Source organism: Tenrec ecaudatus, chromosome 10 (assembly GCF_050624435.1).
Source record: "Tenrec ecaudatus isolate mTenEca1 chromosome 10, mTenEca1.hap1, whole genome shotgun sequence".
NCBI lineage: Eukaryota > Metazoa > Chordata > Mammalia > Afrosoricida > Tenrecidae > Tenrec > Tenrec ecaudatus.
The window spans coordinates 142,218,538-142,362,716 of NC_134539.1; the positions used below are offsets into that span (position 1 = coordinate 142,218,538).

Consider the following 144,179-nt stretch of genomic DNA (forward strand, 5'->3'; position numbering starts at 1 on the left):
CTTCGTCCCCAGGCCCATCTTTTGGGGGTTTCTAAATAGTGCCCGACTGCACCAAGACCGCCAGGGACCCCTCTGTAGAAAAGGGGGTTCCAGGGGGAGCCCCTGAGACCTGAATCAGAATCTCCGCGAGGGGCCCAGGACTCTCTACTTGGGGCTGGTTTCCCCCAGTAATTCTGCTGGGGAAGCCAGCAGGGAGCGTCCGTGTCCACAAGGGCAGGCCACGCAGGGTTTCTCAGAAGAGGCCCCTGGGGACAGCGCCACTGAAGGCTTGTTCTCACACCCAGGGAGGGTCTTCCCGAATGTGTCCTTAAAGGGGCCTCTTTCCCTCCAGGCTGGCTTTCTGGGGGGCGGGGGGAGAGACTTTTCTCCAACCTGTTTGAGGAGAGCTATCCTGCCTGTGTTGAGAGCCCAGAATCCAGCAGACCTTGCTTGGCCCCCACAGTGAGAAACCCATTGGGTGAAGAAACAAGGCCTCTGGGCCCTGGCTGAGCAGGCTAGCATTGCCCACGTCCCCCTGAGAGGCTCATCAAGTACTGGACCCCAACCCTGCCAGGTAGAAAAGGAACCCCCCAGAGCAGACCACCCTCTGCTTCCTGGCAGGCCCCGTCCTTGCTCTCGGGATGAATGAAAATTCGGATCTGCCCTGAAGCCGGGACGTGAACTCTCCTTCCGGACGGCTTTCTCTGCAGCCAGGATTTCCCAGGCTTGGAGGGGTTATTTTTGCCTCTGGGTGGTGGTCACTATTTCCTTCCAATGAGCAAAGCACCCCTACACCGACGAGACTGACCCCCAAACCTACTTTCATTTTCTTCCGGCCTGGATTGTGGACAGTGTCGTGTCAACTGTGAGGAAGAAGACAAGGAGAGATAAGCTGTAATGTTCCCCTTTCCCATGCGATTGTGAACAGGGGTCTAGTTCTCTAGACACCGGAATGTTCTGGGAATCCCCGACATCACCTTAAAGGGGGCAGGCAAGTGGGTGGAGTGCTGGGGGGCAGCGTGACTCCTGGGCATCTTGGGGCCCTGGGTCACCTTGGCCGTCTCGGGGCTTCCAAAATTGGCAGCGTGAGCAGACCGGCTTCCTTGCCATTGATCTCCGTGGATGGCGGCACCCCATGCCCGGTTTGCAGGCAGTGGGGGTGTGGGCCTTGTTAATTGGCCACTTGCCTCGCCACTGGCTTTTAAACAATCAGTTGTATTCTCCGCCTGGCAGGAAGCAGCAGTCCCATCAAGGCTCTGGGCCCGCTCTTTTGTGTCACCGTGAGAGACGCCCATTGTGCCAGGCTGAAAGGGTGTGGGCTCCGGGGCAGAAGGGATGATGCTCTTCCGCAGAGAAGAGGGGCTTTGTGACAGGCTGAGGGCAAAACAAGGGGTGCTGGACACGGTTACTGGGGCAACTGCCTGGCCAGTGCGGGGGCAGCTTTGGTTCCCGGTCCCCTTTCCGTGCCTCAGGACAGGCAGGGCCTCTCATGCCCCGCTGCAGAGGGAAGGCTGGCATTTCTCTTGGACTCAAAGGCAAGGGACCCACAGAAACCCTCCCTGCCACGGAGTGACCCCGACTGGACAGAGGCAAACCACCCCTGTGGCTTGCTGGGGTGGTCAATCTTTCCGGGAGCAGACAGCTGCAGTTTTCTCCTGCTGAGTGGCTGGTGGACTTGAACCACCCACTAGCCTTACTCCCTGGTGAATGAACCCACCAGGACAGCGCCAGTCACCGCCTCTGTTTTCTCTGGGGTGCCAGGGATATCGCACTCTGCCTTTAGGTTCACGTCTGTGGCAGGTATCTACTCTTATCTAACCAGCTCCCGTACTCTATGTTGGTAAGTTAGGAAGTTCTTCCAATCACGGACCCCATTTTGCTGGCTAGATGTGGCCCTTCTGGGTTTTGTAGAAATGATGTCAAAGGGGAGGGAGCCTGGAGAAGGTGCGCCCAGCCTCAAGACCGCACTTGTCTTCTAGGCCCACCCCTCCTATGGAGCACTAGACAAAGAAGGGAGTGGCTTCCAGAGACCATGAGAGGAAGGCCTGACACCCTTTGGTCCTTTGCCGAATGAATGCCCCCCGACCCCCATGACCACCACGTAGACCACTCTGTAGTTGGTGGTCTTTGGATACTTTACAGTCACTGGGTGCTCCTAGCACTTCTAGTATCTGAGACATGGTCGCCGCCACTGAGTGTCTGTTTCTTCAGAGACAGGAGGAGGAGGCTTGGCCTTACTTTCCGAAAGCTCACAGGTCTATTGGGGAGACAAATTGCATATGGAATTGCTAGGTCCTTCAGGATCTCCCAGTGAGAGAAGCTCTTAAGCTCTCATTGCCAAGAGCCTCTAAATTTTGCTGGGCCTGGCTGGTTCTCTTGCCCAAGGGTGATTTTCTCATTACCTCCTGGTTCAACCGTTTGGGGAACCTGGTCTCTCAACTTGCCCATCAGCTCCTCAAGGAACGAGGGATCATGGAGTCTGTCTGATAGCTACCTTCCCTGACTCCCTCCTCTCAGCCTCCGGAACGGGCCGGGTCTGAATGAATGAGCATCACCATTAGCAAGCATTCATACCAGACCCTTAATAGACACAACCAAGCAGCCCGAGGGGGAATTAATTCTCCAGTTCTGGTAGCGCAGAGAGGGGGAAGGAGGGCTTCTCTCTCAACCTCGTGTCCCCTTTTTTGATAGACATCACAAGAAAATGAAAAAGAGAAACCCCACAGCAATCAAGTCAATTCTGACTCATGGTGACCCTATAGGGAGGTGAGAACTGTTCCGGTGGGTTTCCAAGACTGTTCGCTCTTGACAAGAAGAGAGCTTTGACTGTCTCCTGAGGAGCGGCTGGTAGTTTCGAACTGCTGCACTACTGGTTAGTAGCTTACTGTGTAACCACACGGCCCCCAGGGCGCCTGTAAAGAAAACCCTGAGGCTCACATCCGGAAGAGTCTGAATTTGACAAAAGCCACCAGGTGCGCCTCTGAACTGGCACCTGCACTGTCTATGGCTTGGTGGTTTAAGTGGGTGGCAAGTATTTCGGGGTTGTGGCACAAACAGGGTGTTGCCTCGGCATTTCTCCTCCCTCCCACCCAAAATCCCAGCTTGCTCCTGGTGTCTCGGGCGTCTTCGCGCAAGGATGGTTTTATCACGAGCTGCCTGAAGGCCCTGGTTCCGGATCTTAGTTTTAATCCCTTGGGTACGACTGCTTGCGTCTTTTCATGTTTAGTTTCCCATCCTGGGGGCTACTGCTTGTGCTTGGATTAACTCACTGTGACACGGGGGCCATCTGTAACCTGTATCAGCTCTGACTGCTTTGAAGTTCAATGCGCAGTAAAAAGTTCATTAAAAAGATGTGGGATCATGAAGATGAGGTTATAGAAATGTCAACAAAGGATCATTTCCTGCTTCCTGTACTTTCATTTGCTTTTTCCATTAAAAAAAAAAGATCTATTTCTCTAGGGAATGTATGTAACCATTAAAGCCATGGAACAGTCTAGGAAGGACAGGCCTGGGTCAAAAAGAGGGTGAGATTCCTGAGAAGATGTCTTGGCAAACACCCAATCCGTTTTCCTTAATTGAGAGCTCAAGGTCCAAGGGGAGACTTGAAGTCAGAAAAATAGGAACAAATCTCCAATTCTCACGGGTCACGGTTGGAACCCAGCATCCTTAATCAGATGACTCCGCATGGTCTGCAGGAAGGGCTGTCTGCTTGGAATCACTGGGTTCAACCGCCGAGCAGAGACTGAGGTCAGCAGATGCCATCTGTCCTTTTGAAGGAGGAGAGGAGAGAGAAAAAGGGAGACGACACAAAAGAAGGACGAGTGGGATGGCACAGTGCCACTGAAATAGTTTCTTGGTGGCTTGTGTACTGACACCTTAGCTCACTTGACAGCCATGCCCTTCAAACACAAGTCAAGGTCAACTTGTAAGACCCGAAGGCTGTGGGAGATTCCCAAAACTTACACGCATAGCAGGCTTTGGCATGACCTTAAGGGAAGTGTCCTCTCCCGGCAACTCTCCCTCCCAGCTTGGCCACAGAGAGGCATTCCATGAAGAAAGGGTGTTGTGGGTTGAACTGTGTCACCACCCCGAACCCCAATCTATACCAATTCAGCAGAGCTGCGATTCCCAGCCAGCATTATGTAGTTTATCCATTATTTTGTAACGTGGTAAATGATAAACACCCACTGCTATGAAGTCAACAAGGCAGGATGCCGTCTCCAGGATTAGTTTGTATCTTAACGCCATCTCTTTTGAGATGTAGAAGAGAGTAAACCAGTGAGCAGAGACCGGAGAGATCTACTACCACCCACAAGGACGAGCCAGGGATGAAGTGTATCCTTTGCACTCAAGGACCCAGTGCTGAGAACCTCCCACACCCAGGGAGGGGCGGGGGGCGAAGTTGATGTCAAGACCTAGGGATTTAGTCCAAGGAATGCCAGCTCCGCAGATGCTGAAAGGGGACAAAGGCCTTCTTCCTACATGGTGAGTGGCAGAGAGCAGAGGCCCTTCTCTAGCGGCGGCACCCTGACTTTGGACAATGAGAGAGAATACATTTCTGTTGATTAGAGCATCTCGCTGTCGCCGCACTAGAGAACTACAGCAGAAGCCCGCTGGCATTCATGGTGCTGACTTTACCACGACCAAGTGTGCTAGGACACTTTAGAGGTCAGCCAGTCCACGAGGATGATTCCGTCGAGGGTTAAGGACGTTGCTAAGGCTAGCCACCAGTTGGTGGCAGAGTTCAAGTTCTCTCTCCACACACCCAGAGGGCCCAGGTTTTCTTGTTAGGAGGGCAGCTGCCGATGACCATTTTGTTAATTACATCGCCACTTCCCTAATGACAAATGGTGAGACATCAGCACCTTTATTTCTTGGCAGTCTGTCTCCTCCAGCGGGGCACACATGCACACACTCGCACACAAGCGCACTAGCACAATAGACCCGGGGATGGAACACCAAACACACAGAGAGGACCCTCTTGTGCTCCGAATGCGATTTAACCAGCTCTCCCCCCTCCAAAGGTCTGGTTTTCACAGATCCTCCATGCCTGGGCAGTGGGCACTGTCAACCTCAGTCTCCATTTCCGTCACTGCCAGCAAGTCAATTCCCACTCATCCCAGACCCTAGAGGGCGGGTTGGGGGGTGACGGCCCTGTGGGTTTCCGAGATGTAACTATGTCCCGGAGCAGAAAGCCATGTCCTCCTCCATTGGTGGTTTTGAACGGCTGACCTTGGGTTAACAGCCGGAGGCATAACCACTCTGCCACCACAGCGCCTCCTCTGTATCCTTGTTGTTGGCTTCTATTTTGAGAGGTAAATATCCGTGGAGACTCACATGATCACTGGTGACTGTTTAATGACTACTTATGTGTAATAGTAAACAATTATGTGATTATCACTTTTTAGCCAGAGGGCCATCGAGTCTATGCAACAGCTGCCAAGCCTTAGTCTTAACAATTGACAGTCTGCTGGTCTACCAAGTGACTGTGGGCCTCAGCATCGTGTGTATCCAATAACCAACGCTGCAAAGGTCTTTGAGCAGCTGCCCGATGGCCCTGGGTGCGAGCCCGACTTACCCTCTGTCTCCCGGCGGCACCGAAGTTGAGCCTCATGAGTTCAGCAAACCTCTGTTCATAAAGATGAAGCAGCAGCACCAGGTACAAGCCCGAATTCATCAGCTCATTCTGTGCCTACACATGAAAAACATACGAAATATGCACGATCTAAATCAGGCGTAAGACACATCCGGACCGAGGGGCCTAGTAAAGACCCAAGACATTCCCAATGGCAGCCAACGCCCCAGGCCTCACCAAAGAGAAACAGTTCCGACCATCACGTGAGGGGTGAGTTCATTACATGGTGGACCACGCACAGCAGGCTCATTTTTAAGTTGGTAATTGTGTATGGCCCCCGAATGATGCGATCCAAAAAAAAGGTCCCCATCCCTGATTCTAAATCACGGAGTGGAGGGTCACAAGGTCAAGAGGTGCTAAGGAATGGGGCGGGAACCCTGTCCTATGATAAGTCCCACCTTCGGGACCAGAGATCACCCAGAGATGAGTGTTCTGAGAAAACCCCCTTCTCCAGCCCAGCCCAGCCCAGCAATAATGAGGACGCTGTGGCATCTGCCGCACTTGGCGTTGGGAGTTTTGGGGAACCCGGGTCTGCTGGGATCCTGTTGTGGGGCTGAATGCTGGCCTCCAACAGCGATGTGTCCAAGTCCTACCCTCCGAACCTGTGGACGTGGCCTTGTTTGGGGGTAAAACGTCTTGGCAGATGCAATTAAGGATCTTGAGAGAACATCATCTTGGATGTTCCGGGTGGCCCTCAAATCCAATGACACATCCTTATGAGGAAAAAGCTGAGGAAGAGGTTGGAGGCCGGCAGAGAAGGGCACGCAGAGATACCCACAGAGAGGAGGCGGCCAGGAGAAGACAAAGCCAGAGCATGAAACCACCAGCAAGCAGAGTGTAGGGCCACCCGGAGCTGGAAAATGAGAGGAAGGGATCCCCCTAGGAGCCTTTGGGTGGCGGGGGGAGCCCAGCTCAGTAGATGCCTTGCTTTCCGATTTCTGGCCTTCAGTATCCAAGAGAATATACGTTTCTATTTTAAGTCGCCTCTACCAAAACCCCACTACCATCGAGTTGGTTCTGAGTCAGGCTGACCCTCTGTAGGGTACCTGAGGCTATAGCTCTTTACAGGAGCAAACAGCCTCAACTGTCTTTTGTGGAGCAGCTGGTGGGTTTGAGCCACTGACCTTGAGGTTAGTAGTCCAACGCTTACCTGACAGTGCCGCCAGGGCGCCCATGAAGGAGCCTCATCTGTGGTGACTTACTATGACAACCTTAGGAAGCCAACAGGCGTCCCTGAGTGGTGTCGACAGTCCCTGCATTTGGCTGCTAACTGCAAGGTGGAAGGCTTCAGCACACCCAGCAGCTCCTCAGAACAAAGGCTTGGTGGTCTAAACTTCCCCCCTCCAAGCCCAAAACAAAACATAAAAACAAACAAACAAAACCCAGCTGCTGTCCTATAAACTTTTAGCCAATTCTCAATGAAAAGTTGTTTTTTTTTTAATCCAGCCGCTGAAACCCTCTGGAGCATCATTCTACCCTGACCCACCCGGGGTGACCCATGAGCCAGTCAACTGGCTTTACTGGCAGGAAACAGAGACAGACCCCCCCATCACATGATGTGGGAGAGCGTGACTCATTCATGAGCTGCTCTCAGACCAGCGGGATGCGGCCGTGGGGAGGGAAGAGTGGAGCACAGAACACGGATTAGTTGGCTCTAACATGAAGGCAGGCTTCTTGGAGGAGGTGGCCTTTGGCAGCTGTTGCTGGATGGAGGGCGGTGAGGTACATGTGTGTGGGGGTGTCCGACAGACAGAAACACCGGGTGCCAGGAAAGATGAAGGCATGAGAGAGCCCCGTATGTACTGGGCCAAATCCCCGTCTCCCTGGAGAGGCGGGAGGACACAGGGAGCCTGTTTCCAGCCTGTTGCCAGTGCTGAGTGTGACATCTTTGAGCAGAGGCCTCTCAGAAAGGCCGACTTGGATTGAGAGAGAGTCTGAGGGCCCAGGTGCCACTGTGGAGCATGGCTTCCCTGGATGCTTTGTTTGCAGAGAAAGGACCTGCATGCTGGACATTCCCCTCCTGACAGTTGGGCCTAACAATGGTCTCAGCTAAAGTCCCTGCCCCAGCTGGTGTGTGGGCAACGACCCTGAACTCCAGGACCCTCTGCCTGCAGGGGCTCAGCAGCATTGGCCTCAGTGCCTTGGCCTGGGTTCCTCGCAAGTGTCCTTCCTGTGGGCTTGTTGCATACGTCTGCTTTAAATAGCCGTCTCCCTTCTTGCCCCGGACCATATCCCTAATGTCCTTGATGGCCAAAGCCGCTTCCTTCAACTTCAAAGTCACTGCCATCGAGTCAATTCTGACTACTCATAGCGACCCCATGGACTGAGTAGAATGGCCACTGTGGGCTTCTGGGGCTGTCTACCTTTCTGGGAGCAGTGAGGCTCATTAGTCTCCCTCGGAGTGGCTGGTGGGTTTGAACTGCTGACCTTGTGGTTAGCAGCCCAACGTGTAACCCGCTAAGCCATGTCTCATCAGTCTGGTCTTTGCTCCCACGGGAGCATGGTGCATGTTTCCTCTGTTCTCAGCGCTTCTGCCTGCTGGGAAGGCCTCGCCTTCCAGGGGGGCCCTTCACAGGCCGCACACGTGGTGTTAGTAAGGATCCCCTTCCTGGGTGGGGGGTGAAGCAGCTGCGGGAACTGCTTTGAACTCCATCTGCCTTCAAGTCTCTCCCCAGGGGAGGGGCGTGGAGGTGCTCGGGAAGCGGGAAGCAGCCCGGCCCCAGGGACTAACATTCCCGGCAGAGGCCACGGCCCTTGCCATCACCCTCAGGGGAAGGCAGAGCTCCGTTTCCCAGGAGACTCCCAGCTTGGATTCGAGCCAGGGACCACTTCAGGGCATCAGCTGCCCGCCTGCCTTCTGCATCAGCCTGGGCCTAGCTCCCTGTTCCCATTAGATCAAGGAAGTTGGCGCTCAGCGCACCTTTTCCAGAACAAAGAAGCTGCCAGAAGAGACACTGAAGTCTAAGGACCTGAGCACGATCCTCCTAGATCTATGCCCGCTCTGGACCTTGGTGACTATGGGGCCCCCGGGCCACCACATTCTCCACCCACTACTGTCCCCGGGATCCTGCCCTGGAAGGCTCACGTCAGGAAACCTGGGCAGTTCAGCTACCTGTCTTGAGCTTTGACCATGTGTCCTGGGAGCTCTTGGCCTTGGTGTAGGGAGGATGGAGAGGTGGTGGCCTGCTTTTGCCTTTCTGTTTTAACTGCCTCATCTCAGGAGGGAGCCGGTGCCCACCTTCTTCCTGGAGGCTGCCCTGCTGCCACCTCTGAGGTTGTCCCTGGGGCCTTCCAAACGTGTCTTTCAGCCGGCTCCCCCAACAGCCGATGTCGGGTTCGGGTTTGGCCACCTGGGCTACCGCAGCTTCCCCTGCCCATGGCCCTGCCCAGCTCTCTCTCCACTGTGCCCTGGGTCAGGAGCCTTCCCGCAACACACCCTCTGGACACAGCAGGGAAAATCTATCGGCTAGAAAATGGCTTGCAACTGTCAAGCTTTGGGGACGCGTGGGGAGGGGGCACTCAATAAGGCCCAGAGGCATGCAGCTGGGAAAATAGGCACTCATGTCTTCTGCAGATCAATGGGAAAGCCACTTGGAGCAGATTGTGTCTCTTCTCTGGTCTGTGGGAGGGGCCGTCATCGCGGCCCCTTTCCTTGGCATGGGACCTATAAAGGCTGGCAGCGCCACACGGGGGCTTGGCGCGCCCCTCACAGTGGGAGTTTGATCATTTGATCATCCACTGGGAGTCAGCCATGGAGCCCCCCCACTTACAAGTGGGAGGGACTTGGTATCAGAAAGTTCAGCCAAGGCCAAGTGAACTTGACCTTGGAGCCTTGATTACAGCTGGGGCTTCTTGGAGGGTGCAGGGATTCCTCATGAGGCTGCTGACCTCATTTGGCGGTTTGCCACAGCCAGGCCCTCCGGAGGCAGACAGACACCGTTGAGGCTCGCCAGGCAGTTCTACCCTGGCCTCCACAGTTGCTATGAGTCCGTGCCAACCCGATGGCAGTGATTTTTCTGTTTTGTTTTCATTACAGCTACTCCCAACCCAGCGACTCATCTCCTGCTAACGCCCCTCCACTGTGCCCCTCTGTGCCCCAGACTGAAGAGGTGGGGTGGCAGTGGCCAGGAGGTGGCCCATGATTTCCACTCCATTGACATTCACTCTGGCCAAGAGCTTGGTGACCGAGGAGGGGACCCCTCCACGTCATTCACCAGAAGACGCTGACAGCACAGCACACCCTCTCTATCAACGTCTTCACATGTGGTCGGGAGAGGCTCCCGAGTCTGTGATTAGAGGGCTGCATGAGTCCGTGAGTCTGGAGACATCTGTCCTTGGCTGGGGTGGCTCAAGGGCAGGCCTGTGCTTCGGAGGGATTCTGCCACCAGCCTGCTGAGCCCATCCCTCTGCGGCACTGGGAAGCTGGTGGCCACTGCATGGTGGAAGAAGGCCTTCCCACCTCTCCCCAGGCAGGACATGCTGCCAGGTAAGGGGGGCAGCCTGGGGCCCTGGAGGGCTGTGACTTGGGCAACAAGTCTTAACTTCACAGGGTCACGGTGAATCCATTTAGAGGAAGGGAGCCTCCGTCCCGGCGGTTCCCCTGGCTTTGTGATAACATAAGCCCAGAGAAGCAAAAGGGGTATTCACCAAGCAAAACCATCTTATGAGACGCAAGACTTAAAGGCAGGATGCAGGGCGGCCTGCTGCCAGGGCCTGGGCCAGGTCTGCCGAGGTGTAGTACCTGGCACAGGGCCTGGGGTGCACACAGCAAGCTACAGGTGCTGGGCTCGCAGAAGGAAGAGAACAAGGCTTCATTTTGGCCCCAATGACGGCCCCTTGAGACATGACTTCCAACTTTAATGGGCACCAGGCTCCCCAGGAGCATCCGTGGGAGCACAGCTGCTGGGCGCACCTATACCCATCACTTCTGGGCTCAGTGGGGCCAGGATGGGAGCTGAGAAGGTACATTTCTAACAAGTGCCCCAGTGATATCAATGCCACTGGTTTGGGCTCCACTGATTTTTGAGACCCACAGCTCTGAACGAAAGGGCCGGCAGTTGGCAGCCTCGGCCTCGATGTGGAGAAGCCAACCAGAAGAAAGACCCCCGCTGGTCACTCTCTCCAAGCCCGCCAACAGTGCCCAAAGGTCCGGCTCTGAGCTGTGGCCCAACGTCCAGGGAGATACCAGTCTCAGATGCCCAAGACTTGGCCACCACGGGTCTTAAACCTCTCTTTCACTCAGCAGCCCTCTGGGGCCCTGAGAGCAGGCAGAGGCTCTGCAGATGCTCCCTGAGCTGACTGTGCACCCTGACCCCCTTAGGGTCGCTTCCTTTGAAGGCAGCAGGCAGCTGTGTTGGGCTCCAGTGCAGGGTCTGACCTACAGTAAGCACTCGGCAAGTGTTTGCAGCGTCACCGCCACCCGCTACTGCTCTCTGTCTGGCAACCCAGCCCTTTTACAGTGGGTGAAGATGGTTCTGGGGGGAAAGGCATGGGACCACATTCATGGACCACTGCCTGGCAAAACAGTTTCAAGTCCACGAAGAAATGCTGAGATCATTAAGAATGCTATTCCAGGCCTTCCAGGAAGCAAATGATGGGTCATAATTGGATGAGCGACACGGAGGACCATTCCTGGTAAGAAAATGGCCTCAATCGGTCAATCAGCTTGTGTCACGGTCACTTTCCCTAGAGCTGGCTGCGTGTCACTGCAGGGGGTGGTTGTATACCGAGTCAAGGGAGGAAGATGGTCCAGTAATCAACTTTAAAGGCTTTCTAGGAAATTTGGACTAAAAATCCAGAAATACACACACACACACACACACACACAAAGTCAATATTCTGTACTGTATATTTTACCATAGTCTCTCTCAACTGTGATAAAATGTGCATAATGTAAACTTTCATAAGCTTTATATATTTTAGATGGTATATGTTGATACCTGGACTCCCCCCAACCAATCACTTCAGAAGAACTGGGCTTGGAGTTACAGTGTCAGCATTTCAACAGAACTTGACCGAAAAAGGGAGGGTGAGGGGGGAAGGAGGGTACATTACCGTAAAGGTCAAGTGTTATTATCTCTGGTTGGTCAACCGCGGGAAATGGGTGTGTGTTTATGATTTTTGTAATTAGACTTAGGGGAGCCCTCAGTGGTGAAAATACATGGGGAAACCCCAACAAGCCAAGTTGGTTGCAAAGTTAGTTAGCTGTACGTGAGCACTGAGCCGAAACCAGCTGCAGGCCCTTTTTGGCTTGTTCCCTTCCTTGTGCACACCTCCATGTGACACCAGCCAGCTGGATGTGACACCAGCCAACCCGCTCCTCCTCAAAAAGCCCACTGCCAAAGCGTGGAAGGTATTGGGGGCTGGCTAAGATTGCTCTGAGGAGCTCAGGTTTGGGAGGGAGAGGAAGGGATGGGGCCTCAGAGGCACAGAGGCAAACACCAACCCTCAGGGCCAGGCTGAGAGGCCTCCCCAAGTGGACTTCGTCCCTGGGTTGCCCCGAAGTTGTACAATGTCCTAGATAGCTTCATGCGGAGTGACAGTTCCCATCCCTCAGTCTTAACCCACAGGGCCTTACTGGGCGCATCTAAGTCCCACTTCTCTCGGGTCTCCAGTTTAACCCAGACTCTCAGCAAACGTATACCACTACATTCACAACGGGCCATCAGGACGCGAGAGTGTGAGCCCACCACGGCCACCCTTCCGCACATCAACATTGCAGTTGGTCCTGTGGCCGTGGTTCTCCCACCGGGTGGGTCTGTTAATCTTGTTTCCACCTGTGAGGATAATGAAGGACATTTTCCCAAAGACTTTGGTGGCCTGTCAGGTTCGCACTGAAACGAATTTAAAATCGTCCCCACTTCCGAGTAGGATAATTACCGTGCGGGATCGTTTCCATTTCTCCTCCACATCTACTTTCTGCTTGGCTCTGTGCCTTCGAGGCTGACCTCCAAGGATTCATCCAGCAGGCTCCCTTGCCCTCTGCTTCTCTGTTGCGTTTGGCCAATGGGAGGCCCTGGCAGGAGGCCAGAGGGTGTGAGGGGTGGCAGTTCCCACTGGTCCCTCCCTGCAGGGCAGGGGCATGTGACGGTGGCAGCTTCCTTCTGTGGACCGCTGGCTGTCGACGGATCCCCTCCACCAGCGACAGCCCCCCGTCCCAGGACCACTCCCTCACCGCAGGTCTATAGGTGGCCACCTTGCTGGTCCCTGAGGGCCTTGCAGTTCCTCGCTGCCTTCTCTTCCTGCCAACAATTTATTGTCCTTCGACCAGCTGTCGCCCATCACTCCATGTGCACATGCCATCAGCCCTTTCTACTCTAGCAGACGCCACCACTTTCCACGTTCTTTCTAGAATGAGCTTGCGGCTGGTCAGCTCAGCTAGGAGGCTGCAGGCAGATCTTGGCAGGCTCGGGGAACTTGGTTGGTTTAGCGGTGCACTTCCTGCCTGGTCCTTAGTGCACGCTGGCTTGCTCCCGAGGGGCCAAGACTCGGAGTCACTGAGCCCCTTCTTGTGCCTGGCCCGGAATCATGGGCTGTACGTGGGGTTTTGACTCCCTCCAGCCTTCCCCTGCCTGCAGCTCATGGATCGGAGATCCAGAGTTTCGGTTGCTCCGGCAAGGTCACAAGAAGGGACTCATTCTTGGGTTCAGACTTTGTTCAGCTGTCGTGTTTGCAACGGGCCAGGTCGCCTCTGGCTACAGAGCGCAGAGATGTTGGTTCACTGCAAAGAGCTGCTGCTGGCGGCGGCGGCCAGAAGCTATAAATATCGCCGGGAAAGGCACACACTCAGGCAGCAGCAGCTTGGCAGCAGCAGGACAGATAGAAATTTTTGAGACCGAAAGGGACCTTGGCTAGACCAGGCATCCCCTTAGACTTTGGGACTGGCAAAATGTGTCGCGTCCTGTCACCCGGCCTCGTCTGGACACGTCCTTCTCAGCGAGCCTGCCAGGCTCCATTCTCCGGGATGACCTGTGCTTTGGGATGACCACGCGGACTGGATCTGCGCACCGGCTGGCACCCTGACCTCAGGCTCACAGAAGTCCTGGTTCCTGTTAGTATTTTGACTCCTGCGGTCTCGGGGGCTAAGGATGTGAGCCGGTTCTCTCCCTCACCACGGCTCCCGGTCTCTGCGGGGCAAGCCGCAGTGCTGAGGGGCCAAAAAATGAGAGGAAGTCATAGGCTGAATTTAGTTCTCAGGCAAGACTTTCTCTCTCTCTCATCCCCACCCCCCCCACCCCTCTCTGGACAATATCCCGAGGCCTATTTTCTGCGATTCTGCATCGCTAATACGGCATTATGTCCACTATACCAAGTTCCTAGCTGTTCAAATATCCTCTGGGCTTGTCTCAGTTCTAGGGCTCTTATGTCTAGCAGCCTTAGTTTTTTGGTTTTTTTTTTGTTAAGAAACTGCAGAATTTCCCCGAATCATACAGTCCATTTTGACTCAGATTTGCTTCTTACAATAAATAATAGAAGTCTAGATACAGTTAATGAGCTGAGAATTGAAGTGACACTTTGATTGTTAGCCATGATTTGATAGTTTGAAAACGGTGCGCTCTCCATCGGGCTATCGGTCATTTGTTTCTAATCACGTTATGAGGGAGGTCAGTCTTCAATTATGACGGGAATGATGGGCAAGTTTTATTTGAAAACATATTGATTGATGGCTTATTATGTGCCGGGCCTCTCCTTGATGAGGGTCATTCAACAGAAAGACCAGCTACATCTGTAATCAGCAGCTTTCTAGTAGCCGTGTTAAAATAAGCAAAACAAAACACAAGTGAAATTCATTTTAACAATAGACTTTCTTGGACTCAATATATCTCAAATACTATCATTTTAATATGCAATGAATATAAAATTATGGATGTCATCGTTGTTGTTTGTTTTGCACGTAGGCTGTGAGACGGGGTGTGTGAGTGGCCCACAGCACATTTCTGCCAGCTCTGGCTGCATCCTTCAAGGGACCACAAGTCCCACGGGTGACGTGTTGGGTGGGGGGGGTTGTCCAGTCCCACATGGAAGGGTGCTTGCTTGAGAGCTGGGTGATGAAGAGGAGCCCTGGTGGTGGGCATTGTGGTTAGGAGCTGGGCTGTTGACCTCAAGTTTGCCCGTTCAAAACCACCAGCCTCTCTGTGGGAGAAACACGGGGCTTTCTACCTACTCCCGTAAATGGTCACAGTCTTGGAAACGCACAGGGGCAGGTCAACCCCATCCAGTAGGGTTGGCAGGAGTCGGCATGGACTCGCTGAGTTCTCTGGGTGATGAACTGTTATCCCAGGACCATCCAGGACTGACAACGGTGTTAAGAAGCACAGAGCAGGCCAAAGGTTAACTTATTTGGCTGCTAACCCAAAAGGTCTCTCTGAAGGTTCCAATCCACCTCGAGGCACCTCAGAATAAAGGCCTGGAGAATCGCTTCTCAAAAAGCAACCCTCAGGTCCACAGTTCCAAGCTGGCCTGCGAGGGGTTTCCAGCAGTGGGAATCGATTGCACCTGCAGCCACTCAACATGGTTCTCAATCTTGGGAAAAGCGGTTCCTCACGATCCCAGAGCTCCCTGGTTTTGAAAGGGGATTTCTCTCCGGGAACTTGACTTCAGGCTTTGCTCTTGTGGCCACTGCCCCTCCATTGATGTGGTGGCGCCCCATCCAGTGGAAATCCAGACTTAGCGCAGCCCTCCACGAGCGGAACTGCCCCCTGGGGCTTCCTGGGCTCCCGTCTTTATGGGAGCAGATGGCCACGTCTTGGCTCTCACAGAGCTTCTGATGGGTTTGAACCTGCAACGTTTCCAGTACCAGCCAAGCACTTTCATCGCTGTGCCATCAGAACTCCTGAAACTTAAGCGACTCCAGCAAGTTTTGTCTTGGAACGTGCTAGATTCTTTGCAGCTCCCTACTTTGGTTCTGACAGCCGGCTGGCTGACCATCAACCCAGGACCATCCAGACTTTCCAACTCTTCAGAGCTCTAGTGCCGTGGCCCACCACCACCACCACTCACTGCTGCCAAACCGATTCCAGCTTCCTAGGGTTTCCAAGGCTGTCAGTCTTTACAGGAGCAGAGAGCCTCATCTTTCTGCTTCAGAGCCACAGGCAGGTATGAACTGCCAACCTTTCGGTTAGCAGTTGCCAAAGAAGTGGGCTGGATGGGCACTCCATCTCCCCCCACACGAGGCCACCTACGGGCCTGAAGCTGAGTAAAGTGGCATCATTCCCTTGGCATGGCCAGCCAGCTGAGGTGACCAAGGGGGTTGGGGGAGGGGAAGGGTCAAGAGGGGGGTGGGCTGAGGGGCGTTTCTTACCCGAGATTGCTGATGCCTCTGATAGAACTCCGTCAGGTTAAAGTCCTCCCGATCGATCAGCAGGGCTTGCTTACACATTTCACACGTCTGCACGGCGCCTAGATCTGCTCCTTAAATTAGACGGAGAATTACACGTTACATACAACCCCGGGCCGGTTTGTGTTGGCACTTGGGACAGGCGATATTTTGAGAGCCTGTGTGTGTGTGTAATCCTGAGTGGCAGTGACCTTCATTTCCAAGTCAGCCATCTTCTGTAGAGTGTGACCTTGAGCCTGAGATCTGAACAATGCCCCTTGTAATCATTTCATTATTATGCAAGCTTCATAGAAGTGAAATTTCCATGACTTTTAAATAACAGGTCTCACTTCCTATTTAAATATACGCACAATGGCTCATCACAGTAGTGGAGCTGAGTCTTAGGTAGATGTTTGCAGAAAGAGGGAACCTTGGGCCCATGCTATATATTTTTCTCTCCACATAGAAACACAAACACACACACACACACTTTTTTTCCTCTTGCAGACATAACCAAAGTCTATGAAAAAAAAAGCAGTGAGGCTCAAAGGGATGGAAGAAACTCTCTTCAACTGGTGACCTAAAAATCTGCCTGTACTCCTGCTGCCCAGGTGCCATTCACACCTGGGGAGAGGGGCGGGGTGGGGGTGGGTGGAGAGGGGGCCAAGGGACAGGGGTCAGGAGTGGATCTTAGTTCTAACAGAATCCAGGGCCCAGACTAAGCTGAGCACAGCCTCATTGGCAAAAAGAAACCTTGTTGGTGGGGTGGGGTGTGCGTGTTTCAGACAGACAGCCCACATCAGCATTTTCCCTTCCCCTACCCTAGTTCCCAGGGAGATGTCACATGGTGGCCATCTGTGCCTCCACTCCGCCGTGCACTTTCCCTCTGAGATGATGGCTGCCTTTGGCTAATGACATAAAGGGGAGGGGGGATTGTTTTATGCATCAGGCATCACAGACTAATGAGCTACCTGGCTTTGGTAAAGAGGGAGCTTGGGCAGTTTCGGGTCAGGTCTGTCTCCTCTGGGGATATAGAGAACTGCTTTGCCAGACTCTTCAAAGGACAGGACGCCCCAGTGAATCCTTATCTGCATTTTGTTTACTGGCTGGTGGAGGTTGTTTTTAGCATCAATCCGCAATGCTGGAGGCTACGGAAGGTCCCATGTGTCTAGCGATCTCATCCTGCCGAACAGACCCATGTTAGCATTGGCACGCACAAGCATGCAGCCTTGCTTTCAACACGTACTGCATGTGGACATTTCCTGTGGCCCAAATGTCTGGTCCGATCAAACAAGCTTAGGGCAGAGGCAAGGGCAACTGAAGTCCATTGTGTTGGGTTTTTTGCTCTCTGAAGGGCTGAGTACATTGCTTGGCCTGTGACTCTGGGGGTGGGCGGGGGCGGCGGGCGAGCTGTGAGGGTGGGTACAGTCATGGATAGAGAGCTTTGCAGATGTGGCACTGAATCTGGTTTCCCCACAGTGCTCATCCCCGGCTTATGAGGTGTGCTGCTTGGTGCGGGGCACCTACACATGCTGGTCGTGCCTTGGGGACAAGGCCAAGCCTTTCCTCTCCCAGGCAGCCCCAGGAGGGGGTTGGGAGGAGGAGAAAAGCCGGGGCTGCTGGCCCCAGGGTGGGTGTGCTCCAGAGAGCCCGGCTGCACAGAGAGCAGCTCTCTTCGAATGGAGTCGCTTGGTTTTGCATGGTTGTCCCATGTTTGGTTCACGTTGTTCTCATTCCCAGAAGCCTGTTGTGAAGACATCTTTGCGTCTCTGCCAGGTAAACACAGCAGACCGAGTGACGGGGGGGCTATATTTAGTTTAGAACTTCCGCAGGGAGCCAGGAAGGGGCTTCACACCCAGTTACGCGATTTGTCCTAGGGAGAGAGTTGACAACTCCAGTGTGGGGAGGGGTGCGGGTCTCATGATGGAAAGGATTTTTGGAAATGAGCTCGCTTTGGATCACCAGGCGGCTTTGCTTAGGGCGCTTGGGGTGGCTCTCCCGGGCCCTCTGAGGGCCAGACTGATTTTTTTTTTTTTCTGGGAGTCGGCTAGCTGGGCCTAGCAGGCCTGGGAGGCAAGAGCACGTGGTTCCAGTAGACCTGCTGCCTAGATCAGGGCTCCGGGCAGCATGGTGGGGCTCTGCTGGGGGACGGGGGACCGAGGTGGTGTCTGGGGGTCTCTTCCTTCCCCACCTACCTGACGTTATTTTCACCTGCAGCCACTTTTTCAGGCACTCGTGATGAACGAACCGCAGGCTCCCCACACAGCCGCAGGGCTCCAGGAGGGGGTTGGCTGGGGACCCCCCGGCTATCTGGCAGATGCGACACAAGTCTCCCTCCTCCTCAGAGTCCTCCTCCAGGAGACTAAATGGAAAACAAGCCCTCATGAACAGCCATCGACACCCTTGCAGTCCCCACACATATCCATCCCCAGGAGGAATGCTCGTGGGGCAGGGGGTGTGGGGAGATGAGTCCCCAGCTCTCTGCCCACCTGGGCTTCTGGGGCTCACCCGCTGCGCCCTCTGCCTCCCCCCAAGAAACGATCCAACTCTTGAGGACCCTATAGGATGGAGCAGCACTGCCCCAGAGGATCTCCCAGGACTGCAAATCTTTACAGAGGCAGACCCCCACAGAGTGGCGGGTGGCTCCCACCGCTGGCCTTAAGGTTAGCTCCCAGGTCCTTCAGTCACAGCTCCTGTGATGGGTAAGCCAAAAAAGAAAAACAAAACCCCAAACCTTCCGACTCACAGCAACACTACAGGACAGGGCGGCACTGCCTCGGGGAGTTTCCGAGGCTGGACCTGTTTACGGGAGTAGAAAGCCCCATCTTTCTCCCACGGAGCAGGCGATTTCGAACTGTGGACCTTGTGGTGAGCAGCCCAACCTGTCAGCACAGTGTCACCAGAGTTCTGGCCAGTTATGAGAGTAGAGGCAATCACCTTTATATCAGACTCCTCTGTCGTTATTGATGCTGGTTGGTGGCCTGGTGACATGACCAGCCAAGAGTGGGGGCTGGAAAGGGCTCCAGAGGGGAAGGGGGCAGGTCTGAGCCGTCCTTCCTGCCCAGCTGCCACCAGCACGTTGTTGGCGGGTGTAGTGATGCCAGACGGATGGGTGGCCTGGGCCTGGGTTTGACACCTGCCCCTGAAATGTGTGGGTGCTCTGAGCTTGGGCGAATAACTGTACCTTCTTCACCTGAAAAACAAAGGCTAGGATACTACACATCCTGTTCCTACCGACTGCACAGGGGCATGGGGCAGACGGGAGGCAATGGTGATAGAGAACCTGCTCTGCAAACTGTTCCATGCAGCCAAGGTCTGGGAAAATAGCTACACGTTCAAACAAACAAACATCAAGCAAAGCAAAACTGGTTGCTATGGACTCAGTGCTGGCTCAAGACAACCCCAGGTGGATTGGAGTAGAACGGTGCTCCACAGGGGTTTCCATAGCTGAGTGTTGGCAAGCAGATAGCCAGCCCTTTCTTCCGAGGCGCCTCTGGGAGGACATGGACACCGAACTCTCGGTGAGCACCACGTAAGTGCCGCTGGTTTGGAGGAACGAAAAGCCAACAAACTGGGCCATGAGCTCCTCAATGGCGTCACTTGCCAGCAAATTATGTCCCCGTGGCGGCATGCCAGCTGCTGGGTCTGACGAAGACCCTCCGGGTAAGCATGGAAGCAGATATTAGGGTCTGAGAAGCAGTACAGGAGGACCCTGGTCCTCGACCCCCTCAGTGCTCCACATCATCGGATTTCCACGTGGAATGTCGAGAACATTTCGCATCGGAGCTCGAACAAAACATCTGAATCCAACCCGCACACGTGATTTTTATAAACAGAAGCAGTTCATGTTTCGGTCACTCGGCATTAGTAGGCGTGGTTAGTACGCCCTGTTTAAACCTTTTGCAGCTGTGTTCCAAGTGTTTTGCTATAATTTTCTTAGTTTTTGTGGCTTTTTGTACTGTGTTTAGATTTACAAACATGCATCCGAAGAAAGAATTTCTTGAAAAGAATCATCATGGTCAGGAACTGGTTAACTGTGTCATCGATATTGTTGATAATTTAGTAAACCCTTTCAGACAACAGTTAAGGAAATGCCAACAGCAGACCGCATTAGACAGGTGTTTTTTGTTTTAGAGAAATAGGTCCTAGTGAAAAAAAAGGCAAAGAAAAGGGGAAAAAAGCAACTGCTGACAAGCAGCTACCAGTTGATTTGATGGAAGGGGATTCCCCTTCCGAACAGTGACTCTCTCTCCACAGACCCAGAACCTCATCCGTCTCAAGGTATGGGCCACACTGTAGTTGTTAAAAACCTTTTTAATGTTGTGTTTCTTATTTAAATTAATTATTAACCTCTGAACTTATTGACTTTGACATTTCAGTGTCACGTTTTGTAAAAAAAAGGCAAGGTTAGGGTAAAAACTTGGTGGGTGAGAACGGATTAATCCATTTTCAGTTAGTTCTTATGAGAAGATGGATTTGGAACTCGACTGCATCGCATCTTGGAGCTCCTTCTAGAACGGCTTTGCGCCACGGTCTGGGGTTCCGTTGTAAGTGAAGCATGGAGGCCCTTTGGCACAGTTAGACACAAAAGCTAATTTGGTTGTTGGGGCTCCCTCAGAGGCTCCTCAGACTGAGGACTGCCTGGTTAAGGACAGGAAACTGGCTAGAGTATAAAATCTAAGAAGAAGGCCGACTCCCTTTGGATGCTGGGTCCCCGCTGCAGCGGGCCGCGGAGGGAGGAAGCCCTAGCTCAAGCTAGCAAATAAACTCCATTTGCCGCTTTTGCATCTCAAAAAACAAGCAAACAAAAAAAAAATAGAAGAAGCTGCAGCAGCATTGGCCATTGCTCTGGCCTTAAAGCACGTCCTGCCTCTTCAGTGACTTTCAATGAAAATCAACAGAATTACAGAATTTTTCATAATGGATATTCTGAATACTGAAGATTTTCAATGATGAGAATGGTGGTGATACCACAAATACCTAAACCTTTCCTGAAACGCAGTTTGGCAGTATGCATTGAAAGCTTTAAAAAATGCTGAGTCCCTCTCATCAGCAATTGTACACTTAAATAGCTATATTCCTAATTAATTAATTATGGATAAGCTCAACTAACCAAATGACAAGTTACATGCAACATGAAACACGTTCTTTGAAAAATGTGTACAACGTTGTAAGACAAGAAAAGTGGCTTTAGTTTCAAAGGAAGAAAGTTCTAGTCACAGATGAAATGATTTCCTACACAGCAAAGCTCAGATAATTTACTGACAAATATACTGGAGTGAAAAAGAGAGTTTAACAACAATACAGAGAAAATATACAGTCAATTGCATTGCCATACACCAGCAACACACGGTGATCATTATACTTTAAAAAGAGTGTTTCCAATAACAAAAAAGAAAAATGTACCAAAGGTGTAAAAAAGCCCCCAAACCAAGTTGTCATGGAGTTCATTCTGCCTCATGGCAGCCCAGCGTGTGTCAGGATCGATGGTGCCCCATCGGAATCTACCAAACAGAATATACGTAACACTGTCATAAGAAAGCCTCAGTGTGACCCTGACGGGCTGTGAGGAAGACATAAACAAGAAGAAAGGCCCAATAGGGCAAAGCTGTTAATATGCCCCCCATGCATCTACAGATTCAATGCAGTTCCCATAAAAATCTCCTGTGATGCAGTGAATGACTTCATATGGCTTTCCAGCCATCGTCTTTGTGACTTCCACCAGAGAATTTTCCCGGGCGGGTCTGAGTAAGAGAAGGGCGGGGAAGAGGGTGCTAGGATTATCTGATTCAGTTGTGAGCGAGAGTGAACAGAGCTGATCCTATTATAAAGACTTGGAACTTGAACATGAGGACTGGTCAATTCTGCCATCCCGCTGGGTAGGAAAGGAGCCCCCTCAGAAGCGGAAGTGGGGAATCTCCACACTGTCAAAAAGAAGAGCCGAGAGTGGAGCACCTCCTTTGGACTCCGAGATTCCTGCACCTTGAGCCTTTTGCATCCAGGGACAGAAAGCTGTCGACACTAGGGAAGCAGCGTAAGAGCAGCAGCAGCAGAACCGAGAGCCGGAGCATAAGACGGGTGATGGGTTTCCCAGCCCACAGAGCAAGGAAAGCTGAGTGCCGCCAGACACTCAATTGGGGGAATTAGGTTTGCCGACCCCTAAGTCTGAGGCTTATGGGAGAGTAGCATGCTCTTTGGGCATTTACTGGCAGTCCTAAGAGAGCTTTGCCCAAGCAGGCCAGAGGCCAGGCCCATGGGCTGAGGGCCAGAGAAAGGCCTGCGTGAGGGTGCAGAAGAGACGTGATCCGGACTCAACAAGTGAGAGCCTGCTGCATTCCCCGGCATAGTCTGTGAGTTCTGCGGGATCACTGCAATGGACCATTGGATCCAGATGGGGCGTCAAGAGTGCTGTGGAAGAATGGCTGGGGGCAGACTTGGCAAGGAAGTTTGGAGGGTGGGAGGAAGCCTGTCTGACCTTGGGTTGCTAGGACGTTTGATTCTTCCTTCCCCTTCCTCACCTTTTAGAACTCCAGAGGCTGATTCTTAAATGTATATAGTCACAGTCTCTTAAAGAAGAACAAAGTGGAGAGGGAGGCCTTAGATCATCAGTTATATGGACTTCTAAAACTGCAGACACTAAAATGGCCTAGTATTGGATTAGAGAAAGGCAAACAGATCAATGGAATAAAACAGAGGCCGCCCCCTTGATAGGCAGAGGTAGTCCCGCAGTCCAGCGGGGCAGGAGTCGGATAATTTCCCCTTATGGTGCTCATAAGGGGAGAGAATAAATCTTACTTCATATTACATTTAAAACATCACTTAGCCTTTAAGTCTGAACTCTTCTTCACCCGAAGTGCAAACATGTGCTATGAAAAACTGGAGTTTTTAGAGAAAACTCTGAAGGAAGCACAGAGCCTTCAGATTTCTTAATCTGAAGGGATTCTCTCTCTCTCTCTCTTTTTTTTTTAAGTTGAAGGGATTTCTTAATCCAGGCCATCACAATCCATCAAGAACATGCTGGATACACTTGATTATCTGACACTTAAGGATTTCTTTTCCTCAAAAGACATCTTAAAGAACGAAATGAGAAGCCGTGAACCGGGGCGATACTTTCAGCATGTAGTTACTCAATGGCTACCCAGGTGATACACGGGACTTCCAAAATCAGAACAATATTCTGAAAGAACCATCAATGGCAAATACTTCACAGAAGAAACACCACAAACGGTCATTTGACATTTCAAAGATGCTGAACCTCACCAATAGTTATGAAAATGTACCCTAAAGCTACAATGAAATATTTCACTCTCACCAGTCTGACAAAAAGAGACCTTGAGGAGTCTATCAATACCCTCACTCTTCACTGATCGACTACCTGAGTTCTCAACATTTTGCTATTTTGTACATTAAGCATGTGTACCCGGCACTAATGAACAGCGAAGAGCCAGGTGTGATCAGCACCGGCTGTGGTTAAGGCTGTGTGTCAGCTCGGCGGCTCCGTGATCCTCAGTGGTCTGGTAATTATGTAACGAGGTTGGTGGGCAGCTATGTAATGATGTGGTCATCTGCAGCTTCGGTGTCTGCTGTGTGAAAATGGCGCATTGCCACTGTATTTTTGGCATTGTAAAGACCTGGTCTTCGGAAGCTAACTGTGTTGGCGAGGATGGACAGGGCCCCCCCCTTACTCGTGGGTCAATAAGTTGGCATTGAGTGCAATGTGGCACCCACCAGCCGAAATTCTACTTCTACCTCTTCCACAGAACCGTTGATCACGTGCACTAGGGGACATTTACACAAAAGTTCATGTAGCACGCTGCTTGCAGAGAGCCAGGAGAGCGAGCTCCAGGGTCCAGGCACACATGTAGCTGCTGTAGGTCTGGTTCCAGACAAAGCGGGTAGCAGAAGAAAGGGAGTCACACTACTGCATATAAAAGCTCTAGTGACCCCAGACTGTAGTCTGTTTAAGGGAACCCTGGTGGTGTAGTGGGTTATATATTGAGTTGCCAAACCCAAGGTCAGCAGTTCAAAACCACCAGCCACTCTGCAGGAGGAAGGTGAATCTCTGCTCCCATATAGATATATAGTCTCAGCAATGCACAGGGGTTGTTCTACTCTGTCCCGTGAATCAGCTTCGACTCGAAGGCAGTGATTTTGGTGAGCGTTTGATTGGCTAATTAGAGAACCCCAGCCCTCGTCCTGTAGTGGTTATGTGATGGGCTGCGATCTGCATGGTCGGCAGTTTGAAACCACCGGCAGCTCCGAGGGAGAAAGACTGGGCTTTCTACTCCTGTGAACACAAACTCACAAGAGGGCCACTATGAGTCAGCGGTGACCTGATGGCAGTGAGTGTTTTGGGGTTTTTTTTGTGGCCTAGCGGTTAAGTGTCAGGCTGCTAACCACAAGGCCACCAGTTTGAAACCACCAGGCGCTTCACGGGAGACAAACGAGGCTTCCTACCCACGTCAAGGCTGACAGTCTGGGAGACCCACGGGGCAGCTTGACCCTGCCCTTGAGGGACACCAGGACTCAGAATGGGCCTGAAGGTGGTGAGTTTTGTTGTTTGGTAGTCTCTTACGCGAAAAGTTTGGACTACTGTGAGAATGACCATCCTGTGGCTGAAAGACACAGAGTGACCGCCTGGTGCTGGGGACATGGTGCCGACCAGACTTGTTTGCCGCAGGGTTGCCACACACCCACACTCTGTGAAAGTGCAGTGCCTGCGGAGCACACTCCCACAAGGTGCGAGCGTGTCCTCCAGCAGAAGGCTCTGCAAGGAAGCGTGCAAGCAGACCCGCGAAAGCCAGACACGGCAGCCGGGGTGCGTCTCACTGGCCGTGAAAGAGGAACGCCAAGCTTTATTTATACAAAGAACATAAAGCTACACACGTTGCATTTTCTTTTTGCCAACCACACGGCCCACCCTTGTGCTCTTTTTGTAAGCATGCTCTGACTTCATGTTCTATGTGTGACTGAGTTATTTACGTGGATGTGTTATTTGTGGGAAAAATACGGTACCTGTGCTAAGACTATAAGGCAAAGCACCCCCCTCCACCCCCTGCAAAAAAAACCCAAACCCTTCCAAAACAAAACCCAGAGAAATGGTAAATGAAACACACGGATGGTCTGCTGTGAGGGCTGTCGATGGGGGTGAGGGGTTCGTGAGGGCTCCAGGGCCCAGACCAGTTTTACTCAACTAGAGGGTGGGCCCAGAGGTCACTGATGTATTTTACAGCGTTCTCTAAAGCAGAGGTTCTCAACCTTCCTAATGCCACGACCCTTTCACAGTTCATGTTGTGGGGACCCTCAACCATAACATTAATTTCATTGCTACTTCATCACTGTCATTTTACTATGGTTAGGAATCGGGCGACCCCTGTGAAAGGGTCGTTCGACCCCCAAAGGGGTCGCGACACAGGTTGAGAACCGCTGGTTTTGAGAGATGGAAACACTAGTTTCAGAAGTGCGTAGATCTTCATGAAGGTTGAGAATCGCTGCTCCAAAGCATATACAGAGTCCTCGGGTGGCGTCCATTGTTACGCCCTTGGCTGCAAGTTGAAAGACTGGCAGTTCAAAGTCACCCAGTGGTACTTTGGAAGACAGGCCTGCTGATCTGACTATACAAGGCCCTGCCTTAAACTTTCTATGCAGCAGTTCTACGCTGAACACATGGAGTTGCCAGGAATCAGAATCAACTACCAATAGGTGAACACGTGTCACATACTATCTGCATGTCTGGTAAATTTCAGACACTCGTGAAAAATCTTAGGAGCATGTAAGGGACATTGAGAAATGGACTGGAAATACCGTAACATGAGCCAGTCCTTGTTAAAAATCGCACCTATACGCAAGGAAAAAAGACCGGAACCCGTTGTCACAGGCCTTATCTCTGGATGGGGCTAAAGTGATTTTTTTTAAAAGAACTTTAAATTCTAAACTGGGTGGGTGATTTTTCTTTTAAGTCAGCATTTTGTTTTGTTTTGAAGTCTTATTTATTTTATCCTTCCCCCCCCTCCAAGACCATTTCATTAGGGGCTAATCCAGGCATCCCAGCTTTCCATACTTCCATCATATCAAGCAGCGTTGTACAGTCGCCCCCCGTAATCAGTTTCACAACATTTTCTTCCTCCTTAAAGCACTCCCCCTCCCCTGCTGTGCCCCCAGGAACCTTATTCTAGTAATTGTCTCTATAGCTTCACCGGTCCTGGGTTCATATCCCACAAAACATAAACAACCCTAACAGAGAGGCAGGCAGGCAGAGACAACCCCCAATGTGAAAAAAAAAGACCAACAGAAGATATTAAACACCAGAGCACGCCCAAAGTATATAAAACAGAGAGCGAGTGGTAAGGTTTTTCCCGTTCAAGTCATATGTATCTTTTAATGTACTGAAGTCTCTCCAAGACTCTCTTTCTGATAACGAGGTTACTCCGTCCCTCACTTAGGGTGAGCGGGCCATCGCCGGAGGCTTCGTCCCTGTGTAGCTACTACAAATGTATCTTAGGCTTCCACTGTCAGCCATAGCTGTCTACACACCAGCATCTCACAATGTAAGCTCTGATACCATTCCCTCCTTCTGATTTGGCTTATATAATTTACAATCCTAGGATCACAGATGTTGGTGTGCTTTTTCCATGAGGGCTTAGCTGACATCTCAGATGGCTCAGCATTTTTAATATCTCCTTAAACTGACATTCTTTTGAAAGAAGAAGAAAAACATGAAGCTGATTATGTGTGAAACAAGGAAAGTGTCCGGTTCACTAGGAAGCCCACAAATAATACCTGTCTAATAACAAGTGTTGTTATATCGCCACACCTAGAAGTGAGTACCTTTGAAAAGAAACCCAGACCCCTAACAAATGGATCTCCCATCAAGCTGTATTGTGGGGCAGCTGAGGATGGGGTGTGTGTATTAGACTCTTGGCCTTCTGCTGATTTACTAAATAGTGGGGCAAAGTTTGAAAAAATGTTGCTAACTAGAGCATGCTGCAGACTCAAGTTGAATAAAAGACACACACGGGGGTATGCATGCTTATGCACCTACCCCCCCCCCCCGCCCCTGATCCCTTCTTACACTTCTGATTCACTGTTATGGAGCTTCCTCCCATGCAAACTCATGTCAGTGTGATCATCAATGGTTCAAGGCCGTCGTGCAAACATTCAGAAAGAGGGCCTGCCTGCAACGAGCCAACTAACTTCTAGACGCGGAAGCTGAGACCCGGCCATGGGAAACATCTACCGAAAATGAAATGGCAGCACCTGACGTGCTGTTTCACGATGACTGTAAAAGGATCCAATTTAACAGCTGTGAAATATCCCAAAATCATCTCAGAAGGTCAAAGGACTATTTAAAAAAATCTCATTTCCTTATCTCTCATGCACGAAATGGAAGCAGCGGTTACCCCTCCCCCTCCCCCCTACCCAGGGGCCATCAGAGAACCCAGGTAACTATGGCAACTGTTTGGGATCTGCCTTTTAGTTTGGAAGGTTCAAATTCAGGAACTGTTGGTTGGATTTGTGCGAAGTCCCAGTGGGGAAAGCTGTGAACTTCAAGTGCTGAATGGTACCTTCTCGGGGGACTTAGCAACCTTTTCTCTAAAAACAAAACAAAACAAAACAACTTGGTTCTTAATTGTGGGTGAGAAGAACTAGCTGGACGGAGTAAAATAAAAACCTTTACCTGGCAAAGCTGCCTTCAAGATAGGGCATTGAAGGACAAACAAACAAACAAGCAAACAAACGTTCGTATGTTTGGGGCATCATTAAGACACTGAGCAGGAACATTAAACTTGCAGGGAGCAAGAGGGGGCTGTCTGTCTACTCTTGTCGACAGTTACAGTTTCAGAAACTCAGAGGCAGTTCTCCCCTGTCCTGTGGGGGAGCTAGGGGTCAGCACTGACCCGATGGATATATAGATATAGAAATAGATATACACACACATCAGTATGTATGGAGCAATATTCTTATGAGCAACGAAGTGAAGATTGTTCTCTCGAGACAAGCCATCATCAGGTGGTCAGATCGGGCCTATTTCTGACTTGAAAAGCACGTGGCCCTCCTAATGACAGCACTGTTTCCGCACTGGCGAAAACGGAATCTAAATATAAGACCCAAATACGTCTCATATAGTTACTCTTAATTATAGAGACACACATAGATTTCATATCACCTTGAAAATGCCTCACCTCTCTTGCAATTTCTTGAGTTTTTCGGGGTCCGCCTTTACCGCCTCGGCCTTCTTCTCAGCTGGCAAGTTCGACAGGGCAATGAGGGTGAATGGGCTGTTGTCCTGCAGGGGCCCAGGCATAGGAATCTGGCCTGCTAAGTTCATTCGAGATGGAGAGGCGCTGGAAGAATCCATGGTGGACAAGCCACCTTGGCAGCTTCCGAAGAGAGCTTCTGAAGATAACGGGGTCCCCTGAGGTTGGCCTGTTAAGGTATTAGCTTCTGCTCCCCTGCCATCAAGTTCTCGGGCACTGCTGACTGGAAAACCACTGTGGATTTCAGCGCTGGGCACTGGCGTTCTGTGTCTGATGGGGGAGAGCGGTCGAAGCGCATTGAAAGGCGAGCTCCCCTCTGCGTCTGAACTGTGAACAGAAGACGCCGACATTGACACTGACAAGTCTATCGCAAGACCATCTCTCAGAGCAGGACGCATGAATGCGCCCGGGGTGCTGAGAGATGAATTCGCAGAGGATCTGGGGGCTGGGGGTCTGTTGGAAAGAAAACAGTCGAGCGAGTTTGGGGGACTGTCTAAGTAGTCTAGCCACTCTCTTTCACAGTCGTGGTTCCGAGGCCCATTTAAGGCACTGGGGCCATCGCCTTGCCGGGGTTCGGCTCTGGAGGCCCGGGAATGAAAACTCTTGGGCTTGCTCTCGCTGTCACTGCTGTCCCGCTCACCATCAGACTCCCCGTTCCAGCACTCCGGCTCTGGGCACCGCCTTTGCCCCAAAGAACGCTGCTCCGCCGCCGGGAGGGCGTTGCTGCCCCTTCGGGAGCTATGGCCGTGTGCGCTTCTGAAAGAACTGGCTCTGCACCTTTCAGGATCCCCTTCAAAGGTCTTATTTGGGGGCTGAGTGTCCAGTTTCCCAAGGAATCGACTTCTCTTGCGATTGGGAGGAGAGTGGGGCGGGCGCATACTGGACAACAGGAGTTCTTCCTCGAATTGGGTCTCCTCTTCGGTGTCACCGCCGTCCCCTCCAGTGTTTAGCGACAACACGGAATAAAAATCTTCATCTCTGAACCGGAAAGGGGTCCGTCTGGGCCCTCCGGTGCTCGTGGATGTGACTGGTGGGCCCAGGGACTCACTCAATCGCTGAGGACTATTTGTCCCTTGGATGACCTGCGACAGAGCTGCAGGGGGCGCTCTCTGGCCCCGGCTGTTGGCTCTCTCCGAGGGGTTCTCCACGGCACCAGTCAGCCGAGAGGATGGGGCGACGTGTCTTCTCTCCCGAGTTGGCCTCTTCAGCTTTGTGGCGCTTGCCCACGCTGGGCCTTCTTGTGTAGCTCCTGGATCTGCACCGAGAAAACACAAACAGAGCATTCTATCACAGGGGCCCATGGATGAAGAAAGGTCTCCAACCCCACGGGGAAGGCTTCCTGAAGGCAGCAAACCAACCTTGGGAAAGGTACCATGCAGTCCCCAAATAGGGGCTGGAGAGACACGAGGCGGCTCAGGGCGGTTTGCTGCATTTTCACTGCCCTCGAAAAGGCTCCTTTTGTAGACCTGGGGAGCCTGGGGTGACCTTGAGGATACAGATTCTTTCTGCGGAAGCATCAGTAAGATTTGTCCATCCCAAGCCAGTCTGGTGTTGGGTGAACCACCCAGTCAATACTCATTTTATTTTTTTTAAAAATAATTTAACTGGGGGCTCATAGCATTCTTATCACCATACAGATATCAATTGTGCAAAGCACATTTGTACATTCATTGCTCTCATCATTCTCAAAATACTTGCTCTCCACTTAAGCCCCTGCCATCAGCTCCTCATTTCCCCCCCTCCCTCTCCGCCAACCCCTCCCTCATGAACCCTTGATAATTTATTATTATTTTGTCATATCTTACACTGACGTCTCCCTTCACCCACATTTCTGTTGTCCATCCCCCAGGGAGTGGGTTATATGTAGATCCTTGTAATTGGCTCCCTTTTATACCCCACCCTCCCCCCATCAATACTCATCTTCATGCCAGTATTGGAAAGGAATGCCCCGGAAATGACTTCTACCAAAACCCGACGCTTTTTCCTCCCCATCATTCCACACGCATCGATGGCACCACTGGCCGCACCCACAGCTTTATGAAAAGCTTACGAAAGCACAGCTATCTCGGGAAATTGGGAAGAAGGTTCTTGAAGCTGGTGCCCAAGGACACGGATGGCAGTCACGGATGCCATTCAGTGCAAACAGAAATGACAAACCTGAAGCCACCATCTCCTCTGTGTCACCAACCCATTGCCATCAAGTCAATTCTTAGAGCGGCGCATGGGACAGAGGGAACTGCCCCCTTGGGTTTCAGCTGTGCCATCTTCCCGGAAGCAGAATGCCACAACTTTCCCCTGCGGAGCACAGGGTGGGGTTGAACCACCGACCTTTCAGTTCGCAGCCAAGCTCTTAAACCACTGCGCCCCCAGGGCTCTTTCTTTGTCACTAGCTCTGCACTATCCGCAGGACTGTTGTTCTGGTTGAGCCCACCATTGGGTCCGCTGGGTCATTCCATCCAGCAAAGGTCTTCTTCCTCTCTGTTGCCCTTCCACTCCACCAGGACCAGCCTCTCCTGCTCACAAGTCTAAATACACGAACAAAGTCTCGCCATCCTTGATTCTAAAGGAGCATCGATGTCTACAGAGCACATCCTAATGGCACATACTGAAATGTGCTGTTCTCATATCCCATTTTAATGAGGGACCCAAGACTTAGGGAGATCAAGGCACCTGCCCAAGAGCCTATTTCGGATAAGTGGTAGCGTGAACAATGTGAACCCAGGCCTGCCTCACACTAGTTTATGCTCTTAACCACTATCTTTTGTTATCTCTCTTGATTAAAAAATTTTTTTACGAGCACCTGGTTTTCAGGCGGCTATGGATGAACAGTAGAAGCCCCAACATGTCTCACAGACAGATTTAGCCTCTAGTGAGTTCACGAATAGCCCTGATATCAGACGAGAGGCATTGTACAGTCGATTATGATCGACACAGGTCAAAATGTCGTATCATCACTTGATCTCCCTTTTGGTCCATTTTAAATCGGTTTCAATTAAAAAAAAAAAAGGGGAGATACATATGGATTAAAAGCCCCGGTGAATCCCCTCTGCCCCTGGGCCAGGGAGGTGAGGGAATGGTCTTGCCGAATGCAGTATGAAGTAGATCATTGCAGATGCTCTTAGGTTACACTTTCTTTTTTTTTTTTTTTTTGAGGTTACACTTTCATTTGGTTTCCCTTAGGATGTATTTACATTTGTTTTAGCTTTTAGTATTTTCTTCTTTCTTTTCGACGGATTTTTAAAGGGTTTTACTTTGTTATAGTTGTTAGTATTTTGTTCTTAAATGTTTTTCTGCATGTGAAATCCCAGATAGGTAAATCTAAAAGATAGGAACTAGGTTAATGGTTCCTTAGGGGTATGCCAGGACAGGCTAGGGGAAATGGGGAGCCAGTAATAAGTACAAGAATGAAGAAAATGTGCTAAAATTGATTCTGGTGTGATTAAACTGTTGAATTCTATGCCAATAAAACTGTTGGTGGTGGGGGGGATAAAGAAAATTAGGTAGGAGTTTACATTTCAGAGCATCGACTTTGATTTCAACAGCTTAAACCATCAAGAACCCCTGCCCCAGTATTTTACCCCTCCCCTGCTGTTTGATTTTTCTTCTTCCCATGTCAACCACCACTCTCCATTCACCCAAGTTAAGAACCGTCTGCTATCTAGTCTTTTGCTTTATTTCTGCCCACCACCCCCGTGTTAGTCTGGGTAGACTAGCAACACAAATTTATACACACTCATGTGTGTATAAGAAAGCTTTATATACAAGAGCAATTGAGAAAACATTCCAGCCCAGTACAGATCAAGTCCATAAGTCCGACATTGGCCCATATGTCCGATACCTATCTATAAATTCCTCTTCAGACTCACGAAACACATGCAATGACATCAAATGCAGGAAGATCACAGCTCAGGGGGTGTAAAGTCTTGTAGACCCAGTGGCGATAGAGGCATCTCAGGGCAGGCAGAGGTCTCCACGTGGCTCAGCTCTAGGGCTTTGGCTCCATCAGTGTAGCTCCATGTGGCTTGTTAACAGGAATGGTGGAGAGAGTGTGTCCTACTTCCAGGGAGGAAGAGAGGAGTTCCCAGAATCCTCAGGAGGAGGCCACGCCCACATACAGGCCTCATTGGCTATGACATGACTGACAGGCCACACTCCACCCCCTCACTCAAGTTGACAGGAGATGATTTAACTGCCACTCTCCCTTTGTTATGAAAGTCTTTATCTTGCTTTTTTGGGGGGTTTAATTTTTTATAAAAGGGACTGAACTTCCCATTTCCTTGTGAAAACAGAAATGCACTTAGGTTAAACTTTAGCACCTTCTCATTTGATTTCCCTTATGATGTATTTAAATTTGTCTTTCAATTCGCCGTGATATGTGTTGTGGGGTCTTTACCCTCTCAATGTAGACAAAAAACTAAAAGTACGTTTCAGAATCCACTTACACTGCCTTCTTCCTGACATCTGCCTTCCCCTCTTCCTCTTCTCTCTGTCATTCTGCCCTGGTGGCCCTGTGGGTTGGGCTTTGGGCAGGTCATCCTAAGGTCAGTAGTTCAAATCCACAGCCTGCTTCCACAAAGAGTGATACAGTCTTCAGTAGCAACAACACAGGGTCACTGTGCGTCATCATGGATCGAATGGCAGTGGTTGTGGAGCGGGTTTCTGCGCTTCTGAAGTGGGGCCTGGTGACGGGATCCTTTATTCTTTTACTTCAGTAGCAGTTTGTCCGTCAGAGCGACAGGACTGCACCGGGTCTGGAAAGGTCCGTGTGAGAACAGCCCCCGCTGTTTGCTGGGAGAACAGAAAGCCCTCCGAGCGTTCGGCTCAGCCAAGGGCCAAGTCAATACTGGCTCACTCTAATTGAGGCGCCTCACAGGGGAACGCCGAACAAGTCTCTAATGTCCTAATACTCTGTAAGCCTCTTTTATTGTTAACTGCATGGGACACTCGGCGACACAGTGCGAATCTTTACTCATCAGCTCTTCTAGAAATCAGTGAAGCTCTCACATCAGGCCCCGTGTGGGTTTTCTGAACCACAGTAAGAGATGCATCAGCCATTCAAGGAGGCACGGAATACTTGGTGGGGTTAGTAGAGACGGGAAGCTGGCTTGCCCACCCTGGACTGGGTTGACCCTCTGCATTTTGGGGAATGGAGACTTCTGTGTGATTCATGGATTCTCCTAACTTTTGAGGAGAAAGCTGGAACGGAGGAGTCAGAAGTGGAGGCTCCGGTTGAGGGCTTGTCTGGAGTTTGATGACAGGCCTTTGAGATTAGCCATCAGTGCAGGAGCCTGGACCTTCTGATGGTGCGCTCTGCAGTGGCAGGCTGCCCCTCTCCCGCTGAGTCAGTTCAGTCTGAGCTCCTGCGCAGGCAAGGTGGAGACACCCACGGGACGAACACCATCAGCTTTGTAAACTCAACAGGGACAGGTGACACGGGTCTCGGGAGCAGGGGGGTGCCACTCCTGTGGACCCCACAGCCCCCCAGATCACGCATCTCTACCTCTCCTTGACACCGTGGCAATTTTTTTCCTTAAAAATCCCATCAGCTTGCGTAGTATGTGTGTGTGTCCCCTAAAGGTGGCAGACGATGCCATTCTCCTCTACTTATGCCCTGTTCCTTGTGTCTATCAAGTAGAGAGATCACAGTAGCTCTGGGGACACCAGGCTGGACAGAGGCGGCCGAGTGACTTGACCGACGCCCTGCGCAGGACTGCAGAGCCGGCCCCTGGCCAGGACCTACACACAGAGGTGACGTGGAGCCAGTAGCCATCTGCCCAAGTCTACTTTGGTCTCAGCTTCTTCGTGTGCTCAATCAATAACTTCCTACATTCCCAAATCCAGAGCCTTCCCTTGCCCCACTCTGCCCACCACTGGCCTCTCAGGGGCTTGTTGCAGAAAGCTTGGGGGACAGAGATGAGGATAAAGGGGAGCATGAAAGTCATGCGTCATCCCAAACTCTGGTCACCAATGCCACTGTTCTGGAATCCAGGGGTGGGCCCCAAACTCAAGACCTAGGGTAATTTCATCCTGCAATTGCACTTTGGCTCCACATGGAAAAGTAAATTTAAAAATAAACGCAGCGACCTTAGGTGGAACATGATGTTGGGGTGAACCACAGCTTCCCACCCCCTCTGTTGTGCACTTCACCTGCCCGACTTGCCTGTGCCCCACAGACTTTTTAATTGGGCCTCTTACCTAGAGACGCGGGTTAAAATATCCCTTCTCTAGAGTTATAAAACTCTAGAGTTTGACTTATACGGACCCTCTAGGACCAAGTAAAACTGTCCCATAGAGTTTCCAAGGTTGTGAATCTTTACAAAAGCTGGCTGTCTCGCCTGTGTCCTAAAGAGTGGCTGGTAGGTTTGAACCACTGACCTTTAGGTTGGCAGCCGAATGCTTTAACCATGTGCCCCCAGGGCTCCTTAATAGAGAGAGAGTTCTTTAAAAATACAATTGGGATAGTTGTATAAATACTACTTTATCCCTTACCATATTTCCTTAAACATTTTGTTGGGAGCCTTACCTTTTTCCATTAATTATTCTTTCAGAACACGATGTCAGGGTCCATTACAGGAAGGTAGCATAACTTCTTTAACTTTTCCCAGACTGTTGGGTATTCAGGTTGTTTGGGGCCCACTTGCTGTCATAAATGACCCTGTGGTCAATCTCCTTGCTCATCCAGTCTTGGACCACGTGTCTTATTTTCTTAGAATAGATTTGGGGAAGTGAAATTGCTGGGTCAGAAGACATGAATTTTCTGGAGGCGTTTTGACTCAGATTGCCAAAGTCCTTTCCAGACAAGCTTGGACCCAGTAACCAGCGAGATGGGAAAGCGTCTTTCTCATGACTGTGCCCCAGACCACCCATGGCAAGTAGGTGGCACAGGACATGACACATCGGTGCCCAAGAAGTGTTAGCTATTGTTTTCCAGCACCACACTGGCCTTCCTGCATGGATTGTGATTTTTAAAACCTTAGCTTGGTAGCACATGTAAGTCTACGCCTATTACTTAATGACGTTGGCATGCCCCTCCCCACCAGTATTTATTACCCAAACTTCTCTTTTTCTGTAAAGTTCTCTGTTATTCTCCTTCCTATTTTTCTTATTGATTGCCAAGAGTTTCCTATATCACACCCCTCCGCCATACTTGCTGTGGGTGGAAGACGAGGCTGTCTCAGACCAGACCCTCAAGAGCAGCGCAGCCCTGGCCCACGGGGTCCGTCACGAGTCAGCATCGACGCCATGGCAGTGGGTCTGGTCTGGGCTGGTCATACGTATGGCAAATCTTTTCCCAACTCTCTGGCTTCGCTTCTGCTTTATGGAAGCCACTTTCAAATGTGTGAAATGGAACTAAACCGAGATTGGTGAGGAAATAATTGGGGGAATTATAAGGCGCCCGGGGACAATCGATAATTTGGACAACTCCTCAAGGCATCCCAGGGTAGTGGGGGACGGCTCCTGGGGGAAAATGGAGGCTTAGATGAGCCCTGCGGGTCCAGGAACCTCTCACCCATGGGAACCCCATCTTCCAAATGACACAGGAGGGTTCCTCTAGGGATGTTGGGGAGGTGGCAGGGGAGAAACTAACAATAGTTGACTGCCTCCCATGGGGAGCTCTGTACCAGGTGCCGGACAGCACATTATCTCACTGCTTTATTAAACAGTGCAATGCGGTGGATCTCCTCATCCATATTGTAAGTTAAGAGTAACTTCTTGACCACCCAAGTTTCTACCACCAGGAGGGGGAAGGGCTGGAATAGAATGGAATTCAGGGCTCATACCCTTCATGGCAGAAGGGCTTGGATGGACTGGGGCCGTTGTGGCTGTCTCGTTGCTACAGATTCACACATATGATAATTGACCTTGATTTCAAGCCCATCAAATGCTAACAGGTTCTATTATAATTTAAAAATAAAAGTGACTCGGGTTACATGTTGGGCGACGATCCACAAGGTCGGCAGTTTGAAACCACCAGTCTCTCTGTAGGACAAAGACGGCGCTTTGTACGCCCAGAAACAGCGGTAGTCTCCAAAACACACAGGGAGCAGTTCTACTCTGTCCTATAGGGGTCACTATGAGTTGGCATTAACCCAAAGGCAGTGAGTTTTTTTGTATGTTCATTTGGAAGGGGTTCTGGTGGTGCAGTTGCTTAAACATTGGCTTGCTAACCCCAAGGTGGGCAGTTCAAGCCCGCCAGCCACTCCAGGTGATGGAACTGTCTGGTTCCATCAAGATTCACAGTCTTGGAAATCCAAGAGAGGAATCCGACTCTGCTCTCTAGGGCCATGTGAGTTGGCGTCAACTTGACGGCAATGTGTGTGTGTTCATTAGGTAGCAAGGAAGGGTGATGCCCAGTGGTCTCCCTGAGGGGGAAGGAAGCACCAGACTGTGGTCAGGTTGACTGTGAAGTGTCACTTCCCTTGAATGCCACAGGGGACTCCTCAGGGTCTATTCTCTTCCTTCCTGACAACCCAGGACAGAGTAAAGCGGTCGGCTCAGCAGCATGGTCTGGGGCCAACATTCAGAGCTGAAATTTTGTAAAAGGAGGTATCTACCAAGCCAGTGTTGGGATGTTCTTTCTTCCTCATTAAGATCTCGACTTCTCGGGTATCCTAGATCAGGTGGGAGATGCTCTCTGCCACCCAGAGGCACCCACTGCTGCCTCCTGGGCGGTGGATGAGACCTGCCCCAGGGCTACAAATGGCTCCTCCACCTCCTCCCTGTCCTCAGCCACTGATCACCCCAATGCCCTCTCTGGGGGCCACGCCACTGCACCGTGATGGTCAAGAAGTGACAGAGAGAAACAGAAACTCCTGCCGTGTTCCTCTCATGGGCCTTTCTTCTTCGCTGTATGAGAAGATCCTATTTATGGGATTAGACATTTTCGTGCCAATGATTTATGATCTGACCAGGTCAAACACCAAGTCCATGTTCCAGATCTCACAAAGTATTCCTCCTCTCTATCCTAATCTGCTTTTTATGAGTCCAGTTGCCTTCAGCTGTGTAGTATGTATGTTAACATTTATTCCCACATCCACCTTTCTTTTTCCCGTCTCCTGGGACAGCACTGTGGAAACGGCACAGCGTTAAAGATCCACGGGACCATGAGGAGGACTTTTAAAGCCAAAGTAGGAACTGAAGCTCAGCCCAAACAACAGCTATGAGGTCTGGGGTGGGGGTGGGGTGGGGGGAGGGGCAGTGGAGGGAAGGCAGAAGAACCCAGAAGACAAAGTCAAATGAGGTTATACAAAAGCAGCCCAGGTTACAACCTGCAATCCCACGGGAATGTAGAGCCCAGCTCTGAACATCGTTTGGGATCACAGGCTAGCAACATCCTCCGGGTCCCCAAATAGTGGCTGGATTTATAACCTTATTGTTTTGAGATAAAACCCTCTCAAGTACTGAGCCTCGGTCATGGAAAACCAGGACAAATGGCTCACCAGCCTCTCTTGGAGAAGAAAAGTAGATCAGATGGTTTGCTTTTTAAATTGTATTATGTGTTTCATGTTAAGGTACACGATCCTTCACATAAGCAAACCACACACACACACACACACACACACACACACATAAAAACCATAAAGAATTCAGGCACGGGTCTGGTCTCCTCTCTGAGGACCAAGCCTAGTGAACCGCAAATCCTTACCTGCTCCCTGGAGAGCCAACGTCTTCGCCAGCAGCTGCGGTTTCTGTCTGCTTCCATCCCCCGACACCCTCGGGCTCTGCCTTTCGGGGCTGACAGTCATTCTCCCCAGGCTTGGCCTCCTCTTCTTGGATAAAAGCTGTGGTGCCCGCGCTGCTGGAAGGTGCAAACTCTTTTCAATAATTAATGTTTACAGGCAACAGTCTTCCGTATAGAGAGCGCTCACGGGGCCCAGCCGTGGAGGAGGCAGGTAAGGGAATGGGCCTTGGCGTCTAAGAAAGGCTAGATCCAAAGCTGGGTGGGCTGGGGCAGATGACTTCATCTCTCAGGGCCTCAGTTTCCCCACCTGTTACACACCTCCTTGTCATGTTGTCATGCCTACTACACCATGCTGCTGGGAGGACGCTGCCTGTTACCCACTGGCCCCAGTCATCACTGTTGACGAGCATGACGTCACAGGGTCCACAGCAGTCTTGCCTTTTGCTAAGAACTTTCTAGCTTTCGGCGTATAGGCGTTGGGATGGACCTGCTTGTAACTCTGCCTGGAGCCCTCTACAGCTCTACCCACGCATTGGAGTCACGTGATATTTCGACCCCGCCTGTTTATGTAGCATTGTTTTTTGGTAGCATTCTTTATTAGCAGTAACCACGGCACACAGAGGGTTCTAAGCGCCACGGGGGAGGAGGCGGGGCACACACCACCTCTCTCGTCCCTGAGCAAGGATGACACGCTCCCAGCGGACAGGAGTGGGAGTGCTACGGTGGATCGTGTTTCCCAATGAATATTTAAAAAAAATTTTTTTGACCAGTTGGATTGAGTTGATAATTGGTATGATATCCTCTCAAAATTTTCTCTTCACGTGTAGTAAGTGTGAGGACAAAAAGAAAAAGTGAGTGCACGTGAGCACGGGAAACGATTTCAGTGATATCCGTGCATCGCTACCAAGCATTGGGTCCACCCCAAACCGAGCCCATAGCCATAGAATCAACTCCTAGGAACCGTGGCCTCGCCTGTCAGTGTGTCCAGGGCTACAAATCATTGTGGAAGCAGACTGCCACGCCCTCTTCCCACGGAGCAGTTGGTGGGTTTGGACCACCCACCTTCTGAGGAGCGCTTTACCCATGGTGCCACCAGGGCTCCTCGTTGGCTTCACAAAGCAGTCAAACTGGAACTGTGGACTGAATACCCCGAGCGCGCGTGGGTGACTTCTCCCCTCCTGGAGCATCCTCTTCGTGTGGCCAGAAGGCAACACAGGGTCAATCTGGACAGGCTTCCTGAGCGAGGGGTGGGAGAGTCACCATTCTTGACACTTGGGGACAACTGGATTTATGTCCCTGAGAGAAAGTGGCGGTTGCCCAAATGAGTCTCACCCAAATCCCAGGAAGGGGTCACAGTGCTGGTTGGCAGCCCAGGATACTGCCAAAGAGGTGAGGCAGCGGGCTCTGTGGGCCAGAGAGGCTCCTGATCCCCAGAAAGCTTACTAAAATGAGGGGAGCTAACAGCGGCGATGGCTCTGGTTGAGGGCAAGTTGGCGGTGCCCAGCGAGGTCGTGAGAGTGACTAGAAAGGAGAGAGAGAGTGACGCTGTCTGCCAGAGGCGAATAGCTTCTTTGAAGGCTGTGCCGGTGGTGATGAGACATGAGTTCCCGGACCGAGACAGAGGAGAGTGAGAGAGAGCAGGATCAAGTGCTTTCCAGGAAGGGACACACTACCTTCTTAGCACCCAGCATTTCATTCCCCAAATCCCTCGGCTGCTCCCTCGTCATCTGACAAGTGGAAAGTCTTCCTGATAGCTCGTTTCCCCGCTAGCGCTCAGAAAAGTCCCTAAGGAGGAAGCAGTGGGATTCTGATTGACTGAGGAACAAACAGGGACAGGTTTGAGATTCTGGCCAAGTCAGCATCTGCAATCCTGGTTTTACAAGGACTGCATTCTAATTTTCAGGAGGATGTCCAGCAAGATTAGTGATTATACTTTACGTTGTCCACCCTTGGGGGTGAGGGGTGGGGGAAATCTTCTCTCCTAGAAACTGTTCTTCAGTCAGCACCAGACAGAGGCCCTTCAGGGTCTGTTCCTAATCTTAAGTCCACCAAGTCCGTTCTGACTCTACTCTGGTTGGAGCACTTACTTACTGTGAGGATTCAAATGTTCTATAATTGCTTAATGCCCCATCTGTTTTCTCTCCAACAAAACTGCCAACCCCTTAAGGATGGGCACCAGCTCATACCCAGTGTGTGTTCCTTACCAAAATCAATTGCCCAGTGATAACATGGATAGCTTTGAGGAAATGCATTCAGTTGAAATTATGAGTGTATCCAAAACACGAACAATTCCTTTATTGTGTAAGAGATCCAAGAGGGCTTGAAAGAAGAGATTATTTAGTTTCCCTTTTCTTGTTCAAAAAACTCCTTTCTTCAAAGCATTCGATCTCTTTAATGATCTCCAAGACCATTTCTGTGTCTTCTCTGACCCAAATGCCATCGCACTAAAAATAATGAAGGTGAACAGCGAGAGATTGTTTCACTCAGGCCGGGCAGGAAAGGCCGGGCAGGAAGGAAACCACCATTGCTGGTGCATTGCTGGTGCAGGCCGAATCTTCTTACCTTTGGCAATTTGAACCTCAGTCTCTGCAACTGTAAAATGCACATTTTACATTTAAGCCCTACCTTTCTGGGTATAACAATAATGTGCATAAATGGCCCAACTCAGTGTCTGGTGCGTATTAGCGGCGAGAAACCGGCCACTGCTGCTTTTACCACCAGTGGGCTAACTGTCACAGTAATAATGATGGGGAGTCTGAAGGCACCCCTCTGAAAGAACTAAATTTGACCATAAGCACATTGCACATAGTTCTCACAGGTTGAGAATAGGTTACTTAGCAGCCTTCATTCCTGTGTAGGTCTTACTGAGTCTATTTTGGGGCCCTTATTTTTTTTAAACCCAAAAGGCAAACAGCAACCCTCTTTTATTATCTTTTTTTCTCTTTCTTTTCAACAAACACCAGTGTGCCTTTGCTATGCAGTAGTTTGAGGTTCGACAAGAATGAGGGAAGCGTCTTGGTCCTGACCTTAAAGATGGTAGTGTCTAATTTGGCCACGTGCTTGGCTTCTTCCCTGGGTTCCCCTCTGGATTCTCTGGAAGGTAAACGCTTGTGAAATAGTCTTTGTTCTCCACGTTCAATCTTGGTTGAAAATGGGGTGACCTAGAGCACACAGTTTGTATGTCTCTAGATTGGAGCACCTCAAACACTCGACTTCTGAGCCGAGTTCATCTCTCACCCCCCTCCCCCAATAAACCCAACTTCAGACCTTTGAGGCCTTTCTCAAGGAGGCCCTCAGCATGGCATGTTACATAGCTGCAGGAAAACCAGGCCATATTTACCCGGGAAGAGAACACATAGCTCCTTTTTAGGTAGGGAAGCACTTTGCTTCAACAGAAAAGGAAGGGTGTGTGTTCAGTCTCATCCCCGGACAGCTCAACGTCCTGACGGGTTGCCCGTGCCTTCTGAGAAGATGGTGATTTCCTGAGTCCCCATGTGGTGCCGTCAGTCACTCCACTAATGGCCAGACTGGCAGTTTGGACCCACCCAGAGACACCTGGGAGAAAGGTCATGGCCAAGCAAAACACAGGGAGCAGTTTTCCTTTTCTACACACGGGGTTGCCGTGAGTCGAAATACATCCCAGAGCAACTGTTTTCGTGTTTTGTGTTTGGTAGTTGCCTTTGGACAGTATTACAACTCATACCTTCTCCAGTATCTGAGCTACTAGCAGAGAAGAAAACAAACAAACAAACAAACAAACGGAAGTTTAGATACAACATGTGGGCTTCGGTTCTCTTGGCAACACCGGGGAGCATTGACCGAGACTGTGGACTGAGTAGTTAGTTATCCATTTGATCAGGGACAGTAATAACAATAAAGTAGAAATCGCCTATCTATACCAGACCCTGACAACCGGATGGCGAGGGAGTTAAGGTCATTTAATTGTCTGTTAACTCCATTCACCTGATGGTTGTTCTCTTACATCATTAGCCTGTCTCTCTCTCACACACACACACACATGCACACGCACACGCGCACGCGCACACACTTCCTTCTTGATAATATGTGGAAAAGAATGAGAAGGAAGAGAAAATGCCTGAACACCTTGCCGTCACCCATACCAATATTCTGCCTAAGAGTTGATTCCTGAGAAAACGTGTTGCTTCTTTCAGACTGCGGGAAGAGTTACAGCCGAACCCTGAGACGCGGTATCGCCTTGGTGTAATCGGCAGTTTTCCGTACAATCACAAATAACAGGCCACATCGATTTGCCTCCTTGAGTGTGCTGGAAACATTTGTTGCCTCACATACTCAGAGGAGATCTTAATGAAAGCTTCATTAGGTACCATAAATATGTTTTACTTTGGAACCCAGCAGGTGGGATTTTTGATTTTTGGAAACGTAGTGCCTAATAAGTAGGCAAGAAGGGACTGTAAACAGCCGCTGAGCCCTTTCATTCGTCCCTCCTCCGGATGGGGCTTCCCCTCCAGCGTGGGCCTTCAGAATGACCGTGCACACATGCATGTGACCACGGGTCTGAGAAGACACAGAAGAGCCTGTTCGGATTCTGGTGGTCACGTTCCAAAGTGTGCCAGACACAGGAGTTAAGAAATCAAATGAGTCTCGAGAGATGTTGGGATTTTATTAGTCGCTCGCTCCTGTTGTGCTCGAAGGCGGGACCCGAGTGACACGGTGGCTGCTGGCTCGTCTTCCTGCTTCCCTGCACACACCTCCTGGTACTGTTTGTGGCACTGCCCTCTACCCATCTGTCCCCCTCCTCCTTGCCTCCTGGAAGCCTGAAGTCCCCCTCCCCTGCCTGTGCTGTGTGTCCCCCCATGGGGGACTTACCACATGAGGTAAATCTTACTGGGCCTTCTGGGGCCAGGCATGCACAGTACAGGGATCTCTCTGGGCGTGGGATTAGAGATGGGGAAGTAGCACATGGCTGCTGGGGACTGGGGCACGGGGGCTGGGGAGAAGAAAGGGGTGCTTGTGTAGGAGGGAAAGGAGACTGGGGGGAGCGAGGTGGAGGGGTGCCGAGCCTTGGGAGGGACGGGTGGCACCAGGGGCAGCAGGAGGCAGGAGTAATTGGTATTAGGCTGCAGGACAGGGGAGAGCGCAAAGACGGTGCAGTAAGGGGAATATTCAACACAGAACAGGGGGTGCTCGCTGCTGTCACCTGCACAAAAGAAAAAGAGCAGTCAGGAAGCAGCACTCAAGGTGGGGAGAATGTCAAAAAGCCCGTGAATGCATCAAAACTCAAAAAACGCTGGAGGGGTGTGGAGGGCTGGAGCGGGACCAGGCTCCAGGGTCACAGGACCAGAAGGCCAGGCTCCCGGCCAGTAGACGCCTAGCCTGGATCACAGTCACTGAAGAGCTCATCAGGGATGGCGATGGCTTAGCCATTACACCCTCTTTGGCCAAAGCTGTGGCTCCCCTGAGGGCCGGAGGGAAGGCCTGCCCCTGAAGCCCCCAGACACTGTGTTAGGCTCTTTCTCATCTCCTACAGTCAGTTGAAAGGGCTCTCCTGCCAGGGCTTGGACCTGGCTCAGTTCCGGCTGAGGCAGCGAAATCAGAATAGACCTGTATTTGTAAGATGTGGGTGGATCAGGAGAACTGCAATGGGAAGCATTTGGGGCCAAAGTGCTGGACCAGGAGACTTGGAAGAGGCGCAGTGAGCCCCTTTCGGAGCCCGGTGAGTGGCATTAGATTCTTGCCGGGACTGTGGAGATTGACGCCCATTCAAAGCAACGTGGTTGGCTGCCATTCTTGGGCCAGGCATCATTGCTTCCGACTCTGTCAGCCAAGAGATCTGGTTGCTACGCAACGTGCACACCGCTCTTGTTTTTAGGCAAGAGATGGAGTTTCTCGTCAGGCCTCAACCTCTCATTTTCCCCATCCCAGCTGTTGTTCTAGTGCAGAGACAGTTTTACAAATTTGGATCTGTTCTGATTTTCCTTCATGGCCTTGGCCACACCGGGGAGAGCCCCCTCCTTGATGGCCTGCAAGGGTGTCACTTAGTTCGGGGTTGCTCTCAGTCCTCCTGCTGGGGGAGCTTGTGGTCCCGCCTTCTTTCTTGTCTTCCTGCTGCAGAGCGGAAGCTCAGGGTAAGAAGCAGGGGAGCAGAGAGATCCCGTGGGATTGTAGGAAGAGAAAGGAGCCAGGGGGAAAGGCAGGGAGACCGGAGTGGTGTCGGCATGTCGGCCATGATTTGCGCATTGACTTCGCTCTCAGCCTGGGAGGGAGACGAGGGGTGCCTGGTGGAGTCAAGTCCAGAGAGAGCCCGTTGTGCATCTCGGAAGCTGTTTTCTCATCTGCAAAAGGCCTTGGGGATTTTCCCTGGCCTTGGGCCTCCCTGGGAGACCCTGGCACCAACTGAGCAGACATACCCAGAGGCTTCGGAACCTTGGCTCTCCCAAACCTCCTGATTCAGAACCTGCAGTTTAACCAGCACCCCAGGGCCTCACATGACACGAAGGGTTGAGAAGCGAGGCTCTGAGGCAGGTTGCCAGACCTCTGCGATCAAGATCGCCCATAGGGCGTAGGCCTAAGAAACCAGTTTGGCGGTCCCCTTTGTGGCGGTTCTGGGCTGGGAACCAGGGATCTGTATTTTCATTAGGCCCTGCCTCTGTGATGCTTATCAGCAGAGAAGTTTGGGAAGTGCTTGCTACAATCAGTTCCCATTCTACAATGTTATCTGTGTAGCTTTCCAAGGGAGTGAGGTCACAGGCCTTCTTGACTTGACTACTCTGTATCATCTCCCACTATCATAAACCCCCTTCCCTTCCAGAATCATCTCTCTCAGAGCCTGGAACAGTACTTTGTAGATCGGTTATCTGTCGCTGCCCTTCTGGATTCTTCCTTAACTTCTTCTCTTTCCTCCTTACATGCTTTCCCTTCTCCTAAGGGGGCTCACACTTGGGGTTCCACCCCTCCCTTGCTCACGGATGACCTACAGATTCCTTTGGGGCAAGCAGAAGTGAGTGGGCTACCGAGCAGCTGATCTGGGGACCCCTGCTCCCTGGTATTTCCCCCTGGCCATCCTGCCTGTCTTCAAAGACACCCAGCCCCTCAGACTGGGATCCATTCTCTTCTTTTCTCAGCCTCAATATGGGAAACCCCCATTTGTCAAAGTTTTCTACCCAAATTCTATGTTCTCTTTGATTCTCCTTTTTTGCTTCATTCCCGGGGCCCCAACTCATCAAGTTTGGTCAGGTTTACATTCTCAAATAGCTCTCTTGCTACACCCTCTTCCCTCCCAGTCCGCTCTGCTTCGGTCTCGGTCCAGCCCTCCTTACTTTCCCCTGCAACTACTATGTGTCTGCTCATCCAGCCTGCAACTGGCTGCCCTTACCCTTTCTGCCCGCCCCTTCTCAAGAAGGGCCCACCCCTAACGTAGCCATTCTGTGTAAATCCCGTTGACACTGCTCCATCACTTTCAGTGTGACCTTCAAGACGTTTGGGGACCTGGTCTTTGCCTACCTGTAGGGCCGCATTACTGGACTTCCTAATTCGCACGCTAACCCCAAACCACAGCTTCTCAAACTTGAACGTGCCTACAGGCATCTGAGGGAGCGTGGAGATTCCAGCTCAGTAGGTCTGGGCTAGGACCAGCGAGTCTGCATTGCTACCAAGTTTTCAAGTGAATCACTCTAAGCTACTAGCTTGGGGGCACTTGGAGCAGCAAGGCCCTGGACTACTGGGAGTTCCCAATGTCTGTCTCCTGTCTGTCTGTCTTTGTCTCCCTTGTCTTGATCTCCCCCACTTCCGTGTCTGTGCACACTCAGCACCTCCTGCTGGGCACATCTTGCCTTCTTCCCTTGGTTCAATCCCTTAGGCCTTCAGGATTCTCACCCCCCACCTGTTCTGAGAGGTACTTAGAACTTACCTTGGCCAGGCAGACATCACTGTGCTCGGTAATGACTACACTGAATTCAGAAATAGGTGAGAATAATTTCTGAATGCTTGGCTCTGCTTTAAAGGGCAAGATTTTGGAAGCAGGTTCTAAGGACACCATCCAGATCCACTTTCCTGGCACATAAGCTGGGGGCATCTGCCCAAGCGCCAGGTGAGAGGAGCAGGCAGGAGAGAGCGAGCATACCAGTCCCTCCCCCCTCCCCATGAGCCTGACGCTGGGACAGAGAGCTCCAGTAGGCTCCAGGTGGCAGATTTCCCGTAGCACAATGGCCTTTGGATGCCTCTACTGACCTAGCGCAAAACAAAAAACCCCCCAAACCAAACAAATCTGTCTCTTAAGAAGTACAACCAGAGAGCTCTTTAGAGGCAAAGGATGGCAAGGCTTTGTCTCAGGTACTTTGGACATGTTGTCAGGAGAGGCCAACCCCTGGGGAAGGACATCATCCTTGGTAAAGTGGAGGGGCAGCGAAAAAGAGGAAGGTCCCTCAAGGAGATGGATCGGCACAGTGGCTGCAGCAATGGGCTCAGACATAAGAACTGTGTGCGGCTGGTGCGGGACCGGGCATTTCGTCTGCTGCACGCAGAACGGACTCACAGGCACCTAACAATAGCGATGGCCTGGAGAGAGAGGTGCCTCCTCTATTACTAACTGGCTGGGGGAGAGGCTAGGGAGTGGGAGATACCACTTCCCTTACCCCTGAACTTGCTGGGCCTGCTGACTCTTCAGTTCCACCTCCCTCCCCTATAAGATTCTGGAATAAGGACAGGAACTCTGCTAGGCTGGCTTCTCATGCTACGACAGAGTTCACCTTGGTCATGAACTTGGAGATTCTCCATCAGTTGCACTTGAGACCCAGTGGGATCTTGACTCACTGCCTGAATTTTCCGTGTACGTTTGGAGTTAACACCTGTCTGTCTCTGGCTCGCTGGATGCTTTCTGACTAGTCGCCTTTCCCCGCCTGGTATTTGGCTTTGGAGGGTATAGTCAAAGTCTGGGACTGCATGCATGTTAGACATTTTTCAAATACAACTGTGCTTTTAATTGAAAGAAAAGATTTTAAAGACCGGGGGATGGAGGCGAGGGTGGCGGAGGTGGGGAGAGGCAGGCAGCCTGAAGACAGAGAAAACAGTCTTCTAGGCCATCTTCCTAACTCCCTGCAGCTTCCTTCCAGGGGTTAGACATCATAATGTTGCCACTTTTTGAGTGGGTGGGCCCAGGACTCACAGGTGAGCTGTATTCTACCATTAGAGCATCACAGCAGGGTCCCCCTCCGTTTTACTGCTGAGGAAACTGAGGCCCAGGGAAGTTACTTACCCCAAGGTAGCGGTACCCAGTCAATAAAATGGGGCCCAGAGAATAAGCCAAGCATTAAAAAGATTATAGTGGCAATATTTTTGTTATAGACATAAGTATGTAGAAAACATCCATGCATATGTGTGTTTATATTACATATGAGCTTATATTACATGCGAATGGGCTTCACAAAGTTCATGGCGATATGGAATTAGAAGATAATAGAATTTTTCCACAAACTTCTGAAAACCCCTTTTATGCATAAGTATATATGTTGTACATGTTTTATACATAATAAATTGTTGCCATTTTAACTACCTTTAAGTGTCAAATTCAGTGATGTTAATTATACTCATATTGTGCAACTATCAACACTAGCTCCAAAATTTTAACCTGCCCCCTTACACAGTACTACCCGCTCCCCTTTTCCTTCAGCCACTGGTAGCTACTTGTGACCTTTGGTCTCTGCATAGCTGCCTATTCTGGTTTCTCCTGTAAGTGGGATCATACAAGATTTCCCCTTTTACCAAAAAAAAAAAAAGATTTTCCCTTTTGCACCGGACTTGCATCACTTAGCATAATGTTGTCAAGCTTCAGTCCCTGCTGGAGTCCAAGCATTTTAACTCCAAAGCACTCATCCTTAAAACCCGTACTCCAAAGCCCAAACCAAACGACCGCTGTTGCTGTCCCATCGATTCTGACGCGTAGTGATCCCGTAGGACAGAGTAAGACTGGCCCACAGAGTTTCCGAGGCTGTACCCCTGTATGGAAGCAGAACACGACATAGTTCCTCCATGATGTGGCTGATGGGTTTGAACCACCAATCTTTTGGTTAGGAGGTAAACAATTCAGCCAGTCAGCCACCAGAATTCCTAGTCTACTGGTTGCTGCTAGTGACCATTGAGCTTGCTTCAACTCATACCAGCTCATAGTTGGGAGCCCAGTTTTACAGCCACGGTGTCAATGGAGCTCACTGAGACTCTTCCTCCTTTGGGGTTACTCTACCAAGCATGGTGGCCTCCTCCTCCAGGGACTGGTCGGTGCCTCCTGCAAACAGGTCCGGAGTGCATGAGATGAAGTCTTGCCATCCTCACGAGTCTACTGGCCGGGCTTCTTCCAAGACAGATTTGTTTGTCCTTCTGGCAGTCTATGGTATAGTCAATATTCTTTGCCAATACATTCAAATACATCAATTCGTCTCTGGTCTTCCTGTCTAGCTTTCAGGTGCAGAGGAGGCAGCTGCAAATATCACAGCTGCAGGCAGAGCTACTGTGCTTGCTTTGTTAAGTGGTGTCGTCTCGTAGGGTCGACCCTGTGTACAGCCAGGTGAGACCTCACCCAATCCTGCACCGCCCTCAGGATGGGTCAGAGGGTTAAGCCCATGGCTGCAGCCACCGTGCCTTCTTCTTTGTGGCCGCCCTGCTACGTTACTTGGAAGGTGTTATCGGGCCGATGTAACGAAGGGATTTCACAAGGTCCGAGGCTGCAGTTTCACACAGAATCTCAGGTCTGACATGGAAGTTTTAGTGACTCTAGGTCAAGTCTGGGCCACCTCCAAAGCACATTAGGACACAATTTCTCTAATAGAGGCCGAATCTACTTAGTAAGTTGATGTGTCCAGCTAGCTCAGACTGCAAAATGATTTTGTTCCTGTAAAATCAGATGCTTTATCTGAGTTTTCAGAATCGCCACAACCACCCACCTGACTCTTTCTTTAAAAAGATGCTGGACTGTCTTTGAGGTGCGAGTTTACATAGTAAGTGAGCTTCGCATCCAACAAGTCCCGCACGAATGGCTCGGGGTCCCGGGCTACCCTCTCTGCGTGGTCCTGCACTCTCGCTTCACCGGGCGGGCCCCGCCTGCTCCGTTAGTCCACTGCCCTGCCCCTGCTTCCCTTCTCCTCTTTGCTTTGGGGTAAGTGGTGACTGCTTGGTCTCACCTAGTTCACTGTCTAAAGGAGTGCACTCCTCGTGGGTGGTGGTGTTTATTTTATCGGCCACGCTATTACTTAGGCGGTCTCTGGGCGTGGCTTCAGTTCCAGGTTAAAAGACTATCTCTGGGTAACGGTTTTAGGGGTTCCTCTAGTCTCTCGGTCTGGTCTTTTTACAGGTATAACTTGGTGAGTTTTACTCTACAGCGCTCGCCTAGTCGAACGGGAAACTTTGGCTATGCCCCTGGTAAGGACAATTACGAGTGGTAGCTGGGCACCATCTAGTTCTTCTGGTCTCACGCTACAAGAAAGGTGGTTGTGTGGGCCATTCACTCTGTGGGCTAAGGTTGTCCTTGAGTCTTCACTCCCCTTTGCTCCAGATGGGAAGAGGCCAATCATTCTATCTTAGATGGCCATGCCCAAACTTTTAAGACCCCCCCAGATGCTACTCACCAACCCACAATGTAGCATATCATCTTTAGGAACTAAATGATAGCAATCGACTACACTGTTTCATGAGACTATGGTCCTAAGCCTTTAACCCTCGTAAATCAATCTCGTTTTGGAACGTGGGTGTGTCTGGGAAATAGTCCTAACTCTCTTTCCTATGTCACTTGATTTTCTGAGCAAATTCAGCTGCAACTCTCACCATGTCTCCAGGGTATCAGTTTGGGACACTCCTTAAGATACTCTGGGGTGCATGAGTGCTACAAACAGTGGATGCGCTTGGCTGCTCACCAAGAATGTTGAGGGTTCAAGTCTACCCAGACTCCGGAGGAGCCTCAGAAGAAAGGCCTGGCATGCTACTTCCCAAACTCAGCTACTATAAACCCTGTGGAGTAAAATTTTACTTGAATACATACAGGTTCACCAGAAGTTGGAATCAACTCATTAGCAATGGGCTTTTTTTTTTTTTTAAAAAAAGGATGAGTCTACACGTGCAAATCAAATAGACTTCAACACCCCAATGCTTTGCTTTCAGCCAACTGCAGGATCAACCCAGAGAACTGCACAATGGCTCCAGCTTCTACAAGCAACGGACACCATTCACCAAAGCTGCTAGCCCCACGAGGCAGCCGGGCCACAGCCCAGTCCCTGGCTGCACGCATCCTGGACACGGTGTAAGGCCGGACTGTGATGCCAAAGCTGGTGTTCGTTTATAGGCTTTCATGCCAGACACATCCCTCCTTTGATGAAACAGATATTTTCCTGACAACTTGGCTCTGTTATCTAAACCTTAGTGTTTTCCAGTTGGATAATTTTTCTAATTAGATGTTTGATAGAATAGAAAATGAATGAATCTTCCTTTTTTTTGTCAGCGTTGTAAGTTCCATACGGAGTTTTCTCAGACGGAAAAACATCTGCATTAATCAGATAAACCCAAATCACCAAGCAGGTCTTCACCATTGTTCATTTGAACGATTTCTCTCCACAGGTGACAAAGTACACAATGCTAACAGCAAGAAGGCTACACATCATCCTGGGTGAGCATACGGACATTTGAATGTTCATCCCGGGTTTGCCATGGGAAACAACCTTAACCCAGTGAATGCCGAGGTGGGGTGGGCTAAAGGATTCAGGGGACGATTTGATCTGCTCTGCTTCCACCTTAGGGGGATGAATGAAAACCCTACTTCCTGCCAGAAGTAGTTGTTGTTTTTAAACCAGAAATGGTTAGCGATAATCCTTGTTGGCTGTGCTAAGATAAAGGGAAGACAAGAGCAGCGCTGGGCTTTGCATGAGAAGACATCATGTCCAAAGTCAGCTGGGCTCTGAGTTCATCAGCGCGATGAAACGTGGGCTGGTTAATCCGAGCGAGAGCTGCCGCTTTCCAAAAACGCATTCCGACTTAACTGGACGGCGGTTGCATGACAGGAGCTATTTAGGAGTAGGAAGTCATTGTGATTTGGATTTAAATGACTTGCACACTCTTGACGGTTCTTTGGCAGCTCATTGGGATCATTTCCACCCCACTGCAAAGCAGAAGGCAGACCTGTCCGCCGAGTTACCCTAATGCAGATGCCAACGCCCGGAGGACTGAAGCCATGGGATCCTATCGATGTGTCCTATCGATGTTGGCTTTGCTGGGGATGGACGCTACACTTTCTGTTGAACCGATGCCCCTCCTTGGAGTCTACTGAATCACTCCCGCCAGGAGCAATGGAGGGCTGGTCTTTGCTTCAAAGGAGACCAAAGAGTGAATTTTTTACCGAATTACCCAGTCAGGAGAGGGCAAACCCGGAACCCAGGGACTTTATGACATGCGCTCTCTCAGCTGTCATTTATGCCATTCAACTGCTTTTGCACGCTGCTGCTCATGCTCCTGCCTGAGCCATCAACCTAAGACCTGGCCCAAGGGCCTTTATCCTCCAGGAAGGGTAAAGCAGAGGAAAAGACGGCCATTCTACCACCCAGAGCAGGCGAGTGGCCAGGACGCTTGGCCAGGGGAGACAGTAACTCTATACACAGTACAGGCCTTCCTGACCTGGAAGTCTGCTCTGACACCGATGTTACCACGTGTATCCACTTCCCCAAATATGGATTCGCTGTTTCCAACCCACTAGGTTGAACCAATACCACCACCTAGCTGGCCGTCATTGCCTTTGGGATTTCAATAAACCAGCCACTCACCTGGCGAGGGTCTGTTGGGGCCAACTTTCTCCGGCTTTGTTGGAGTCATGGTACTCTTATGTTTCTGCTTGACGGATGTCTGGTCAATCGCTGGAAGCTTGGGATCACATTTACTGGAGGAAGTCTTGGGAGATAGTCTTGGTTCAGCAAGAGGATCCTCCTCATCAGGACTCTACCAAACATGAAAGGTAGGTGAGCCTCCACAACTGGGGCTGTCCCCTTCGGTCCCCCAAATCAAATGCTTGGTTCCCACTCACAGCAACCCTACAGGACAGAGTAGAGCTGGCCCTTCGGGGTTCTGAGACTGGAGAAGGCAGACTCATCTTTCTCCCGTGTGCAGCTTCCAATGGCTGGCAGTGTGGTTTAGCCCAAACTTTGGTTTCGTCCAAACTTTGTGGTTTCGACTCTGTGGTTTAGCAGTCAAACTTGTCACCCACTACACCACTACCTGGAGCGCCCACAGCTCAGAAACCCTGGAGGGCAGTTCTGCTTTATCTTCCAGGGGTGCTTCAAGCTGGCACAGACTCACTTTCAGTCGCCAGAGAGAAAAGTGAGAGAAAATGTGACCCTCACAGAACCCCTGCCATGCCGAATACATCCTTTCTCTGTTGAGATTTAGATCGACAGGGCATCTCAAGTTAGAGAAAACAGCCAAGTTCACGGGTCTTCTTTGGGGAACAGCATGAGGACATGTATTTCTGACCCTTAACGCATTTGATGACCAAATAGCTCCTATTAAAAACTGCATAAGAAAGCAGGAGAGAGAATTGGTGGTCCTTGCTGCTTGTTATTTGAACTGCTTGGGCATGAGCAGAGAAAAAAAATCCCATATGTTCATCATATTCTCTCTTCTTCCCTTCCCCAAAGCCTTCCTGTCACTGGGTCAATGCTGACTCACAGTGACCCTATAGGACAGGGCAGAACTAACTGCCCCTGTTGGTTTCCAAGACTGTAATTCTTTGCAGGAGTAGAAAGCCTTAACTTTCTCCCAAGGACCAGCTGGTAGTTTCGAACTGCTGACCACCGCATAACCACAACACCACGAGGGTTCCTCTTGCTTATCACATATTGGATATCATCTACTCCTTCCTGTCCATCCTATACTTGACAATAAAAAGGAAAAGTAGGGAGTGTGGTGGGAACTGGGTAGATCTGGCCTCAGTTCCCACACTCTGCATTACTGGGTGCACCAGAAGGCTGTGTTTAAAGTCTCCACTTATCAGAGGAAGCTCCTCAATGAGCTGGATTGACACAGTGGCAGCAAGGACAGGCTCAAGCATACGGTTTGTGCAGGTGGTGCAGGACCAGGCAGGGTTTTGTTCAGTTGTACAAAGGGTCGTTATGAGTTGGCACTAACTCGATGGCACCTAACAACAGCAAGAACAATCAGCCTTGTCAGTCGACGACGAAGTCAGAGGAAGTCTACAGGTGGATCAACGATGACCCTTGCCAGGTTAGACTGTCTCAGCACAGCCTTGAAGACCCAATAAAAAAAGGATTCAAGCATTCAACAGATCTGTACATCGCCACATTCCCACTGACCAAAGAGGTGTGGTGGTGGAGTGGTTAAGGTGCAACTGCCAATAGGAGGTCAGCAGCTGGTACCTGCCAGCTGCTCCCCGGGAGAAAGTTGAGGCAGCCTACACAAATAAAGACGTACTGCCTTGGAAATCATCTGGGACCTTTCTAGTCTGTGCTATAAGGTCGCTGTGCAGTCAGGGTTGACTCAATCAACAGTAAAGGGTTTTGTTCTTCAGTGTTTTGTTTTGGTAAATCTACCAAAGAAAAAGTGAAAACAAAGCAAGTGCCAAATGGTTATCAGAACCCAACCCAACCCAACCCAACCCAACGCCACCGAGTAGATACCTAGTGACCTGTCACCACGCTGAATCCTAGTAGGCATAGCAACTAGGACAACTTTGCAGGATTTCCATCAGCCCAAAGGGTAATTTAAGTCCGGCCTTATTACTTTAGGAGTCCTGGTGGTGTAGTGGGTTACAAGTTGGACTGTTAGCCTCAAGGTCAGCAGTTCAGGTCCACCAGCAACTCCTGGGAGAAAGATGAGGCTCTCTGCTATCTGGCCCTGAAAATCCTCCTAGCCTCAGGAATCTAGTTCTACTTGGGTCCTATGGGGTCGCCATGAATCAGAATCAATTCAGTGGGAGTGGGGCTTTGGGATTTTATTGTTTAAGGTCTGATTTGCTAGCCACCTGCTTACTCCCTGTGTAACAAAACCCCTGCAGGTTGTCTCTAAGTTTCCTTACATTGTACTCCCCCCTCCCATCCCCCCCACCCCACTACTAAAAAGAGTAAAAACCAAAAGGAGTCGCCATCTTGTCGGTTTTTGACTCATGGTGACCCCACGCGTTGCAGGGCAGGACTGCACCCCACAGGGCTTTTTTTCTGGGCTGTGACCTTTTGGAAAGCACCTCACCAGTCCTTTCCTCTGAGCTGCCTCTGGGTGGGTTCGAACCACCAACCTTTCAGTTAGGAGTTGAACAGTTGACTGAGCCTGCCAGAGATTCCTTAAATGGCTAGCCATCCTGCAAGGAAAAGTCTTCCAAGAGTGCAGTCTTTCGCCGACAGGGAATGCTAAATTAATGTCCCCTGCACGCTGCCCCACCCCACCCCCAACTGTTGCAATTTGTATTGATCTTGCTTCTCCTTTGCGTTGACAGTCGTGGCATTTTCATTTCACAGGCTGCTGACTCAGGAAAGTACTCTGAGTAGACAAACTAAGTGCTTGAAAATCCCTCTCCTTGCCAGTCCTGGCTAGAGATTTCTGTCGAAATCTACAGGTGGACAGATCGCTATCCTTCTAGATTAGCAATCAGGGTTTGTAATTCAGAGTGTGGATACGGCCTTCAGGTAATTACTGCGTGTCTGCACAGTTTCACACAACAGGCCGCCCGAAGAGGAAAGGATGGGAAAGACAGCACATGATGGATTGTCTGGTCTCTCTTTCCCTTTCCACCTCTGGGACTGAATGGACATTCTTGACACATGGTTCTGGGATGTCAAAGGTGAGACATTAGTCCCTTAAAACCTGTAAGATAGGTGCCCCGTTCCCAGACAAGGAGGATGCTGGCAGTCTTCATAGGTAAGGGCCGTGTCCCTGAGCTCCGGTCAGTGGGAGCAGGGGCCTGTTTGCACATGGGCCTGCTGGTCAGCCATTTGATTCCAGCGAGCAGAAAGCAGGCAGGGCACTCTTTGCTAAGGCTGGCAACACATGGCTATAGCACCCGGAGCGGGCGTCTGCTCGACCTGGAAGACCCATCCTCTCCACCTAGCCCATGGCTAGCATTCTTTCTTTATTTAAAAAAATCATTTTATCGGGGGCTCTTACAGCTCTTATCACAATCCATACATCAATTGTACCAAGCACATTTGTACACATGTTGCCGTCATCTTTCTAAAACATTTTCATTCTACTTGAGCCCTTGGTATCAGCTCCTCTTTTTTTCAACCCCGTGAACCCTTGATAATTTATAAATTGTTTTTATTTTCATATTTTACAACATCTGTTGTCTCCCTTCACCCACGTTTCTGTTGTTCGGCCCCTGGGGCGGGGGAGGGGTTGTGTGTTGATCATTGCGATTCCTTCCCTCTTTCTCCCCCTTTCTTCCCCCACCTTCCCCCTACCCTCATGACCCCACTATCCCCCCCCCACTCCACTATCGCGACCCCAGTTCTATCTTACCAATCCGGCTAGACCAGAATATGCACACTGCTACAGATAAGAGCACTCCACACACAGAATCCAGGACAGATACACCCCTCAGGACCAATAATGAGAGTAGCGATACCGCAAGGGGATGGCTAGAATTCTTTGCTAACTCCCAGACAGTGCTGAGTTGGGAGAGGTTAGCAAGGAGACTTTTGATTGGGTGCAATGGAAAGGCCCCTTCCTTTGTGGCGTAGTGGGTTGTGTGTTGGGCTGCTAACCTCACGGTCAGCAGCTAGAAACCACCAGCCACTCGGTGGGAGAAAGATGAGATTTTTCTCCTCCCCATAAAGATTTGGTCTCAGAAACCCACCAGGGGCAGTTGGACCCTATGCTATGAAGCCACTAGGAGCTGGAACCCAGTTTGGTTGGGGTTTTAGTGGGGCAGGGGAGGGGCCCGGGTGGCACAGTGGGGTCCACGGCAACTACTCGTCTCAAGGGCAGCAGCTTGAACTCACCAGCCTCTCCGAAGCCAATAGTGATCTGCTCCCAACAAGATCTTACAGTCTTGGACAGTCAAGCGGGTAGTTCTACCTTGTCCTATCAGGTTGCCATGAATTAGGATCAGCTTGATGGCAGTCGACGGCTAATTGAAAGGTTCATGCTTCAGACTACCAGCTCTCTGTGGGCGAAAGCTACGACACTCCGCTTCTGTACGGACTGCAACTTTCCCTCGTAAGGGACAGTCCTCTTCTCTGTAGGGTCCCTGGCAGCTGGAACTGACCCCCAGCAGTGGGCTTTGGCTTGGGTAATGTCCGGGGCTGCAAACCTACATTTCAAATACGTTTTGTTCTGTCTCCTGGTAGAGCCGTCAACCTTATTTTCAGATAGCAATCATTCTCAAAGCGTCTAGAAATGACAGCTTGAAGTGGGTGTCTCTTCAGTCGGGACCGCTAGTCACAATGACAAGCACTATTCTGCTTAGGCATGTGCTACTGACGGGTGGGGTATTCTTAAACAAATCACGCCAACATTTCATGCCGATGCTCATGTTTCTCATCTTCTCAAACATCCATCCTCCGTTCATGAAACACAAGCACACTGTTCTCTCCCACAGGGTAGAAGAAGTTGTCGTCACTCAATTTGGCACGAAAATGTAGTAGTTAAGCCTCCCTGGAAGGGACTCATAATTCTTCCGTGCAATAATTAGGTGACATCGGGTTAGCGGTTTCTGTGTATTACCTTTTCTCATCGATGCACCATGGGATCTGCCTGTTGGTGTTGTGGGGCGAGTACCAGACACACGGTGACATGTTGGTGGTGTGGGGCGAGTACCAGACACACGGTGACATGTTGGTGTCATGTTTCACCTTTAATCCAATAGCAGCCCTTTAACCAAATGAAATCAGAACCCAAAGTTCCCATGAAAAATTCCAAAGCGACAGGAGTGTCGGGATGGGTCAGCTTCTACTTTTGACTCAGTTTCTTATCAAGGCGATAGTCCGGCCATCTTACAAATAACTGTCTGAAGTGGATCTAATCTAAAGAAACCATCGTGCAGGGTTTTCTTAGACAGCACAGCTTTCATGGCACACACCTAACACGCCCCTTCGAGATTCTCACGCTGTAACAATGAGATTATTTTTATTTAAAGTGGGGTTTTCAGCTGTGCTTTGTTCCACTTGTAATTCTGAGCCGCAAAGATCATTTGCATTCCCTCTCCCATATGCTCCTAAGTTGAAATGTCACCCGGAGGTGGAGGCAACAGCACTGAGCTATTCCTTGGTGGGGGGGGGGGATGGAAGAAAACCAACTCTATCTTTCAGAATCACAGCGTCTGACATTAAGAAGAAAACCTTCTCACGAGACAGGAGGAGACTTTCAGTTCTCTCTTGGGAATTTGCCGAGAGAGTCCTTCCTAGTAATGCTGGGTTCACGAAAAGAAGTTGTCACAGAAAGGAAGACTTTTGGAAATCTTATTTTTGGATTGAACATTTTCCCAAAGGCAAACCCCCGCCCAACTTGCTCTCTCAGTATCCTACATAAGAAGAGTTGCTATCATTGCCCACGGCGAGTCTCGCTCAGAAGCGTAGAGGAAGACTCGCCCTGGCAAAAGAAGACACTTACATCGTGAGCACGTCAATGCCATGGGCACCGTAGTACGGCCTTGGTGGCCTTCCTGATTCAAGCTAGACCTCCTTGAGGGCGGAGACACCGGGGTTGGAAAGTGGAATGTGTGTCCACAGGCAAGCGAGAAAACTAGATTTTTAAAGCAGGATCTCGCAAAGTTGAGTTTGAAATGGCAAGGAGATAATGAACACACATGTTCAGGAGAGAATCCCCTCTCTAACATCGAGTCCATGCTGACTCACAGCGACCCTCTAGGACACAGCAGAACTGCCCCTCTGGGTTTCCAAGACTAACTCTTTATGGGAGTAGAAAGTCCCGTCTTTCTCCCTCGGGCAGAGGGGCTGATGGTTTTGAACTGTTAATCTTATGGTTAGTGGTCCAGCGAGTGACCACTATGCTACCAGGCCTCTGGAAGAGAAAGGAGCCTGAAGTAGTCAGAGTCTGGAGGACTTGAAATTATTGACCACTTCTAGGCTGGGAGCTAATTCTACAACCTGAGGAACTGGTTCTCAACTGGCATACCACGCCAGTTCCCACCCCACTAAGGTGTGTTACTGAATTTTGACGGATGTGTACCAAACCAAGGTTTGCTCTCTGCCACGTGAGAGAAGATGAAGCCGGGCAGATATTAGGTAGAAGGCACGACTTCTGTAAGAGAGAGAGAGTAGTAGCAAGCAGGTGCCAGTGAGAGTGCCCGTGTATGACAGCGGGTATGAAGTTGGCTTGGGGAGATTATGAAGGAGCATGATCAAGGCAGGGAACCTCGGCACTCAAACAGGGGAAGGGCGACCAAGGGAGAGTGTGGTACAAGTGGGTACAAGTCAGAGGGCTGTTCTCAAAGCTCACAGTCAAGCTGAGTCTCAAACACAGGCGTTTCCTGAAGGAATGGAGGGCAGCTTGTATCAACAGCATTTGGAATAGGATAGATACCCGTATGCATTCAAGCACTATACAGGACGTTCCCTGCAGAGTATTGTCATAGTCCGCCGAAGCCTAACCATCCTCCTGCCTAGAAAAAGTCTTATAATATCCTGGTGGCAGAGTGGGGTACACATTGGGCAAGGTCAGCAGTTTGAATCCCCAGCCACTCTGAGGGAGAAAGAGGCGGCTTTCTTTTCCCATGAAGGGCTACCGTCCTATTGGGTCGCTATGAGTCAGTATCGACGTGGTTTGTAGCAACTTGAGACTGGCTGCAAGTTTGTTTTTCAGGCACGAGTTTGCTATATTCTATTTTGATCTCTCTCCTCTCTCTGAATGCACGCTTTCTCTTTAGCTGAGAAGAACATCTGAGAAACATGGAAGGCTTGGCCATCAAGCAGAGCTCCTCTGAGAAAATGCCTGCTACTCAGAAATACTAGGCCAGAGACATAGCATCACCTGAGGGGGAGGAATGTATGTGTATGTATAGTCGCTCTGTCTCAACCCCATGCGAGGAACTACATGCTAGGTTCAAAGAAAGACACAGTAGATCACTGCCATGCCGTGCCAGCAAAATGAAATAAACAACATTACATTAAGTGACAGATTGGGTGGCACCGATTCTAAGGACCACAGAAACTCACAAGGTGATAAGGCAAAAAAAAATGTCAAGGGCAGCTTTAGGGAGGAGGTGGTAGGAGATGAGATTTGATGAAGGCTTCCTGCTTGGGGGAAAAAAAAAATCTCTCCACTTCAAAAACACCAGAGCTTTAAAAGTTCACGGCCACCAATCTCCATGCCGCTCAGTCTCTTTGGTCAATGCCCCCTGCCGCTTCAAATGGCCTCTCTCTTCCCTGGGCTTCAGTCTCTCCTTTCCCTCTTCTGGCCCAGACCATACGGGTCCTCAGCCGGAACCTCTCAGCATGCCGGCTCCCTGGAGCACCGCCATCCCACCTTCCGTCCATATCCTTTGCGACCTCTCCCCCCTTTGTCCTCAGAAGCCATCCGTCATCCCTTTCCTGCCTGCATCTTGACCTTTGCCCTAGAGCCTTCCCACAGCATTTCATCATGAGCACCCAGAACAGCCCTCCCACAAGCCCACACCCCCTGCCACTCACGTCTTCATAGACAAAGTTCCCCAAAGAAGGACTTGCGCGACCGACTCCGCTTCCCCACCTCCTACTCCCGCCTCGGCCCACTCCCATCTGGCGTTCACGCTTGTCATGCCGCAGAAATGGCTCTCCATCAAAGGACGTCCAGGTCTGCAGCACAGTGCGTCCCTTCTCTGCGCCCGACTTCTCCGCACCATCGGCCTTTTCCCACACTCCCTCCTCCTGGAAACAGCTGCCTCCCTGAGCTGCTTTCGGTCAGCCCAGCCTCTTTGCCCCGATTCCTCCCCTTCCCACTCTGCCCTGCGGGCCACCCTCTGCTCCCCCGGCTCCAAGCCTGCGATTCCTCCAGGCTGCATTCTCTTCCCACTCTGTACCAGGGGATTGTTAAAGTATCTGTGTCTTGGGCCCCGGACCTCCCTCTTCGGCAGCCTGGCGAACTCTCTGGGCGCCTACCTGAGAAGATTTGTCAAATGTCTCAAGCAACATACGTATGCGCTCAAGGAAGGCCACTTTTATGGAAAGACAGCCATCAAGATATTTTTAGAACGTACGTTGTGATTCAGCCATCTATGTGCTTCTTTATTAACAAGCTAAATAACAAGTGATGGTGTAAAGGGTATTTTGAGGCATCTGCAACAAGTTTAAGGAGATGTGAAAATACCTGTGATTTCGATTGGTGACAAAAATCACAGGTACTGCTAATACGACTATCGCATGTTGTCTACATTCATAGATCAAAGATAGGCGTAGACTCCAGCTAGAGGTTATTGGAAATAAAGATGTTCATTCACGTGGCTTCCCACCCCCACCCCACCCCCAATCCAAGGTCATTGTCCTGACCAAGAAGTCCTGCTCCATACATTCTCCTGAGATAGCCTCATTGCCTCCCAAGGCTTTCCCTGCCTGTGTTTCCAACAAAGCCTGGGAGGCCATGGTCTGGGGGTGGCATCAGAAACAAGAAAGACACTTGTAGTTTCCTGACCTTGGGACAAGTGGGTGGGAGAGATATACACGGCCACTCTGGAGAAGGTGTTCAGGGCCCAGTGGGGGGGAGGGGGCATGTGGGAGAAGCATCTGCAAAGCAGCAGGCCTCGCTACAGCAAGGAGGGCAAGGGGAGCTCTGGTACCCACTCTGGGTGCTGCCAGGAGACAGGAGGGTACACCCTCTCCAAGTGTGCTCATCTCTGCCCCGACTGCCTATCTCTTCCACTGCTTTGCTCTGCACATCCTGCCCAGCAGCCAGTGTAACATCGCCATCCCCAGGGAGGTATCCTCAGCTCACCTGCTGCCCTTTGATTACACTCAGCAGAGGCCGCCGTTTCAAACTGCAGCGGGTCCCTAACTCGGTCAACCGCCCGCCCGAGGGCAGGCACACGGCTGCTTCATGACTACATCCCCTCAGCTCCAGCACAGTGTCTGCAACACAAGTGAGTCATAAGTTCTAAACAAACGAGACTATAGAAAACAAAGGAATGGGAGCTTGGGGATAAGAGGCTGCATACTGCAAGATGTGTTGGCTGAAGATGTGCACCTGGGAGAGGGGAACGTTCTCACCAGTCTCATATCTGGGCTTTAACGCGTCTCTTTCACAAGGTCATCGGTTTTAAAAATGCATTAGAACGACTGGCGTTTGAAGTTGGGAATTTTAATAAAAGGAGATCGACTGGAGCCCACAGCACTCCATGCGACGAGGGAGAAAAGGCCGCTTTCTTCCAGTCTTCTCTCCCGCACTCGCTGAGTCTCTGAGTCCGATTAACACAGGGATCTCTTTAGGTCAGGGGCCACCAATCCTCGGCACTAACAGTTTCACCGAGCCGGGAGAGCGATTGTGGGGGGAGGGGGTGTCACCTGGCCACGTGGCAGGACCACCCCCGTGGAAGGACTGACTTGAGGGTGTCTTGCTTATCTGGTGAAAAAGGCAGGAGAGCATTTTGGAAGCAGCTGCAATTTAAACCGACAGTTGCCCATTTAACTGCCATGCCCCATTTAAAATGACCTAGTGGAACACAGACGAAGAACAAAAATGAAGGCAATCCGAGGCCCTGGTGGCTTTTGGCCGAGATCCAGTGATGGTTCCTTTGCTCCCAGAAGGCTGGTGGAGACCTCCAGCTCACGCCTGCCCCCAGAGGGGGCTGCCCACTGGGGTGCTCCATTTGATCTATGACTCAATCATCAGGTAGGCATTCAAGGCAAGCTGGTTGTCTAGGCAGGACGTCCCACCACAGCAAGACAAAGTCCAAGGGAGTCCTGCCCGGGTCGACGGCTGGCCATTCTGAGCGTCCATCGTTCCACTGAGCACTGCAGCCCAGCTGTCCCTGTGTCTGTGTTCTTGACATCGCCACTACCTCTGGCAGAAGGAACTCATGCGGAGCGTTAAGGAGGCCATCTGCCTTTCCACAGAGAACAAAGTTCTCTTCCACTGGCCGCTCTACTTACCAGTTCAGGGCTTTCTAGATGATTGACCACAATCCACCAATCCATCCTCAAGCCCAAAAGGGGCAATGCGATTGACAATTGAGCCAAACTGCTCTCTCCCCTTGATAATGCCAAACCACACCAAGGAACAAAAACCACTCTAAGAAGCACCATTTCCTTTGGTTTGTCCCTGCTCCAGGTGAGAATCCCTGCAGACCTGTGACTAAACAGGAGCACGCTTGCATGGTCAGCCTTCAAAGCTTCACTGAGCTGCGCTGGTGTGCTAGATCCGCCACACAGTACGGACCCAACAATAAACAGTGACTGCTCTTGAGAAGCTCCCAGCCTCACAGGGGAGGCAGACAGGAAAGTCCACCCTGCGATGCACTTGAACTTGTCATGGGAATACAAAGGAGGGACAAAAGCAAAGTCACCTGACATTCCCCACCCCTCCAGAAGAATCAGAAAGTCTTCCCAATAAAGTATTTCAGAGTTTAGGATGCACTGCGGCGGTCAGATGAGGCTGAAGAGGTATGTGGGTCAAGGACTAAAAAAGGGTCTTGGTACCGTAGGTGTTCAGCTTGACCCCAAAGGCATTGGGAAGCCAAGAATTTTCATGAGACAAGCGACACGATCCAATTTGCCTCAACAGGTGAGGCGAAGGCAAAAATAAGTAAACAACTCCTACCATAATCAAAACCAAATATATATTAAAAAAAACGCCAAATTAAGTGTCTGATATGTGAATATTATATCAAAACTACAAAAAAAAAAACAGAAGAAGAAAGAAACTAAGTGATCTATGGTTACCATGGGTGAAGGAGGAAGAGTTTTTGCTTAGGGGACGTTGAGTTTATGTTAATGGGGGTGGAATAATTTGGAAACAAACATCAATAATGGTTGTGCAACACAAAGAGTATACTAGATGGCATGGAATTATACATGTAAAAGTTGTTGAATTGGAGCATGTTTTGCTGTGTATATCTTGGCCATAATTTTAAAAATAATTACATGAATAACCATGAACACAAAGAAGAAATTGTTCTAAAATTGTGTTAATGATTGTACAACTCTTCTTGATATAATTAACTACTGAATTGTACGATCTGTGGATGAAGTGCCAATAAAACTTTACAAAAAGCCAAAAAAACCCTCCAAATTCACTGCCATCAAGTCGATACCCACGCATAGCGACACTATAGGACAGGGCAGACCTGCCCCTGTGAGTGTCCAAGTCTGTAAGTCTTTACAGGAGTAGAAAGCCCCATCTTTCTCCCAAGGAGCAGATGGTGGTTTTGAACTGTTGACCTCAAGGATGGAAGCCCGACATGTAACCACGATGCCACCAGGGCTCCTACACACACACACACACACACACACATCTACATATATGTATGTAGATAAATTAGAGCCAGGGCCCTGAGAAGGGAGGTGACGGTGAAGAGACTCATGAGAGAGGTTTCTAAGGCTGGGCTTTGGTGCCTGATGGAGGTGAGGAGTCTGACTTAGGCCGAAATAAGAAATCCAGGTGAAGGAGCCAGGGTGAGGTGGGGGATGATGAGGCATTGGGCATCTTGAGTCAGAGGGGCGAGAGGGACACACGGAGTGAGCAGATGAACAGCTCAATCGGCATACCAACTGGAGTGCCAGTCCCACAGAGCCACACTGCTCAAGCTGTGGGCTGCACATTCTCCGCCCCATGGATGTCCGCTTCTCAGGTGCACCTCCAGGGCCTGTAATCCGAGCTCCAGGCAAGAGGGCAGCGGTGACAAAGACCACGCCAGGTGTTACGGATGACTCACCGCCTCCCAGGGCGGGACCTCTGGCAGTCAGAACCAGTGTGTGCCTGCGTGCCCACAGGGGATCTGACAAAGGACACGCAGAAGTTAGACAAAAAGGAAGGAGGGGGAAAATGTGACTCACAGATGCTTCTGCCGTGTGTCTGAAGTCTCTGCTGCCTTCTCCACACCATGAAGGTGTCGGGGTTAACCCTGGCGATTCCTGGGAGAACAATGCCTGGAGAGCCATTTGGAAGAGGAGCCCCTGGCTTCACAGGCAGGATAGGCTGCATAAACAGGTCATAGAAGGAGTCATGCAAATATACACAGGCCGAGAAAAACACCCATGCAAATGGAGCCCGCCTTGGCAGACAGCTGCAGCAGTGGGGAGTTGACCTTTGAAAGGACCTGCTGTATGCAAAACCCTGTATTGTGGATTCTGCCCGGCTCAGGGCCCTTGATGGCCAATGGTCTCCTTGTGTCAGATGGTTTGGTCCTGGCTCTGATCTAGAGCAGGCTCTGTCTGACAGAGCTTTCTGTGGGGACAGAAAGCTGTTCCACATTTGTGTGGCCCCCAAAGGGTGGCACTCACCTCCTGGGGCCACTGAGCCCGTGAAAGGAGCCTAGAGCGACTGAGGAGGGGGACGTAAAAGACAGCTCTTTTCGTGCACTGTTGGTGAAAGCGGTCGCAGCAGAACAGGTTCTGATTCAGCAATGTCTGAACGTCATGGTCACTGTCATTGTTTGCGTTTCCCTGTTTGTGTCGGTATCCTCATCTTTCCTGTTCGGGTGGCTCCTTCCACTCCCGTGATTGAACCTCACTTCTCCTCGTTCGAGGAACCAACCGATGTGTGTGTCCGTTTGGGCTCATCTGGTTAATCTTTAAGAGAGCGCTGTTGCCAGGTTGAAATGCTTCCAGGGGGTAGTGCCTAGAGCCCTGTTGCCCTGGTGGCTTAGTGGTAGCGTGTTGGGTTGCAACACACAAGGTCAGTAGTTCGAAAGCACCAGCCACTCTGAGGGAGCAAGGCGGGGCTTTCTACTCCCACAAACAGCTATGGTCTCGGAAACAAAGAGGCAGTTTTACCCTGTCCTGTCAGGTCACTATGACTAGATGGCAGTGAGTCTGGTATGTGTCTGAGAGTTTCTGATCAAGGTTTAAAGAAGGTGCTGTAACAATGTTTGGGGGCTCCTTGGGGAATCTTGGAGATTCTGCTAGTCTTGATGGGCCCAGTAAGTCTGGATTCTTGGAGAATTTGAAGTTCTAGGGAAGGACATTAAATATTTTAATTAATTTTAACGGAAGTAGCCTCATGCAGCTAGTGGTCAGCATATTGGGTGGACTACACGGCGCTAGATCTTTGTTGTTCTCGTGGTTGGAAGGACATGCTGAACTTTTCAGTCACAGCAATTTATTTGGAGAACTGCTTCCTCCTCCGCGCCCCGCCCCCATCTTAAGCTCCCACAGTCTGTGATGGTGGTTGTGGTCACAACAAGGCAAACGTTTGCGTCGGGTAGCAACTGTTTTCTGTATGCTTCCCTTGCTAGCTGGGGGACACAGGTGACTTCTCGCGGCACTGAGCCAGGTCTGGGCACAGTCCGCGGCTTCTTGCTATCGAGCAAACTGTTTACATCTCCTTCCAATGTCATGTTGGTCTTTGTGAGCACCAATCTAAAGAGTTAGTTGTTTGGTCCCTGCGGATAAAAGGACTATAGTCCTTTGCCCATTAGTCAAGCCCATCTCCACCTTCCTGTGCCATGAAGTCAGCAGTGACATCGTCTATTTACCAGTGTCCCGAACAACAAGGGCACAGGATAATGGAAGCCGAGACGTGTCTCTGGATAGTACAGTGGCGCTTACATCCCGAGTTTTACGGCGAGAGTCCCAAAGCTATTTGCGTCTCCACAAAGATTCAGCCTCATGGTGTTCTTTCTGGTCACTGACAATGAGCAAAGCTCTGTCCTCGGGCAGAGAGTGTTTGGACGGTGACTGCTACCGGGGCACTGGCCAGCCCAGGGACAGGCAGCTTCACCTCCAGGGACCTGCCTGGGCCTGCCCTGGATAGAAATTGGGGTGTGAAGGCTGCCTCGTCATGAGTCATATCCCGACGGCCTTGGTTGGAGGGCCCTGAGTCAGTCTTGTAAACGTTTCCTGGTGTGCAATCGTGTGCGCATTCCGATCGTGGCCCCTTTTCCCACTTCTGCTGTCCCGCCTTCCACTGTCATGGAATGATTGGCACCAGGCATCCGGTGCGACTCTTTCCTTTGTTCAGCTCCTCCTTCGTTGGCCCAGTTTTCCAGGAAATCCTGGGATCGACCTCTTGCTGATGGTCTCCCGCATCTGGATGAAGTGATCTCTGTCTTCATCCCATTGAGACTTAATAAATGTGTCTATAAATGATATTTGACCTCCCCCCCCCTAGATTAGAACAATAAACATTCAGTGTTCCCCGCAAGTTCTGGGATCATTTTTAGGGGGAACTTCAGGGCTTTTGCCCCTTTTTGCGAAGGGTTACCAAAACAAAACAAGCCACCGCCACTGGGTCGATTCCGACTCACAGTGGCCCGACATAGCATTTTGGAGGCTGTAAAGCTTTACAGGAACAGAGGGCTTCCTCTTTCTCTGTGCAGCTACTGGTGGATTTGAACCACTGACCTTGTAGGTAGCAGCTCAACACTTACCCACCACCACCACTAGGGTTCCTTGTGAAGGTTGACGACCTAGGCTCCCACACTTCTTTGGCCTACTGCCTCCTTTTCAGAGAAAAAAATAAATAAATTACTCAGTGCCTTCTGGCAGTTTTTAATTGTACAAAAGTTTTATTGTACACTAGAGCCCATAATTCCGGATAAAGTGTGAGGATCTGCTTCAGCAGCTCCCTGAACGGTTCTAGTGGCTGCCGGGGGCGGAATCGCCCACTTTGGGAAGCCCGGGTTTAAGAGGATGAGCCATCCTGGGAGTCTATCAGAGCAGGCTCTTCCAGGCCAGCAGCTGCTCCGGGTGCCTGAAACGGGACACCGGGTTCTCCCAGGTGGAAAGACTGCTTTGTACGCTGGTCTTTTAAACGATCCAGTTTCTAGTTGGTTTCTAGTTGGAGCTTCTGTTTATTCTGTCTCTATGTTGCATGTTAAATTCTGATTTGATAACACCGTTCCCTCAGTTGTATATGACTGAAAATGAAGTTGCTCGATTGGGTTGGCTTTAGAAATGTGGCCTGAGACTGAGTTGAGGGGAAAGCAGGCATTCTAGAAACCCGTTCCAGTACTACCTATTGGAGCATCATGTCCAAGTAGAGTTGGACATCAAGACCATTTATAATGAACTCTGATGTTAGTAAATCGCTTAAGAGCCTTGTTCTCACAGGGATTCACTAAGTTTCTCCTGGATGGGTAACGGAAGTGTAAGAAGTTAAGTGGTTTGCCTGAATTCACACTGCTAATGAGGGCTAGTACTTGGCCTTGAGGAAGGACTCCGTGCTATAGGTCAAGCCACTAACGTCAGTGCATTTAAGACGCACCACTTCAAGGGAAGCTAGAGGGTTATTGCTCTATCTTGGGTTCAGATTACATAGGAGCTCTACCTAACTGTTAGATCGGTCCATTGCTCCACGGTACACGTGTTTGGGGATCTGCCCACCTGGAGGCAGGTGTCTGGAACTGCTACTTTGACCCTAGACCTTGGTATTTGATGGTAAATGCCTTGCTTGTTCTCGACCCATGGGAATGACAACTTGGGGTTCAGGAATAAACAAATGATGACAATCACAAGTGTCCAAATTGCACCTTGGCGTGCCTCACGTCAGGGCCCTGGTGGCACAATGGTTAAGCAGTGGCAGCTCATCCAAAGGTTGGCCTTAGAACCCACCCAGGGGCCCAGAAGGGAAAGACCTGACTCTGTTGCCACGAAAGTTGCAGCCCCAGAAGCGCCGCAGGGCAGTTCTACGCAGTCACAAGGGGTTAACCTTGAATCACAAACCGTCTGAGCAGCACCTAACAACAACCAGGTGCCTCCTCGAGAGGCAGGACAGCGGGAAAGCCCCCAGGGACTAAGCAATTCGCTTTCATACTGCCCACTCAATCAGAGAATGAACTGCCCTCACAATTCAGAGGCAAGCGCATTAATCAAGAGTGTTCAGCCACAGAAGAACATTGGTCAGGGAATTCTCACCTAGAGAGGAGGGTTTGGGGTGGGCTTACACCGGCGTCCGAGTTTATCTTTCTTCTGCCCCTTCTAGATGGACAGAGGAGCTTTTCTTGTGCTTTGGGTGAAACTGTACAAAACAAGGTAGTTTTCCAATCTCAAATCCATCCACAAAGTATTCTGAGACATTGGCTCACAACCCCGTCGCGTTCATCCAGTTCCCCTGTCGCGCCTCTGCCTTTTCATCTTTGGTTTGGGGCAATGTTGCCCCTTTGGTCTTGTATTAATTGATTGCTCTAAGGAGTACATTCTTCTGAGGTGTTAGGGTTTATCATACAGTCCCGTCTCATTGGACTGAAAGGTGACCTTTAGGAATAGCTGCAGTGTCAGGTTAGACCGTTGTCTTAGGGTAATAGTTGGGGGAGGGGGTGTCCTTCAGTCTCTTTCACACCAGTAAGCCTGGTCTATCTGTGTGTTGTTTTTGTTTTGAATTTGAATCTTGTCTATATATTTTTTGACCCATTCTAACCAGGACCTTCTAGGAGAGTCTTGGTTCCAAAGGTTGGTTAGAGTGAATCTTCATTCCCCTTTGCTCCAGGTGGAAAGTGATCAATAGCTGCTTCTGAGCACGCTCCTCTCAAGCTTTTAAGATGCCGGGAGCTACTCACCAGGGGAGGATGCAGAACGTTAGCTTAAGAACTATGTTCCGCCGACAGACCTAGGTGTCCCTGGAGACTACGGTCCTAAACTTCAGGTCCAGTTGTTCAGTACTGATATCTAAGTGGGTTTCATAACGGTGCCCTCTATATGTTCTATTATAGGCGTATGCAGGCAGCATTTATACACATGTCTGTAGAAATGCGTCTATAATCATATTTACCTAAGTGTATAGTGTACTGCCATATGACCTCCCTCACTTACAGAGCACCCACATTTATCTACTTATCTACTTGTATATGTTATGGCAGTGTTTCCCAGAGTGGGCGACACCACCCCTGTTATTCTGAAAAGGGGGCAGTAGGCCAAAGAAGCTATGTGGTACTGTATTTACTGTACAAAACCCAAACTCACTGCCATCAAGTCAATTCAGTCTCATGTGACCCTCTGGGGAAGGGTGGAAACTGCCCCTGTGGGTTTCTGAGGTTGCAAATCTTTGTGGGAGCAGAAATCCTCATCTTTTACCCTTCAGTGACTGGTGGGTTTGAACTAGTGACCTTGTGGTTAATGGTCCAACAGATAACCCACTAAGCCCCGAGACCTCTGGAGGGCTCCTTTATTCCTGCTGCCCTTTCGGTGGCTTCCTTCATCGTGGTCGCATTGCACCAACATCCTCATGTTGTGTAGCATCTTTTCTCACTCGTTGCATCGCACAATGTAGGTCATGACCCCCCTCTGGTCCCTGGTAACCACTGAAGGGGGTTTCTTCCGGTAAACTGTCCCTGACTCTCTATCCTCATGGTCTTTTGGTTACTGACTTTTTTTACTCAGTACAAGAAGAGCCTCAAAAAAAAAAAAGAAAGAAGCGCCTCAATGAGATGGATGGAACGTGATGCACTGACACCGTGGCTGCCACAAGGGCTTCCACGTCACCGCTGTCGTGAGGAGGGTGCAGGACAGGGCAGTGCTTTTGTTCCGTGATGCAAACGGTTGCTATGAGTCGGCTCGACGGGCCCTAACAACAACAACGTCCTAGAGAATCATCCACGTTGCATGACGTCTCACAGGCTCGTCACGATTCTTCATCGCTGTGTACTATTCCACTGGGCATATGTGCCATCATTTGTTTATCTGTTCATCCACGGGTGGGTATTTAGGTAACTTCCATCTTTTCCTCATGGGGAATCAATCAGGCTGCAATGAACATGGCCGGGCACGTGTCTACTTGGGCTGAGGGTCTTCGACTCAAGGGAAGAATGTCACATCCGATACATTGAGCTCTGGAGATGGGATCTCTATCAGTCAGGCCTGGGTCCTCCTTTAGGAGGTTTGGCTATTCTTATTCCCAGTCTCCTCTGGGAGACTGGCTCCAGGACCTTGCTGGCATGGAGCCTCATGTGGAAAGAGGCTTGATTAGGTCGGCAGAAGCAGGGTTTGAGATACAGCAGGGCACGCTCAGTCTCTTGGCAATTTAAGACTACCGGGTTCCAATAGCATCTGGGAGGGGAGCTTCCACACCAACCCGTGACCCTGTGAGTTGAAGGTTTCCTGGGTCTGGTGTGAGTCTTTAGGAGAGCTGGTGGGAGGGCATTACAAGCCCTGCCCGTAAGACAGGGGTGTAGAGCAGGCATTCAGTGACATTCCTCTGACCCTGCCCTTCCTGTGCTTTTGTTTCCAGAGGCAAATCCTCCAGGATTCCCCCAGAATAACTCTAATGGGGAGAGCAAAGCAGAGGTCAATTTCATGGCGGAAAAATTCTGATTTTTGTCACTCTTTTCGAGAGAAGACGTGGCCTTAAAGGCACTTCGACAATCAAGGCCTAAGCTCTTGGGATGTCATTTTCTGGGAACAGAAACTTGAGATTATATAAGAAATGTTGTTTTGAGTTCTCTGACACACTGAGCTACAGTGACATAGTGAACACACACACACACACACACACAGATGCTATCCTTGTACTGTAGAATAGACATGGCCAATTTTATGCATTTTGTCACATATTTTTATCTTTTGTTTGCATTGGATATAAGTGACTCATAAAATTAAGATTTGGGAAGTAGGAAGCATGTCGTCTGGGATGGTAGGAGCTATCTAATCATTTCCTTTCTATGTGCCACACTACGTCCCGTTTGGGGAGGTGAAAGCACTTTGGGAGTGGGAGCACTTTGCAGTGATAATTTAAAGAATGGATACATGTCAGAGCACCGAGAGGCAAGTGATCGGAACCTGCCATCAGCTTGTCCTCTGGACAAAGTCTGTGGAGAGGAGCCTAAAACATCAAGCTCTCCACCAGCCCAAATGCATGCGTGTGACCGTGCTAAATGTCTGACTGTGCGCACAAGTCTGCATGAAAGTGGAAGAGTCCAGCTGTCCATTTGTTTAGTGATTCCAGTCTAGGAAGACTGCTGCGTGCTACTGTTTGGACTTCAATTACATTAACAAAATGTGTCCTTGAATTTTGTTGCTAAATACAAAAATAGGAGAATTTATCTTAATGCTAAAAATGAGTTTAGATCACTCTAGCCAAACTAGATTTAATTTTTGGCCTGAGCTCGGCCGCTCAATTGAATCAGCCGCAGGCGGTATATTCGGTCCTGGACGAAGAGTCAAGGCTCCAGGCGACACTTTCTTCCCAGTGTTGCCAATATTGTGAGAGAGCCGCCTTCACCTTCAGACCTATTTTATTATATGATTTTATTTTCCTTAACTGGGAGTATCTATCTCTCCCAGGAATGCATCTACACCCACAAACATCAATCAGCGATGTTTTTAAGGTGTCCTTTGAACATTAAATAACCGCAGTGTGAACATCCTAGATTAAAGAAGAAATCTCAACCAGAACTTGATTTATATCAGGTACCCAAGGGTCCATCTCGGGGATCCATGCCACTGGTAGGCGAGAGCGAGGCCGTCCCCCAGAGTGCACTTCAGGCATGAAATATTAACTAAGAATTCATAAAAGGCATATTACTCATCTGAAATCCATTCACCGCCCTAACAACCGGTGTCCAACGCAGCTTGTGGTTTTTAGCTCTTCCATAGGATAAGTGAGATTTGTACACAGATACAATCTTAAATATGAAATATGATTGAATAGTTCATCATTTCAGGGTCCATCTCTGAGGTTAGACTCCCTGGGATAGAACCCCTGTGCATGGGCTGGTTGTGAAATCGTAGGTAACACTTATTAACGTCTATATATATATATATATATATATATATCTATATATATATATATCTATATATATCTATATATATATATATATATATATATATATGACAGTTTTATTGGCACTTCACCCACATGTCGCACAATTCAGCAGTTGAATCCCATCGAGAAGAGTTGTACAGTTATTACCACAACCGAGTCCAGAACGTTTTCTTCCTCCTTGTACTCATTGCTATTCATGTAATGATTACTTTTTAAGTGCGGCAAAAATATGCACAACAAAACCTTCTCCAATTCTTCTACAGATATAATTCAGTGTCATCGATCATACTCTTTGTCTTATACGCCCATTGATGCCTTTTCCAAATGATTTCACCACCATTGATATAAACTCAGTCCCCGCCACACACACCCCTCCCTCCGCCCCCGGCAACAACTCTTCCTCCTTCAAGCACGGTAATCATTCGTCAGGTTTTGTTTCTTCTTTTTTTTTTAAAGTATTTTTCTTGATATAGGATTCACTTCCATGGTTACTTTTAAAAAGAGTGTATCTACATCATGACAATCAGCTCTGATGATCCTCCCCCTCCCACGTGTTAATGTCTTTCAGGCTCAGTTTGCTTATCTGTAAAATTACACACACACACCTATATCTTATATATATATACACATATACATAAAGGATGTTTATATATGCATATATTCTTAAGTATAACAAGTATATATAATATATATCTATATATTAAATGCTCGGCACGGTGTCTAGAACACCATAAATACTTAAATAGGGTAACTTAACTTCTATTATAACAAGAACCATTATATCGCCCTCATTTATTAGCATCCTAGACAAAATGGTTTAACCAATTTCCAGTTACTTAAAGATGAAATGAGTGCATTTTGCCCTCTCCCTTTCTGTGAAACCGCCCACTTCTCCATCACGTTGTCATGCCGTGGTGGCTTGCTCGTCGCTGTGACGTTAGAAGCTCCGTGAGATACCAGCAGCAGAGCCACCCACAGTGACCAGGTTTCAGCAGGACTTTCAGACTATGGCCACACTCGGAAGAAGGGGTGAGCCACGTCCTTTGAAATACAAACTGGACTCCGCAGTGCCGAGGGTCAGCGTTTGACCACACGATTCTGTGCTTTAGAAGGCCCAGCGCCGCTGACTCTTAAAATCACAGGGGCAGTCCTTCTGATCGGGAGGGTGTCGCAAGACCACTGAAACTAGGCTCTTGATCCACAGGTAAGAGGAGGGCGGTCCCACAAGGGGTGGGTTGGGAAGGCCACATAGACGGATGGGGTGGTCAGGGTGGTGTTCACAATGGCCCTTTCTGACTTTTTTAAGATCTCAGGTTTTAGTCCACTTTTCTATGAACAAGGTCTCTCTCTATTTCCCCCTCTCCCTCCTTCCCCCGCGTTCTCTCTCCACAGCAAGGGAATATCGCCCAGAATTGCACACACCTGTTTGGAAGATGACCCGCTTGAAAACCGGGATCTCTCAAAACTTGTCTCTTGTTCCCAAAATTGGTCTCGCTTCTTCTCAGTTGTGCCTCTTTTATGCTCCTGTCGTCTCAGACATGCCTGAAGAACAAGCATTTCTTGGTCTTAGATAGCGAATTAGCTGTTGGAACACTCAATTCACAGGAAATAAGCGATACACGTCTCCAGAGGCTCATCAATCACGTGTCACTAAGCAGAAAGATGTGCTCCTGGGTTTTCTTAGCCCGCCTTCACGCTCCCTTCTCAGTGCCCCAAAGATAGGTTTTAAAAAGTTAGTCATTGCTTTCATAAACCCAAACGAGCAATTTGTGAATGCACCCAGCAAGTTCTTCCTGAAAGAAGGTAGCACCTACTACAGCTTATTGATTTCTACTTCCAGACTCCTCCCCTTTCATCACTCGCGCTACACTCCACCTGCGCCGCTTGCACTGCCCTCTAGTCTAGTGGTCCTCGACCTTCCTCACGCCGCGGCCCTTTCGTACACTTCCTCATGTGGTGGTGACGCCCCAACCACAACATTATTTTCGCTGCTACTTCATCCCTGTCATTTTGCTACTGTTTCGAATCGGGCGACCCCTGTGAAAGGGTCATTTGACACCCCCAGAGGGGGCATGACTCCCAGGTTGAGAAGTCCTGCTCTAGTCTCTAGATAAGCATTTTCCTCTCTACGTTATACCATGCTGTGTTTCTCTACTGGGAATGTCTGTCACAAGGTGTTCTCCTGGTAAATCTGTCAGGAGCCACGTCGGGACCTCATTATTCTTCACATAGGTTGAAAGAAACCGTAGCCCCTGTGCTGTGTGTCGCTGTCCTGTTTCTGAGCCCGTTTCTCCTGCTGGTCAGTTGTGCACTCCCAGGGCGAGAACAACATCTTGTCTTTTGAATCCCTTAACACTAGCACCTTTGTTCGTGAACTGCAGCTTTCCGCTGCAGGGAGATGTGCTTACTATGTGCTGTTGAGATACTATACAGCAGAACCACACACAGCCCACTCCTGCACCATCCCCCTGATGGCTCTTTGTTTGAGCCCATTGCTGCAGCCACGCTGTCACCCCCTCTTGCTGAGGGGCTTCCTCTGTGATGCTGCCTCTCTATTTCACCAAACATCATGCTCCTCTCTAGGGACCGGTCGCTCCTGACAACATGTCCGAAGTACATGAGAAGCCCCACCATCCTGGCCTCAAAGGAACATTTTGGCTGTACTTCTTCCAAGACAGAATCATTGGTTCTTCTGGCAGAACAATACTCTTCACCGGCGCCATAATCCAAATGCATCGATTCTTCTTTGATTTTCCTTATTCGATTTCCATGGCAACTGAAAATATGGGTTGGGCCAGGGGCGCCTTAGATCTCAAAGTAACCTCCTGCTTTTCAACACCCCTAAAGAGGTCTTGCGCAGCAGATTTATCCAGGGCAACATGTCCTTTGACCTCTTGGCTGCTGCTTCCATGAGCACTGATTGTGTGGATTCAAGCAAGACAAAATGCTTCACAATTTTAATCTTTTCTCCATTTTTTATGACGTGACCTACCGGTCCAGTTGTGAGGATTTTGGACTTCTGTTTTTGTTTTTTTTTATTAAAAGATAATTTTACGGTAGGCTCTTACTACTCTTTTAAAAAAATAATTTTATTGTGGGCTTGTACAACTCTTATCACAATCCATCCATACATCGTGTCAAGCACATTTGTACATCTGTTGCCCTCATCATTCACAAAATATTTGCTTTCTACTTGAGTCCTTGTAATCAGCTCCTCATTTTCCCCCTCCGTCCCCGTTCCCCGTCTTATGAATCCTTGATAATTTATAAATTATTATTATTTTGTCGCTCTTACAACTCTTACAAAACAGTTCCTACATCGAGTTGTAATCCACACTGAAGGCTGCCATCCTTGACCTTCACCTGCAGGTGCTTCAAGTCCTCCTCCCTTTCAGCAAGCGAGGTTGTGTCACCTGCGGATCCGCAGGTGGTTAAGAAGCCTTCGCCCAAACCTGCGGCCACATTCTTCTTCAGATAACTCAGCTTCTCTGATTTATTGCTCATCACACAGACTAATGCACACCTTTCTCGATTTTAAGCCACTCAATATTCCCTTGTTCTGTTCACACAACTGCCTCTTGATGCGTGTACAGGTTCCATATGAGCAAAATAAAATGTCCTGGAATTCCCATTCTTCTCACGGTTACCCTTAGTTTGTTATGATCCACACAGTGGAATGCCTTTGTATAATCGATAAAGCACAAGGAAAAATATTTCTGGTTTTCTCTGCTCTCATCCAGGATCCATCTGACATCAGCAACGATATCTTTCTTTTTTTCCATGTCTCTGAATCCAGCTTGAACTTCCGGCAGCTCCGTCAATGCACGGTTACAACTGTTGTTGGATGATCTTCAGCAAAACTTTATTTGCATATAATACTAATGATAATGTTCTATAATCGGAGCATTCTGTTGGGCCACTTTTCTTTAGAGCAGGTACAACTATGGGTCTCTTCTAGTCAGTTGACCAAGCAGCTGTCTACCACATTTCCCGGCCTACACGCGTGTGAATGCTGCCAGGGCTCGATCAGCTTGTGGAAGCATTTCCATTGGCATTCCCTCAGCTCCTGGAGCCTTGTTTGTGGCTAATGCTTTCAGTGGAGCTTGAACGTCTTCCTTCAGCACCACTGGCTTTTGATCATGTAACCTCTTGGTTGAATGTCGACTCGTCCTTTTCATTGATTTACTTTATAACAGTTTTATTGGTACACAATTTACATATCATACAATGCAATAGTTCAATCATTCAGTCATATTGAGGAGCATTGTATAGTCATTACCTTATCAATTTTAGGACATTCCTCCTACCCCATTGTTAAATTCCCTTTCAAATGAGTTGTGCAACTGCAGTAGTTCCAGTGCTCCCTCCCCTTCCTGCCTTCATTGTTTATTCCTGAAATCCCCTTTCCCTCCCTGTCACCATCCACCCCACCCCTACCCCAGCATCCTTTACCAGCCCATCTATCAGTAATTATCACTATGTATCCACTTCTGTGCATCGCAAACCAGGAAAGCAAACAGAAACAATAAAAAACAAAATAAGGTAGTAAGGATAAAATAATACTAATATAAAGGCAAAAATACAAATAATGAGTAAGAAAGGAAACACCCCATCAACATTCAAAATGCCAGGGAAGACATTTCTGTCACGGAACAAGTAAGAGATACTTGCAGCCAGAACCAATTCAGGTCGGGTCTTACAGGGAGGTCGTCTGGCCAAGTAGTGAGTTTGATTCAGCATATTCAAGATCAGGTCTCTGCCTGATAATGAGGCTGTTTAGCCTCTTGTTTGTGACCAGAGGGGACCTGCCAGCCGCTCAGTCTGACTAGATGCTCTGCAATTGGACTTGGGCTCCCACTGTCCTCCAGAGCCTTCTCCAAATTATTGTTCATTATTTTAGCTCTGATACCATGTTCAAATGTTGCCATATTCAAATTTTGTCATTGCCATCTTTGGATCACACAAGCTGGTGTGCTTCTTCTGTATGGACTGAAGTTGACCCCTCGCTTAGATGGCTGCTTGTTTGAGTACAAGCCTTTAAAAACCCAGACACCCTTCCAACTGACAGCTGGGCACCATCTCCTTTCTTCACCACACTGCTGTAGCACCCTGATCTTCAGTGATCCTTTCATGGAGGTGAGGATCAAGCACAGGGCCATGTGATCAGAGCTGTTCTTGAACTGGGGCAAGAGTTAAGTAGGAGCCCAGACTCCATCTGCTTGTCCATGGGGTCTGCACATCTCAGGGTGACTTTGGCAGTCATAATATGACAAAATCACAACCCTGTGATGTCAATCGCATCCGTAGCAGCCATAAGCCAACCAGCAACCAAACAAACACACACACCCAAAAAGAAAGAAAAAGCAAATACAAAAACAACAACAACAACAAAAAGCAAGCTACAAGCAAGAAAGCAAAAACCCTTATAAACAAAGAAGCATAGCATTGCATTCACTCTCCTGGGCTACAGATTGATGGCACTATTACCAGCATCCATTTTCCCAGTGACCTAGCACTCCGGACACTGTCTCTATGAGGAGTCTGTGCGAGTTCAGTTCCACCTTGAACCGCACCCATGGGTTTTGTCCGACACAGTTCGATCTTTCATGCGATTGGGCTCTGTTGACCCTAAGGATTGAGATTGATGCCAGTGGGGGCCTTCCTGGGTCAGTTCTTCCAAGTGTAGATCCCTACTCTATGGGTCCAACCTGTCATGTCCCTGGAGGCTGGGCACTGAGTACATACATGTAGTAATGGTGATCCTGGGTCCATTTCTATTGGATACACACAGAGCCCGGGGGTTGCCCCCAAGGCCCAATGACCGTCCACTTCCACTCTCTGCTTCCTCTCCAACCCAAGTACCCCAGCCCTCAGTCCAAGGGTGCAGGCAGATTCGAGGCAGGGTTCAGTTCATTCAGTGGGGCCTCTGTGCTAAGTCCTTCTGGTGTAGCTCCAATGCTGTGCCCTGCTGCCTGCCAGGTCAGCTTCCGTGATCATCCTGGTGCTTAGTCCATGGTGTGGTTCACTGAAGGTTGGGTAGAAACTAATTCGTAGTGTCTACATAGGGATCTTAAATCTGGCCCACTGTTCCCCTAGGTTCCCTACACTCACTGTTTATAACATCCCTTCCCGCTATGTGGTTAGTTCTCCCCAATTACCCACCATACTCACCAACAGAAGTACCAGCATCTCCTCCACAATGTAGGTGGTCCCCTCTCCTGGTCTTGGCTTGAATTTCCAGAAAGCTTCTCCTTCCATTCTTGTGGGGGCCCCATTGATTTGCCCCAACCTTATTTTGATGTTGTACAGCCTCAAGTGGAGGGTCATCTCCCAATTCCCCCTTCTTCAAGGAGTGGCCCCAGACAACGTGGGGTCCCCTCCTTCATATCGGCTCTTGTGAAGTGCACAAAGGAGAGATGATGTATGGTCCGTGACCGGTAGCTAGCCTCTTCTTCGTTTGTTCAGGAATTCGTTCCTCAGGTTTGTTAAGTTGGTAGCTTCTTATAGTCGTGCACTATACTTGGCCTTTTCTGAGTGACTTTCTTCACTCAGCATAATGATTTCCAAGTCCTTCCATGTCATGTGATGGCTCAAGCTTTCATCGTTGCTTTTTAGGGATGCATAGTATTCCATCGTGTATGTATCATCGTTTGTTTGTTTTTTAATCCATTCTTCCACCGCTGGCCATCCAAGTTGCTTCCAGTTTCTCGCTATTGTGAACTGGGCTGCTATGAACATGGGAGGGCACCCCTCCACTCGTCTTCTGTGTCGTATTTCTTTAGGGTGTATGCTTAATAGTGGTATTGCTGATCATAGGGGATTTCCATTTCCAGTTGCTTTAAGTATTGCTGACTTGTTTTTAGTACCGTGATTTTGTGTGTATTCTTTCCATCTTCTTTTGCTGCTTTCTGCATCGTTCAATATTTCCCCCATAAACTCTCAAAATATTACCACTCGAGGCTTGAACTTTTGCTTCAATTCTTTGAGGTTAGGATACACTGAGTGTGTTCTTCCCTTTTGGTTTTCAAACTCTAGGTCTTTGCACATTTTATCATAATAATGTGTCTTCTCAAAGTAACCTTTGAAATTTTCTGTTCAGCTTTTTGACTTCATCATTTCTTCTATTTGCCTTAGGGACTCTATGATTAAGAGCACGTCTCGGTTTCTTCTGACGTCACCTCTTTTCTTTTTTCCTTCCTGTCTTCAGTGACCCTGTGCATTCTTCATGTGTGATTGTCTTCATGTCATCCCACAGCTCATCAGAGCTGCTGCCACTAGTGTTCAATGTGTCAAATCTGTTCTTCAGATGTTCTTGAAATTCAGCTGGGATAGACTCAAGGTCATATTTTGGCTTCTGTGGACTTGTTCTAATTTTCGTCAGCTTCAGCCTACATTTACACATGAGTAATTGATGGTCTGGTTCCACAGTTCACCTGGCCTGGTTTTAGCTACTGACATTGAGCTTCTCCACTCTGTTCCCACAGATGCAGCCAATTTCATTTCTGGGGAAGTCTGTATGTAAAAGTGTCTTTTTAGTTATTGAAAAAAGGTATTTGCAATATTGGTCTTGTAAAATTCGATCATGCAAGCTCCAGCCTATGCTTCCATCACCAAGGCCATATTTTCCAACTAATGTTCCTTCCTCTTGTTTCCAGCATTTGCATTCCAATCACCAATAATTATCAATGCATCTTGACTGTACTGTGTAATCAATTTCAAACTAAAGCTATAGGTAGAATTCCATTTTTACCTCACTAGCTTTCTTGGTTGGTGCATGAGTTTGAATAATAATTGTATTGATTGGGTAATTCTATAATTGTAGATCCAGTGAGCAGATTCATATTTGCAGTGACAGAGCCAAGTGATCCACTGTCATAGTGAAGGGATGTCATCTCAAGGCCAACAATAATGCTTCTAAGCTGGTGCCGACGAGAGACAGGAAAAGGTCCTCCCGCATTCCCCCCGCCCCTGTAAGAATAAGCAGCTCCTTCCTGGATGTGCAAGGACTTGTCAGAACTTCCCACCATGGGGCAAGCCTAATATTAGGCTACAAGGTCAAGAACAGAAATGACCTGACATTATCCAAACATTTACCTCTTGGAATGAGGAACTGAGAGCTGGTCATATTGTGCTTCCCAGCTGAGCTGCAGGGCAGGCGCTGGCCATAGAAGCTCCTTTCCATCAGCCAGCGGGTCACCTACGACAAGCGCTGCCTCCCAGCTCATCCTGATTCCCAAGAAGGTCTATCTCACGCCCCCCGCCCCGCCTTGCTTTGAAAGGTAGAGCATGATGGGTTCCCCTCTGTCTCATCGTTCATCTTATTTTCAAAACCTATGCCAGCTCGATAATTGTTCTTGTTAGCTGCCTTTGAGTCAGCCACCGACTCACGGTGGCCCTGCCCACAAAGGGATCAGACCACTGTGCTTCACAGCATTTCCAAGGGCTGATTTTTCAGAACTAGATTGCCAGGTTTTTCTTACTAGTCTTAGTCTGGAAGCTCTGTTGACACTTATTCCATGTCGTGGCAACTCACAAGCCTCCAGTGATGGGTAGGGGCGGCTGCGCACCAACTGCACTGAACAATAATCAGACCTTGATTTCCTTCATATCAGGTAAGCATTCTACCACAGAGTGCCCATAGAGACAGTCAGCCACTGTACTAGATACTAGACAAAAACAAAGCCAAAAAAACATGGCTACGTAGTTGATTTCAACACACGGCGACGCTATGTTTTACAGAGCAGAACTGCTCCGTAGGGCTTTGTTGGCCGGGACTTTTATAAATGCAGGCATCCAGGCTTTTCTTGCCAAGTGCTTCTGGGTGGGTGCGAACAATCAATCCTTAGGTTGGTAATCAAGGGCAAACTGTCTGTAGCAGCCAGAGACCTACCTGTATCGTCAGTGTAGTGTTTATTATCATAAGTAGACAAAACAATAAAAATGAAATCCAAGGCCTTAATTAACACAAAGAAACAACCAACTATAATGAGGTAGCCCAAATCGAAAGTCAGGGGACGGCCTGGCGACACAGTGGGTTCAGCAGCCAACTGCTGACTGAGAAGTTAAAGCTTCAAACTCATCTCCTGCTCTGCAGGAGACAATGTTCGGCAGTCTTCTTCCCTAAGGATGGCTAGTCTCAGAAACCTGACGCTGTGGTCGTTAGGTGTCACGGAGTTGGTTCCAGCTCATAGGTTCCCTGTGTCCCACAGAATGAAACGCGCCTGGTTCTGCGCCATCCACACAATTGTTTTTAGGTGTGAGCCCATCGTTCCAGCCACCGTGGGGCACCATCTCATCGAGGGCCTGCCTCTTTTTCGATGCTCCCTCTACTTTATTAAACATGACGTCTGTCTCCAGGGCCTGGTCTCTCCTGACAACACGTCCAAAGCCCAGGAGACGGGAGTCTCCCATCCTGGCTTCTAAGGAGCGCACTGGCGCTGTCTTCAAAGACACCTGCTGGTTCTGCTGGCAGCATGGTACTGTCTCTATCCTTCACCCAACCAGCATTCAAATACATTGAGTTTTCTTCAGTCTTCCTAACTCAGTGGCCAAGTTCACATGCATAGGAGTCAATGAAAAAGACCATTGGTTCAGGGGCACCTTTGTCCTCAAATACACCTTCTTGTTTTTAAAATACTTCCAAGAGGTCTTGGTCAGTGGGTTTGCCCAATGGAGGAGTTCTACTCTCTCCTCAGCCTGGGGGTCGCGACCGCTTTGGGGGTTGAATGACCCTTTCACAGGAGTCGCCTAAGACCATCAGAAAACACCTAAATATTTCACAATATACAATTACATCTGCTTTTGTGATTAACCACTATGCTTTAATTATGTTTACTGATGTTCAATTTGTAACAATGACAATACATTCTGCCTATCAGATATTTACAGGATGATTCATAACACTCTCAAAAGGACAGTGATGAAGTAGCAATGAAAAGAATTTGATGGTTGGGGGGTCACCACCACATGAGGAACTGTATGAAAGGGTCGCGGCGCGAGGCAGGTGGAGAACCACTGCTCTGGAGTCTCTCTCTGAGTTGGCATCGACTCGATGGCAGCGGGCTTGCTTTTGGGGAAAAGGAAGTCCGCATAGTGAGCCTAAGTCCAGCCAACCGCACGTCTCTGGGTGTTTGTTCTTTTTATGTTGACTTCAAATGAGCCCTTCTGTTCATGAGGAGCCCCCACATGGAGCGCTGTTGGTGAGGTAACGATGTATTAGCCTAACCTCCCGGCATTCAAGGCAAAAGAAGAAAATGCTGATGGGCTGCCAGTGGGGGAACCAGGACTAGCAAGTGCACGCACGACAAGGCAGCTTTTGCAGGATGAGCAGAATTCTTGTGGGCTGAGTGTTTTTTTGAAAATTCTCTCCAAGAATGCGCACGGCTTACACATTTCTTTACCCAAAGCGGGGAGGAGGGCTAGATTGTCTGTGCTGCATTAAATAAATAAATAAAACTTCCCCCTTTGGTTCCTTTCTTAATTTTTTCTCAGAAGAATGGAAAGGGAGGCACTTACTAATTCTTATCTTGACACAGCTGAGCAATCGCTTTTGTGGTCCTCAAGCCTGAGTCCTCTCAAAGTTACACTTTGACAGAGAAGGAAGACGGAGCCAAGCCAAGGATAGGCTTCTGGTTGGAGAAAACAGCAAGAGCCTAGCCACCTTGCCCCTTGTCCCAGATCCAATCCAAAGTCAGAGCCAACAAGTGGAACCTCGACTCACAGCCACTCTAGAGGTCAGAGGAGAACGGGGTCCCTGCCAGGGGCTCCAAGGCTGCCAATCTTCACAGAAGCACGTGGCCTTCTGTCGAGTGACTGGTGGCTTCCGACCACTGTCCTTTCTTTCCGTGAACAAGAGAACACTGAACGTCTGTGTCACTGGGGTTCCTTCATACAAAGCCAGCCCAGGGGTTGCTTTTCGATTGATTCTGAATGTAGATGATTTGTTGTTGTTGATGATGATGATGATGTTTTTACTTTGGGGGCTCCGAAATCCACAGAGTCGGAGGATTGTGAACTCCATGGGAGACGTTTCTTCTGTCCCTGAACTTTAAAAATAGCCCCCTTTCAATTCCACTTGTCAGAATTTAGATGACTATAAATAAGTTTGTTTGTTGTGACAAAAACAGGCTGAGGGCAGTCTTGGCACAGGCTGCAAGAGGATCAGGGCTCCCGCTTTGAATCCTGGGGTGTTGCCTCCTCTACCTCCCCCCTTTCTCAGCCCCCCACCCCCACCCCGCCAGCCCATCCCTCTGCCTCCAGCACACGCAGCCAGCAGCCTTCTGTGCAGCAGCTGCCCACGGTGGGGGCAAAGCACAGAGAGCTTGTGTCTGCCCGTGGGGGGATGACGTGGCTTTCCGTGACTCACTGTAACTTAATCCTCGTAAACATGACAAACTCCGGCTCTGCACTTTCTAGCACTGTGACCTTGGGCGAGCTGACTAATTCATTGATTCTCACTTCCTTTGTCTGTAAGACAGAGCTGTCCCTTTGTCACAGATGGTTTGGAGACCGTGGTGAGACACTGTTGATAATAGGTTTAACCCACTGCCACCGTATAGCTGATTTTGGACTCACTGAGACCTTACTGCCCCATTCTGTTCCCAAGGCTCAAATCTTTCTGGAGTCCTTGTGTGGAGTGGTGACTCTGAAGCCACCGGCTTTCAGGGAGCTGCTAAATGCTCCACTGCTGTCCACCAGAGCACCTTTGGTGGTCAACAAAGGGGCTTCAGAGGCTCACGGAAACATCCCATGATCTGCTCATTCCATTGTTCCATAAATTTTTTGAAGTCCGTGGCACTTGGTGTTCAGCCAATGGCCCTGATTGTCAACTTTGTCACAATTAGATTTTTTAAATGACATATGTTGTTGTTGTTGTTGAGACGACCTGTCTACCCCAGAAAGCACTCACCAATTCAATAGCTTCTATCTATACCGTGCCGTAACATCAATTCCACTAGGCAAGTGATGGGAACCTTTTCCAATTGTTCCTCCTCCAGTAACATAAACCCACTGCTCCCTGCGTCTCCTCTCTAATCTCTTGAGCTGTTGAGATCAGTCTGATCCCCCATAGAGAGTTTTTAAAACGGCATTAATACTCAAGTCAGACATTTTTCACGAGTTAAGCTAAGCGAGTGTAGGGCTGCAGGGGATTACTTTTGGAGTATGGTTCAAGATGATCTCGGGCCATCATCTCATTCAAGCTTCAGGCCTCCAGGAAGTCTGGAGTCCATGGAAATCTGAGATCCTGTTCTACATTTCCCCCCTTTTCATCAAGATTCTTCCGGAGGATCATTGATCAAAATATTCAATAATGGAAGCCAAGCAGCCGCCAGTTCCAGCCTCGTGGCACAGGAGGCGGGGGTTGGGGGGGCAATTAGCCACACGTTCCATATCCTCCTCCTCTTCCTGACCCTCCTCCTTCCTCTGCTGTTCCAGGAGAAGGGACACAAATTACGGTGTCCTGGGTGGCCCCCTGCAAGGGCTCAGAAGTAGGGGGCAGTATAGAGGCACTAGGCATGCTATTAGACCAACAGGCTGGGATGTCCTGTGAAACCATGATGCTAATCTCAATTAGGTTTTCAACTGTGATTGTCAATCTCATTTTATGGTTTAATTTTCTTTCCAGTCCCATTTCTCTTCTTTCTTGGCCAAAGTACGGCAATCTGATTGTGTTCACCAGGGAAGACCCACCCTTTCTGTGCAGACCCGAGGTCCGTCTTTCCTCCTCTGGCCCTTCAGTAGGGTCTATTTCCTAAGTCCACCTGGTCCCCAGTCAGCCAAGTGAGGGACTCCTGCCCCGGGTCATTCGGGTGCACAGAGTCTTCATCTCCAGAGGCTCCACAAAACACCACAGACTCGATGGCTTAGGAGAACAGAAAGATCCCTGTCACACAGTCTGGGTGGCCAAAGGCACAAGTTCAGGGTGTAGCAAACCATGGGCTTTCCAAAGATTCTCTCAGCTTCCGGGAGCCTCCGGCATTCCTTAGCTTGAAGTTGCAACATGAATCTGTCATGAAGATGTCTCTTTCCTTTGTATGTCTTTCTGTCTGTGTCTGTCAGTCTGTCCTTTTTTCTGTTTTCATACTGTGTCGCTCCCATCAGATTAGAACACACCCTACTCCAATTTGGGCTCGTGTTAACCGATACCTTCTTCAAGAGTCTCATTTCCAAACAAGGTCATGTTCACAGGTATCACAGGGGTTCAGACTTTAGCATGTCTCTTTAAGGGGTGCAATTTAACCCATACCCTACTGTAAGCCACCTCTTCTTTGGCATTACAGTTTTCTGACCGCTGCTCATAGTTTCTTTTGTTCTTTTAATTACTAGTTTCTACCTTCTTTTTATATTAAAAAAATTTTAAATCATTTTATTGGGGGTTCATACAGCTCTTAGCACAATACATACATCCATCCATTGTGTCAAGCACATTTGTACATTTGTTGCCATCATCATTCTCAAAACATTTTCTTTGTTTTGTTTTTTAATCATTTTATTGGGGGCTCATACAACTCTTATCACAATCCATACATACACCCATTGTGTCAAGCACATTTGTACATTTGTTGCCATCATCCTTCTCAAGACACTTTCTTTCTACTTGAGTCCTTCCTATCAGCTCCTTATTCTTTTCCTCCCTCCCCCATCCTCCCTCCCTCACGATCCCTTGATAATTTATAAATTATTATTTTTTCATGTCTTAACCTGACCGATGTCTCCCTTCACCAACTTTTCTGTTGTGCATCCTCCTGGGAGAGGGTTTTGGGTAGGTCATTGTGACTGATTCCTCCTGTCTCTCCCCACCTTCCCCTTCCCCTCCTGGTATTTCTACTTTCATCATTGGTCCTGAGGGGTTTATCTGTCCTGGATTTTCTGTGTTTCCAGCTCTTATCTGTACCCGTGTATACACTCTGGTCTAGCCGGATTTGTAAGGTAGAATTGTGCCATGATAGTAGGGGGGAGGGGAAGCATTAAAGAACTAGAAGAAAGTTGTGTGTTTCATCGGTGCTATACTGCACCCTGACTGGCTCGTCTCTTTCTGTGACCCTTCTGTAAGGGGTTGTCCAATTATCTGCAGATGGGCTTTGAGTCTCCACTCTGCACTCCCCCTCATTCACGTTGATATGATTTTTCGCTCTGGGTCTTTGACACCTGATACCTGTTCCCATCAACACCTCATGATCACACAGGCTGGTGTGCTTCTTCCATGCAGACTTTGTTGCTTCTCAGCTAGATGGCCACTTGTTTATCTTCAAGCCTTTAAGCCCCCGGAGAACGGCTGAGTGTTTTAACCACCACCTCCCCTATCTGTAGTTGGCTCCATTTTGTTGGTCTCATAAGATGCATAACTCAGAGTTTTGAATTTTAATGATCATTGGGCTGCTAACTGCAAGGTCACCAGTTTGAAACCACCAGCTGCTCCTCGGGAGAGAGACGGGAGGGCCTTCTATTCCCGTAAGGAGTCACTGTCTCAGACACCTATGGGCGGGGGGGGGGGCACTTCTACCCTGCCCTGTAGGGTGGCCATGAGTTGGCCTGGACTCGATGGCAGTGACTTTGGTCTGGAGGGCTGTTGGTGATATTATTAGAGTTCATTAGTTTCAAGAGGTTGGGAACTCTAAGGCAGAAACCCAGTGTGACATGAGAGGGCCTGAGATTAGTTTCGTTTCCTCTTTTAGCCGTGAAGAGGAACGCAGCACACACCACAAAGCTGAGCAGGCATGAGAACCTTCTCCCTGACTCCTATGGGAACGGACTTGGAATTATCATCCTCCCAACTACTCACAGGAAAGCCCTCTCTCACGCCCCCTCCCCCTGCCCCCACCCCACCCCACCCCCACCCCAGCCCCACATTCCCACTACCTGATTTCAGGCCAGCAGTCCCTGAGCGGCACAGGTGGTTAAGTGTTCAACTACTAACGGAGAGGATGGTAGTTCTCACCCGCCCAGAGGCACTTGGAAGAAAAGCCTGGCGATCCACTCCCTAAAGGCCAACAGCCTTGAGAGCCCAGTTCTCCTCTGCACACTTGAGGCTACAACGAGCTGGGATCAACTACATAGCAACTGGCAGGGGGCTTCACTCTCCTTGTTTCTCCATCTCCTTTCCCCCATCTTTCTGGGCTTTCGGCCACCTAGCATGTCCTTGGACAAATTTCTATCGTCCTGTCTACTTGTTTGATCTGCACTTGAAAGAATCAGGATGAGTCCATGACAGGCAATGGCACGAAACCAATTTGACCACATTTGTGACAGACTATGGACCATCATTCTGAAATGCCCAGTGTAATCCTTCTCCCAGCTCTCCAGTGACAGCAATGGCCGGGTTGGACCTCAAGTTACAGAAACACATTTGACCGGGAAGAGAAGAAAAAAAAAGCTAAGGCTCTGTAGCAAGAACACCCTTGAAAAAAAGAGAGCCAAATTTTGAGATGGCATATAATTATATACTAGTTACCAGCTTCTGAAATAGCATGGGCTATGCCAAATAGATGTTTATTTCCTCTTGTTTTCTCTAAAGGGTCCCACCCAGCCACTGAGCCAAGTAGCATCAAAATAACTCAGGGTGGGTTAAAGTGGCTTTGCCGGCTGCTAGCCCACAGACCTGGAGAGGCACTGCTAATTTCCTGCATTCCAACCTGATTCCAGGATTTGGGGACTGAGCTGGAGTCATTTATGTCTGAGGTCTGTAAGGGCGCAGTTTGAGCCAGGTCCTTAAAAGACGAGTCAAACGCAGAAAGGAAAATGCGGCAAACGGACAGGACTGGGGCATCCCCTCTGCTTACCAGGCCCTCCAGGCTGTGCCCCCTCTGCGGTGGCCATTGAGCACCCCTGTCAGACAGGGTGGGAAGGCTCTGGTGGGTTTCCAAGACCGAATCTCTTTAAGGAGCAGAAAACCTCGTCGTTCTTCTGTGGAGTGGCTGGTGGTTTCAAACGGTTAGGGCTCCTTGGGCGATCCTTAGGGCCCCCTAAACAGGTCACTAGATGGCTTTTCAGCGTGCCTGCTTCAGAGACAATGGCGAACAAGTCTTTTCCGAGCACAAGCGGAGCCGGGTGGCAGAGGCATCTTCGGGAAAGGCAGAGGGACTCCCCGACTGATCGCTTCAGATGTTTTCCTTTCTTTTGTGTTTTACTGGAATTCCTTCCATTTTATGGTCTCCTCATATGTGGTGTGGCATGTGGTGGGAGGAAATTGCTGATTCCAGTCCCAGCCCCACGGCTAAGCTGCCTTAGACAGGTGAAATTGGGTTACCTAGGTGACCCGGGAGGCTCAGTTATAGCTGAAATTGCTAAGGAGGAGGAGAAAAACCTGATCTGGCAAGTGTGTGTTTTCCCTAGGTAGGGGAGACTTCAGCCGAGCCTGGGGACATGCCTCTTGACTGATTGAGGGTTGACCTCCCCCAGCAAGCGACATGAGTGACACTCTCTACCTGCATCCAGAGTCCCACAACCCTGTTAGGCGAGTCTGTCCTGGGCCAGCTCGGCGTAAGGGCATCACGTCACGGATGCTCAGTCGTGTTGATTTTGGGTGTCAACACACTGTAACTAGGATAACAGTGCTTCGCCTCTTAGAGACCAAGCGACTCGCTTTTCTTCAGTCTGGGCATGGGCCAACCCGGTTTAACTCCTGGATGCCTCTTCTCTAGGTGGCTGGCTTGTGAGATTTAAGCCGGCACATCATTTGTCAACAAAGTATTGTGCACAATACTTTACCAATGTTAATCTCGTTTCAAGTACCCCGACTGGCGCAGGGGTTAAGCGCTCAGCTGCTGACCAACAAAGCTCGACCACTGCCCCCCCCCACCCCACCAGCCACTCTGTGGGAGAAAGATGGGCCAATGGTTCCGCTTCTTTAAAGATAGCCAGCCCGGGAAGCGGGGGTGGGGGTGGGGGGGTGTGGGGGAGCAGTTCTTCTCTGTCTGCCCTAAAGACTCCCTATGAGTCAGAATGGACTCCCTGGACTCGCCTTCTTGGTTTGCAGTCGCAATTCATTTGCACGACAATTCCCCTTTGAAAGTGATGTCCCCAAGGTTCAGGGAGCTGAGTGGCCTTGTCCTGGTCACAGGTCTTGAAAATGGCGGGTGACCATGACAACTGCCCATCCTACCCTGAGTGCGCACGTGGGGGCACGAGGCGGGGCGAGAACTCCTGCCTCCTGCCATTACCTGATAGTCCGAGTCCGCCTTATGCTGCATGTCCCGCAGGTACTGCGCTTCGCTGACAAACTTTTGCCTTTCCCCGGCTTCGTGCATCGTGATTCTCAGTCCCCAACCTGTATGCACAAGACACGCAAACGGGTGGTGAGGGACCCCTTGGTTGCCATCTTTGGGTTTGCCACCCCCCCACCCCTTAGTCATCTAATTTCTAGTGTCAGAAGGACCCAGAGGTTCCTCGCAGATTGCGGACAGCCTGGGGGCGGGGGGAGGGAGGGGGGGAGCGCGGGCGATGCCCTTCCAGCCCTTCCGTTCCAGGCATCAATAATGCAGCCACACTCCTCAGGTGGCTTCGGCGAGCCTGCCCTGCTTAATCTCAGGGAGCTAGGTTCACAGATACCGGACGCAGCAGCACTTCTACAGGGTGCCGGGAGAGAACACCCACGGGCCCAGCTAAATTAGCAATGGCCAACGTCAGAAGCCCTGGGTGGCTTCAATTCATTTATTCAACAATGACTGCGTCCCAATTGCAATGTCGCCACTGTGCTAGGCACCGGGGCATGGCAGTCAGACAGACAGTTAGACAGACAGTCAGACAGACAGACAGACACAGCCCTGGCCCTTGTGGTGCTTACAACCAAGGGTGGAAGACCCTGGATCCTCCATTCTCACTGTGATCACTAGGATGGAGGAAGGGCCCAGTGGTCTTTTTTGCTGGAGTGTTGTTCTGGGAGGGCCTAACCTGGTCTGGAAGGGCCAGGCAAAGCTCCTTGGGAGACGACAGTGGGTTTCCTAAAGAGTAGAGAGGCAATCCACCTTGGTGAAGAGGATGGAACAGGGCAGCAGGTGCAGAGGCCACAGGGCAGCAAAGCGCTGGGGCCAAGGAGGAACCCGAGACTGGCACAGTTGGAGCAGAGAAAGCTCCAGAATGCTGCAGGACGGGCAGGAGCCAAGGGAAGGCACCGGAAGGTTCCAGCTTGTGTGTTGAATGCTCGCTCGCTCGCTCCCCTCACTCTCCACTGCCAGAGAGTGGATCTCGACTCCCAGCGACCCTCCGGGACAGGGTAGGGCAGCCCTGGGGGTTCCGAGACTGTGACTGTTGACGGGAGTAGAAGGCTCACCTTTCCCCCAAATGCTTATTAGACTTGGGTTTGACTAGGTTCCTCTGGCTGCTCTTATGGAGAGTGGGTGGGGAGAAGTGGAAAGATGGCCGGGAATATAGTAGAATAATCCAGATGACAGAAAATAGTGCCCACCCTTGAGGAGGGATAGTGAGAAATGATGAAAGGGAGAAAGGAGATTTATGGTGTCTGTGATTTGCTGCATCTATGGAAGTGCTGGTGCCACGGCTGGTATTTATACATACTAACGCATCCACTCTCCACAAGTCTGCGAGGCAGGTGCATGGCAGGATTAAGCCACTTGCCTAAGGAAGAGGGAAGGGGGTTAAACCCAGACTCTCTCATGCCAGGGTGCACACTCTAAACCATGATGGATCTCAGGGAGAAGAGGAGAAAATCATCAAGACTTGATGATCATATGGATGGGGAGGGAAAGGGAGGTATAACAGAGGAGATCCAATTTCTAGCTTGGGCCGTTACGGCTGGGAGCCTATATTTCTTTTAGGAAATGCTGGAGGAGGGGCAGGTTTGTGAGACAACAACATGATGTTTGAAGTTTCTGGGCCCCAGCCAACGGAGATGTCAAGTCAGGAATCAGAATCAAGGTTCTGAGCTTAGTCGAGATGTCAAGACTTGGGCAGTGCTGGCACGTTGGTGAGAGCTGAACTTGTGGAGGGGCTGCCCTGGACAGGCATGGACATTGAAGAGAGGAGACGACCTAGGAAAAGCTCCGAGGAGCACTCCAAATTTAGGAACAAGGAGCTGAGCAGCACCACTCAAGAAGCCGGAAAGGAAGCGGCAAGAGAAGCAGGAGACAAACAGGTAGAGACCCTACAAAGGGAGTGTTTCCAGATGGAGGCTGTTAGGAACCTTGGTTTCATAAGTGGGAAAGGAGGAAGTGGAGACAATGTTTTCAAGAAGTTTGATTTTGATGGGTGTGGCCTAAACTTATGAACAAAATATTTAAATTCACTTCTTCTTTTTTAAGGCCTTTTGATACTTAGTAGGATCCCTGGTAGGGTAGTAGTTCTAAGTTCGGCTGCGATCCCAATGGCTAGCAGTTCGAAACCACCAGCATCTCTGCAGGAGACAGTCTGGGCTTTCTACTCCTGTACACAGTTACAGTCTCGGAAAAACCCACAGGGGGGGGCGTTGAGTCGATGGCAGTGAGTTTGCTTTGGATTTGGTTTTTGATGCTTAATATTATTATCCTCTTTTTAATTCGCTTTTAAAAGACTTTCTATGGTGAATTGGCTCAAGGCTTTCAGAGCAGATCAGCTTTACATTGAGCCACTCATACACATTTTGTTTCATCTCACTGACTGCAATTCCCACAATGGAGCATCACTCCTCCCGTGTCCTCCTTGTCATTTGTTTCCTTTCTGAACCTTGTCCTTGGGCAAATGCTGCCTTTTTGAGCTCAAATGGTTGATGGATCTGAGATGTGCGCCCCCCTACTGCTATCATCCTCTTTGTAGACCGATCTAGTCTTTGGCTGAAAATTGAGCCATGGGGGTGAGTTCACACACACAATTTTTTTTAATGGCACTGCTACTAAAGAAAGGATCCCTGGTGGTGCTGTCAGGTAAGTGTTAGACTGTGAACGGCAAGGTCAGTGGTTCAAACTCACGAGGCGACAAAGATGGGGCTATCTGCTTCCTTAGAGATTTATAGCCTCAGAAACCCCTGTCACGAGTCAGAATCAACTCTAGGGTGGTGGGTTTGGGGTGTGGGGTAATACAAATATTGCTAGACCACATCTATACGATTAAAAGTCCCACATCATTCTGCTTATTGCCTTGTGAAAGCCATTCATTTCGTGACTACCAGGTGACAGGTGCTACTGTCGGCTCAGAGGCGGCACCGGAGACGTCTTCCCCTCTGGGCCACATTCTGGGCACCCTCTTCCCTTCTCCAGCTTATTTTAGGTGCAGGTCTCGGCAGAATCAGGCAGCTCCTGACTGGAAGGGTGAACTCTCCAGGTACCTCAATGCCTGGTTTGGAGGTTAGGAGATTCCCCATCAGAGCCCTTTGCATTGACTCACTAGGCTGCCTCTGACCAAGATGGAACTTGTACATGACCTTCAGGGGTGCTCTCTCAAAGCACAGAAGGTCGGTCTGCAAGAGTTTCATCTAAATCGATGGAGCCCTGTTGGCACAACAGCTGCTGACTGAAAGGTGGCTGATCCAAACCCACCTGCCACTTCCCCGCGCAAAAAGCCCCCACCGAGGTGACAGCTGCGGACAACCTCCGGGGCAGCTGGACTCGGCCACACGGGCTCACTCTGGGTCTAAGTGGACTCTCTGGCACCCCCGATCTAAAACTATGATCCATGACATAGTTCCCCAGTCTGAGCCAGAACCCGAATTGTGTCTCTGGACATTTTCATAGTCCTTTGCAGGACTGGATTTGAAAAGATCACTCACAACTTTTCATAGGACGATACACCTGCATGAAATCAAAGGTCATTCCCACCTTTTGCAGAAAACGATGGTGTTTAAAACAGGCGGAAAGATGAACTCGGTGCTACCGTGGGAGAGAGAAGCCGGTCTGAATATTAATCAGGCAGAAAACATGAGGACTAAAGTGGAACATAATGAAAATATGTTCACGGTCACTACAAGGGCACATCCCAGAGTCCAGCCGGATGATACATTTTGGTTATGAAGTGAAAGCCAAAGCCAGCTAATCTCTCATGACTTCAGTGCAGGAGGCTTCCAGCTCTAGAGACATGACATGACATAACTTTGTCTAAAGAGATAGGAACTAACTCTTTAAATGACTTGCTAGGCTACCTCTGACTTCACAATCACCTACCAAATAAAGGACTTAAAAATTGCCTCCCAGTCTCTTTCCCCCTACGGACTCTTTATCACATGTCTTTCATTATATAATGTTTAGAAGCATTGTGATCCTCCACATACTTTCTTATTTAAATACTATCCGACTACTTGGTGAAATTAAACAAATATTCCAGGAGTCAAGGAAACGGATGATTAGAGATAGCTTAAGGAGTGGTTGTCCAGGCAACCATGCTCTGTGTTCCTGAAGTGTCACTTGAACTTCCTACCTCCCTGAAAATGGATCAAACTGACCAGGATGAACGAGAAACAGGAATAACTGTATGGAAATAAATTCGCATGGGGCCATGCTTAATCTGTAGATCTCAGCTTTGTGGGCCTACTCAACCAGATGGCCACTTGAAGCCAAAAAATGTTCCTCAGCATATATAGACAGGTGGACGATGGAGACTGGGGGAGGATGGTAACAAAATGTGGGCAAGGCGCATGTTTCTAAAATAAAAACAATCTGTGTTCTCTTTGTGTTGCTCACCTTTGAACTGCCTCTCAATTTAAAATCCACTCATGGTCATGCACACTTCTGTTTTAAGTCTCTGGTGAGAATGTATTGTGCCAATTTTGTACTTCAGCCATCAACGTAAGCAGACATTAACTAGGGAGCAGAGGAAAAGTCGAGCGTCGGAGGCATGCGGGGAAGGGAGTGGGGAGGTTTGCTTTGCTGAAAGCCAGAGTAAGCCAGGGTTCTTCTTGGCCTCCACATTCTGCTTATCAGTGACATTTCCATGAGGACTATTCTAAGAACTTTGTGACATGGACATTCCTCTCCAGGGTAAATTTTTGATGAAGCCAAACAGGTTCCCGGACTAGGGAGAACAGAATCTGATTGCAGAACAGACTCATACCTCTTTCAGTTGTCTAAAAAAAAATGATCTATCGAGGCAGCCCTTCTGGTTTTATGACCGCATTTGTCAAAATAATTTGAGGGGATTTCTTTTTAAATAACAATCAAGAGACTTGTTTCTTTTTGTTTGATGGATTCTTACTGTTCTCATGTTGGAGGTATCGTTAAAATGAATATTTTAGTGCCTCAACTATAAAGGAAAATGACTAAGTTTGCTCCCATAAAGATGTACAGTCTTGGAAACCCTTTAGAGGGACACCGTGAGCCTGCATCAATTGGATGGCAGTGGGTTTATTTGTTTGTTTGTGGAGGCTGAAGGTTCCTTTGAAACCAACTCTAAATGGTTATATTAATAATATCCAACTCAATTGACTTTTCTCGTCCACAATTGGTTGCTTGGAAGGACTTCAGCAGGCCTGATTTCATCTCTCACAATTACATTTGTAATGGCGAACATGAGAAAAAAATTTAAAACTTATTTCATAAAAATGTCTCAAGGATAAGAAGCCAAGTCTCGTGGGTGATGTCCAAATATCTTAACGCTCCCTGCCCCCCTTCTAGCACCTTTGGCTGTTGTACACCTTTGTTGATTCTGACACGGAGTGACCCCATAGAACAGGGCAGAACTGCCCCTAGCACAGTTTCCTAGGCTCTAATTTTCAGGGGCCCAGTAGGCTACCTGCTCAGAGAGCTGCGAACCAGAAGGTTAGCAGTTGAAACCCACCAATCACTCCATAGGAGAAACGTGAGGCTTTCTGCTCCAGGAAAGATGACAAGTTGTGTAAATCCAAAAGGGCAGGCCTACTCTGTCCTATGAAGTCCTTATGAGTCAGAGACTACTAGATGGCAGTGGATTCCAGTCTGATTGCCAGGTCTCCTCTCCCACAGGGTGGCTAGTAGGTTCAACCACCCAAGCTACTAGGCTCTCTCTCCTCCTGAGACAATATCGTGACCCCAGAAGAAGAAGAAACTAGGCCACGGTGATGGGGTTATTTCCTCTTCCAGCCATTTTGGTTTAGGAAATCATGGGTGGGGGGGTGCTGGTAAGATTTCTGGTGTTGATTCTGTGCACCTTATTGTCAAACTATGAAAGCCCTCCAGAGACAGACTTGGAAAACGTTGACTTATAAAACGTTCCGGTGTCGCAGGGTTCGACAAGCAACGTGATGCTCTCTTATTAAAAACCATGACGTCCCGGGATGGCACAACTAGTTAAGCTGTGGGCTAGGACTCCAGAGAGACACCTTGGAAGAAAGGCCTGGTCATCGACTCTCTGCAAGGCTGCAGGGAGTCTCTTCCGACTCAGAGCGCAGTGTAACTGCTCACACAGGGTTTCCTGGGCTGTCCATCTTTATGGGAGACCGACTACCACATCTTTTCCCTCAGAGCAGCTGGTGGGCAGTAATCAGCTATGGAAAATCTTAGGAAGCAGTTCTACTCTGTGACACACGGGGTCGCCACGAGTCAGAATCGACTCCATGGTAACCTGTGATACTAGTTGGTTTTGGCTGGAGGGGAGGGTTGTGTGTGTGTGTGTGTGTGTGTGTGTGTTGAATAACAATCCTGACAATGCCCACACTGGGGTCAGCTCCCCAGGGCTTGCAGGCGTCGGATGCGGCCACCGAGCCAATGGTCACGCATTGTTCAAAATCTGCCCCTCTGGGGCAGGAAGAAGGTAGTGCTGTGGCCAGCCTGGGAGAGGGCGCGGCCGGGGCCGCCACGCCGCGGGCCCCACTGCCCTCCCGAAGCGCCCAGGAGGCCCTGAGGTTGCCCGCCGGCCCCCGCACCTCCTGGGGCCGCGGGTGGCGAGGCTGGGCGAGGCTAGGCCGGCACCGGCGGAGCCCGTGGTTACCTGGAGGATCAGGCCTTTCTTCCCGGCCAGAGTCTAATGGGGCCGAAAGACGCGGCCAGCGGGCAGGTCTGGGGCCAGGCGCCGCGCATCAATCGCCGGGAGGCAGTGGCCGTCCTCCGGTCCTCCTCTCTTCGTCCCTCCCCTCACCAGCCCCGGTGCCTCCCCTCCTCCTGCTCCAAGGAGGCAGCTTTCCGCCACGGGGGCCGCGCTTTCTGCGGGCGGAGGCGGCGGGGGCGGCTGCTCGGCGTCCTTTCGTTTCCTTGGCAACCAGGCCACCCCACCCTCCTCGCGCAGGTGCACGGGGGCGCCCGTCGCGCGAGCACGCGCTCGGGGGTGGGGTGGGGGGGTGGGGGGAGGCGGGGGCTGCTGCCGCGGGGCGCGCGTCGGAGCCCAGACGGGGGCCGCCGCGCCGGTTGCCGTGGGAACGAGTCAGGATGCTGTTGAGCCGGCAGCGTGGTGATGGCGGCAGGCTGGGAAGAGATGCTAAAGGAGGGGGAGGCTTGGCTTTGTCTCGGTGACGGCCCTGGCCAGGCCGTCATCCCTCCTTCCTCGAATCTGTTGCGTGATTTATAAAGAATGAGATCAGGACACGAGAGCGGAGCAAATTCTTTAACCGATTGAAACCATGTTAAAGACAAGACGGGGGAAGAGTTGCAAAGATACAGCAGCCCTGGAGGTTGTGCTCTGCGGGGGCTCTCAGAAATGTTGTCCAATACAAAGGGGAGGAAATAAAGGAGCGATTTCAGCAAGGCACCCAGGCACCGGCAGAGCCAAGACCAGGCCCTCGAACCCCTGGTTACCACTGCCTTTCGCAAGGAAGGAGGTTAGGGGGGGTAGATCCCTGTCCACACACACAGCCTAGGGGAGAAGGCACCAGGATCTCTGCTAGCCTGTCCTCTCTGCCAGGTTAATTTCTTCTGTGGTTTTTTATCGGCCTGTTTTTGCCCATTTAGGCATTTAGTGATCTGCAGCCGGATGTCAGGTTTGGACCTTTTCGAGGGAGCGACAGTAGCTAGCGGGGAAGAATAGAAGTTCTTGGATCTTGCCTGGATGGAATCGCTCGATGTTTGGGGCTGGGGTGTCCACTCTGCTGGCCATGTCTTCAGCATGGCATCTGTCCTTTCTATTGTTATCACACCAGCTTATCTCTTAACTGAAGGGCTTCCTAACCAGTGCCGCAGGAGCCCTGGGAGCATAGTGGTTGCCAGTTGAGCTGCCTATGAAAAAGGTCCACAGTTGAAACCACCAGCAGCCAGCCCTTGGGGGAAAGACAAGGCTTTCTACCACTGTAAAAAGTTACAGTTTAGAACACCCCAACCCCACCCCACGGGGGGGGGGGGCGATTCTACCCTGCCCTATGGCCAATGCCTAATTCTATGCCCTATGCCCAATTCTCCTACCCTATGGCAGTGAGTTTGATTTTGGAACCAGTGTCCCACATGCTCTACATTCTAAACCCACCATCCCCGGTTTGATGATTCAACAAAAGGTTGACAGTTCAAGCCCACCCAGGAGCACTATGGAAGACAGTCCTGGCACTATACTTCCATTCAGCTAAGAAAACCTTATGGGGCTCTGTTCTATGGGGGTTTCTAGGATTCAGTAGTGACTTGCTACAGTGGATTTGTGATTGGTTATTAGCAGCACACATCTAATGCCACCAGCTCCCTGCTAAACCCCATAAAAACCCCACGTTCGCTGCCATCGAGTCAATACTGACCCATAGTGACCCTCTAGGAGAGGGTAGAAACTGGATTTCTGAGACTGTAACTGTGTACCAGAGCAGAAAGCCCCATCTTTCTCCCGAGACGTGGTTGGTGGTTTCCAGCTGCTGACTTTGCAGATCACAGCCAAACTAGTCAGTCACCAAAGGAGTTCTCAAATAGTCTCCATTGCCTATGGAATAAAATCCAAACCACGGCTTTCCTTACACCCCGCCCACCAGGGCTCGCTTTCATGTTTGTATGTTGCCTTCAGCTCCTCTTCGTTCATACTTCAGGCAGACAGTACAACGAAATACACACTGGACTCCACCTTCATGACCACTTCTGAGGGACATCTGCAGTGGGGCAGAGGCCAGGCAAATGCACCTGGGCGAAGTTTTTGTGTTAGACACTCTCTCACTCGACCTTCGCTGGCCCTCCAGCTGGCCCTGGTACTTGTCCATCCCCACTTGCCCAAGCAGAATTCTGTTCTTGTTCTCAGCTGGCTATCAAATAATCCTTATTAAAGCATTAACTGATTATGGAAGCATTAACTGATAAGAACTAACCTAAGACCTCTCTCCACGGTTGTCCCCTTTAGAAAGGAGATGCTTAAAGATGCTAAACCTGGAAAATATACTGAATTGAAATTGGAATGCTGAAATGATAGGTACAGCGTTTGTTCTATTGGAGCTGAGATCTGCCCCTTCAAATAAAAATGATTAAAACGATTCACATAATCGTTAATAACTGTTCTTGATGAACAGAGTGGATGAGAAATGGCATGCCCCCAAACACACGGTAAGTAATTAGAACCAGAGGTCACAAGAGGGGGGCGGTCTCCATCCCCAATTCCTTAATGTTAGGCAAAAGTAAGAAAAACCTCCTTGGTACATGCTGAACTAGATTCTTATTTTTTGATCTTCTTCATCAAGATCTATCTAAAACACTGCCACTGCTGTCAGTGGGGCCATCTAGTCAACCGGGGCTCACAGCAGCCCCCGTGCAACAGGGTAGAAAACCCTCGGGGGGTGCCTGGGTCAGAGCGCCAGGTCTTTCACCCACGGAGCCACTGACTGTATTTGAACCACCAACCTCTCATGCAGTGACTGAGTGCCTAACTATTACGCCACCCTCCCAAACTCCCTACCATTGAGTTGATGCCAACTCATAGAGACCCTGTAGGACAGAGTAGAGCTGCCCCTGTAGGTGCCCGAGACGGTTACTTTTCTAGAATAGAAGGCCTCCTCTTTCTCGTATAGAGCAGCTGCTGCTTTTGAACCAATCACCTTGAGGTTGGCAGCCCAACATATAACCACTATGCCACCAAGACTCCTTAGGGTGCCACCAAGATGCCTTTAAAAGGCTTCATTTCTGAAGATCAAATGAAAGAGGACAAACAAAGCGGTAAACATCATCCCTGACACCAAGTAAACATTTCATCATCGGGAGTTTTACTTTCTGAGTTATATTTTGAAGATTTTATTCAATCCACATATGAAGGTGCAAATCATGAATATTTTATAAACTTTTAAATAACAAGGTTTGGAGAAGTCGCCTTACGGCTCAGTTTTAAGCTCTTCTACATTTCAAATGTGTTTGAAAATTAAGTTCCAGAAAAAGAATCCTAGGCCCTTGATAGAGAATGATTGTCCAGAGGTCAACCTGTGAAATGCGGTAGGGTAACCCCAATGTTAGTGTTTCATGAGTCAGCTTAGTGTGGCATGTACACAACTCAGATGAGTTCTAGCCCCGACAGATGAGGAAGACGAAGGGGAAGGGAAAGCAACGTCATTGGGGAAAGCGGGGCCTCTCTTTTCACGAACAAGTCTCCAACCAAAAACGTCCATGGCCAGACAGTCGCTTCCCACTCAGTGCGGCCCCATAGGACAGAGTAGAACTGCTCCTCGTGGTTTCCAAGTCCGGACATCTTTTCCTTTAAATGGTTATATTGGCATATACTTCACATGTCACATCATTTAAACATCCAATCCCCTTAAGAGGAGTTGTGCCGTCATTACCACCATCAGTTTTAGAACACTTTCCCTCATAATCACTGTTAGCTTCCCATTTCCCCCACCTCTCTTGCCATGCCACTAGGTAATTATTATTCCCATTACTGTTTCTATATATTTACCTATCCTGGATTTCAGATACAGAAAATTATATAAATCGCAAACAGTAAGAAGAGAGGAGGAGGAGAAGGTGAAGGTGAAGAAGAAAACTGACTAAAAAAAAACCCCTCAATTGAAAAGAAAAGCAGGAGATATTGAAAACTGAAACAACTTTAAAGTGGATCAAAAGGGAGATCAGATGATGAGGTACATTTTAACCTAACTACAGCTACCACAATTGACTTGACAATGCTCTCCCTATGATAACAAGCTTACTCACATCCCTGGAACATGATCAGAGAGGGTTCCCCAAAAGCTTAATCCATGTGAGGACCCTGCAGATGGATTTTGGACCTCTACTTTCATAGCCTTCTGCAGACTGGGTGTTCACAATTTAAGCTCTGGTACCATTCCTTCCTCGGGATTCGGATCTTATTATTTACAATCCTTGGATCACACAGGCTGGTGTGCTTCTTACATATGGACTTAGCTGATGCCTCACTTAGATGGCTGCTTCTTGAAACCCATCCTTTAAGAGTCCAGACACTATTCTTTTTGCTAGATGGACAGCATCTGGTTTCTTTACCACACTTTGCTATAGCATCCTTCAGTGATCTCTCTATGAGGGGGAGTATCAAATAGGGCCATGTCTTAAGGATTCATTCTTAGATGGGGGCTAGTATTAAATATGAGCCCCCCAGTCCATTTATTTATCTCAGATTGACATATGTCTCTGGTTCACCTTGGAGACATCATTGTTTTATGATGGAGAACATTATGAATCAGCCCCCTGGGGCATAAGGTCTTCTATGAATTGTTCATTAATTTAGACAATAGTATAGAATTTAACACATATTTGAGAAAAAAATTATACAAATGTAGGCTGGCTTCAGACCAAAATATATAAACAGATTAAACTCTAGGTGACTGGACACTATTCACTGAAACCGTGGGAGTTGGTGATAGGGCGTGACTTTCAAGAATGCTCACTTCCAATGGCAGAACCATGCCTCGCACCAGGACATGTCATAAGAAAGCAGTGATTTGCTTCTTCTCACACTAGGAGGTGTCAGCCTTAAGTTCAAGGGAGCGTGTTGGCTCCTTACATCTGCTAGGTGAGTTTGAGGTCAAACTCAGGTCGTTTAGTGGGGTTTCCACATCGATTCCCTTCTGGTGTGGCCTATGAAGGAGGTTGTACCCCTTGAAGACAGAACCCGAGTCCCAGGAGTCTATAGCCCATGGCCTGGGTCACCAAAGGCTGGAGAGAAATTAGGTCAAACATTTCAATTAGGAACATAGTACTGATGTATTCTCCCCTTGGAGGGTCCAGAGAAGTATTGTTAAGCACTTTTCCCAATGAGAGGTTGCTCCACCTGGTTTACCACCAACAGTGATGTCATCGCTCTCTCTGAGACTTATCTGTCCTCTTCCCCTCATCTTGATTTGCATGTCCAGTAAGCGTCGCCTGTCACTGCTGTGGGAGTGTCTGTTGATTTGGGGTGACCTGACACAATGTGCTATGGCAGCAGCTGGGTCGTCTCCCTCTCTCTGCATCTTGAAAAATTGCCCCCGGCTGAGAAGAGGTCTCTTGTGATGAAGTGATTTTTAGGGTGTACTTATGAAGGAGGCAAGACATGGCTCTTTGCCTTGTTGCTTGGGAGCCCAGAGGAGAAGATTACATGACCTGAGAGCAGACGCCTGCTTTCTCGCCGGTGTTTATCCTTCTAAGAGTAGACTCAGACAACAGTCGCCCTTTTGGGATTGACTCGCTCCACTCAAGGCTGGACATCTTCATCGAGGCAGACTGCCTCATCTTTCTCCCATAGAGTAGCCAACCAGTGGTTCAAACCCACCAACCTTTTGGTTAGCAGTCGAATGCTTAACCCACGGTACCACTAGCACTCCTCAGATCCCTAGTAGATGCTGAATAAATGAAGAAAAATAGACATAAGCTGATAGTGGATGCTAATGATTAAGATAAAAAAACCTAAACCACCCAAAGCCACTGCCACCAGATCAATGCCAACTCATAGCAACCCTATAGAACGGGGTAGAACTGCCCCTGTGAATTTCCCAGACTGTGACTCTTTACAAAGGTAGAAAGCCCCATTTTTTTCTCCCACGGAGCACCTGATGGCTTTGAACAACTGGCTTGGCAGTTAGCAGCCTCACCCACTTAGTAACCAACTTTACAAAGTGAGTAGCTTTGTAACCCGTTATCGAACCAGGAACCCTGGTAGTTTAATCTAAAAGCTGTGCAAAGAACAACTTCAAGTATGAAATTTCTGAAGTAGGCCATGCATCCAGATTCAGGACTAACCCTTTGTGGGGAAATACTGAATTCAATGCAAAGAGTGAGTGTTCCACATGGGGAGCTGTATATTCCAACCCTCCCAAGAGGCTAAGACAAGAACTTTCAGCAGCTCCACAGACATCTGGTCCAACTGCTCGCTAGACCTGGAGCAGCCCACCCTGTCTATGTTCACCTAATATTTCCTCTTCCTGAGAGAGAGAGAGAGAGAGAGAGAGATAGAGTGAGTCAGTCTAGGAGCCCTGGTGGTATAGTGGTTATGCGTTGGGGTGTGATCCACAAGGTCCACAGTTCGAAACCACCAGTCGCTCCTTGAGAGAAAGACAGAGCTTTCTAGTCTGATCAACAGAGACAGTCCTGCAAACTCCCAGGGGGCAGTTCTACCCTGCCCTAAGGGTCTCTAAGAGTCAGCATGGACTCGATGGCAGTGAGTTTGGTTTGGTTTTAAAAGAGTCTTATTTATCAGTATCTAATTAGGAGCGCCCCTGGTTGTGTGTGGGGCTGCTAACCTCAGTCTGGCAGTTCGAAACCTCTTGCTGCTCTGCAGGAGAAAGGCGAGGTCTTCTACTCCCGTAGCGTTAGCGTCTCGGAAACCCAAATGGACAGGGCTACCCGTGCCTGGAGGGTTACTGTGAGTCAGCATCGACGCGGTGGCAGGGAGTGTGTGTGTGTGTGTGTGTGTGTGTGTGTGTGTGTGTGTGTGTGCTCTGCTGGACAGAGAGCTTCATGCTTCATCTCAGGAGCAGATGGCTTCCCTCATATAAAAACCATGGTGGATTTTGCCCTGAATCTAAGCAAAACTAACGGGGTTCTCTTTCTCATCGGGTAAAGCCAGGGGCGTGGTGTTGGCTTCATTCCTTATACAGGTGTAGTTTGCAGAAAGAATCTCGAGGACAGCGGTTCTCAGCCTTTGAGGGTGGAACGCCCCTTTCGCCTGATTCATAACAGTACCAAAATAATAGCTATGAAGTAACGACGACAATAATGTTAGGGTTGGGGGGTCCCCACTACATGAGGAACTATATGAAAGGGCCGCTGCACTGGGAAGGTTGAGAACCCCTGCTCCAGGAACAAAGAGCTTTCTTGAGAAGGAGACCCATGCATGCCAGTCCTCAGAGCTTCCTGGGTTCCCCTCCAGCACTGGTTGGCAGAAAAGACCCGCCTGACTCACTCGTAGAAGTGACTGATGACTTATTGAGTGGCCCATGGGCTGTTGTGGCGTCTCACATTGATCCCATGGTTATATTTAGCCAGACTGTGCTCCTGCGATGTGACTCTCCCTTAACCTCATTCCCTGTTGCAGTCATTAATACGGCTAGAGGGCTGGGTAGGTTGTTTCAAGGTGACTCCCAGGACTCTGCATAGAAACTTTGATGGAGGTCAGGGAAGACCCAGAGCTGGGTCCTTGGGTTTTTTAAGGACAGGAAACTTTCTTTCTGCTAATTCTGATGATTGATATATTTCAACCATCGACTCCCAATGATATTACTCAGCATGACTGATTCGTCATTCACCTGAGCAAGTTGTTTATCCCAGATAAGAAACCTGACAGGCTGACCCATCCCGATCATGCGCACAAGATATTTCCTCCCAGTGGAAAGACATCCCAGGAGATCAAATTACCCATCAGAAGGTTGTTCTGGTGAACAGGGAATTAGATCAAAGGGAATTGAGAGTGCTTAAGGGAGAGATCCAGCAGGTTGGGGTGGTCTTAAGAAATAGCCTCCTCCCTCCAGGGACATTCCAATCTGGAGAACTGATTTAGATTATTCACCTCCAGGCTTCTGGAGGCTTTTACCACAACTCTGTTTCAGTTAACTGCCTTTTAGATCAACTCTCCAGGACCATCTCTCTCCCACTGATGCCATTAAGGGTGAAATGCAGCACATTATTCAATCCGATCTTTTTGAGATAGGCTCTGAAACTCTCGCCAAATGACTTGGTAGGGTCATGCAACTGTGCGGTGCTTTGGGTCCACCAAAATGTTGACTAGCTTGCTAATAGACATGTCAATAAGGGGCATGGCCCCCTTGTGAGGGGTAGGACCAGGCAAATGATGGGTATGGAGTCCTAACTGGGGGACTGGTCAATGTTTCCATCCCACTAGGGTTTAAGATGAATGATCCCAGAGGCAGAAAGAAGACTCACTATCATCAAGAAAGAAGACCCAGGAATGGAGTGTATCCTTTGGAACCCACATCCCTACACTGAACTTATTCGATCCAGGAGACAGAGAGCTGTGACCCTGGAGATGGCAAGCTGGCAAGAAGCAGTGGCGACAGAGGTCATAGCATCAGGAGCCTGACCGCCGGCTGAGTGGTGGACTTCCTGGTCCACGGAGCGAGGAAGCTGAGTGACTTTATGTAGGAGGATGGCTGGCAGAGTGGGATTGCCTGCGGAGCTAGGTTGGCCAGCCCATGGAACGAGAGCTGAGTGCCTTTGGGCCAAGGCTTGCTGGTGGAGTGTGGTGCTTCTGGCAAAGTGAAAAGAGCTTTGTAACACTGGCCTGAGCAGGGCAAAGGCCAAGGAGCTTCGTGGCTGAAAGGCTGAGGGCCAGAGAGAGGCATCGTCACAGTAGGAACTGCTGAGAAGTTGCTCTGATCGAAGAACTGTTTCCTGATCACTCCTGATCCTGAACTGTAACCCAGTCTTTTCCTGATTAGCCCCAAAATTGAGAGTACAGTGCTTAGAGTTCTATGAGGCCCTTGCAACAAGCTATCAAACCCAGTAGAAAAGCAGAGTGCCCTGGGAGGCCTGGTTGATGTCAGAATGAATCAGACAGCTGGAGGATGGCCATACGGCCAGCCTCTGCCACATAGGAATTGGCCTTGAGTTGATTTGATAGTGATTCTCCCCCTACTCCCCACGGCAGACCCACCACCCCATGCCATTTTTAGGGTCAAGAGCTGCCCTAACACCCAGCATTGACATTTGCTGTTTGATAGGGAACACGATTCACCATCCCTTTGCACCTCAAGGTCCCCATAGTGAAAATGGGAATTGTCAGAGTCCCCTCCTCTGGTTGTTGCGAGAATGTAAGAGCAGTGGTTCCCAACCTTCCTAATGCCATGCCTCTTTCATACAGCTCCTCATGTGGTGGGGAACCCCAACCATAACTTTATTTTCATTGCTACTTCATCAGTGTCATTTTGCTACTGTGATGAATTGGGCGACCCCTGTGAAAGGGTCGTTCAACCCCCAAAGGGGTCGCGACCCACAGGCTGAGAAACCACTGTAGAGTGCCTTCATTGTTCCTGACTCGGTAGCTGCTTAACAAATGACGGTTGCAGTTGAGTGGGCTCTGCTGCATGAAGACCTTGGGTAGGAGAGAACATCGGTGCCATCGTCGTCATTGCGGATATGTCTGCATCCTACGCCAGCTCTCCTTGTGACTTACGGTACATAGACTTGATTCTCCGGGCTGCCCGCTGAGGGTGTCCCAAAGGTACACAGCCTAGACATTTATAAAACATCTCAAAAAGTTGACTGCTAACCTTCGTTCACCGGCGTCAGATTACCCAATAAACATGGTAAGCACGAGCTGACTTGTGCTTTCTAATCCACGAGGAACTGTTTCACAGTATCTCACCACACCAAAGATTCTACTTCTAGGTATGGCTGGCATCTGTCTCCCAATGCCACAGAACCTTCCTGCAGAGTCACATGGACAACCCCTGGCAGGGATGGGAGGCCCTTTCCGCTTACGCACAAATCTGAGCCAACAGCTTCACGTGATTCTCGCCACATCAAAGATGAGTAACTGAATTACAAATATCATCGCGGTTGATTTTATATTATTTATCCTGAATTTCAGAGAGTGATATTTGATGACCTTATCCCTCCATTGTGAGGGTGTATCCAGTTTGGGGCTTGCAGTCATGCATGATCTGAATGACCATGGAATTCAGTCATGCCAACTGGGCCTTCATGGGTCAGATAATTGAGCTCTGATTCACTTGTAGAATAAAGTAGATTCTATTAGAGATTGGCAATTGACCTAAACTTATTTTTACAAAAACAAGAGAAAAAACCCCCCATCATATCCTTTGAGGAAGTCCTGAGAATTGTTCCTCATTTAGAATTGAAGCTGGTTTGTTCTGCTGTCCCACACAGAGGGGGCAAACTCATTAATGCCTTTGGATCCTGTACTGTTAAGAAAGTTCTCAAAGGTTCAGACAGGCTTTGATTTCTTTATCCTTTCTGGAAGCTTCTGACTTCTCAAAGCCCTTCAGGATGGCAGTCAATGCAGTGGCTATAAGATTGGATGCGATTATAAGAACTTGTGGACATAAAACACTGTCTTTTTGAATTTCTGGGAAAAATATTATAAAAGGAAAGAACTTGACTTCCATCCAAAAGGAGTATCTGATTTGTTTGGACTTTGGATAAAGTCAAGCCAGACATGTTTGGCCAAGAGTTTAATGTGTGGGCTGATCATCAAGCCCTGAAAAAGTACTCAGGCTTCAGACAGCTCTGACAGCGCGGTGCGGAGCTGCTGGTGGAAGTGTCCGGAGCATGAAGCACGTTTCTGGACAGATACATTCATAGGCAAAGATAACTGCCTCCTCTTCATCAGAGGGCAGGGGCGCAGAGGCCCCAGGAAGCTCCTGGCGCTCCAGAAGTGGGCATTATTCCGTGATGTTCTGTTTGGACCACAGTGCCGCACGTGGCGCGAGGGAGAGGATAGAGTCGTAACCAGAAGGGGTCAGGGGCACTGGTTTGGAGGACAGAACCCTCCCTTTCTAATCACCATTTCCTGGTCAGGCCAGCCTTGCAGGTACGGCTCTGGGGAGCACCTTCTGCACTCCCAAGGGTGGGGTGGGGATGCCTAGATGAAGCTTACTGCTGGCATGGAACCTGCCACCGTGTACCCGGCTCCTGCTCAGGGCCCTTTCCTCGGTGGCTCTCGTTCTGATCACAGAGGGACATCAGCTTTGTCGGTGCTCTCATTTCTCTCGTTAACTCTTTCTGGCTTTTCATTGCCGCTGCCTCACAGAGGGTGGGCGCTCCCTCCCCCTTTAACTAAGGGGTGGCCTGGTCAGAGTCCTCCCTTCCAGGCATAGGGGGGAACTAGGCTTGGAGGGAGGGCTGTTGAGGGTCGCTGACAGGGTTCCAAGCGGCGCATTCTCAATCGTGATTCTGGGACATCCCATCCCATTCACTCGTTCATTGAATCAGCACATATTTATGGAATGACTGGTCAGTGTCGGGGATGGTTCACCAGCAGATGAATCCATGTGTATATTGAGAATTGCGTATACATTGAGAAATAAAGCATTTGTGCCAGGACATAAGAGGGGTGGGTGCCAAAAGAATGGGGATGGCAGTGGGGACACAGTTGGTCATTGGCGGTGTTTCTGGCTAGGAGCTACAAGAAGAGCTGGCTCCTTGGGGGTGGGGAAGAGAAGGCAGGAGAGTCCAGGTGGAGGGAATAACACAGGGATATTAAATCACCTGGGGTGTTAAACAGCAGAAAGGAAGACAGTGTCGCCGGAAGGCCACAGTGAGTGGCGAGGTTGCACGAGTTGGGGTTGCATTTCTTCCACGTGGAATGGTTTTCAGACATGTGTGCATGTATATGTATGTATACATACCTGAGAGGCACACAGACAGACATAGGGCGTGAAACTCACGTTGCAGCCTGTTCTAGAGACCCCCGAAGAGGCTCCTCGCCAGAACTGGTAGTCACCATCGCATTGTTCTGGTCCAGCCTTTAGGAAGCTGTCACTCATTGGCATGAGAGAAGATGCTCCCGGATGACTTGTCAGAGATGTTTCTCCTCGTTTCAGGACACTGGCCACGGGTAGCACATCCCGATTTTCCACCTCCAGTCTCTTGTTACCATGGAGGCGATCGCCGGATCCCTTGCTGGTGCATTTTTGTCACACATCAAGACTGGCTCCTTCCACTCCTCCCCTCTCCTCTTTTCTTTCTCCCCTAATCTCATCCGCTTCCCCCGCCACCTCTCTCCTCTCGCCTCGCCCCCACCGTCCGCATTTCCCGTATTGCTCTCTCTGTCTTTCTCATCAGAAGTCGGAGTTGCCTGCCAGACCACAGCTCTTAGATTTCTATTTTTCCCAAACAAATGCTTTGGCGGGTTTTTAGAGACCTTCGTAACCGGCTGGCTCTCTTTTCCTTCCAGGCGAGTCCTCTTCTGGTTCCACGCACCAGACAGGGGTCCCCCCTCCACTCTCTCCTCCAGCAGGGCAACGCCCTTGCTCTCAGCCGGGAAGAAGGTGCAGTGAAGGGGTTAACTTCGCATGACATCAGCCTCGGGCCAACCGTTCTGTGGAGGCAGTTCTTGAAAGCCATACGAGACAGAAGGTATCACTGTACAACATCCCTTCTGAGACGCCCTGCACCCTCTGAGTCAGGATAATGAGAGAACATTCTTCTAACATGACTTCACCACGCTCAGTCCTCAAACAAATTCCTAGATGCCTGTGGAAGACGCTTTCCCAGCAAGCCCGAGCACAGAGCACAGAGCGTTTGGGGCTGGCTTGTTAGCACTCTTTCGTCTCACAGTTGTTGCCTCTTCAAACACACCTTTCCAGCTAGCTGCCTTGTTTGGCAGACACACCGGGGTGACCTCTCCTGGCTACGATTGCCTTGTCTTCCACTGTTGTGACTGGGTCTTGGCCTGGGGGTGTCTGGGTGCCTCTGACACCCCGGCTCTCACAGGAAGGTAATGGAAAGTTCCTCTCAAATACAGAAAAAGGAAGCAGGGTGTCGTCCATTTCCAAAATAAAGGTTTTGAGATTCACAACCCAGCTTCCGTCCTGTCCTTTATCTCACCTACACCTGGGGAGTAGCTTTTTCTTTCTTCCCTTTTCTCATGGGTTTTTTTTTTTTTTTAAATACAGATGACTTCTCTGAGTGGATTTTTAAGAAATTAATTTAACTGAAAAATGATTAAATTACCAAGAGAGGAAAGAGCATACGGTTGGCATCATGCAGGCCAGAGGCCACCGCTAACGCAATATTTCATCAATTGACTCATGGCTGTTCTTTCATTGATGGGCTTTCGTGTCTCAAAAAGCTCTTATCGTGGCTGGCTCGCAGGAGGTACATTGTACAGACGCCTTATAATCATGGCAGCGGGTTTTACTTAAAAGACATTAAAAAGCCATTTTAGATAGCAGCCTCTCTGTGTATACATCCACGAGGAGGCGTTAGGAAGGCTCAGAACACGGGCCCAAGTGTCCACTGGGCAAGTGTTACATTTGTCCACTGTGGGGCCCTTCATGCACGGCAAAGAGCTCCTCGCTGAGGCCTGGTCAGCTTGTTTCAGACCCTTTGCATATCCCTTATCTTCCTGCAATGCACTGAAAACCCAGCAGACAAAGAGCCCCCCTGGGCTCCTTATCCTTGGCCACACACTGTTTGGGGGACCTTGAGCTCTCGGAATGCCAGGCACTCACTTGCCACCGGCCATAAGGCCTGGAACCCGGTGGTAAGTCAGTCTGCTTGAATGTATAATATCTGATGATTGTCAGGCGAGGGTTTTGAGACACTGTGCTTTGTATTTCCTTCTTTTAAGAAAGAGGGCATGATATTTTTAGTTTCCACTCGAGCCAAAGAGGTCATCCTGATGGACTTTCTTGGGGAAACCTCCTAGGTGTGGAGAGGGGTGTGTGTGAGACGGTCGGACGGGTCCATGGGAAAGGGTCGAGTCACATCTTGGCAGGATAGGCACTGGGATGGATGCCCATCGGTGGCGATATCTTCATGCCCCAGCCTGTCCAACGCCTCTTCCCCATCACCTTTGTTTCGGAAGCTTGTGTCCAGAGTGTGGCAATGTGGGCCGAGTTTGAGGCAGGGGTTTTGCAACCTCACCAGCCCAGGGTCATAGACCCTCCATCGACGCAGCTCAGAAAGGAAGGTGCATCCACGTACCCACGTACTCAGTCACCAAGCACTTGCTGGAGGGCAAGTACCTCGTAAGGCACTCCGGACTCCCAGGAGATTCAGGCCTGGGCTTCTGGGGGAGGAAGAAATGTAAACAAGACCACATAGTAAGTAAGAAGTTCTACCGTAGAGGTAGGTGTGGGCCTGGGAGAGGGCAAGGGGAGAGGAAGGTTCTCACGGGGAGGCATGGCAGAGTGCCTCCACGCATGGCTCGAGGCCCCACTGCGGGTGCTGGGGCAGGGCAGCTCCCTTCAGATGGAGGCAGTTCTCAGCCCTGCCAGACTGCTGGCTAGACTGTGAGCAAGATGACGTCTGCTGCCAGCTCCCCCAGCCTTCCTGTCTGTGCCCTTTCCTCCCTCGGACACGCACCTGGAGGGGTGCTTTCCACAGTCTTATCAAACCTGCTTTAGGGCAGCCTCACGAGTCCACCAGTGCTCACAACATTGAACTGATCCACCAAGTCTTAGCACGAAGGTACAAAGAACTGGAAGAGGGATGTGCTTGGGGGGCATGTGCATTTTAAAGGCCTCAAAGCGTCCAGTTAAGGAGCTGCAGCTCTAACTGTGGACATACAGTCCCAGACAACTCGGGAGAACAGTGTTCTCAGTGTGCTGGAGCCTTCCCGGCACCCCTGAAGTCACACAGGCTGGACGGTTGCCCACTCTTTTCTTTTAAAGCTGGCCCCTTTGCCAACCCTTCAGTCTGACATGTTTTTTCCTCCCCTGCCCTCTATTGTGGCGGTCTGATAAGGGCAGGGTGGGAGCCGATCCGTGCTAATCTGAGATCTCAGCCCGGAGCGCCCACAAGGCTGCGGACTCAACCCTTTGGAAGCAGTGTGAGGGACCAAAGACGCACAATAATTATGCTGCCAGCTGACTGGACCACTCCGATGAGATCCTCTGACGAGACGCACATTCACTGTTTTAGATCATGGCTTACTGTAAAGCTCAAATCACTGGTCCCAGCGTGAGGACGGAATTGGCAATGTCAGGGAACACAGCAAGGAGGGAGAAGATTGGGAACAGATAGGGACATATTAGAACACTGTTCCTTAATGGGTCTCTGGGTGGTACACAGGCATAATGTTTGGCCCTGTTGCTAACTGCAAGGTTGGAGGTTCGGGTCCACCCAGAGGCACCGTAGAAGAAAGTCCTGGAAATCTGCATTGGAAAAGGGAGCCCTTCTGTAAAGCACACGGAGCCAGCAGGAGTCAGTATCAATTCTAAGGTGCTCTTTTTGTTTGTTTTTGTTTTTAAATGTTAAAAGGGATAAATGACCAATAATTTCCACTGTATTCCCCCAAGTTGTGTTCCGCTAGAATTCTCCCCAGGGCTCTGTTTGCGGGTGTAAGAGTGTCCCATTGGGATGAAATATTGCTTTCCCTGTGCATATTTCCTGCCCAGCTGAGATTGTGTCCTTTTAGTAGGTCCTATTGAGAATAGTCTCCCCGTAGGAGACTGTGCAGGAAAGACCAGTAATTGAATGTTTTTCACACCCCCAACTTAGTGTATTATGATCCGCTGTCTTTTGGGGAAAAATAAAAGCCAGAGAAAACCAACACTAAACCTCTACTCAAGTTTGAAAGGTGGACACCTCTTAGTCAGCGCTGGCCACTAGATGTCTGTAGGCCACACAGGTAATTGTAAGTTTCCTAGTCATTGTTCTAAAAAAGCAAAAAGAAACAGGTGAAACAAATTATAATAACATGTTTTGCTTCCTCCACGGACCCATGATCATTTCAGCATGTAATCGAGATTTAAAAAAAATCATGAATGAGCTATCTTGCATGGCTTCCTCCCCACTAACTATTCAGCGTCTCCTCGATGGGTGTTTTCCACTTCCAGCGCATCGCCCCTGGGTCTCCTTGCGTTCAGGTGCCCCATAGCAACAGATGGTTGGTGGCTCCCATAGATTAAGATGCTCTTAGTATCTTTTAAATGGCAACAACTTAAAAACCTGCTTGGGTAAAAATACTTGCAAGATGGGAATGAGTGGGCCTTGGGCAAGTGAATGCCCGGATGTGGTGTGAAGAGTGAATTTCAGGGGGTGCCTGGTGGAATCTGGAAGTTCTAATCCAGATTTCTCTTAGGGATATTCCTGTCCCATGACGCCCGCTGTCAAGCCCCAGAATCTGAGACTGGGAAGCTCTGGGCCAGAGGTTGGCAAATTGTGCCTCTCGAGCCCCATGCACTTCTTTCAGGACTTACATGGGGCTCTGAAGTAAAACAAAACATTCAAGGATCTTATTCAGAGAGTGGTGCTTTTATCGGTTTGCAAAAATATACTGATGGGTCTGGAATCATTTTTTTTTGCATTAAAAAAAATCATTTTATTGGGGCTCATACAACTCTTATCACCATACATACATACATCAATTGAGTAAAGCACCCTTATACATTCGTTGCCCTCATCATTCTCAAATTTCGCTTTCCATTTGGATTCCTGGAATCAGCTCATTTTCCTTTTTTCCCTCCTTCCCCGTTCCCCCATCCCTCATGAACTCTTAATAATTTATAAATTATTATTTTATCTTATCTTACACTGCCCAGGCGTCTCCCTTCACCCACTTTCCTGTTGCCCATCCCCCAGAGAGGAGGTTATATGTAGATCCCCGAGATCGGTTCCCCCTTTCTACACCCCCTTCCCTCCGGTATCGCCACTCTCACCGCTGGTCCTGCGGGGTTCATCTGTCCTAGATTCCCTGTGTTTCCAGATCCCAACTGTATTCTCTGGTCTAACCAGGTTTGTAAGGTAGAACTGGGGTCATGATAGATGGAGGGGAGGAAGCGTTTAAGAACTAGAGGAAGGTTGTGAGTTTCATTATTGCTACACTGAACCCTGAGTGACTCATCTCCTCCCCACTACCCCTCTTCGAGGGATGTCCAGTTGTCTACAGATGGGCATTGGGTCCCCATCACGCACTCCACTTATTCATGGTGATATGATTTTTTCCCCCGCCTTTGTAGTTTGAGACCTGTTCCCTTCAGCCCCTTCATGATCACACATGTTGGTGTGCTGCTTCCATGTGGGCCTTGTTGCTTCTGGGCTAGATGGCCGCTTATTTACTTTCAAACCTTTAAGTCCCCAGAAGCTATGTCTCTCAATAGCCGGGCACCATCAGCCTTCTTCACCACACTTACTTATGCACACAGTTGTCTTCAGTGTTTATGTGGGGAAGGTGATCACACAATGATGGTTTTTGTTCTTTGGTGTCTGCTACCTGATCCCTTCAACACCTCGTGTTCACTTAGGCTTGTGTGCTTCTTCTCTGTGGGCTTTGTTTTTTCCGAGCTAGATGGCTACCTGTTTGCCTTCAAACCTTTAAGACCCCAGATGGTATATCTTTTTGATAGCCTGGCACCGTCAGCTTTCTTCACCACGTTTGCTTATGCACACATCTGTCTTCAACGATCATGTCGGGAAGGTGGGTATCATGGAATGACCGTTTAGCTGAGCAAGGTGCTCTTGTATTGAGGGAGTGTGCGCGAGGAGGCCCGATGTCCACTTGCTACCCTACTACTGAACCTATAAATATATGCACATAGGTCTATTTCCCCCATATTCATAAATATATTTACATATGTACATGTCTGTATTTAGGCTTGTATGTATGCCCTTTGCCTCCGACTCCTCTCCTCTATTTCCTTACGCTTTCCTCCTGTCCCACTACCATGTTCAGCCTTCATTTTTAACTTGTTGTGAGGGACAGGATTGGCTCTTCTATCTCAAAAGCCTGCCGACCCCTGACTGAGGAGAACTTGAAGAACTTGGGCCCGTTCCTGAGTCTTTATCTACTTGTACCCCTCCAGAAAGCCTCCTTTTTGACCAGTCATTAAGGGACCCTGGCGGGTAGTGGTTACCCGCAGGGCTGCTAAGCACAAGGTCAGCAAGTTGTCCCCACCCGTGGCTCTGAGGGAGAAAGACTCCGTCGGCTCTCCGCTCCTGTGTTCTTCCCTGTCCTATGAGGTTGCTGGGAGTCAAAATCAGCTTGGTGGTCGTGAATGAGTAGGGATTCATTTTTCTCAGTATGGACCCCACCTTTCCCTGGACCTTATGAAGCCGATGCAGTGACCACCAGCACCAGAAGGCCAGAGAGTCTAGAACTAGGTCCTCAGTTCTCCTCTGACATTTCCATTCCTTTCCCCACTCTCTACATTGGCACTATTGCCTTTGGGTGGGGCACTTTGAGGGTGTCTTGTATTGGGGGACAACTGTGTTGGATGTGAATCGCGTTCTAATTTATATGGTCTAATAGAATTTATCTCTAGACTCTTCTCGAAGCTATTGAGTCAGGCTGTTACCAGCTTGGCTACTAGTTAGACACAGTTGTAACACACGTGGCTGTAGAAGGAAATAGCTTTTCACTCACTATAAAATGAAGCGGAAGTTTCCACTGTAGCACTGGGGTATCCTCTTAGCCAGTGACTGTAATGCACATAAAACCCAGAAATACTCTTTGCAAGAAGCAAGCACTCTGGAAAAGTACACAACGGGACACTGAGTGCCTTCGACTGGAATCAGTTCATGCTCGTTGGACTCCCTGTTGAGCAAGAGCCTTTCATCCCAGGTACGTGTCCATACGAATCACCTGGGGACCTTGTTAAAAATGTACATACGGATTCAGTATATTTGGGCTGGAAAGGCACATTCTCAACACGGGGTGGGGTGGGGGTGGGGGTGGTGACCCATCGACTCAGAATGAACCGGTTCGAACTCCTGATTTCAAACCATCTTAGAATATTAATAACAGGCTAAGGTTTTCCAGTCAACGGTCGAAGCACTGATGCCACGTGACCCCTTAATCTGAAGTATTCATCAACCAAAAAGAAATAGAGAAGTTCTTGGTGGTGTTTCTGAGGAACAAGTATGAAATATGCATGTCATTTCCAGCTTGGCTATTGCTCCTCTTTAAATGTGAAAAGCAAAATTAGAATCTGCCTTTGCGTGAATCTGTCACAGGTCGATTTCCGTGAACGGTTCCCCATAAGCAGAGGGGGGACGAGTCTCCGCCAACAGCGAGGGAACGGGGTTCAGCACCAATTAGAGCGCTGATATTGTCCTCATCTAAAACCTTCAAGCCTTGGGGAAGCTGCCTGGTTTTTATTTTGAGCTGTGCTGCCTACCTATCACCACCAGAGACATTTTGCTCTTCCTCTTCCCGTCTCTGTTTGGGTGTATTTATTGTATCATAGGGGATGATGCAAAGCTCATTAAACAGGGCCATCTCTATTCTCGTCAGCTGCTTTTCGCTTACTGTTTATAGAAGCCTTACTGTACTGTTCCCAGTGGTTCACATGGGCTGGCAACGGGCCCGTGCTAGCACAGTATGCACCCCCTTCCCCTCGGCGACTCTATTTATGGGAGTCTATGTGATTTACTCAAGACTAATAAGGAAGCTGTAAAAGGACGGGTCAGGGATTTATCTATCCGTGGAATTTTAGCACTTTCAGGAGGACGTTTCTCTTCTTCCAATTTAATTAAAACAACAACAAAAAACCCAGCGTTAGTCCAAATGAGTGGCAGTTGGCAGAACTGCATTATTCAACTGGAGGCGCTCAGCGTTTCTGATGCTCGGAGATGGACAAGTAATTACCTCCTGTCTGTGACGATTTTCTACCCGGCAAAGCCCAATGTTTATTGTAAACGAGATCTGCCGTTAAAAGCTGTAATAGCAAGCCGTATGGTCCCACACCATAAATTTGACTTGCGCTGTTTTTTTATTTACCTCCATGTTTTATTATATCCTTCGAAATGTTTAATTTTAAAGGAAGATAAGGGGAGAATGAGAATTGAACAAATTCCAAGTTCATGCTTAGCATACATGTTTTCACATGTGCCTGGACAGTCCTGCTGGCCACCTTCTGGGTCCTGGCAGCGTCTGTGTAATCGTCAGGTGCAGTTGCTATTCAGCTACCACTTGTTAAAGGGTCCGGAAAATAGCCCCCACATTAAAGTCTAACCAAATCACATGAGCTGAGGGCAGTGGTTCTCAAACATTTGGGTCTGGGAACCCTGTCTACCTTTTGAAGCCGTCAAAGAATTTTATGTGGATTATAGCTAGCAATGTTTGTTGTCCAAAAAAGTAGGACTGACAGTTAAAAATATTCATTCACTTAGTCAAAAATTACATTGACATCAACATTCATTGCAGCATTATTCACACGAGTCAAAAGGTGGACCCAACCCTAATGGCCATCAACAGATGAATGGATAGACAACATGTAATTGGGTCATACAACAGAATATTATTCAGTCCGAAAAAGAAATTAAATTTAGATACATGGGTGAATCTTGAAAACATTCTGCTGGGTGAAATGAAGCTGGGCACAAAAGTGGAATATTACCTATTCCACCTTATATGAAATACCAATAGGCACAAGCATAGAGGGGGAAGAGAGAATGGAAGTTATTAGTGAGAGAGACTGAGTTTTTCTTTGGGATGATGTAAAACTTTTGGAAAGGGATAGTAGTGATAAATGTGTTTAATGTTATTGAATGTTACACCTAAAAGTGGGTCAAATGGCTATTATTCTTTTTTCCATTATATATGGAGGACTGCAAAAATGGGGGGGAAATGCCAGTACCATTCAATTTCATTTGTCCATGAACTTGTTGAAGCCCTCACAAATATTTTTCCACAATCAAATTTATAAAAAATAAAGAGAAATTCATTTCAAATAACATTGATAAACTCTTGGCATGTTAATGCAACATTTAAAAGGGGAAACAACTCAATTTTCTAAAACAAAAGAAGTTTAATTAAAATAGGGGTTGCTTTAGAATTTAACTGACTTACTAAGAGACAGTGGGATTTGGAGATCAGCTCCTGCACTCACTCTGTCGCTATATGTTGATGTACATGAAGGAAATTTGGCCTTAGTTCTTAAATGCTTCCTCCCCACCCACTGACTATCATGATCCCAATTCTACGTTATAAATCCAGCTAGACCAGAGGATGTACCCTGGTACAGATAGGAACTGGAAACAGGGAATCCAGGGTGGATGATCCCTTCAGGACCAGTGCTGAGAGTGGTATACTGGGAGGATGGAGGGAAGGTGGGGTGGAAAGGGGGAACTGATTATAAGGATCTACATATAACCTCCTCCCTGGGTGACAACAGAAAAGTGGGTGAAGGGAGATGTCAGACAGTATAAGATATGACAAAATAATAATTTCTAAATTATCAAGGGTTCATGAGGGAGGGGGAGGGGGGCGGGGAAATGAGCAGATACCAAGGGCTCAAGTAGAAAGCAAATGTTTGAGAATGGTGAGGGCAACAAATGTACAAATGTGCTTGACCCAATGGATGTATGTATGGTGTGATAGGTAGGTTTGTTGTGCCAACATGGCCAATGTGAGATTAGTTGAAGGGTGGAGAGATAAATGGCTCTGCGAGCCTCATCTCTCTCTTTCTGCTACTCCCTGAGAGACATTGCAGAAGACAAGCCACATGGAGACAACTAGACCTTGGCAGCCAGAGAAGCCACAGAGAGACCCTGCCAGTGCTGAGATGCTTATAACGCTATTGGACCCAAAGACTATCTACCCACTGGCTTGTGATCGTCCTGCATTCGGCATCATTGCATGTGTTTCATGAGTCTGAAGAGGACTTTATAGATTGGTATCGGAGGCTAATATCAGACTTATGGCCTTGGACTGGACTGGGTTGGGATGTTTTCTTAATGTATAATTGCTCTTATATATAAATCTCTTCCTTATACACTTATGTGTGTCTATGAATTTGTTTCTCTAGTCTACCGGGTCTAACACATATGGATTGGTATAAAAGCTGTACAAGCCCCCCAATAACATGATTTTTAAAAAAAGATTCTAACTAGAAAGCTGACTTAGCATTTCAGTGTCAAGAGTAGCTAGGGCTAATGGGAGATCAGAGGTCTGGGGTCCCACTGAGAGGTTTTGTTCGGGGTTTAGACAGAAAAAGAACCGGATGATTTAGAATTGTCCCCAGGAAGAGCCTCAGTTGTTTGTGCTTCTAACAACATGACAACTGTTGAAACACATTCAGCAAGTGGTGGACATCCCCTGCAACTGATACCTGCATGATTTCTTCTGATAACAGAGCTAAAGATACTGATTGGAGAATAGCCAATAAAGGACAAAATAGCAGAGGGGACTCATGAGGCTCCTCTAACCTCAATCAATATCGTGCATGCAGATCATTATGGAAAATTGCTTTAAAAAATAAGATAAAACCCAGCTCTGTATGGACCAAGATGGGGAAGCCTGGGTCCCAGATACAATGGATCAGGCCATCCTATGATCCCTAGGTACCTTAGGGTTCCATGGAACCTTGTGTTTGAAAACCACTGGTTTAAAGCAGAACTTGGAGTCCTGGTGGCATAGTGGTTATGCACTGGGCTGCTAACCTCAAGGGCAGCAGTTCAAAACCACCAAAGATCTGTGGGAGAAAATCAAGGCTTGAGAAAGTTGGACATTGAATAAAGAAAACTGACACCACTCCCCCCTTTCAGGGGAAAGAACAACGGAAACCATGGGGGATGGGTCAGTGTGAGATGTGAAAATAATAATAATTTGTAATCTATCAAGGGGTCCCGAGGGTGGGGGTTGGGGGAGGGGGAAAAGAGAGGAACTGATACCAAGGGCTCAATCGAAAGTAACTGTCTAGAAAAGAATGATATGTACACATATACCCCATACAATTGATGTATGGATTGTAATAAGCAATGTAAGAGCCCTCAATAAAATGATAAAAAGAAAAATGAAGAACTGATGCATTTGAATTATGGTGCTGGTGAAGAATATTGAAAGTACCATATACAAATCTGTCTTGGAAGAAGTCTAGCCAGAATGCTCCTTAGAAGCAAGAATGGCAAGACTTTGTCTCAAGTGCTTTGGACCTGTTATCAGCGAAGAGCAGTCCCTGGAAAAGGCCATCATGCAGAGTAAAGTGGAAGGGCAGCGGCAAAGAGGAAGTCCTCAGGGAGATGGGTTGACCCGGAGACTATATTGGTGGGCGGGAGCATGGCACCGATGGCCAGCCGAGCACAGGACCAGCCAGTGTTTTATTCTGCTGTACACAGGGTAGCTAGGAGTAGTTACTGGCTCATTGGCAGCAAACAGCAGCAGCAACAAAGTAGAGCTTTGGGGCAAGGATTCAGAGGGAACTCCACGAGAGTCCATCCAGGGGAGCAGCATTATCCAAGGTGCCAAGTTGCCCAAAGTACATCCCTGCTAATGGACCTGCTAGCTAAAAGGGGGGTGGTCCGACCAGATCCACTAGACCTAGAAAACCTTAAGGGATCGTTTTACTCCGTCACATGGATTTGCTGAGTCAAAAGTCAACTGGAGGGTACTCAAGAGCACCAAAGACCTGCAAGACGATCCAGATGGGGCGTCTTGAGGAGGAGAGGGGACGCCACTAGTCTGCGTAGTAGAGTTGTAGACGCTGGTTGGATAGACACCCACTGTTGTGGTTTTTAAAATCATTTTATTGGGGACTTGCACAACTCTTATCACAACCCATCCATCCATCCATTGTGTCAAGCACATCTGTACATATGTTGCCATCATCATGCTCAAAACATTTTCTTTCTGCTTGAGCCCTTGGTATCAGCTCCTCATTTTCCCCCTCCCCCCCACCCTCCCTCTCTCCCTCATGAATCTGTGATAATTTATAAATTATTATTTTTTCATGTTTTACACTGACCGATGTCTCCCTTCATGTACTTTTCTGTTGTCCGTCCAGCTGGGAGGGGGTTATAGGTAGATTATTGTGATTGGTCCCCCGTTTCTTCCCCCACCTTCCCCTTACCCTTCTGGTATGGCTACTCTCAATATTGGTCCTGAGGGGTTTTATCTGTCCTGGATTCCCTGTGGATTTATCTGTCGTGGATTCCCTGTGTTTCCAGTTCTTTTCTATACCCAGATACATTCTCTGGTCTAGCCAGATTTGTAAGGTAGAACTGGGGTCATGATAGTGGAGGGGTGGGGAGAGGAGGAAGCATTAAAGAACTAGAGGAAAGTTGTATGTTTCGTCGGTGCAATACTGGACCCTGACTGGCTCATCTTCTCCCCATGACCCTTCTATAAGGGAAGTCCAATTGCCTACAGATGGGCTTTGGGTCTCCACTCTGTACTCCTCTCATTCACAATGATATGATTTTTTGTTCTGGGTCTCTGATGCCTGATACTTGATCCCTTCAATACCTCATGATCACACAGGCTGGTGTGCTTCTTCCATGTGGGCTTTGTTGCTTCTCAGCTAGATGGCCTCTTGACCATCAAGCCTTTAAGACCCCAGATGCTTTATCTTTTGATAGCCAGGCACCATCAGTTTTCTTCACTACATTTGCTTATGCACCCTCTTTGTCCTCAGCGATTGTGTCGGGAAGGTGAGCATCATGGAATACCAAGTTAATAGAACAAAGTGCTCCTCCATTGAGGGAGTACTTAAGTAGAGGCCCAATGTCCATCTGCTATCTTAATACTAAACCTATAAATATATGTACATAGATCTACTTCCCTATTGTCATACATAAATATATTTACATATGTACATACCTGTATTTAGACCTCTATGAATGCCCTTTGTCTCCTAGTTGTCTCTGTTTCCTTTAAAAAAATTTTTTTTGTAAAAGACACTTTGTCTTTAACTTTATGGCATATATACTTTAATAGAAGAAAACTTGTCTGATAGTTCTTTTATAAACTCAAATAACATTTTGATACATATCCAGAGTCAAAAGCCATAATCAAAAGGTAACTTGGCTTACAGTCACAGAATTTCTCTGCAAAGTCTCCTTAGGGTGAGTGAAAAGAGACCATTAAGGATTCTCATCTTTTACGTTCATAAGATTGATCCACAGGATAGTATCTTTTAAAGAATTGCAAAAGATTTGTAAATGTTTCCATATTCCTTATGTGTTCATGATTTTTAAAAGTATGTCTCCTCACATATTTAGCAGAGGCGTTTAGTGAATGTTTCCCCACGTGCAGGGCGGCCTGGTGTCATATGGGTTCTGCATTGAGCTGCCGACTACAAGATCAGCAAGTCTAACTCACTAGCTACTCCCGGTAGAAAGATGAAGCTTTCTACTCCTGTAAAGACTTACAGCCCCGGAAACCCAAAGAGGCAGTCCTACTCTGCCCAAGGGGGGTGGTAGGAAGAAGTAGGAATTGGCTCATTTGCAGCAAGTGAGTGAATTGCCATATGCACCCGCCCATCTTGGAAAGTATAGAGGGAAAAATGGGATCTTTCCCCACTCACTCTTCAGCTACATGATTTCTCTCCCGTGTTTTCTTTCAGATATTTTTAAAGATGACTAAAAGCCTTCTGACATTTTTATGCACACCTTGTTTCTTTCTAGTATAAGTTCTTCCATGTTAAAAGGTTGAGAACTAAGGGGTTCCTCGTCCTTACATGTCAGGACTTCATACAGTGTGTGGACGTTTTCAAGAGTAAGGCCCCTCTCCTCTGTGAACGCTAGCATCCTGACTGAGCTATGAGGAACACGTGACAGCATCCCCTACATTCATACAGCGCACCCCCCCTCCCGTTCAAATAGGGGTAGAGAGATGAGGACGAAGGCGCCCAATATTCCTTATATTCCTGTGGGGGATGAGACCCAACGAAAGGTTTTCCCACATTCCTTATTATCACAGTGCCTATCTCCATTGTGAGTTCTGACGTGTTTACAGAGGGTTGAGGACCAACGAAGCGCCATCCCACATTCTTGCTATTCATATGGCTTCTTTCCACTGACGGTCCTTAATGGTTTAGTGCGGGGTAAGGAATAACTACAAGGTTTTTCATAATCCTTACCTTTACAAAGCTCCTCTCCCATCCACAGTTTTAGGTGAGAGGGACAAGAGCAGTCTTCTCCACATTCATCATGACGATGATAAGGTTTGTGCCCAGTATGAGCTCCAATGTGATGCTCAAAGGATGGATAAGCCACGGAAGTTCTTTGACTCTCCAGGCACTCAGAAGGATTTAGTTTAACAGGGGTTCTTCTAAGGTTAGAAAGATTTTCAGTCCAGCCGAGGGTTTCCTCCCACTGATTTTCTTCTCTTGTTCTTTACCTTCTTCACATTCCTGGGGAGTCTCGACTGCATGTCTGCTCACCTGGTTTTCCGAGTTGCTGTACTGACATTCAATTTCATGGACTTCGGAATTTCTCCAAACATGGAGAACCAGGAGTCACTCTTCATGAGAAACTCTGGTCCATTATTCACCTGCTGATAAACCGCGTCTAGGTTCTTGAAGGGGCCCATCAGCACATCTCTGTCGAGTTTCCTCTGAGAAAAGTTCAGCCAAGCCTATTCCTCCTGAGTAAACTCCACAGCCACACCCTCACAGACCACCAAGTTCATGTCTGCTCTGGCTTCGGGAAGTGGATCCCTTTGCTCTCAGGGCAGAAGCTACTCAGAAAAAGAGTGGGCAATGGGAGCAGAGCCAGGAGGCGGGTTTTGAAGCAAATGAAAACGTCTGGCACTCACAGGTGAACTCACATGGATTGCAACATGGCTGTCCTTGGTCCGTAGACCTTAACTGGACTGATTCTCCCTGTGTTGTACCAGGGACTACACCAGCCTGGATGTAAACAGAGCTACCACACTGCAGGGCGGGCAACTGTCCAAGCACCGCCGTCGCTTTGAGTGAACACTTCCGCTTCCCTCCTCTATTTCCTTTGACTTTCCTGTTGTCCCACCGTTATGTCCGGCCTCATTCGGATTTCAGTAATTCCTCTCGGTTACATTGCCCTTGATCATGCCCTTCCAGGTCTCCTACACCCTCTTTTCCATTGGTTTTAGCTCACTTGTAGTTCCCTTGTCCCTGGGTTTGTTAATACCCGCTGCCTCTGCCACCCCCCACCCCTTCCTACTCTCCCATGTCCCCCCAACATGTTTTTTTCTCCTCCGGATTGTTTCTCCTGCCTACCTTATCTAGATAGACCTGCAGAGACAATAATATGCACAAAAACAAGAGACAGCAAAACAAAGCAACAAAAGAAAACAAAAACCAGTGACAAAGCAAAGCCTATAAATAGTTTGAGGTCTGTTTGTTGACCTTTAGGAGTGTTTTCCGGTGAGTCTAATGGGGTGTGATGCCCTGACCCCACAGCCTATTTTTGGTATTCCCTGGGAACTTCACTGCTCTGCTCCCCTTGCTGTTCTCTTGCATGCCCTTAGTGTTTTATCTTGTGTGGTGGGGTCAGATCAGGCACAGCTCCCGCACCGTGTCTCCAGTCTTGTCCCCCATAGAGCTATGGGTCAGTGAGGGATGTTGTGTGTTGTGGTAGGGCTGGCCTTATGGTCCTCTCTGTGCATTGGCTGCTCTGAGCAGGAATATCGCCCTCAGGGCTTGGTGGGCCAGGTTGTGCTCCACTCTCTCTCCCTCTCCCTTTGTTTGCTCCTGTGTGCTCTGATCAGACATGTCCCTCTCCCTGAGCTGTAGCTTCAGTGCCGTCCTCTGACATGAATTCTTCTGCTGGGAGGGAAAGTTGTCCACGTAGTTGGGATTGGGGCCAGCCTCTCAGACCTCTCTATTGGTTCCCTGCTTCATGCTGGTATGAAACCCACTGTAATGGATTGAATTGTACCCCCAAATATATGTTGTACATCCTAGATGCTATGCCTGTAGTTATAATCCCCTTAGAGAATGGATTTCTCCAGCCACCTGAGTATAACTCTCCTGAAGCTGCCCTCTCAGCCCTCCTCCAGAGCTCTACTCTCCTTTACACAGAGGTTTTATTCCCTGCCAGGATTCAGACTAGCTTTGCCCCACCTACTTCCTCGCCACACCCTTCCACCATTGCCGCCCTTACCACTTGGCAGCTGTCCTTGGATGAATGTCCTTAGTCCTTGGTAGGAGCCTCTGTTGTAGAAAACAGTCACTTGGAGAGGCTATGTCTTTATTCCAGCGATGAGGCCATTGCCCAGTCATTTGTTTGTAAAGCTTCTCCTGGAGAAAAGAGTCAGTCCCTTGGGTGTAGCGGTGAACATGTTTGGCTGCTAACAGAAGGGTTAGTGATTTGAACCCATCAGTCCCTCTGCAGGGAAAAGCCAGTCCTTCATGTTCTGTCAAGAGTTCCAGCCTTGGAGACCCGGCGGGGCGGTTCTGCCATAAACTCAATGGCAGTAGGTTTACTATTTGGGGTTTCTTCTTCTTTTTTTCCACCCTGATACATTTCTTTAAAATCAATAAATACAGACTAATGACTCTGCTCAAATAGCATGGTGGTTCTGTGCTGACTTCCACCAAATGTAACGTAACTGTCACGGACTCTGCACAACTACACTCTGGACAAAAAGAAAAAGGTCCACAGAGACGGCAGTCAGGACAGACCGACTGCAGACCCTCATGATGAATACTCGCTGGAAAATGAAGTTTGACGAGAGGTAAATTATAATTACAGTCACGGAGGCCGAGTACCAGAGGCAAAAGGGTGCGATAGCACAAGAAATCTTTTCACATTTCCCAACTAATTTTCTATAGTCAGTCAGTCACCAGAAAAGCAACAAAACAAACAAAGCTTGCTCTTGTCCAGCAGAGTTTTTAAGTCCATTCAATCAGAGTCTGGTATGGCTTTCTGGGTCTGTCCATTTGCAGCTGGGAAGACTGGAACCAGGTTCTTCACATAGTGCGTTCTCAGGCAATGCCACCTCTTCGTGTACTCTCCAATTTCTTTAAGAAAAATGGAGTGACTCGCAGCAGGGTCGCGTAAACGAGGAGACCACGTCCTCGCACATCTTCCGTTTCGTTTCCTCAGGGTCCAGCTTCGGTGCGAGGCCCTCGATCCGAAACATGAAACATCGTGGCTGGGCTTCAGTGACTCCTCGCTGGGGATCGGGGTTTCTTAGAGAGCCGGTATCACATTGTTTTGGATCCCTTCAGAGGCGCTGTTTCACACACCAACTTTTTTTCCCCCGAGTAGCCAGACTTTGTTCAGGGGCAGGTATGGCGAGAAAGGCTGCCATGAAACACAGAACCACCATTTGTGTCCCTAAAGCTCTGCGCTGGCTCTTCCTGTGCACCGTGTGGTCCGTCTCCAAAGCACCATGGGCCCTCCACAAGCCAGCGGCCACGAGAACAGCAACGCGCTAGGCCAAGGGCTGGGAGACATTACAGATGCTGAGCAGAGATTCTCTGCGTGAACAAGGAGGGTTTCCAAGGCTGTTGGGAGCAGAAGCAGCATCAAGGGGATAGGCAAATGTCCTCTCAAGGTGACAAACATGAGAGGACCAGGCTGGCTTAGCATAGACGTCCAGAGTCGCTGACTCCCTGCGCTGAATTCCTTATGCTCACATGGAAATGTACTGCAGGCATGTCACAAGCCCAGAGAGTCAGCAACAATCCAATCAGGAATGTGAACCGTGTGATCTCTACGTGGAAGCCATGTGTGCAGATGTCGTTGCCCTGGGAACCGTTCCAAAGGCTGATGGTCAGCACCACGTGTCTATGCCTCCCCATTAGAAATCATTAGTGCCAAGAATGATAGTAATTAATAATAATAAGTTTTAAGTACAGCTCTGTGCTATAGATATATTTGTTTTTCTCTTCATCTGGTGGAATCACATCTGGACATTAGAGATATTTCATCTAGAAATAGCATTTATCCAATTTACTGTCACTTGGGGATTGAAGATTGTTAGCTTATCTTTGTTTTCTGTTCTTTAGGCAGGCTATTTATAGTTCCCGGTAGTTTTTTTTTAAGGCTCCTTGCCATTTAGTGTATAACAAAAATATCCGGTTGTGACTCGTGAGTGTGTGTATTCAAGTGCAGTGAAAAGTTACTTGCCACGCCCCCTTTCTTAATTTATGCTGACGTCACCACCAGTCTTCCCAGTTCTGCTCGTAAGCCCTAAATTCGGCATCGGTATGAATTCAGACTCTCTTAAACCATTCCTGTAGGGCCACAGTGAATCGGCGGGTCTTTGTTCAGCTTCTTTTGGACCAGTGTCTCTTGACTCTCATGGATTCTGTGCCCTCTTTGAGTTGCCACTGGGAATTTAGAAAGAAGAACGATGAAAACGGAGCCAAGAACGGAGATGAAGGGGAAAAGGGGAGACGGTTAAAGAACAGGGCTCATGGGAGGCGTCGGGGCAGTTTACATGGACTTTGAGGCAGAAATTGGCATTAAGTCTAACCTTCAGAAAACCAGCATGGTGCATCTCCTCCCTAGAGCACTAGGTAGGAGACACTGATTGAAGCAAGTCAGAGCACGTTCTACAAGGGAGTGGTTGTAGGGCGGAAACCCTTTGGCCGTCAATTCCAATCTCACATTTGTCAGGGGTCTTGGTAGGTCGGGAAGTGTTTGTCTTTGAGGCGGACGGGACCTTAACCTTCCTTGTTCCGTGACACTCGGTCTGTCTCCCTGAAGGGCACACTGTGGCTTTGAGCGGTGGCTTTTGCCCTGTTGTTCTGAGCGGACATGGGGGGGGGGGCGGTGCAGGTGCTTACCTTTGGGATCCTTGTTGACATTTGTGTGATGGAGTTGCATTCTCCTTCCCTTTTCACAGCACCTTCCAGCCCCAGCGCGCGAGTCTGAGCTGCCCTGGCTTGTAACGTCCAGCCCGTGTGTGTCCAAGTGGCCCCCAGACCCTTCATGAATAGGGCCTATGCTCAGAGTTCCTTTTTCTGCAGTGAGGAGAGACCTGCCTGGCGCCACTCAGTTCCTGGTCTCTCATCTGTCACTGCCCACAAAACCCTGTGCTGTGGACTCAGTCCTGACTTCCATAAGAACTCACTGGCATCAAGTGGATTTTGACCTCTAACAACCCTGTAGGACCGATTAGAAGTGTCCCTGTGGGTTTCTAGGGCTGGGAATCTTTAAAGGAGCAGGAAACCCCATCTTTCTCTCGCCTGGTAGATTTGAACTGCCGACCTAATGGTTAACAGCCAAATGTGTCACCCATTGGTCCAGCCGGGTTCCTGCCAGGCAGGTGCAGAGAAGAGCAGAGTGCCATTAAGGCTGCAGTCTGGGCTGCTGGAATTGAGCAGCATGGGCTGAGGTGTGTGGTGATGAAATCCAGGGCCTTGGCATCTTCGGTTGTTGGCTACCATGGACACACACACACACACACACACACACACACATGGCCATTGCCCCCGAAACACAGATTTCATGGCCATTCCATGCTGTCCGGTCTAGCGCATCCCTGAGATCTGTTACAGATGGGACCATTGTTATCCATAAGGTTTTCATTGGCTGATTTTCAGAATTCACCTGTCAGGTCTTTCTTCCCAGTCCATCCTCATCTGGAAGCCCCCCTCCTCCCCCGCCCCCGAAACACGTTCAGTATCCCAGCAACACACAGGTGGTGGCTGCATGATGTGCACTGGCCAGAAATCCAACCAGGGTCTTCTGCTTGGAATGGGACAATTCTGCCACTGAGCCGCCCCGACCATGGCAACCTCCGTCCCAGGCTTTCAGCAAGTGTGCTAATATGGAATCTGTCCATCAGGGTGATAGTAAAGACACCCCCTCAGGACGTTCTCTTCTGATCCATCCTGGCAAGCTCCTTCCCATTCCTAAGCTAGCAGTTATCCAGCCTCTGAAAACCTTTGCAATAGCCACCCAAGATTGGGTCCACTGAACTATTTTCGTCTTGCCAAGTGGGTTCTAGACTTTTCCCCTGCTATGTATTTGCATAACTGACACGGCAGACAACGTTTTAAGATGAGATTCTCGTTTGACATCCGTTATTTGCAACCTTCATTTCTCAACTCTAAAAACTTAGCAGAGATGAATCATGGGTGGAATGAAATTAATGTTCACCACCCACAGTAGTTCATTAGCAAAATAAGAAAGTATTTAATGGATTTGTGCTTGGTGTGCCTAAAATGATTTCACCATAACAAAAGGTCGTGAAAGACTAAGAAAAAGTCTGATGACAATTAAATTGCCTCTCTGAACAGTATTCCCGAATAGAAGAAAACAGAGTCTTAAAATAGCTCATTGTCGAGCTGGAAAGAGATGGAGAAATCCATAAAGGAAACACAAAGGTGTTGCAAATGGAATGAAAATCTTTTAAAAATACCAGCACAGTACCGCTCTTCGCGTGTACAGAGACCCAGATTTCCAGGAGGCGCCGTGTTTCTGTGTCGCTGTCGTGGGGCTGACTTGCTTCAGCTAGAGGCTTAGGCAAATGCGATTTGTGTGCTTTAAAAGGGAAACCTTCGTTCCCCGCACCCCCCCCCTCCCGCCCCCCGGCCAACAGACAGCGAAACTGATTGTGCATCCTGTCCTGACGTGTTCTCGTGGCTCTTGTACGATCCCGACTCATGGGGACCTTAGCGGGCAGAGCAGAATTGTCCCCACAGGGTTTCCGAGGCTGCAAGCCTTTATGGGAGGAGACTGTCACATCCCTCTCACACAGACCAGTTGGTGAGTTGAACCGCCAACCTTGCTGTTAGCAGCAGAGCTGCTTCATCACTACAAGAGGGCGCTCCACTCGCTAATGAAGAGTGATGAAGGAATCTCGGATTTGACACTGTGAAAAGAGGTCCTTGGGGCAGGAAGACAATAGAAGAGAATGTTGTCCAAACAAGCATTCTCTCTGCCCTTTCAGAGTTTCCCTGGGAGAATCCAAGTCCGCCCAGAGGGGTCTTGCAAGGTTTGGTGGTCTACTTCAGACAAATCATCCATTGAAAACCCCACAAAGAACAATTCTACTGTGATACACACTCGGTGGCAACTGGCCTATGGGAATTAGAGGCAGAAGGGAGGAGGAGGCATCTCCTCCACCACTCTTTGCAGATGAAGCTAAGGAAGCACAGTGAGGGAAATAGTTTGCTCAAGGGCCTAGTCCGTGGTGATAGAAATGGATAATCTAGTCTGGTCCAAGTGCTGTCTCTCATTATAGCACCTGGACACTAATTATTGCTTATTTCCTTGAGATAAAGGCTTGCCCGCGCTTTAGCATGGGTTCATTTTCACAGTGATTAGTCTTTATGAATGCATCTATTTGAAAGCCATAAAATTCCTTTAAAATGTCTTTTATTGAAGACTGCATGAATAACATTCAAATCCGACTTCCTTTGCCACCATCCGGAGCCCAGCGCCCTCTACGTGACCCAGCTCAGTGCCATTCAAACACCATCCCCAGGGATGGCGAGATGGTAGCCACTGGCCTTTGTTAGGTCGCAGCAGGGGTGAGGTTCAGCTGGTGACCCTTCTCAGGAAGAGGAGGCGCTGTACGGCTGGGTCCCCATGAGGCTTGTTGGTCTGGGTGCTGGCTCTCCCTGCTCCTCTCAGCTCTGGGAGGGAAAGCAAGGATGGCAACCCAAGTTTCTGTTTCAGATACATTTTGCCCAAAACAAGGGCTGCCCTTTTCTGGTTTTCCACAGCTGCTGTACTTTCACTTTCTGAACTTCAAACCATCAACACCAACTTTTTTAAAAATGAGAAATCACTCAAAAGGAGGTCAAAGGAAGGTGTGCATAAAATGGGGGGGTGGTCCCATTTGTGTCCTCTCATTTCACACTCATAATTCTGGACATTTGGTGGAGGGGGTGGGGGGAATGAAACAAGCCAAAATCCCTAAATACCCCCAAGAGTTCACCTACTCAAAAGAGATTTTAGTTTGGGACAAAACAGACAAACACATCAGAAGCAACTGGAAACACGAGGCTGGTTACCAATAAGGAAATAACCATGGTGAGTGGCTCCAGGGGATTTGCACCCCCTTCTTCCCTCTCCAGGAAAGTTGTTTAGAGGAAGTGCGCCTGATGTTGGGTTGATTTAGACTCAACATGGCCCTCAGGGGAGAGGAGCCCCTCCCCACACCCCCGCCCCGGTTTGGCTAGTCTATGATCTCCGCAGGGGCAGATGGACACATCTTTTCTCCCCTAGACGGGGTGGGTAGGTCAGTACAGTCACGGGCTTGTGAAACACTTGCTTTGGGGGCAACCTCCAAGAGGGTTCCCCAAAACTCAGCAATCAAGCTGAATATTTCCTTGCAACATTTTTAAAAAACTCACTGCACTTGAGTCGATTCTGATTCATATCAACTCTATCGGCCAAAGATAAAATGCCCCGTGGGTTTCCAAGACTCTAAAATCTTTACAGAAGCAGCAAGCCTCATCTTTCTCCGAGGAGTGGCGGAAAGTTTCGAACTGCTGATCCCATGGTTAGCAGCCCAATGTGTGCCCCACTGTACCACCAGAGCTCCTAAGAGAGGATTAGTCCGTGATTTCTTTCTTTCTTTTTGATCATTATTGATCTCTTTTTTTTGCCAACCTTTTACATTTTCTGATGTGGCTCAGCAGGACACTAAGAGCTCATATCTAGAAATAAAGCAGAAGGTGTTGTAGGTACAAATCACAAAGCCGGGGGAAACTGAGTCCCCAAAGACCAGTCTGCTGTTGCAAATGAAGAAACCAAGGAGTCAAGTGTGTTGCCTCCACTCAGTTGCAGACCTCGCTAAGAAACTAAAGAGATGCCTTAACTGTCAGCCCTGCAGAGACTTCTACAAGGGGCTTCAAAAAAGTTCATGGAAAAAATTCCATGATCTTTTCATCCCATTTTTCCCTGGAACATTTGGCATAGTAGGCTTGTTAGGTGCTGTCCAGTTGGCCCCAACCCACAGTGACCTTATACACAGCACAAGGAAACACCGCCCGGTCGGGCGCCATCCTCTCAGTTGTTCCTGTGTTTCAACTCCTGGTCGCAGCCGCTGTGCTGGCCCAGCTTGCCGAGGCCCTTCCTCTTTTGGGCTGCCCTTCTGCCTCACCCAGTAGTGGGCTATGGGTTGAGAAGCTGTTCAAATCCCCCAGGCACTGCACGTGAGTCAGGAAGCTTTCTACCCCTGGAAAGATATTTATAGTCTTCGAAACCCCCAGGGGCAGTTCTCCCCTGTCTTACAGGGTCACTGGGTGTTGGGATCGACTTGATGGCAGTGAGTTTGAATCGGAATACGGGCATGCTTGGCTTGATCAAGCTTCGCTTTATTGCATGTTGAACATGCATGGCCACCCTGCACCCAGCAAGTGCATCGGTGCCGTTTCTCCCACAGCGTGTGTTCACCTTAAGTCTTTGTCACATTTTGCCAATGGTCACCGCATTTTCAACTTTCTCATAATGCGATTGCATACTCAATAGGCCACAGTATAGTGTAAGCATAACTTTTCTATGTACTGGGGAACCAAAACATTCATTTGATTCAGTTGATTACAACCCGCACTTTGCTGCGGTAGCCTGGAGCTATCTCTAAGTTATGCCTGTTTTGGCTTCCAGGTCCCATCTCCAAAATGTGGTAGAGTCAATGAACTGGCCAAAAACAGGACGCTTTCCCCCATCATAAAATGATAACGATGTCCCTAAAGTGAACCAGAAACATATAGAAACAATAGATGTATGAATGGATTTGGGGCCCACCCTTAATTCTAACCCCAATCTAAGAATAATTACTTCTCCTGACACGGCCCTACTCAATGGTCACCCTCATGAAGCGGTTACTGAAGATATGGGTGCGACAGGACAGTGTTGTGAAGAAACCAGATGGTGCCCAGAGTCAATAGCATCTGGGGTCTTAAGGCTTGTCTTAAAACAAGCAACCATCTAAGTGAGGTGTCAGCTAAGTCCACATGGAAGTACACCAACCTGTGTGATCCAAGGATTGTACATAACAATAAGATCCAAATCTGAAGGAGGGAATGGTATCAGAGCTTACCTTCTGAACACCTGGTTTGCAGAAGGCTGTGGGTGACAGTGGGAGCCCCAGTGCAGGGGTCCTACGTGGGCGAAGTCTCCAGTCGAACCCTCAGACCACAGTCCAGGGTGCAAACGGCCTTGCTGTCAGACAGAGAGCACTGTAAAGTCGATGATGGCAGATCACGATGGCTGAAAATGGAATGCCTTTTCATTCGATCTTCCTAAAGTCACTTCAGTTGTAATATTTCCTGCTTTCTTTTTTCATATTTTCTGTCTTTTTTTTTTTTGGTCTCTCTTTTATTTTTGCTTCTTGTTTGTGTTAGGTATGACTTTCTGTATGTGAACTCCAAGATAACTGAATGTATAGAGACAGCAGCTGGATTCATAATTCCCTAAGGGGATGGCAGGGGAGGTTGAGGATGGTGGTGGTGGTATATGAGGTGCTAACAACAATGATTAGGAGAAGAAATTGTTCTGAAATTGGTTCTGGTGATGATAGTACAACTCTTCTTATGATCAAATGATTCAATTGTATGATACGTGAAGTATATGCCAATAAAATTGTTTTAAGAACATTTTCTTGAGCCACTCTGTTTAGAGAGAGAGCTTTGAAAAGTCGTTCAGACTCCTAAAGCACACGCCTGATTTCTCTTGAATACTGTCCGTCAGGATTCCAGAAAAGACAAAAATGACCAGGATTGCTAGCCATGGGCTCTCTTTGGATATCATTGCTTCCAAAAGGCGGAGTGGTGAGAAGGATCCAGAGACGTCAGGTCCAATAGCTTGAGTGGAAGTCCAAGCAGAGGTTGGCTATCTGGGCAGACTTCCTCTTGCTCCTGTCCTCCTGCCTTTTCCTCTTGGGCTGTGCTCACTGGGGACTCTCTCTGGCTTGGCTTCTCTTCACATTCAAATGGGTGGTAGGTCTGACCTTCAATTCGGGTTTGGCCTTTGTTTGTGGTTCAGGCAGAAGGAGATCTCTATGTGGCTCAGACCAGTTCCTTGGAGTTTGTCGTTGGGATTTGGGTTTCAACCAGAAGCTAGAATAAGTAGCTGTTTGCCTCCCCTCATCCTTGGTGCCCATCAATCCCTAATGACCTTGAAGAAGAAACAGACAATGGAATGAGCTTTGCATGTTGCAGTCCGTAGCCTGTGCACTTAGACATTTCTCAATCCATCAATCTCTCTCCCCGTCCCAGTTTGCTAAGACTTGGAGTGTATCCAGTTGAGGAAGACCCTTTGACATCCAAGTCTAGGGAACAAAGACTATCCTATGCATGTAACCACAGGCGTTCTGGACACAGGAGGAATTCTGAATGAGGCCCACCAGGGAACTGGTCTAAGAGGGCAGGGATCAGTTCTCTTTAGGGTGATCAACTCATCGAGATTGGCTAAGGACTTTCCTGGCTTTGGCAAGCAAGCCAAGACACTTGGTCCCCTTGGCTCTCTGGTGAGCAGCACCTGGGGCGAAGACCACACTGCGCTTAGCAGTCGCTATGGAGGGCTTGACCTTTTCTCAAGAACAGGATGGAGCACTGTGTGGCGTAAAGGGTGGACAAACTTGCCTTTCTAGTTTGGGGAGAAGAGCTCCAGGAAAACCTGTCCTCCAATCACTGATAACAATCACTGATAAGAATCCAATGCTTTCGGCCTACATCTCTGCTGAAGGCTGTGGTGTCAAAGCCATCAAGAGCTTACTGCTTCCCCTCGGGCCCTGGGGCTGCTGGCCAGAGGTGTCTGGTGAGGACCCTTGGGTAATTGGAAAGCACTGATGCTGGCCACAGGCGGACTGGAAAGTTCTGGGCATCTGGTGCTTACCACGATTGGAATCATGACAGAGAGGATAGGGGTTTGGAACGGCGGTGCCCAAACCTCCAGGAACAGAATTCCCAAGGCAAGAATTCCCTCCAGTAATTTCTCGACTGCTGTTTTCATGGGCATTGGTTGTGGATCCAAGTACAATGAAATCTAAAAGCTTCAACTTTCCTGCCCCCCTCCCTCATTCTTCCTGATGGGGCTCATTGGTCCAGCTGTGAGGACTTCTTGTCTTCCTTATGTTGAAGTGGCATCTCTAGTCAAAGTAGTAGTCATTGATTTTCATCAGCGAGTGCTTCAAGTCTTTTTCACTTTCAGTGAAAGACAAAGACTTGGTCTACATATTGCATATGATTAATGAGTCTTTCCTCAGCCCTGGTGCTACATTCTTGCTCCTCTCATCCGGTTTCTCAAAGTATTTGCTCAGCATACAGGTCCAACAAGTACGCTGCAACGCTATGACGCCGATGCACACCTTTCCTGGTTTGAAACTGCACAGGCTCTAAGCTACTTAAGCACCACCGAGTGATCTGGAATTCACACTTTTCCTATGTTATCCTTAATTGGAGGAGCCCTAGTGGGGTCGTAGGGACACATGGGCTGCAAACGGCAAGGTCAGCAGTTTGAAACCACTAGCGGTGACCTGTGTGTGACTATGATGCTGGCAACTGTGCCGCTTGTATTTTAAATAACAGCACGGTCACCCGTGGTGGACAGATTGATTTTTTTTTTTACATTTTATTAGGGGCTCATACAACTCTTATCACAATCCATACATATACATACATCAATTGTATAAAGCACATCCGTACATTCTTTGCCCTAATCATTTTCAAAGCGTTTGCTCTCCACTTAAGCCCTTTGCATCAGGTCCTCTTTTTTTCCCCTCCCTCCCCGCTCGCCCCTCCCTCCTGAGTCCTTGATAATTTATAGATAGTTATTTTTCATATCTTGCCCTATCCGGAGTCTCCCTTCCCCCTCTTCTCTGCCGTCCGTCCCCCAGGGAGGAGGTCACATGTGGATCCTTATAATCAGTTCCCCCTTTCCAACCCACTCATCCTCCACTCTCCCAGCATCGCCCCTCACACCCTTGGTCCTGAAGGTATCATCCACCCTGGATTCCCTGTGCCTCCAGCCCCCATATGCACCAGTGTACAACCTCTGCCCTATCCAGCCCTGCAAGGTAGGATTCAGATCATGGTAGTTGGGGGGAGGAAGCATCCAGGATCTGGGGGAAAGCTGTGTTCTTCATCGGTACTACATCACACCCTGACTGACCCATCTCCTCTCCTAAACCCCTCTATGAGGGAATCTCCAGTGGCTGAAAAATGGGCCTTGGGACTCCACTCTGCACTTCCCCCTTCATTCACTATGGTATATATATATTTTTGCATGATGTCTTATACCTGGTCCCTTTGGCACCTCGTGATCGCACAGGTTGGTGTGCTTCTTCCATGTGGGTTTTATTGCTTCTGAGCTAGATGGTCGCTTGTTCACCTTAAAGCCTTTAAGACCCCAGACACTATCTCTTTCGATAGCCGGGCACCATCAGCTTTCTTCGCCACATTTACTTATGCACCCGTTTTTCTTCGGCGATCATATCATGGAGGTGTGCAGCCAATGATATGATTTTTGTTCTTTGATGCCTGATAACTGATCCCTTCGGGACCACGTGATCACACAGGCTGGTGTGTTCTTCCATGTGGACTTTGTTGCTTCTGAGCTAGATGGCCACTTGTTTATCTTCAAGCCTTTAAAACCCCAGACACTATCTCTTCTGATAGCCGGGCACCATTAGCTTTCTTCACCACATTTACTTGTTCACCCACTTTGGCTTCAGCAGTTGTGTTGGAGGGTGAGCATCATAGGGTGCCAATTTAATAAAAGAAAGTATTCATGCATTGAGAGAGTGCTTGAGTAGAGGCCCAAGGTCCTTCCGGGTGGACAGATTTTAGTGGCAGATCCAAACTAGGAAGAAAAAACTAGCTATCTAGTTCGGAAAATTGACAACTGAAAACCCCATGAGTCACATAGTCTGCTACCATGCTGAATAATGAGCCAATTAGGTTGGAAGACACTCAGAATACACCATGGACACAGGAGTGGAATTGAGCAGACCAGTAATGGGGAAGATGGCAGTGAACTGTGTGACCTTTATTTCCATTGTACACGGGTTGCCATAGGTTGGAACCAACTTGACAGCAGTTCACAAGAACAACATAGGAAGAAAGAAGTAGTCCAAGGGTCCCATCAGAGCTGAGAGGGGTTTACAAGGCCACCTGCATTAGCCCAGTGTACTCTGGCGTAGGTAGGTGTACTGATCATTCTCTACCCAGCCCTCCATGTTCAAGTTATAAGATAAGACTGTATTAAACTAATTGAACTCAATGTCCATGGGAATGTTTACCACAGGATCTTTAATGTCAGAGGCATTCAGGAAACATTTTGATAAAAATTGAAGTGGGATTTTAGAAGTGGCATATTAAAATTCAGGACATGCTTTGGGACAAAAAAATTTAACAACATATGTGAGTATGGGAAGATCAATCTTTTGAACCATACTGAAGTCCACATCTGCTGAAGCAACATCAAATTGCCCCCAAATAGATCATTTCTATTATACACATAAGCCAAGTTATCAAAACATTTAAAACATAAGTACAAGGATTATATATACACATCCACTCAATTAATATAGTTTCCTCTCCTGAGAATCAATCCATCACTCCATGAAAATCAAGACTTTGTATTTTCAGCCTCTTTGTATTGTGGAGGCGGGTTCTACATCAAAGGTAGACAATGTTCAGCACCACCGGTGCACCCCTGGCTGCTTGTTCAAAGCATTTGTGGACCACCCTTCATCATTCTTCAGCTTATGCATAGCTCCCTTTTCTCTTTTGTCCCTATTATTTTAGATCTTTCCACACCCTCTAGTCCTATATTTCCCATTTTGCCCTCCTGTATTAAAGAGTGGTGGTGTCACACCGGGGCAAAACACTACGGGCGTGCAACAGGACAATGAGGGGAACGAAGCAATGAAGTCCCCAGGGAATACCAAAAATAGACTGTGGGGCCAGGGCATGGCACCCTATCAGACTTCTCCAAACACTCCTAAAGGTCAACAAATGAACTTTGAACTATTTATAGGCTTGTCTATTTTTGTTGTTGGTATTTTTTGTTTTATTTTGTTGTTTTGTTTCACTCTGTCTTGTTTTTGTGCTTATTATTGTTTCTCCATGTCTATCTAGATAAGATAGGCAGGATAAACAATCCAGAGGAGAAAACAATGGGACTGACAGCTCCAGGGGACATGGGAGAGGTGGAGGTGGGGTAAAGGAAGTGGGTATTAACAAACCCAGGGACAAGGGAACAACAAGTGATGTAAAATAGCTGTCAAGAAGGGTGTAGGAGGCGTGGTATGGCTTGATCAAGGGCAATGTAACCAAGAGAAATTACTGAAACCCAAATGAAGGCTGAGCATGATAGTGGGACAAGAGGAAAGTAAAAGGAAATAGAGGACAGAACTGGGAGGCAAAGGGCATTCATAGAGTTCTAAATGTAGGTACATACATATGCAAATATATTTATATATAATGATAGGTAAATAGATCTATGTACATATATTTATAGGTTTAGTATTAAGGTAGCAGATGGATATTGGGCTCCACTCAAGTACTCCCTCAATGCAAGAACACTTTGTTCTATTAACTTGGCATTCCATGATGCTCATGTTCCTGACACCATGGCTGAAGACAAAGAGGGTGCATAAGCAAATTTGGTGAAGAAAGCTGATGGTGCCTGGCTATCAAAAGATATAGCTCTTGGGGTCTTAAAGGCTTCAAGATAAACAAGCGGCCATCTAGCTGAGAAGCAACAAGTCCACATGGAAGAAGCATACCAGTCTGTGTGATCATGAGGTGTTGATTGGGTCAGGTATCAAGCATCAAAGACCCAGAACAAAAAGTCATATCATTGTGAATGAGGGGGAGTGCAGAGTGGAGATCCAAAGCCCATCTTTAGGTAACTGGACATCCCCTTACAGAAGGGTCATGGAAAGATACAAGCCAGTCAGGGTGCAGTATAGCACCGATAAACATACAACTTTCCTCTAGTTCTTTAATGCTTCCTTCTGTCTCCCCCTCCACTATCATGACCCCAATTCTACCTTACAAATATGGCTAGACCAGAGAATGTACACAAGTACAGATAAGAGCTGGAAGCACAGGGAACCCAGGCCAGATAAACCCCTCAGGACTGATATTGAAATTAGCAACACCAGGAGGGGAAGGTAGGGGGAGAAAGAGGGAACCGATCACAATGATTTACGTATAACCCTCTCCCGGGGGGGGGGGGGGTGGACAACAGAAAAGTGGGTAAAGGGAGACATCGGTCAGTGTAAGACATGAAAAATAATAATTTATAAATTATCAAGGGTTCACGAGAAAGGACAGGGAAAATGAGGAGCTGATACCAAGGGCTCAAGTAGAAAGAAAATGTTTTGAGAATGATGAGGGCAACAAATGTACTTGACACAATGGATGGATGAATAGATTGTGACAGAGCTGTAAAAGTCCCCAATAAAATGATTTAAAAATTACAGAGTTGTGGTGCAAATAAATTGCATTCAGTTTCTAAAGGTTGGCAGTTTGAGCCCACCCAGCAACGTCAGGGAAGAAGAACTTAATAATTTACTTCCCTAAATATTATAGGCAGGGAAATCCTATGAAGCAGTTCTAAACTGTAACCCACAGGGCCCGTGAGGCAGAATTAACTTGATAGGAATGAGTGTCAATTACAAGACTATCCTTTGCTCAGATGCCCACTCTTTTCTAAGTACTTCTGTGCCCGCATTTGGCTGGGCTTGCCCTTTCTCTACCATGTGAGTCCCCACTGCAACTGCTGCTCGCTCCCACTCTTCCTGGTACTGATGGTTCAGTTCTCCCTTGGAATCCACGTGATTCTTATAACTCACCCCTCTCACTTGAGCCTGTCTAGATAGATCACGCTTCTTGCAACCATACGTGTTCCAAGACCCTTCCTCTTGGCCTTGATTGTAGGTAGGCCTGCCAGTGGTACCCAAAGGACCTGCTCAGCCCCAGGGGCATCACTCAGGACAGAGAAAGTACAAAAACCCAACCTGCCTGCTTTGTAGCATCAAAATATTTGGAAATGGATAGATGATCCCTGGTTAAATTTTCTACATTTCCTGGACCCTTAAGGCTCTTGTGCTACATTGGAGCATCTTATTAAGACCATTATATAAACGTTGTTGAGGGAAAACAAGGAGGATTCATCATGCTATTGCTGCTAAGCTCTGCCTATAAGCTAGGCTTAGCTGGATGCAGATGATCGGGGATTTTTTTTTTTTTAAGGATGACGAACATTTAAAATAGGAAAATAAAGTGGACTTTATCTCCCTTAAAAGGAGTGGCTGTGGAACAGCAAAACCTTTTGTCTAGCCCCAGAAGGGAACTGTGGCAGGAGAATAGAAGCTTTACGGGGAATTACTGGTATTATCAAAGGCTTTTGAAAATAGACTTGAAATGAATAGTTGTGTGCCTGTTTTACCACTGCTTTGCGAGTTCACTTTGGTACTTTTCTCCCCCTCGGTGAGATGGTTGCCAGGGCGAGAGAGAGAGCAAATAACCTTTATTGTGTTGAATTTGGGACTGAACATAATTATCTTATAATTTGGGTTCATAGTGCCATTTCAGACAGCTATACGATGAGCTTTTCTGCGGGAAATTGAACCCGTATGCTGTCAGCTGCTTTCTCTTCAGTCACCCTCCAAGTTGGGCCGTCTGGGCTTCCCTCCCCACTTTGCTCAGCACTGGGGCAGCCAGAGGACCAGATGCTGCTGGAGTCAAGCCAGATGATCCAGCTGTGGGCACCGCCAATTGCCAGCCCTGTCTGTTCTGAAAAGACCCTGGTCTCTGGTTGACCAGGGAGACGGGCCTTGGATGAGGCTGCCTGTCTGCTGTCACTCAGGTATAATTCAGGTTCCATAACAGAGGAACCAAAAAGCCAAACTCGTGAACATGGAGTCAATTCTGACTCATCGTGACCCTACAGGACAGAGTAGACCTGCTTCAGTGAGCTTCCCAGACTGTAATTCTCTCTCTCTCTCTTTAAAAAAAAAAAAATCATTTTATTGGGGGCTTTTACAGCTCGGTCACAATCCATTCACCCATCCATTGTGTCAAGCACCTTTGTACATTTGTTGCCATCATCAGCTTCAAAACATTTTCTCTCTACTTGAGCCCTTGGTTCAGCTCATTTCCCCTCTCTGCCCCCCCCCCCCAGACGGTAACTCTTTATAGGAGTAGAAAGCCTGGTCTTTCTCCCAAGGAGCAGCTGGTGGTTTTGAACTGCTGACCTTGCAGTTAGTAGCCCAACACATAACCAGTACACCACCAGGGCTCCTCTAATGAGGACAGCTGGGGGTAAATTCTAGTTCAATGGTCCCAGTCACCTCCAAGGCAGTTCTAGAGATGCTCTTGCCTCGTTTCTGAGTGGCCTGTAGTTGGCAGCACTTCTAGCGTAATGTATCCCATCCTCTAATTTTTGTAAGGGACCGTAATGACCTGTGAATAGACTCTTAAGCGCCCTGGGAGCACGCCACGCACAGAGATCCTTTTAAATAGGGGCCATTTGTTCTCTGCCCCTTAGTGCCCTCATTTGAGTTCCTAGAAGCGGACCCCAGACAACAATCAAAGTGATGTCAGGGAACATCGAGACAGGAGAAGTGAGACAGGAAAGGGGAGGGTGTCAACAAAGAGCGTGCCATTGAGTGGGCTATTACTGCAGGCAAGTGGGACCCAGCCCTGCTGGGGGTGTCTGGGAGACCGTGTAGAAGACACGCCTATGAGAGAATCCACCCAAGGGTGAGGGAGCCCGAGCGTTTAAATACCAGCTCCCTTCAGGGATTGGTTGACAGCTGCTTCCGGGATGGAGTAAGAGTTGGAGTTCATTACCCAAACCCTTCTGCCTTTTTCCAGGGCAAGCGTATAGGCTATTCAAGTCCAAGAAAGCTCTCAGGCAAAGAGGTGTCTGTGTTGGCAGCTGAAAGCTGGGCCAGGATCTGCTGGCCAGTGTCCGCTCAGTAGGGAAGCAAGTGAGACTTTCTACTCCCGTAAAGACGGAGTCTTGGAAACCAACAGGACCAGTTCTAGCCTGCCCTACAGGTTCACGATGAGTGGAAATTGACTTGATGACTCTGAGTTTGGTTTCATGTTTTATTGCTAAGTCCACTGAGGCTTTTTATTGGGAGAGTAAACTCTTTCCCTCAAAATATTTTCTTTATGCCCAAATACTAGGAACTAGAACCAGTGGCTGTCACAAACAGACTGGCATCAAGTGTTTTCAAGATGCCCTTATCCATACACGGAGACGTGTGTGCACCAATGTTCACTCAGCGCCACTCACTACAGCCCCAAGGAGGAAACCACCCACAGGCCCGTGGACGCATGGATGGATAAGCAAAATGTAGAACATAGCTACAATACGATCGTATTCAGCCATAAAGAGAAATAAAATCCAGATACATTTTTAAAATTGTGGATACATATGTACATATAGAGAGAGAACAAAAATGTGCATTTTTAGCCATTTTAAGTGTCAATGTATTCTGTGACATACATTATGTGTGACATACTCTATTGTGCAGCCACCCACTATCCATATCTGAAACAGAAACGCAATACATCCTAAGAAACAAATCTCTGTTCTCGCTCCCTCCCCAGCCTCTGACAATCACGAATATGGCTTTTTTTAGTCTCGATACGTTTGCCTCATGTAGATATTTCATATAAGTGGGATCCTACAGTATTTGTGCTTTTGAGTCTGACATTCTACGCAGCCTAGTGTGTGCATGGATCAGCACTTGATTTTTCTACACCTGAATCATGTCCCCGCGGACGTACATCTCACATTGTATTTATCTATTCCTCTGTTGAGGGACAGTTGGGCTGTTTCCATTGTGGACAGAGCTGTAGGAGTTTTGTTTTAATACCTGGGTCCCTACAATAAACGGAGGCCCTCATCCTATGTTCTGTTGATTCTGCTGCAACTGGGAAGAAGTCAGCCTTCTATATCTGTGCTGGGACTTGGAGCGCCCACGACAACCGAGGAGACGGGACAGCTAGGATAAGTACATGAACGTCCCATCCTCAGACCCCCTCCGCCTTCGCTAAGAGCTCTGTGAGACGCAGGGCTGGTTGCCTGACAAGCAGGTGCCCAACTGTGTTTCCATCTCCAGGCTGTACAGCCCCGGGCAGGTTACTTAACCCTCTAAGACATCTTTTCTTCTTCTTCTCTGAAATGCTACAAATAACAGTATCTATGTTACTGGCAGGCAATGGTGAAGATTAAATGAGGTTATCCATATTTTCTTCCACAGCTCTCTTCTGCCCCCGCCCCCTCACACCAGCCCACTTCTCCGGCTCTGAGGCAGGGAGTTTTCCCACAATCCCTCCCTCCAGCACAGCTCTAACTAATAATCTTCTCCCTACATTCTCTCCCCAGCGCTCTTCCCTCTCCCGTTTTCACTGGCTCGGTTTCCATTCCTTTCTTGCTGGCCGTTATGCCATCTTATAGCTCCAATTTAATTCCCACCCCCACCCTAGTGTCTGTATATTTTTATTTCTATCCTGCATCTAGAGTCTCCAGTTCCTCCCTTATATTTCCTTTTCCACTTCCTATAATTTTCTCTTTCACCAGTATCTCCCCCCTCGCCCCCCATCACATCGATCTGTCCTCTCTTCTTCCTCTGGCGTCCCCAGCTGCCATTGCTTGACACCATCCATCTTCCCTCTGCTTTTTCATGAGGTTGTCTCTTGGTCCAGCAGTGAGGGTTTGGGTTTTCTTTACATTGCGTTGTCAAGTTTTCCATTTTGCTTGGCTCCTCAATCCATGTTCCTGGACGCAGCAGTCACAAGGAATTAAACGACATACGGCATCGGGAAAATCTGCCCCCTAAGGTTTCTGTAAAGTGTTGAAGAACACGGAGGTCACTTTGAGGACTAAGGTGCACCTGATCCAAGCCACGGTGTTTCCGATCACCTCGTGTGCGTGGGAAAGTTGGCCATCGAATAGGGAAGACGGCAGACACCGGATGCATTTGAATTGGCGTAGGGGAAAGATCTTGAAAGGACTGTGGACTGTCAAGAGAAGGAGCTATTCTTAGAGGAAGTACAGGCAGATTATTCCTTGGAAGCGAGCATGGCGACGCTTCATCTCACGTACTTTGGACATGTTATTAGAAGAGATCAGTCCTTGGACAGGGACATCATGCTCGATAAAGCACAAGGTCAGTGAAATAGAGGACGCCTCGATGAGATGCATTGACACTGGTTGTCAACAGGCTCCAACATAACCATTGAGAGGATGGTCCAGGCACCGGGCAGGGTTTTTTCTATTGTACATAGGGTTCACCTGAGTCGGTACCGCCTCAAGAGCATCTAACCGTAACAACAAGCCCCTGGCCATTCCTAGACGCCATATGCATTGCTCTGCCCCCCTCCATGCACCGTGAGGAGCTCAGGCCCAACTCTCTCCAGCTCATCCGTTCTGAAGGATGTAAGAGGTAAGCCTTTGTATTGTGTTTAGAAACCTCTGCCCACCAATAATTCTTGCTTCCTGGGGTTCACGGCCTCCCTGTCCTTGAGGGTGGCTGGACCTAGTGAGTTGTGTCTCATTTTTTTTCCCTCCCCTCCCCAGTCTGTGTCTCATTTTTGAAAGACTGCAAAAATGAAAGGATGCTACTTCTGAGCTGTGGTTGATGAAAGACAGTGGCTCCTTCTGTCTTGAGCGCTCTCTCTGGCTCCTTGGCCATGAGAGAAACCAGCTACCATGTTGTGAGCTGACACACCAGACTCAACTGAGGTCTTCAGCCAACAGCTCTGGGGACCTGAGATGTGCCAGCAGCCACCTGAGTGAACTGGGGCGGCAGTGACACTTTCATGGCGGCTGGTGAAAGACCCCCCAAATCAGAGAAGCCCAGTTACGCTGCTCCTGGACGCCTGCTCCACCATAATAAATGTTTGTGGTTGAACGCTGTTAACTTCTGGGATCATTTATTATGCAGAAGTATTAAGAATGCAGTCATCCTTCATAGAAACCCATTCAGGAATGTTTGTCTCCTGTGACCTTGAGCAAACCGCTGCCCCACTCTTTGGCCCCAGTGTCCTTGTCGATGCTTGTTGGTCCCAAGGTTCCTGTCCATGAAGACATCGCTAAAGCTGCCACAATAAGGTAATCTGTCCCCCTGTTGTCTGTAGCGAAGCCCACTGCAGCCGGCACATCTCTGCACTTTAGGCTCCACACCCTGATCTTTCCCTCCCATTTTTTTTACTCCTATTATCTGAAGTCTGTTTCTAATTTCTGACGGAATTGTGGTGGCCTATGGTAGGCCTTGCTGCATGCATGACATGCCAGTTTCATTGTGGAGTCATGCTGTTGTCTACACACACACACACACACACACACACACACACACACACACCGCCCTTGGCGAATCTTTCTTGCTGTGTAAAATTCCAGGAGGCCCTGTGAGAAGTACTCCTTCACCTGACCTTGGCGCTGTGTGTGGCCCCCAAATAGAGTCAGTCAGCTTGTCTGCCACCAAGGGGCCGCTTTTCTTGCTTAAAATTTTGCTCTCTGGATTTCAAGACTCCCTTCCAAGACAGGAACAAAGACGGGACCATGTTAAATAAGAGCAGAGCCGAAATTGGATGGCGTGGTCCCCTCAGTCGCTTAGATTCAGCCCTCTCTCTAGCAGAGCACGTGGGGAAGGGGCTGGGGCTGGGCGTGGCCACAAGCATCTGCTGGAGGGCACAAGGCTCCATACCTCTCTCATGCCACCCAGGCCTTCCGCAGAGACAACATTATTTCTGTCTTACGAGGGGCCTGTAACCTGGGATCCATCACTTATGTATGGTGTCCATGGCAACCAGGCAATGGTATGGGATCCCTTCTCACTGGGGAATTCCTTTTATGGCTCATTTCCGAAACCAGCGTGGCCAGTACAGGAGTCTGCAGTTTCCCAGTTGCTTAGCAACCCGCGGCTGTGCGCTAGTCACTAGGAAAAGCAGACAGTTAAAAAAAAAAAAGTGTCGCCAGAATCATATGTTACATTCTCTCTACTTTGTCTCTTTAGAATAAAATAATTAGTGTGCGATAAGGATGCGGGAAAGGGCACCCGCTCCCC

General features: G+C 48.9%; 1 protein-coding gene and 1 pseudogene across 1 annotated transcript; both read right to left on the reverse strand.

Moving 5' to 3' along the window:
- Nucleotides 1-728: 728 nt before the first annotated feature.
- MARCHF10 (membrane associated ring-CH-type finger 10) lies at nt 729-88,909 on the reverse strand. The gene is made up of 9 exons (XM_075559409.1): nt 88,823-88,909; nt 73,086-73,205; nt 51,641-51,812; nt 37,833-37,985; nt 28,112-29,441; nt 18,125-18,291; nt 15,915-16,024; nt 5,558-5,671; nt 729-842 (listed from the first exon to the last, which is right to left on the reverse strand). The coding sequence occupies exons 1-9, from the start codon at nt 88,907-88,909 to the stop codon at nt 741-743; spliced, it is 2,355 nt and encodes a 784-aa protein (XP_075415524.1). The 3' UTR covers nt 729-740.
- Nucleotides 88,910-124,155: 35,246 nt separating this feature from the next.
- Nucleotides 124,156-124,313, reverse strand: LOC142458763 (mitochondrial import receptor subunit TOM5 homolog; annotated as a pseudogene).
- Between the last annotated feature and the right edge of the window lie 19,866 nt (nt 124,314-144,179).

What these genes read in the sequence shown, in the direction of transcription:
- MARCHF10 (XM_075559409.1), bottom strand. Translation starts at nt 88,909, where the DNA reads ATGCACGAAGCCGGGGAAAGGCAAAAGTTTGTCAGCGAAGCGCAGTAC. An exon ending in AGGCGGACTCGGACTATCAG is followed by an intron (nt 73,206 to 88,822) that starts GTAATGGCAGGA and finishes CTTGTTCTTCAG; the next exon opens with GCATGTCTGAGACGACAGGA. An exon ending in GTTGGCTCTCCAGGGAGCAG is followed by an intron (nt 29,442 to 37,832) that starts GTAAGGATTTGC and finishes TTCTCGGTGCAG; the next exon opens with ATCCAGGAGCTACACAAGAA.